The following is a 138,467-nucleotide window of genomic DNA, read 5'->3' on the forward strand; positions in this document are numbered from 1 at the left end:
AGTGACGGAGGTTAGTCTAAAGTTTTATGATTGTGAACATTGGACAACAGAGATCCGCTAGTGACGGAGTTTAGTCTAAAGTTTTATGATTGTGAACATTGGACAACAGAGATCCGCTAGTGACGAAGGTTAGTCTAAAGTTTTATGATTGTGGACATTGGACGACAGAGATTCGCTAGTGACGGAGGTTAGTCTAAAGTTTTATGATTGTGGACATTGGACGACAGAGATCCGCTAGTGACGGAGGTTAGTCTAAAGTTTTATGATTGTGAACATTGGACAACAGAGATCCGCTAGTGATGGAGGTTAGTAAAGTTTTATGATTTGTGCAGGTAAAGACTAAAGTAAAGTAGCTTTTTGATGCACATGTGTGCTAGTTTCAGGGCCACCTCACCTCCGTGCACAAAGTATGCATCCTAGCAACTTCATTTATGTGATCTCTACTGACCACCGATCTCCAGAAATATGTAAACAAATGAAATCTTATGTCTTCATTGCAGGTGTCTGGGATCATTCAAATTTCGGAAGGCATGGAGTGAGAATAGCGTTAATACTCCACCTCCAAACAACTTACCTGAAGTCAACCAAGAAACTGCTTATGCGATGGTAGGGGATGAAGCCTTTCCTCTCCAAGCAAACCTGATGAGACCATTCTCAAGTAATCCATATAAACAGTGGGTGTAAATAAGTTGGATTATGTGCACCTCTTTTTCCATGTATAATAAAGAGGGGGGTAGAACCTACTACCCATAAACTGAAAATCTGCCATATATGCGACCAAAGGCAATAACTGGTGTTTGCAAAATCATTGCGCATTAATTAGTAATGCTGATTAAACATCATTATATGTTTTACTGCGCAGGTAGAGAGGTGAAGAATGACATGCCCAAAAGAAGGTACAACCATCGACTATCCCTGCATGACGGGTCATTGAAAATGCATTCAGAATACTATCCACCAGGTGGAGATTTCTCTACGTTCTAATTGATGCACCCCCAGAGAAGGTTAGATTCATGGTGCATGCTATATGTATTCTTCACAACTACTTACTGGCTTTAAAAGACGATGAGTATGTACCAGCTCGTTATGGGGATGCCAGGCTACAGAATGGTGAGATAGTTCAGGGATTGTGGCGAGATGACAATCAGCCTGCCGGTGTAGACCCTCTTGCTGGTCATAACTGGGCAGTAGCTGGTACTAACACCAGACAGAAATATGTTGAATGGTTTTTTAATCAAGGTGTTCGGGAGTGGCAGGATCGACTCCTTTTGAGAATAAAACTATATGGTTGATGTTACTAGACAGTTGACAGGCACTTTGGACATTATCTACCAAAAGCCTAGCAACTTCGGTTTTTTCTTGAATTGAAAATAAAACAAGGCAGATTGTCAAACTAAAATTTGAGCATAACCGACTGCTTAACTTACCTACTTACTACTTAACTTACCTATGGAAAGTATAACTTTTTCACCAAAACATGGCGGAGTACTGATTAAATGGTGTACAAAAGACGACCATATATAACTTAATGAACTAATGAACTTAGTAAAGCTCCACTGGCCGGGAACTCGGTGTGCAGTCTACCAGTATGGACAAAATAAAACTTTAACAAAAACAACAAACCTAACTAAATATGGCGAGTATATCCAATGCACCAAAACTTAATAATACGTGAGCTACAGACGATGAAATGTGCTGCCATCCGAGTCTTGGTCCACACTTTCATTAGATGAAATAATCTGGGGTAGGAAGGAAGCTGGCTCCATTACTTCAAGGTAAGCTTTTTGGACTTTCATTTGGAAAAGCCGACGATTACGAGCATCTAGTAGTCTGTACTTCACCATGGTGCCGAATCTTTCGACGCCATCATCAATAGTTTGACAAGTTTTCTAAAAGGAGGTGGAGATGACAGACTTAATGAAACAGGTAACAACAACACAAACTCAAACATTGGAATGCTAGTATCAAAAGTCTATGTGAACCATTGACAGTAAAACTTAAATTAATATTGGGATTGTACTAGTTAATGTCCAAGTGTAATTGTGGTAACCCCCTGGCGTAACCATCTGGGTCGACAGATACCCTTTGGCTCGGTTGATTTCTTGGAACTACTCTTCTGTTTGGCCCGCTGCCTTTTCTTTACTTCCTGATATTTATCTCGCAGGCCGCCCAATGCTTAGCAGCATAGTCTGCATCTAAAATATAGAAATATAACTGATTGATGAGAGATGGATGGATGGAGGCAGGACACTGTTTCATTGGTGGTTTTTTATGTATTTGAGCCAAAGATTTCTATTATCGGCAAAAAAAACTTTGAAGAATAGCTATTAATTATAATTACGAAGTAGATTTATCAGAAGATGGTTCACCTGCTCAAAATAAATCACTCAGTATAAAGATTTTGCCAGCCCTTCCCAATAACAAAATGAAATTTTTTGTTAACATATGAATGTTTTTCTATGCTGAGTACATAACAAACAAAAACAGTCTTTATCATAGTACTGTGGCTTTACATAAATAAATCGGTCAATGCTTCTTCATCAGGATGAGTATGACACATTACTTCTATATATCTACTTCTATGCTGTTTCTATCTACCATGCAAATGGTCTATCGCAGTAAGTCAGTTAACACACTACTGTTTTGTTTCTTTAACACTACCGAGTAATTAGTGAACGATATTGAATTATAGGTCAGTCGGTTACTTAACTATTTGATAAAATTAAAAATAAACCATGTTACATAATGGTTAATACCCATTTTTTCTCTGGAAATATACCTGCCCGCGATTTTTGGCCAAGAACAACCAGGGTTCATCATACACCAAAATGTCACTCACGGGTTCCAGAGGTAGTCCGTTATTTAGCGTTATCGAGTGGGTCCATTGCTCCTGTACCGAAACTTAAACTATTTTTAAGCCAATCAAATTCATGTGTTGAATAAATCATGATCACACAAATGAGCTACTACCCACTACTACTACTACAACTAGCACGTGGGTATTGCATGCACTGAATTATACTACCCCTGGAATGGCATTGGCCTATCTAAACCAATGAACTTCCGTGCAACGATTTGAGCGCCATCTTGATTACTGCCACATGGGCTTCCGGCTCTAATTAGTGAAATGGCGGATCATAGTTATCCCAAGAAAAAAACTCATTTATCTGCTAGAAATCAGTGTTTTGCCATTGATTGCTATCACTACGACTACCCTGAAACAAGGAGGGTTTATGATATATCATTTCACAGGTGAGTTTAGCGTTTTATTCCTGCATTAGTAGCGCTAGTACAGCAGTAGCTGTTTAGAAGAAGCTTGCTAGTAGCTGGTTAGAAGTTTGCTAGTAGCTGGTTAGAAGTTTGCTAGTAGCTGGTTAGAAGCTTGCTCGTAGCTGGTTAGTAGTAGCTTGATAGTAGCTGGTTAGTAGTAGCTTGATAGTAGCTGGTTAGAAGCTTGATAGCAGCTGGTTAGTAGCTTGCTAGCAGATGGTTAGAAGCTTGCTAGTAGCTGGTTAGAAGTTTGCTAGTAGCTGGTTAGAAGTTTGCTAGTAGCTGGTTAGAAGTTTGCTAGTAGCTGGTTAGAAGCTTGCTAGTAGCTGGTTAGAAGCTTGCTAGTAGCTGGTTAGTAGCTTGCTAGCAGATGGTTAGAAGCTTGCTAGTAGCTGGTTAGAAGTTTGCTAGTAGCTGGCTAGAAGTTTGCTAGTAGCTGGTTAGAAGCTTGCTCGTAGCTGGTTAGTAGTAGCTTGATAGTAGCTGGTTAGAAGCTTGATAGCAGCTGGTTACTAGCTTTTAGTAGTAGCGGGTTGTAAGCTTGCTAATAGCTGGTTAGTAGCTTGCTTCTGTTACTAGAGTGTCTAACTCCGTTTTTGCTAGACACAAAGACATATCTTATGAGTTTGAGAACAATTGATGATACACCTTTATACAACATTAGGTGGTACTACATTTTTTGTTGAAATTGTTGCTTGTTTTACTGTTCACTTCCTATCTCTTAGCTATGGCCGAAATAGACAGAAATACTAATTCAAATTTTGGATTGAATCAGAATTGCACATGTAATATTCTGGTAATGATTTATTGTTTGGTGACCTGATATAATCTATTATTTTTCCACAATATTTCAGTTTGTTTCTATGGTTAAATATTCTTCGTTTATTTTTCCCTTTTCTAGTTTATGATATTTGTGTGTGTATTGTTCTGCTTTTTATTTTTCTAGACTAGCAGCTGCATCATGTAGTGTGGTACGATATTAGTGCATAACTGTTATAAGCCTGCATTAACTTATATTGATGTACAGCAGAGGTGCCCAAATGTCTTTAATTGAGGGACAATATTTGATATTTTAGAGTTTTGGTAGGTCACAAGATGTATGATGATATGAACTGAAGTTGTATATGAGTTTAAGAACATTATTGTATTTCTGTAACTATATATATTATACTACAAATTCCCTGTCATACAGCCCACGACCAAAGTGATACTGGAAAAAAAGGGTACTGATGGTTGAGAAATGCAATATTAGCAGTCAAATGGCACTGCAGTGCAGTAGGATAACTGCAATGGTAGCTGTAATGTACTGGGTGTGGATGTTATTATATACAACAATCAGCAATAATGAAAGGAAAAGATTATATGTTTATATCTTTCCCTGCAATAGGAGAAATGCAATATTGGCCAATATTAGAAGTAAAATGCACTGACATTATTAAAATAAACCAATATTATTAATATAGTAATAATAGAAAACCAATGCACAATTTTGTTTACATTTCAAAACGTCATAGCTAACAGTATCAAGAAGTTGTGATATTTATATAGATTTTTAGAAAATCTATTTAACAAAACTATTTAGAAAAAATAATAACAGTAACATATTGCCCATCATCGATGTTGTTAGTGTGACTATAACACTTCAATAGTCATCCAAACTTATAATTAAATATTGTAATAATCTCATAAGAATCACTTGAAAAAAATATCATCGTCATTTCCTTTACTTACACTGCTTTGGACATCAGTTAGAATACCAAAGTACTCAAAAGTTTCCAAAATGTCAGTTACTTTGAAATCAGCAAAAAAGAAACAACTATCTTTCAGTACTTCTACATTAATTACAGAAACCTTCGGCAATTCGCTAATGCTATAGACTGGTAAAATGTGCACGTTATTTTTTCGTGAAATGCGCATGACTTAATGGTTCTATTCTCTGTTGCTCGGCGGTTCGTTTGCCGGTCTTAATTCTGATAAAAGCAAGGCTTGTCAAGTTTTAGTAACGATTTTCAGCCAAATTAATCTGTCTATTTGTGTATAATCCGATCAGATGGGTAAGGTTTAGGAATATGTCGACAATTTTCAGAGTTGGTAACATATTTAAATATGTTTTATGTGTTTTGTATCGTTATTATACTTAAACGACTCTACACAAAAATGGTTAAATTTGTTGATGAGATTTCGGTACAAGGGTTTGCGACGTCGTTGATGAATAATTTTCGTTAGTTGTGTGCACATGCAGTTATCATAAAGTTCTCAAACATTCGCTCTGCTCGTTTGGTCGTGGGATTACTTTACAATTACACCAACGTGTCAATAACAAATTATGTTTAATTGCCTTTAATGAATCTGGAATACAGATTATGTGCGCTAATACTCTACATAAAGCGAATACTCTACACAAAGCTTTACAAACCAGCCTAAAATGGGTCGCATTCCAAATATGTGCAAAAAGTAACTTTTTGGAGACCTGTAAGGTGGGCCACATTAAATTTGATAGTGAGCGACCACAGGCCGCTATTTGAGCATCCCTCATGTACAGTAAAAAAAAGAACAATGTTTATGTATTGACACATTTTGGTGGTTTCTTTGTAGGCATGTTTGCATTTCTGGATTGGTGTGTGCTGTTGATGTAGTGATCGGTTTAGTTGAGAAGTTACTGAAGGTAATTTAGATTACCTGCTGATGTACAAGTTCTCACAAGACCATCTAGAATTGTTCTTTAATGCTGTGCGAAGGTGTGGTATGTAGTACAGCGCTTGTTAACTCATCTCATCCAAGTATAGCTGAAAACGCACATACAGATCAAGTGGGCCAAATCAAGGATGATACAAAAAATGATATCACCAAGCTTCAAGATAATGGGCGCCAAAATCTAAATATAATCAATTCATATATTGCTGGACACCATGATTTTGCTCGACTATGAATCTATTTTCTTGGTATGTTTGATTGTAATGGGGACATTTTGGCTTATACCTTAACTGCATAATAATTTTTTTTTAAATCATTATTATTTAGTCCATATTTTAGCACCATTCCCATTTTATTTCCAAAGGATAACAGTTATTATTTTAGGAGGCTGGAACAACAACCCATCAGTAGAGGAGTTCCAGCATATCTTTAGGCGCTTGGTTACAAGATGTGGTATTACGCCAGGAGCTACTGGTAATGTCAGATCTATGGATGACACTGCATTGTTACAAGCTTCTACTACCTATGTGCCACCAACTGTTGGTAGTGAAGATTATGTTGAAGATGTTATTGACAGACAAACTATGCTTCCCAAAGGAATGCTAAACATTACATCACATCCTGTTCTTGGTAACATTGCTGTATATTTATCTGGTTGGCTTGTCAGAAAACTGCTTAAAAAGTTGCGTTGTGGGCCATGTAGACTCACCCTAATTCAGTCTAAGGAAGTTAGCAATAATGATGATATTCATGTTCTGTTAAAAGTTAAGAACAACAGTGGCTTGATTTCTCCTTCTGATGGTGTTGTAATAACTGTTCTTTGCACCGAAAAGTACCTGAAGGCGGCTACATCAGCAAATCAATGTTTGAAATATCCCAAGATTCTGAAGTGTGTAAAAGAAGAGATTGCACGCTATGATATATTTGAATTAAAGCAACACTGTACTGACACTTCTGTAGGAACTGATAATCATCACTTCTCACTACTAGCTTTAGTGGTTGAAACATACTTTGATTTAAGACAGCACCACTTTGCCAACTTAAGAAACCTAGATTTACATAAAGGGAACATCATACATAATGCTACAAAAAACATATTATATAGAGGACGGTGAACTGTTATGTCGCTGTGACATAAATTGTCTATAGCCGGTTTAAGTTAGTATTTATTTTTAAGACTTCTCTATATATACACGCATACAAATCGTACAGTTTGCAGGCATGTAGTAGTTCAATTTATTATATAATTTATATATACTATAATGCTATTAGATGTTATATTAGGATCATCAGAGCATCAAGTATAATGTAATTAAGATTGATAGTTGTCTTTATATATGCATACATTTTTTACAGTTCGAAGGCATTTAGTTGTTTAATTTATTATATTTTATAGCATTATATACTTTTTATATATAATGCTATTAGACATTGTGTTAGCATCCGAGCATCTGGCTCATTTTCTATGCATAGATCATTTATTTTCTAAATCACAAATAAATTTTGTGGTCAAGCATACTGTAGTTAAGATTTATAGTTTGCTTTTGGTCTATTTCAACGAATAACACATATAAATATAACACAAATCACGATATATTGAGTGTTGGGACCTACCGGTGCAATAGCTAAAACTAATCTAGGCTCAAGGCCAATCCAACTACTTTTCGAACAAAGCAATGTAGGTTGCAAGATTTTAATCAAATGTATACAACAGTTTTGGCCAGTTTTCTGCTCTTGGTTATGTAAACGACTATTGTGATCTCTTACTAGATAGTCAATACGTTTTAAAGCTAAAGTTCACTGGGCTGATAACGCAAGCGATGCCAATGATACCCCTAAATTCAGTAGAAACATGTGTTGATAAGAAATGCAAATTATATAGAGCCCATATAGAGTTGTCTGCCTATTGTTGAAACCATGCCAATAGCCATCTACAACAAAAAATTATAGCCTAGAATCTGTAGATCTTTAGCTAGCTTGACTTTGATACACAGGTTGAATGAATATGTAGATCTTTATCTTGACTCTGATATATAGGTTGATTAAGATTAGGGATGGATAAAAGCACCCACAAGCTCATTGAGATTAAATGTTGTACAATGTTGCTAAGTTACTATAAAGGGGAGCATGACCCTGTAGCATGGTACAATATGGCACTCAAATTGTTACGCTGATAAATGACTTCGGCTATTGCAGGGGTAGTATAATTCAGTGTTGTGGACGCCTAAACTCGATCTACAGTACGGGCTACCTCCGGTACCCGGGAGAGCCATTTTGGTGTATGATGAACTCTGGTTATTCTTGGCCAAATATCGTGGGCAGGTATAATTCCAGAGAAAAAATGGGTATTAATCATTATGTAACTTGGTTGGCCTAATTTATATGAGGTATTCGGATACATTAATAGGTTGCTCATCTATTAGTAGGTTGTGTTTGGCCGATAGAATTGACATATGTTGGTATTTTTTTAATATTCGTGCGGAAGACCGCGATTAGTGAGTCTACTCTGTTGTTTGTGTTGTGGGTTTTGTGTGTGCGGGGTGTGGTGGTTAGTGGGTGTGGCGGAAATCCCTGAGTGTGGGACTAGGCTAGCCCATGGTGATTGCATTGAACTTAAAACCCCTGGAATGGCAATCACGTGATTTGTACGTTGATAATGATACGTAACGTATGCGCCATGTTGGAGAGCTAATCGAATGCTAGTTCCGTTTGTAAACAAATGGTGAAAAATGACAGAAATTTACATGTTGAATAGTTATTTTCCAGCTGGGTGTTAATGAAAACTTCTCCTACACAACGTTTAGAGCGCCCTGATAGAAGAAAACCTATTTATAACATATGGAGTGGGATATATCAAATGATAAGTATATGTAAAATAGATTTTCGTGGACCATGTTATTCATACAAACTGTTGTATTACAGATGCATAAACCCAGCAAATGATATACTCAGGCAAATAACAACTGTTCCATTTTATTAAAATTTATATTACATATGCATAAATGCATATGGAAAAACTTAGCACATGAAGTATTTCGATAAAAACAACACATATAGGTATGCTGCCATAACAGAAACTGTTTTCAATAATAATAGCTTATGAATGTATGATATGTATAATACAGTATCTGTAAAAGATGGAATGAACTACTGCAACAACTAAACGGAAATTAAAAACAGTTGTAATAGAGGATAATCAAAATAATGCAAACAAGGAAATGCAGGAATTAGTGGAATCAGATGATTAAACTTATACATACACGTTACAGAAACTGTGTAAAAGGAGATTTGTATAGCACTGGATATTGAGCCAAGGTGCATCAGAGTTTCTTAGAACTAAATCAGATTAGGAATAACAGCACAACAACAGCTGCAGATGAATATTACAGTGATTACGTTGTTACTGGCCTTTAAAAAGTACTACTTTAGTATTGTATGCCACAAAAATGCACCTTGCAGTTTGAGTGTAGGATTTTAGCCTAATGATGCTGTCGGAGATCATAAAACGACTGAATAAGGTTTTTTATCAATGACGCAGTGGTTGGATATGCCATCTGCCCTATCCGTAAGGTGTTTCCCAAAGCAAAACACATCACTAGATCTTACACTACTGATAAAATACACCACACAATGGAGTGGATCTGGCTTTGTATTAATACAAAAGTATTGATTTGCAACTAGCAGGATCCTGATGACATCATCTGATGGACGCACCAATCTTCCATTGTTTTGTAGCTTGAGTAGAGTATAGAGATGTCGGTACTGGATACTTGACTTAGTGGTAACCAGCAACTGACGGCCAATGTCACGACAGCACTTTAGTTAGCTTTTGCACAATGTAGCCAGCTATATAGACTATACTGTTACCTATAACAGAAATTGACATCTGAAATCATTGAGTTCTACAAACTGATCAACCTCTGGAGTAGCCTGTATGATGAGAATCTCGTTTTGAGCAGTAACATTACCTGTCTTACTAGCATCTGATTTTGCACCATATTTGCTGATAAGTTTGCGAAAGGTCGCCTTAAACTGAGTAACAGTAGGATTATTATTCCAACCACCTAAACAAAAGCATCAATTATAACAATTACATAAAATCAACAAAAATGAATGTCTTATTCACATAAACATAGTACCCTTAATATTGTTATATTGACATTTCACTAAAACTCGATACGGACACGGAATGGAACAGATTACTAGATTTACATACATTATGCTGTTGCTTGGAAATACAAAGACACCGCTAAAGAATGGATTAAGCCCAGAAGTTGTACACACAATACACACAACGGGATGTACGGATAGCAAGCCACACCAGCAACAAGACCTCTGAAGGCATCCAAAGTCCAATAATTCAAATGCAGCAACAAGCTAATTAAGAACTCTAAACTTGGAAGAATCAACCACCAAGAGAAGTTGAAATCCAATCTTCTGCCAGCTGACACAAGACACTGACAAAATAACTGAATATATCATCACATTAATCTGGTAAGTTTCCCTGATGTACACAACAGAAGCAACATTGTGCAACTACAACACTCGCCCCACCAGGACAGCGCTCTTCCGTTGATGTACTCGAAGTCAGTGCTCCCTCAATGACCAACCACAGTAATATAGAGACACAATCCCTAACAGTTATACGTCTACCCTCAGGCTAATCATATGCCTATAAAAGAGAACATTTATAGTAGTTCATCCTCTTTTGACTGTGACCTCTTGTAGACGTACAAGACAGAGCTTAAGGGCAGACACAGCTAGCTGTTGGCGTCAGATACTTTATTACTTAGCTTTTATTACTTATTGTTGCTTTGCTTTATTTTAGAATTTTGCTATTGTGTATTAAGGTTTTGGTTTATGAGAATAAAGAGTATTTCTATTGCTACTCTGACATCTAAATAGCATAGTAGACTTGCACTAAAAATCTGGGTCAAGTCCTATAAATTGAACTCTTGGCAACAATTCTTGGCAACCATAATAAGGCGGCTTGCCTTCTGAGAAATTAATCATAAAAGCATAGTCTGGATAAAGTGAGACAAGGTAATCACTAATCACTGATGTTAGTATGGTGTTCGAGTGAGTAAATTGCTTAAATACCACACTTAACAATATGCAACAATACAACTAATAAAATAAGCGAAAATAAAACAGCTCAAAATGCTACCATATCGCTATGTAAAATGAAAATGTGGCAATTTTCGCTGGAAGTCATTCACACCCATCTTAGGCATAAAGCTTAAAGATTGACTTGCAACAAAAATCACATTACAGTTATTTGGTATCAAAAGATTCCCCATGTCTTACTCTGTTGTATTAGAGGCAGGGTTGTTAAAAATCGATGATTTTTTTTAAATCAAAAAAATCGATTTCTATTGCTTTATTCGATTTTTTTTATTTAAATTGATTTTTTTTGTTTCAAAAAGATGTTTTGTGTTCTAAATCGCAAATTATTGCTATCAAGTTGGAATTTATTATGTGCAGGGTTATTATGTAGTTTTATTACAACAATTAGGAAATGAAAAAAATATTTACACAATTAACACATGACAAAAAGGACAGCATAATTTATGCGTTGGACATTAAATCCCAGAAACGAAGATGAAGAATCACAGAAAACAGATCACACAACTGCTAAGCTGCAGACATATTCATAAGCACTTGCTGTGGCAGCTGTCACTGTTTTGCGTGCTGTTTGAGGTTTTTAAATGTTTTTGTATATATCTACTTTAAGTTGAGCAGCCTTGCAGCACTGTGCTTGACAATATGGTTTTAAATTCAATCATTGAAAAGCATCATTCAACATTGAAAAATATTACCTTTAAATGACTTCAGTCGAACGTTTTAACCTGTTGTCAAAACATGGATCATTGAAATGTTCGTTGCAGATAAGTGCTCAAGGATCAGGCGTATTCACTCTTCTGCAGTTGCGATACCATTGTAAATAACGAGAGTTCTCGGTCGCTTTGCTTGGAAATCTAAAAATTAAAATGAAACTGTAGTAGTTAGTTAGCAACAGTAGTAATAACAATAGTATTATTACTCTTATCTCCTTACTGCTAGCTATATCCAGGTACAACAATAAATAATATTATAGGCACGACAAACATTTCTTTCAAATATAAATATTTAGAAATAACCTAATGGTTTGTAGTTCCAAAATATCAATATAAATAAAATTCCAAATTTAAATAATAAAAAACCTTTGTTCTGAAGGAAGAACATTTCACTCACTAGCTTATAAATTTATCTAATCACCGACAAAATACAGTCAAACTCGTACACTCAGTAGTGACACTGATCAACTCTCACTCACCCAGTGACTAGTGTAGTAGAACTAAATAGTGGCAGTACTAACTAGTAGTAGCACAACTAGTAGTAGTCGTAGACTTTAGCAATAGTAATAGAACTAGTAGTAGAAGTGACTCACTTGTGAAATGTCATGCCCTTTCATGTCCTTTCCATGTCCATTCTTGCGGTTTTTGCAGTTCATGGAATAGCAATAGCACTGTGCACCTGCACCCTTCTCCCTCTTACATAAATTATTAGTAGTAATCTCAGTAGTCTGTTCCTTTGATTTAGCGGTGTATTCGTGATCTTCCATAGCTGTTAAATCTGAAATTACATTTCTTTCTCACATTGAACACAATGAAATTAACTCAAACGCTACCTGAAAATGGCGTCGGCCGGATTTCCGTACTCGCGAATGACCTTTGCCTTTCCAGGGGTTTTGAGTTCGATGGTGTATTGGTATGGTATGGTTTGGCCTATGGTATGGCTATACTGTGCAAGATTAGGGTCATATCTGGTACCTGGACAAACCTCTAGTCTAATCCTTGCCTATGATATGGCTATACTGTGCAAGAATAGGGTCATATTTAGTACCTGTAGAAACTTCTAATTCTTGCATATAGTATGGCTATACTGTGCAGGGTTAGGCTCATATCTGGTACCTGTGCAAATCTCTCATCCTTGCCTATGGTATGGCTATCCTGTGCAGGATTAGGGTCATATGCGTTACCTGGACAAACCTATAATCCTTGCCTATGGTATGGCTATACTGTGCAGTAATAGGGTCATATCTGGTATGTGTAAAAACCTTTAATCCTTGCCTATGGTATGGCTATACTGTGTAGAATTAGGGTCATATCTGGTACCTATACAGACCTCTAATCCTTGCATATGGTATGGCTATACTGGGCAGGATTAGGGTCATATCTGGTACCTGGACAAACCTCTAGTTTAATCCTTGCTTATGGTATGGCTATACCATGTAGGATTAGGCTCATATCTAGTGCCTGTAGAAACCTCTCATCCTTGCTTATGGTATGGCTATACTGTGTAGGATTAGCGTCATATCTGGTACCTATACAGACCTCTAATCCTTGCATATGGTATGGCTATACTGGGCAGGATTAGGGTTATATCTGGTACCGGTACTGAGCAGGATTAGGGTACTAGTACAGGCTTCAAAACCTAATAATACGATATCTGTATGTTTTAGTTGAAACATTCAATATGAAGAGCGCTTCATGAAATGTCTATGTAATACGGGTCACTACTTCATTTACGTTAGGTAACAGCGCGAATGAACACATATAATTTTCCTTTACTTGTTTTGGTTAACAGTGTGATCTTCATGTACCTGTACATAATTCCATGAGTTGATCGCATTATTTTTATATACACGTATTTGTGTTTATTGCACAAAAACATAGCTCATATACATGTGTACTTCATATTTGTTACAGAAACAATCCCAACAAAAGGCTAAAGCAGTCACAAGGTCCCATAAAAGAAGTTTGAACAGTCTTTTGAAGCAGGTATGTATGGTGGTTTTTAACTATTTAATTTAATATTTGCCATTGTTTGGTTTTCTAGTTAATTGTATATGATTTGCTGCTGTCATTCTTAACTGGTGACTGGTCTCACCAACATAGCATGCAGCAAATTCTTAGCTGGGTAATTTGCCGTATAAGTGACATTGTTTAGGTACAGGGTCTTACTCAATGCACAATATGCCACTAAGATTATGTTAACAAATATTCTAAAAAAGAGAACAGAAGAGTTTGTATGCATGATTTTATAAAAATAATAGGTTGCATATAAATAACAAGATAAGATAAATAATTTAATAGCGTGTTCTACCTTCAATTGATTACGTGATTTCCTCTTATATAGGGTGAGAAGTTGGCAAAAAAAGGACTAGAGTGTCTTGTGGTGGTCCATCTCGGAAACAAGTTGGTGAAAGTCGGTATGTTTATTTTTAAATATTTAGCATGTCCTTATTTCTAGAAAATAAAACAACAAAGTAGTCAAACTCTACACTGTTTGATATACTTGATAAGATGGCACATATTAGTTAACACCTTTTGGGCATGCATTCTCCGGTGAACTCAAAAAAAAACAATTTTGTCGGTCGCCCTATAATCAATAACAAAAGATAAACTAGATGTCATGTCCTTCATTCACCTTTATTAGTTTGGCAGAGTCCCAAACTAGTGGCAGCGACCAGCTGAGCAGCATTTAGTCTGAAAATATTGAGAAGTTGAGCACCTGTGACATTGATGTCATGACACTAGACGATAAACGAGCTTTCACGAGCTCGTTTGTGAATAAAAATAGTAAATCATGGAGTTATGTCTGTCTCCTAGAATACTGCTAGGTTTTTTAATGAACAAATTTCAAGAATTATATAATACTCATTTTGAAAATTGCCAGATGGAAAGCATTTTATAAGGGGTGAAATTTTATTGGATATTATTGAGCTCTCCTATTATATAGAGTTTTCCCATTTATTATATGTTGTCTTCCTATTTTTCTGTGTAAAGGTCATAACCTTAGGAGGCGAAGCATTAGAGTCTGCATATAAGGCAGCACACAAAACATTTTGATTCATTCTTATACCCAGCTAGGTTATATTTTCAACAATAAATAATATAAAGGACATAAACTTTGAAGCGTTTTATTTTTTATTGAGATTACTAATCATTTTTGTATATCATGGAATAACGATTCAAGGATTTTGTAATATTGTCTGAAGCTTGGTTCCTGAGTCTTGGTTGAGCTACAGGCTTTCTGCAGGTCCAGTGTGAGAACTGGTACCATGGTTATGGCGATTATGCACTTTCAGAGACAACTCAAGGCTGTCTATATCTTGAACAAATTTCACCTCATTGCTTTCTGGTCAGGGCAGAAGTCCTGTGTAATCTATACGCCAAAATTAACATTTGTTTTTGAGCTCGCATATTACTGCCACTTACCTTTGTTCGTAGGATCTACAGGCTCAAGAAGCACATGGGGCTTTTTAGACAGTCGGCCACCGTGGTGGCTTAAAGAAGTACCTTTTGTTGCACCCAACAAGAGGTACGGTAAGTACAAATTTGTGGATGTTAGGTTTATAAATTGATTTGTTGGTGTTAAGTTTATAAATTGCGTGTAAAAACAAAGAGCTATGTCGTAGTGTACACCAAAATTTGATCATATACATTTTCCTTTGCATACAGAATTGTTTTTGCTGGTCTCTATTATTTACTTACCTTACCTATAATTGTGAGATCTTTATTCATTTCAGTTGTAAATGGGAAGACTGTGGCTGTCCACAACAGTGGGACTCTGGCAAGAGTGATAAAAGCCTATTACAGACATATAGTAAGTTTACGTACTATACTATCACAAACATTGCACCAAACTGTTGGATTTTGAACATTGTTTATGCACATGTTTAATCAACTACATGCATATAAGTATGATTTGGTATTAGGTTAACAAAGGAATACTGTAAGTATTATCATAATATATAGTTTCTACGTCTCTAACCTATTTCTTCTGCTTGCTAACTGAAACAAGCACTTACAATAAAAAAAAACTCTGCCATGGTGTTGTTTTGCTTTTCTATTTTACTGTAACTATGGTAATTAGACATACATAGCCTTTATTTCTCCTCTGGTGTGTGTGATGCTAACACATATTCCTTCCCTTCTCTATATTTTTACATTGTAAATGAATCAACTTCTAAAATATTTGCTTTGGTTAGATTCAGTGCAGATATTATGACAAAATTATGTTATTTTAAAAACAATTTGCATTGTAGGACTGTTTAGAGGAAGAGGAGATAGTGATACAGCAGAACCTTCCAATGACGGACCACTTTTCTGAACTATAACTTGTTTTAGTTCTTGCAAATGAGTTATTCGGCAAGGCCTTTGATAATTTTATCCAAAACTCATATCAATAAAGGAATAATTGAATTTTATATATGCTATAAAATCTGTACGAAATCCAAAATTTTTAAAGGGAGGAAAAGGTGTGCTCTCGACCAACTAATTTTGCCTGACCACTTTAAAACCAGTAATCTCTGATTATATATAACTATTATATGGACTGTTGCAAATAATTTAAGAGCTAGAGTCCTGGAATAGTATTCAGAACACTTAGCACTAAACAAATAGCAGCAAAGCAGGGGATATTTGTATTGGTCAGGCTTCCTGCACATCTTATTGGTCAGGCTTATTGATATTGGTATTAGTACTGACCGAATTGTATTAAGATAAAGTTCTCTGTAAAAACAAAACCAAGATAAACAAGGCATACATATTAACAATAAAGCATTAGAAAGCATACAATAAAATTAACATTAAGCATTCACAATGGTATACATAATAGTAAACATATTGCGGAGTTTAAAACTACATATACATTTATAACGGTTAATAAAAACTTCCAATTATTCCCATAATAGGCTTGTTGACCAACCAAATAAGTTGATAATAAGAGTAAATTATAACATCTAAAATAAACAATGGTTATTGAACACAATCATACAATTATAGCAAACAACAAATAATATCAATCAGGTACTGTATGTGCAATTATACAATAGACAAGAATACATTACATTCAATAAATTTAATAAACAATTGTATACTTACATATAAACAGAAAAGTCATAGGAGTTATTAAATATGTGTTAAAAAGTTACACTGGAACCTTGTCTCTTGCTTTCTTGCTTCTCTTCAAAGCTAATGAGGAATGGCAGCTATTTTGCAGAAAAGCTAATTTAATTGCAGATAAAGTGTTAATTACTTGTGTTGTATTACGCTGAAAGAAAAGTTTTATTTCTACCATATTTATTAAATATTTTGTGCTCACTAAATAGATGTTTTTTATTCTGCTGCAATTTTGCCTGGGTTTATCTGCTTATGTGTTTGTCTTTTGAAGCGTGAGCACTAACTAAACATCTTTTTAAATGCTACTATATGGACTTGTGCCAAGAGTTTTTGTGCTGGAGTCCCTAGAGATCATTTAAAACATCTACCACTAAAACATGTTATGAATTATAGTTGATATACATAATTTTTACTACTATATTTATAGTACATATCCCCATCTTTCCCAAATTTCCTTAGCACTCAAAGTGACATAATTATACTTTTGTGACATTTTCTTTAACAACTGTTGGACTCACGCTATAAAAGCAGGAGTCCACAGGCCAGAAATAATTCTCGTCTTCACACTCCTAGAGTGATGAGCTAGCTGAATAAATTACACAGACCACCCAAGGAGTTGTACCACCACCTTACAAGAGTCTTTGTTCATTGTAGCAGTAGATTATTTGCAGCACTATATCTATATATGTAATACTCTGAGAGAATTTAATAAATAAACATAACAAGTTGAGGTAAATGTATGCTTGTATTTTTATACATTATTGGCCATTATTGTATAAAGATTACTTAACAACTAGATGCACTTTGCAGAAAATCAAAGAATTTAATTATTATGTACATTAATATTTGTTATACTCACTGTACAATTTTTGTCTGGTGATATCCTCAACACATTATTTAATTCAACTCTTGAGAGAACACAGAGCTTGTTATAGCTGTAAATGTTCTATATTTTTATAGATTTTAATCCTGCATTTTAATTAACCGCTAATTAACCAATATCATTTCACTGCTATAATAATTACATAACTAGAACAATTTTAACTTCCGAACATACATGTATATGCATTATACATACATTTTGCTACTTTTACACTATTTTATCACAAATTCAATGTTTTAAAAAATATATTATAATAATCTATCACGCAAAGGATATTATTTATTAACAAGCAGTATTGCTATTGTCAGACAAAAAAATTGATGACAAACTTTGCAATTGGGCTGTCTCAGCAATTGGATAGTTTCTTTTCAGAAGTTGTCCTCCCTTTATTTTAATCAACAACCTATACATACAATTTTTTGCTTTAACCTAATAAAAATATTTTGATATTGTAATCTTATTAATAATCTGGCTGAGTTTTGTAATGGTTAGTTTAGCATATATCTATGCAATATTAGAAATTACAATTTTATTGAAAAGACAACTCCAAATACAAACATGCAGTCAGACATATTTGTATGTCATCATTCACTGCCTTGTCACAGGCATCTAATCTACAACTTGTTCCATATGTGCAAATATATCATCAATTGATAGGTCAGAAGACTGTATTTCCGCACTAGAAAATTACTGCATGGATGTCTAACATTAGTTCAAATCATTCTTGTTGTTGAAGTTGCTTGCCTGCGGACAAGCAACTCCAACAATAAGGTTCACATGATTTCTTGCATGATTTGAACTATGTAGTCTAACATGTATTATACCTTCGGTTGCCAATCGGTTTTATGGAGTTGTCCTACATTGGTATGTGGACAGCTCCATTAACAAATGGATTTTAAGCAAGGAATGAAATGCCAAGCGGGTACTGGCTTTCACAGATGGGCGCATGAACTCATGAAAACCAGTACCCTAGCTATTTCCAAAACAATTGTTTCCTCTATACATATATACTTCTTAGACATATAATTCATACGCTTCACACATGCTGATATCATGAACTATTATTTATTTACAAATTACAACAATATTATACTTACTCATTAGTAGAATTGGTTAATCATATATGTACACACTGGTTCATGTATATAACTGAAAATCGATATAAAAAATCTAAGGAGAAACAGAAAAATGAATTTTTCAACTGAAAATTCTGATATAAAGTAATTAAGCTTTGTAGTTCTAGCGAAATGAAGAAATATAAATAAAAACATTAACTAATGGTTTAAGTAAAATTGTTCATACAGTTGGTTAACACCATGCCCCGGGATAAAGTGCAAAATGAAACATAAAATCTAGTAGAATAATAGCTTTTTAGATTGCCATTTAAAATACTAATAAATTCTAATTGCAAATCACCTTATTCAAAGTTTATTTTAGGAAAGATACCAGCTGCTTAATAATAAGCTCAGAGTTAGGAAGTGCCTCTCGTAGTTGAAGTGAATGGATTATGTTGCGGAAGGATAAGAATGTTTGTAAGCTAAGAAAGAAATTGTCTTGATGCTGATAGCTTATAGAAGATTTTAGCTTCACAAGTGTTGCGTTCCATTGCTCTGCAACTTGAGTGTCGATAGTTTTTAGATGTTCGTATGCATTTATATTATATCCACCGCAACATCTGAATATATTTCTCCATTCCAATCATCTACAAGTACATTGCATACAAATATCATAGAATACAGAATGAAGTGTGAATGTGAATTCTACCTCAATAGCCTCAAATAAATAAGCACAAGTGAATGCAAATGGTAAAAAATGTGAAAGAAGATTTTCGCAAATTTCATAATAGCAAATGCTCTCTAGTCATTATAGTTTCTGCTAAATTAATTCTCTACGAACATGGCATTTATAAAAAGGAGTTCTAATACTTTTTGAAAACCTCATTTAGCATAATTATTGTATCTCATTTATATTAATGCCAACATCACAGTTCCCATAAAGCGATCCAAATTAGTCGAATATGTTAGTTGAGTACATGTTATGTTAAATAACAAAGATACTTACCTAATCCTTCTAATAAGTTAGTATTGAGCACATCTATATGTTTGCACTCAAGAACAATGCTCCATGTGCTGACAACATCTCTGGACAACATCACCTGCTGCACTTGTTCATTGTAAGAGGAATAGTATGAACCACGGATATTTATGATGACTCTGAACTCATGTTCCTAAACACATTACACCTTCCATTCATACAGAATAAAGGAAAGACATGCATTTCTACAGGGTTGAATGCTCTTATTACAACTTAATACAGGTTGTTTTACGGGTAGTAGTGTTGGAAAAGTACACCAACATTTAGTATTTACACCCTCTTATGAACTGAAAATGACCTAATCCCTGTAAACATACAGGTAAAAGCTCTAATCCAACAAAAGAGTTAAATGCGTTTACATGCAAACATACCTTTAATTTGTAATTGTCACCATCAAATTCAGGTAAGACTAACATCCTCTCAAAAACTGTGATGCAGTCATGCACAGATAAGGCTGATCTATATGATATAGTCTCATCAGCCATCTCACTAGTCTCCCTATATTATCAAATAAAACAACAAAAAATGCTTTTACTTGTCTTCACAATGTTAGGCCAAAGGGACGGAAGAAAATAACTATTTTGCAAACAAACGTTTTACAAGGACATTTTATTATTTCTCCGTAGATGGTGCACGACCTATTCCATATGCATACCTTGCAATCCCACTTTAATAAAAAGCTTCAAAAATGAAAGATAATGAAACAAATATTTCCCTACTATTATATATATCGCATACCAATACATAAATATAATTTGTGTGTTTTGTCTTGATAAGTTGCAAGGAGGGTACCATTTTGGTAATAGCAAATGCAAACAATACTATTAAAGAGAAAGATGTAATACAACTTTTGGGTACTCTAACAGTTTTACACTAAAATGCAGGCTAACTTTGGGTGAATCCGAAACACACTTTTGTGCAGTTAATTTTTCTCGAGTATTAATTTTTAAAAAATCATAGAAAGAACATTTTATACATGCCACACAAATTGTAATTTGAATGGAGAAGTATTAAACTATATACACCTTTTTGTCATATGCAGGTAACCCGGTTTCCTACTGTAAACTAAAAGTATGTAAAATAGGTTTATAGGTAGGACAATTCTGAAAACAGTTATCAACTGCCATAATACCTACCATACACGGGTTTCAATAAAATCCTTAGCTGCAATACATCTTGTTTGTTCCACATAATCACCATTTTTCAGCAATTCACTATTACCTGCAACCTCATTTCTCACAACTTAACTACTAAAACCAAAAAGTGATTTATATATTACTGGTCATTTCACCAACCCTTTACAGCACATTGCGTAAGTAATAGCAACTAGGTTAGAGGAAAAAAGATGGGGCACTCCTCGTAGAAAATATTACTAAAACTATATAATGATCCCAATCACTCAATTAGTGGGCAGTAAATTTTTCAGAGTTTGACTCCTCATCAGCGCAGCTCAGGGACTTCATCCCAGAGTGCTCAAACAGCAAATATGGTATATACCTTAGCATAGTACACCACCACATGGGACAGTGCTCAACCAACACAATCAAAGGGAGTGCAATACTTAATCTGCGGACAGCACTGTTTCGGAGTTTGACTTCTCATCAGCGCAGCTCAGAGACCATGGGAACAACGACAAACTAGTGATGCGCTGAGCAAGAATCTGACTACCCAACTTACTCGGGTATAGTAACTTTCACTACCGTACCCGGAGAACCCAAAACACGAGCTTGAAAAGACAAACCGTTATCCTTGTGATCATGAAAATCTTGCCCCGCACTAGGACAAACCCTATCCATGAGTGTCAAATAAATTTGCTCCACAGTATTATCCGTGGACTCTGTCAAGAGTGTTCAAACAGCAAACTGTGTGCTTAGTATATGCTACAGGATGGTACAACACTACATGGAGAGTACTCAGCCAAAACAAGCTAAAGGTTACTCAAACTATGGATAATCGGAGTCATCTATGCAGCTCTGAGGCCAGAGAAAATTGACAATTAGCTAGGCACAAACATTCACGATGAAAATAGTAACTTACACATTGAGTTCCTGACTACCGACTGCTTGTGATGTAGGGCTACCAAGATTTCGTTTCTCATTGTCTAAAATCATAAAAATTCAAGTTTAAGGCCTTTAGTTTACATTCTTAGTTTTATTACATAAAGGTTTCCTTTGACTAGGCATCATAAATACTTAAATATTAATCAAACACAAACAGCAGTTACTTTCCGTGTCATACACCTCTGTTTACAAAGCAGGTAATGCACATTGCAGCTAAAATAAATACTAGCGCATGAGAATTCATAAGGGGAATGTCTCTTCTCAATATGGAATATTTTTTCTCCATCTGCACTAGTTGATGTTAACACATTACTTCTAGCTGTCCTGCACAGCCTTCTTATCTACAAATAGATAAAGATATAAAACATTAATTACAGCTTCTCGACTAAACAGTAGAGACGTTCTAACCTAAACCAAGAAAGTATTTGTTCACACTCAATGAGCAGTGTACCTGTAGACATACTCACCTTTTTGATATAGTCACGATTATCTTCCATTTCTTTTCCGTCAACTTTCACAAATCTAAAAATATACATATTACGGGCAAGTTTCACATATTAATAAGACTGACTATGCTGTTTGATATTTTTTGCGCCATCTTATATTGAAGGAGATTTGTGACAGACAAGCCAAAATCAAGATTGTGTACCATAAACATTGTATGGCCAAAGTATATAAGGAATACTTAAATTGACTTCACAAGCCTGAAAGATAAATTCTAACATAACAAAATATAATAAACAAAATCCACATGCCTCCATTACCTAAGTAATGGCGAAATAAACAAACATATTAGCCTCCCTTACTCAAAGATTTTCAATGCCGAAACTATATATAAAATCCCACACTCACCTCAAGCGTAAATTGTTACGGCCTTAGTTTAGACATTTTAGTACGATTATTTCCATATACTTTGGAGATCTTCAAACCATGGATATATCTAATCTAGCCTCGGTCTATTCTAATCTAGCCATAGGTCTATTTTTCAGGGTCGACTTTTCTTGTCTGTAACCAACTGAATTTAAAAAGCAATTGTTGGCTAGACCAATTATGGTGAAGAGCCAATGACAAAAGGACAAGCCCACAGCCATGGGTGAGCCATCATTTTGCAATGGCAAGGCATTAATAAATCCTGCACAATATAGTCATACCATATGCAAATATTAGAGACTTGTACAGGTACCATTATATAAGACCCAAATCCTGCACAGTACAAAGTATAACCTATGCAAGTATTAGTGGATTGTACAGGTACCATATATGACCCTAATCCTGCACAATATAGCCATATAATATGCAAGGCTTAGAGGTTTGTACAGGTACCAGATATGACCCAATCCTGCACAGTATAGCATAGCCATCCCCTATGCAAGGATTAAAAGCTTGTACAGGTAAGATATATGATCCTAATCCTGCACAGTATAGCTATACCGTATGCAAGAAGTAGAGGTTTTTTACAGGTACCATATATAACCCTAATACTGCACAGTATAGCCATACCGTATGCAAGGATTAGAGGTTAGTACTGCTATCATATATGACCCTAATTCTGCAAAATATAGCCATACCCAGGAGTTTCAGGAAGGAAGGACTAGGGTCTCCTTGGGCCCCATATCACATGAGCTAGATTAGATCATAGAGTTATCTCCCCCTAGAGTGATAACTGTGCATTCAACAACACGAGCGTTTCCGGTGCCAACAAGGAGCGTTTAGGCCACGCCCCTTTTTTGTGCTAGTCACTCGTAGTGATTGACAGAACAATAACATCAGCCATGAGAATGATCATGAATTTGCACAGTTAAGATAGTAATTATTGCTCATACTAAAGAGATGATGATTATAGTTTATTACTCTAATATGTGCTTATTATTTAAAGCAATTCAATACTTACATGACTTGCAAAGACACTGAATAGACAGTGTTAAGTAAGTGAGTTAATGCAATCAGTAGCTAGATACTCAGATACTGCATCCCAATACATATATATATATATATTTATATATATTACTGGTGTTTATAAATTATCAGTCGTGAGAGAACTGATCTTTCCTTCCCCTTCCCTCCCTCTACAATCAGCCTGTTGTGCTTTGTGATGTAGTGCTTTATCCTGATGTCAAGATATTTGCTGGCTACCATTCTCACAAGCTGGAGCCTATGTTCCAACTCCATCTCAACCAGCTCACATTGGAGTGTAAAAAGCCTGGCTGGTTGATACTCCATCAGGCTTTTGAACACCAATGCTTCTAGCTTAGCGACTACACACTTTTGAGTCAAAAACATAGGGTCCAGGAATGTGAGAATGACCTGCTCACACCACTGCAGAATGGTTGTTACTGGCTGTGAAGGAAATTCCAAGTTGGAAATTCCAAGACCGGTTGGAAATTCCAATAACTAATCTATTAGCTACTAGCATTCTACTACTAATGTCTCTGTGGTGATTTCGCCAAATGAGTGATCTTGTAAGACTTTGTTAAGACTTATAAACTGAACTTTATTGCTTTTAATTGGGGAGAAGGGGTGTGAAGACCCCAAACTTGCATTTTCACTAATTTCCAGGCTCACTAATCTAGTATTGGTTTTGACTGCCAGTAATGTAGTGAGTGAGAGATCCTTTTCTGCATTGAAGCGAATCAAAACATCGACGAGGAGCACCATGGAGCAGGCTCGAGGAGCACCATGGAGCAGGCTCGGCTAAATAATCTTCTAATATTTCACATATATAAAGATGTTGAAAGAGATACAGAATCACTTATGAAATATTTGTGTCATCGACACATTGACAGAACTAGAGCTATTGCAATAAATAAGTAATAGCTCTTGTTCTGTCAATGTCCCTTACAGAAATCTGTAGTGTCATGAGTTTTATATTGGTCGTTGAATAAAGAAAACGTTTTGCCTACTATGAACCATAAACAATATATTTATATAGATTTTGATGCTTGCAATTGATTGCCTTTATGCATACTTTGAGGGTTGTTGATGCTTAAAAGGTCTAGAGCTTCGGGGTGCTGCCCCGAACTCCGTTGGGGCTGCCACCCCCCAGGTGTTCATAACGAGTTGCCTAACATTTACAGTTCCACTTTGCATCCAGGGAATACAGTTTAATAGTTAGAATGGTAAATGTTGTATACAGTATGTTATAATATGTAAAAATAAATTTTCTGTCCAAAGACTTCTTTATTACTCAGGCAACGCCGGGTAGTACAGCCCATGGTTGATAGCAGTCAATTAGCTTTCCATCAGGCTAATGTAATACAACGCCAGTATGACCATCTATCTTATCTATGAGTAACTGATTGCATTAACTCACTTACTTAACACTGTCTATTCAGTGTCTTTGCAAGTCATGTAAGTATTGAATTGCTTTAAATAAGCACATATTAGAGTAATAAGCTATAATCATCATCTCTTTAATATGAGCAATAATTACTATCTTAACTGTGCAAATTAATGATCATTCTCATGGCTGATGTTATTGTTCTGTCAATCACTACGAGTGACTAGCACAAAAAAATGGGCGTGGCCTAAACGCTCCTTGATGGCACCGGAAACGCTAGGGTAGTTATCACTCTAGGAGGAGATAACTCTATGGATCAGATATACAATCCAAAATGGACCTGGTTTCCAGACATTCTGGAGGGTTAAAACATAACACGCAGCTCCAAGTAAACTCTATTAGTATACTGTTACTACAGTGGCGCATGTGATATGGGGCCCAAGAAGACCCTAGTCCTTCCTTGCACAAGGTTAGGGTTTTATAGTTACATGGTACAAGCCTCTAAAACTTGCTGCATATGGTTATACTGTTCAGGATAGGGTCATATAGTACACACGGCCTTGAATACTTGCATATGGCTATGCGGCTATACTCTGTACTCTACACTATAGCAGAACAGGGTTGATTGTAAACTTCAAGTTTAGGCCTAATCCTCTATAATGTGCCCGCGTACTCCACTACATACCGTTCACTTTAGATTACATATAATCAGTTGAAATGTTCCACTATCCACTATGTACACTGTGTATTAATAGTATTTATCGAGCAACATCACAACAACAGCATACCCGCATAAACAAAAACCATTACATGACTTTGGATTGGAATGGATTGTCGCTTAGGTTGGACCAATTTACTATATTAGGCCCTATATGAATGATAATAAAGGCATCGACAAACTAAAGCCACAAACCAGTCTAACCAAGGATGACTGTGTCTACTACTACTGCTACTTACTACAACTCCTGACCCAACACCGCAGTAACAAGTAGGCCTACTTCAACAAGTACAACAATTCCCAACATATGTAACATGCCGTCCGTGGCGGTGGAGTAAGACTATAAAGATTGTTTTAGTGTTGGTGGTTCCCACTGGAAGCCAGGTCTAGGGACCATTTTAAAACTTATCACAGCAGACCTGCCAACCAAGCATGGGAGAAATGTGTGAGATGAGACAAAATTTTATTTTTTGTATAAGATTTTGGGGCAATGTGTGGATTAAAAAAAACTAAGTAACTATTTCTCAATAAAAAAACCATTGCTAATAGGTGGATTCTGTATATAATAACTTCAAAATTGGGCACTTTTTTAAATGTTTGCTAGTAGTAGTAGTACGTAGTAAATGAGGGCAAATGAGAGAAACCCGAGTGAGAGCTTGATATGTGTGAGAGAAATGAGTGAGAATGAGTGAGAGTTGGCAGGTCGGGACAAAAAATGATACTGGTTGGAGCGGCATTATAATAAACAAATAATAAATCTGTTTGCTTTGACCGATGATTTAGCTTTGAAAAAAATGAAAATGAGAACACATAAATCATTAAAATGTAGCCGTGATTGGTACACAATAAATACTGGGCCGTCCTCCACTACATCGGAAAATATTTGTAGAACCAAGGTTTCGTACTTACGCTTATTTCTACAAAAAGTCCTACCTTTATACGCATTTTTCAATAATAAATATTTTTCTTATACTTAAATGATAAAATACATTAAATAGTTCACCATGTCAAATACTATAAATGCTGAAAACCTTTTGTTTTGAAGATTTTATTAAGGGTAAATAACTAAAAGTACCTTAGCAAGGATTAGGGTCTGTTTTTGTGTAATCTGATAACTGCTACTATCAAATAGATGCCGTTTCTAAGCTTATTTTGTAATTGCATTTCATATTTGATTGTAGTGCAATACTAGAAACTGGATTTGCGTTGAGAAATACGCCTTACGATGGTTTGAGAGGTTTTTCAGTTTTTTCGCAAAAAGTGCGTCCTTTCATAATTTGATAAAAACTCAAACAACAAACATTTTTAGTTAGAAAACTTGGTACTGGTAGATACGTTTTTATGTGTGTGTGTGTCTGTGTGTTAAAAAATAATTTGTTTTACATAACTTGCCCTATTCCACACATACATCAGTGTTGAATATGCTTTGTCATCTTATTCTATTTTGAGTATGTTTAGTTTGTGCACTTCTGCTTAAATTTTGTGAATTAATTCGATTGTTACTGGTTCAGGCGCTAGTGAGGTGTTAAGCTATTATAAACAATACTGATATTTATCAGTAAAAATACTTTATTCTATAAATCCAACAATTGAAATACACAGCTTATATAAATACAATTTTAAAACAATAATATTAATGAACAAAGAATAAAATTTATATCCAATAAAAGGTTACACCCTTATTCGAATGGTTGTATGTGTTCTTTGCTTAGTCCCATACGGCTATGAGTCTTGACAGTCAAATGAGAGTCATGGCAGTCCATCGATACAGAGGCTCTGCAGTTGAGATAGTGAAGGAGAAGAGGCTCAGTAGATAATCTTAAATGTGGCTTCACAGGCATGGATAGAGCCTCAGCCGGCGGTGGAGAAAGAGAACCTCCCCAAGCAAGGGAAAGAGAGATTCAGTGGGCAGAGGGGAAAGAGGCCGAGTCATTGGAGCTGTTCTCTTTATGGATGTTTTAGATGTTTTTGTTAGCCTGTGAGAAGGTGTTCCAGCACTCAGGTTCTGTTCTATATGTTGCAGAGGGATAGTATATGAGTGAATTGTCATGAGCACGGCATGGGTGTTTACTGATTAGAAAATGATGACGAACCGCAATTGTTTTGGTCATGTCTGATAGATGTCAAATTTCTTTTAGTGGTTTTCTGGCAGGCCAACAATTAATCTCTTGTTTCATGGGTTACCTCCACTGAGAGTTGTTAATCCACTTGTGGATGGGTATATGGTGACTGTTTTTCCTGATGGTTATCTGATGTAGGCCTACCAAGTGTTTTTGTTCGTTGTAATATTGCGGATATATCTCCTGTGGTTTGGGCATTTCTCCATTATGCTATCTGCTTTTGCTAATACTTCCATACAACAACATCAATATCTTGAACAATTATAGTATGGCAAAACAGAGCTTGATTGTGCCATCTTAGGTTGTTGCTGTTGGAGCCATGCGAACCATTTCCTTTGTCGAGAGGCTGGAGCTCGAATTTCATGGTCCATGGAATCTTTGCCAACAAGCGATAGCGTTGGGAGATGTCGATAATGATGGCGTGAGTAACCACAGGTCATTAATAAAGCTGTAATATTGTGACCTGTAGCAGGAACCTGTAAGGCCTGTTTTGCCATAATGCCTACATGAATATCTTTTGAGGTATAGCGCCATATCTTATGCCAACTAGACCCAGACCGACAGCCAAGTTCAGCTATGTCACTGAGATTACAATTTCTCTTCTCATTATAGTATTACTTTAGTTTTGCTGCTAAATACATATACTGTATTTATTTTGTGTTTGTGCATTGCATTTTGTGTCCTGGTCCACATGGACTCGACAACAAAAAAACAAGTTTGCGTGTGTCTTTTCATTAGAACTCAAAAGTTGTTTGCTCAGCTGTCTATGCTACTCTGGCATTTCATTTATATACATTATACAAGATTCATGGCACACAATTATGAACATGCATGCATTATTACTTCCAGTCTTATATTGGTAACATCTGTATATACCGTAAAACCTGTAATTGAGCGGCACCTCTATTTGAATGCCTCTAATTGACCGCCACTCTGGGAAAAGGGTTGAAAAATATAATGCCACCTCCATTTGACCGCCACTTTGACAATCCTTAATCTTTATAAACCCATAATATCAAGTGGTCAGTAGAAAGATATCCCCAAAATCGTATTAATAATGAATCGTTTACATCAATTCATCAATTAATTCTTTCGTTTTCCAACTCCAAAGCTTTTCGTTTTTTAAAACTTTGAAGCGACGCCATAGAAATAATTAATAACTGTTTAAGGTTAATAGTAGTTCCTTGTTTAACGCAATCCTGATACTTCGAGGTATATATATAAAAAGGGTTTACATTTACGATGGTAGATTGAAGTTCAGAAGGCATTGTGAAAGGTATTGGACAACCGCAAGATGTTCGTTCCATCAAAAGCAACGATCAGAACTCAGCTGGCAGAGCAAACGTTGCAAATATTTTTGTTTTAAAAACGTTAGTATTATGTACGTATTATAAGTATGGTTTGTTTATGCCACTTGCTATGAATATAAATTTGTAGCATTCAATCATTTATCATTTAATCATTATATAACTTATAAATTTGCAGATTTATAGTATATTATTTAATAGCATCATTGCGGTAATAAAATCTTACCATCGATCGACACTTGTAACTCTTCTATTGCACATAAAAAAGTTAGTTTTGGCTGCAAACTGTAGCAAACATATCAGTGAGTGCTATGAGCTTTTATGCAACATTATTAAATATAGAAATTGGTAAAAGTAAAAGTATGTTTTCAATATTAGAATGAAATAAAAATTGAGAGCTCCAACACATTGCAAAGCAGGATACAGGCAATAATATGTTTGCGGGTTAATTGCGAGCAATAGATATAAACTGGTAGAGATATTTCTCGGTTTCTCAATGTACATTTATTAAGAGATCTTTGGCAAGTTGGAGTTAAATTAGCAGATTTATTTCATCCAAAAGGTTTAATATTGCTCCACCTGAAAAAAAGGGCAAATTATCATAGGCAACATTCGCTTCGCCCGTAAAATGGCGAAATTTATTTTCCCAAAATTCTGACGAGTCATTTAAAAAATACAATGCCAACCCCTATTTAACATGACCTCTATTTCACCACCACTATAGAGAAAAGGTTGAAAAGTAGAGCGCCATGGCATTTATGGCATTCAATTAGAGGTTTTACCGTAAGTCTTTTAATATCTAACATTACCACTTTCATTCTGTGAAATCATGACACATGTTAGACACTCAGTTATATTCATTAGAGCAATGAATTAGCTGTTGGAACTGTCTCTGGTCATCTGCTAGTTTACAAAGGCTCTGAACCAAAAGCCTGGAAGTCTTGCAGAGATCTTGGAACGGTAAATTATAATTTAGTTGCATTTATTTTACCTTTGGTTATTAAATGAATAAAAGTTTACACCACAGTAGACTCCTATAACGTATACTTTCTATTACGTAAATTTCAAATAACATGAAAAATTTATTTAAAGTTTTTGCTTCGTACTGCTCAAAAGTTCCATATAACGTAAAGTGCCAAAATAGTGCAAGTTTTCAATTCGATTTGAATAACCACAATCTTGTAGTTATTTCACCGCACTTTTGATACAAAACGACATAGTATAGCGTTATCTTTATTGCATATACAAGTTCATGACATTCTAGTTTGCCATGATAGATTGCCAGGCGTGTGGAAAAAACAGAGAGAATAAGTAGCAGCGCAATCGTTCAAAAATACTTTAAGCAATCGATTGGTGCAGGTCATCCCTCTACCAGGTCATCTGCACATCGTCGGTCTACGAATGTGAGTGTCACGAGTTGAAGTATTATCGGAATATATCTTTAATCCTAATCTTGAACCCCTAGATACAGATAGACGATAGATACAGATAGACGACAGACGATAGATACAGATAGACGACAGACGATAGATACAGATAGATGACAGACAATAGATACAGATAGACGACAGACGATAGATACAGACAGACGATAGATACAGTTAGATGACAGACGATAGATACAGATAGACGACAGACGATAGATACAGACAGACGATAGATACAGATAGACGACAGATGATAGATACAGATAGACGACGAACATGTACACACCGCTTTTATTTTAGTGAAAATATATTTTTGTTTTAGTTTATTGTAAACGTATAAAATATTTGTTATTAGTTTTCGTTTGCAGAATAAACCTTGCTGTCAAAACGAAACAAACAAATGATGGTAAATGACGTTAAAAATGTGCTTATTTTAAAATTCTCGCAATATATGAACCATAAAACAAGTGAACATGATGAAAAAAAGTAAAAAAAGTTGTCGATGCAAACCAATGATACTGCAGTTACGGTGCAGCCAACAAATTAAAAAGTTGAGACTGGTTTTGATTTTTTGTATGGCCAAAAAGGTGTGTTTGGAAATATCTGGAAACGGATTAGGCAATTAACTTGTATTTAACTGTTCGTATAACGAAATTCTCTATAGCATAAATATTCCTGGAACAGACTATTTACGTTGTAGGCGCGCTTACTGTAGTTGGTTTTTACACTGTATTGTTTATAAAAATATAACTTTAGCACCGTTAGCAAAGTGTTATCATGTTATTCGTCCATGTCTTGTAGTGCTGTTTAGAGCAAAGAAAATGATAGTCTTTTGAAACAGTAGAAGCGAAGATTTTTGTTAAATGTGTGGGTAACCGCAAAATGTTGAAGAGGCTGAGCAGTTTTCATATTTTAAGTGTCAGTTTATTAAATATTTTAAGTTATAACTCTTGTAGCTTTTATTATTACTATGTATCTTGTAATTATTTCATTAGAATTGTCTTTTTGACCAACTATATACTGTACAAGTATCTCCATGTATTTATCTCAGTCGGTATTTTAATCTTGAATCTAAGAGCTGATCTGACCTTCACTTTTAAAGATTACATGTGTCGCTGTCGGAGATATCTGCAATAGCAACACCAACACTATTCTGGTACTAAGTGCTGATGGCTGGTGCAATGTGTTCCACGTGTCCCCTCAGGTGAGTACTGACAGTTGCCTCGGACATTAAAGGTTTTTTAAGTCTATTACTGGGTGCTTGATTTCTGATGACAAAAGTTCTTACTCTTCCGATTAGTTAATTTTCTGATTACTTGTCATTAATAGTTTTATTGTATTTTTATTCAGGGTGAAGAAGCATTCATAGATGAGGAACTTCGACCAATTCATCGGCAGCATTTGTCAGCTAATAGTAAAGTGTTGCTTATGGGAGACATTGGTAGGCTAGTCAGTTGCTGCATTATAAAAATACCAGATTTATAATCTTTATAATTATAATTACACCTGCTGCTCTATATTAATAATACTATGTACCTATTGCACCTGCTGCTCTATATTAATAATACTATGTACCTATTGCACCTGCTGCTCTATATTAATAATACTATGTGCCTATTACACCTGCTGCTCTATATTAATAATACTATGTACTTATTACACCTGCTGCTCTATATTAATAATACTATGTGCCTATTACACCTGCTGCTCTATATTAATAATACTATGTGCCTATTACACCTGCTGCTCTATATTAATAATACTATGCACCTATTACACCTGCTGCTCTATATTAATAATACTATGTACCTATTACACCTGCTGCTCTATATTAATAATACTATGCACCTATTACACCTGCTTCTCTATATTAATAATACTATGTACCTATTACACCTGCTGCTCTATATTAATAATACTATGTACCTATTACACCTGCTGCTCTATATTAATAATACTATGTACCTATTACACCTGCTGCTCTATATTAATAATACTATGTACCTATTGCACCTGCTGCTCTATATTAATAATACTATGTACCTATTGCACCTGCTGCTCTATATTAATAATACTATGTGCCTATTACACCTGCTGCTCTATATTAATAATACTATGTGCCTATTACACCTGCTGCTCTATATTAATAATACTATGTACCTATTACACCTGCTGCTCTATATTAATAATACTATGTACCTATTGCACCTGCTGCTCTATATTAATAATACTATGTACCTATTACACCTGCTGCTCTATATTAATAATACTATGTGCCTATTACACCTGCTGCTCTATATTAATAATACTATGTACCTATTACACCTGCTGCTCTATATTAATAATACTATGTACCTATTGCACCTGCTGCTCTATATTAATAATACTATGTGCCTATTACACCTGCTGCTCTATATTAATAATACTATGTACCTATTGCACCTGCTGCTCTATATTAATAATACTATGTACCTATTACACCTGCTGCTCTATGCTAATAATACTATGTACCTATTGCACCTGCTGCTCTATATTAATAATACTATGTGCCTATTACACCTGCTGCTCTATATTAATAATACTATGTGCCTATTACACCTGCTGCTCTATATTAATAATACTATGTGTCTATTACACCTGCTGCTCTATATTAATAATGCTATGTACCTATTGCACCTGCTGCTCTATATTAATAATACTATGTACCTATTACACCTGCTGCTCTATGCTAATAATACTATGTACCTATTACACCTGCTGCTCTATACTAATAATACTATGTACCTATTGCACCTGCTGCTCTATACTAATAATACTATGCACCTATTACACCTGCTGCTCTATATTAATAATACTATGTACCTATTACACCTGCTGCTCTATATTAATAATACTATGTGCCTATTACACCTGCTGCTCTATATTAATAATACTATGTACCTATTACACCTGCTGCTCTATATTAATAATACTATGCACCTATTACACCTGCTGCTCTATATTAATAATACTATGTACCTATTGCACCTGCTGCTCTATATTAATAATACTATGTACCTATTGCACCTGCTGCTCTATATTAATAATACTATGTGCCTATTACACCTGCTGCTCTATATTAATAATACTATGTACTTATTACACCTGCTGCTCTATATTAATAATACTATGTGCCTATTACACCTGCTGCTCTATATTAATAATACTATGTGCCTATTACACCTGCTGCTCTATATTAATAATACTATGTACCTATTACACCTGCTGCTCTATATTAATAATACTATGTACCTATTACACCTGCTGCTCTATATTAATAATACTATGTACCTATTACACCTGCTGCTCTATATTAATAATACTATGCACCTATTACACCTGCTGCTCTATATTAATAATACTATGTACCTATTGCACCTGCTGCTCTATATTAATAATACTATGTGCCTATTACACCTGCTGCTCTATATTAATAATACTATGTACCTATTACACCTGCTGCTCTATACTAATAATACTATGCACCTATTACACCTGCTGCTCTATATTAATAATACTATGTACCTATTACACCTGCTGCTCTATATTAATAATACTATGTACCTATTGCACCTGCTGCTCTATATTAATAATACTATGTGCCTATTACACCTGCTGCTCTATATTAATAATACTATGTACTTATTACACCTGCTGCTCTATATTAATAATACTATGTACCTATTACACCTGCTGCTCTATATTAATAATACTATGTACCTATTACACCTGCTGCTCTATATTAATAATACTATGTGCCTATTACACCTGCTGCTCTATATTAATAATACTATGTACCTATTACACCTGCTGCTCTATATTAATAATACTATGTGCCTATTACACCTGCTGCTCTATATTAATAATACTATGTACCTATTACACCTGCTGCTCTATATTAATAATACTATGTGCCTATTACACCTGCTGCTCTATATTAATAATACTATGTACCTATTACACCTGCTGCTCTATACTAATAATACTATGTACCTATTGCACCTGCTTCTCTATATTAATAATACTATGTACCTATTACACCTGCTGCTCTATATTAATAATACTATGTACCTATTACACCTGCTGCTCTATATTAATAATACTATGTACCTATTACACCTGCTGCTCTATACTAATAATACTATGTACCTATTGCACCTGCTGCTCTATATTAATAATACTATGTACCTATTGCACCTGCTGCTCTATATTAATAATACTATGTGCCTATTACACCTGCTGCTCTATATTAATAATACTATGTGCCTATTACACCTGCTGCTCTATATTAATAATACTATGTACCTATTACACCTGCTGCTCTATATTAATAATACTATGTAACTATTACACCTGCTGCTCTATATTAATAATACTATGTACCTATTACACCTGCTGCTCTATATTAATAATACTATGTAACTATTACACCTGCTGCTCTATATTAATAATACTATGTAACTATTACACCTGCTGCTCTATATTAATAATACTATGTGCCTATTACACCTGCTGCTCTATATTAATAATACTATGTACCTATTGCACCTGCTGCTCTATATTAATAATACTATGTACCTATTGCACCTGCTGCTCTATATTAATAATACTATGTACCTATTACACCTGCTGCTCTATATTAATAATACTATGTACCTATTACACCTGCAGCTCTATATTAATAATACTATGCACCTATTACACCTGCTGCTCTATACTAATAATACTATGTGCCTATTACACCTGCTGCTCTATATTAATAATACTATGTACCTATTACACCTGCTGCTCTATATTAATAATACTATGTACCTATTACACCTGCTGCTCTATATTAATAATACTATGTGTCTATTGCACCTGCTGCTCTATATTAATAATACTATGTGTCTATTGCACCTGCTGCTCTATACTAATAATACTATGTACCTATTACACCTGCTGCTCTATATTAATAATACTATGTACCTATTACACCTGCAGCTCTATATTAATAATACTATGTGCCTATTACACCTGCTGCTCTATATTAATAATACTATGTGCCTATTACACCCGCTGCTCTATATTAATAATACTATGTGCCTATTACACCTGCTGCTCTATATTAATAATACTATGTACCTATTACACCTGCTGCTTTATATTAATAATACTATGTACCTATTGCACCTGCTGCTCTATATTAATAATACTATGTGCCTATTACACCCGCTGCTCTATATTAATAATACTATGTACCTATTACACCTGCTGCTCTATATTAATAATACTATGTACCTATTACACCTGCTGCTCTATATTAATAATACTATGTACCTATTACACCTGCTGCTCTATATTAATAATACTATGTACCTATTACACCTGCAGCTCTATATTAATAATACTATGTGTCTATTACACCTGCTGCTCTATATTAATAATACTATGTACCTATTGCACCTGCTGCTCTATACTAATATTACTATGCACCTATTACACCTGCTGCTCTATATTAATAATACTATGTACCTATTGCACCTGCTGCTCTATATTAATAATACTATGTACCTATTACACCTGCAGCTCTATACTAATAATACTATGTGTCTATTACACCTGCTGCTCTATATTAATAATACTATGTACCTATTACACCTGCTGCTCTATATTAATAATACTATGTGTCTATTGCACCTACTGCTCTATATTAATAATACTATGTACCTATTACACCTGCTGCTCTATATTAATAATACTATGTGTCTATTGCACCTGCTGCTCTATATTAATAATACTATGTACCTATTGCACCTGCTGCTCTATATTAATAATACTATGTGTCTATTACACCTGCTGCTCTATATTAATAATACTATGTACCTATTACACCTGCTGCTCTATATTAATAATACTATGTACCTATTACACCTGCTGCTCTATATTAATAATACTATGTACCTATTACACCTGCTGCTCTATATTAATAATACTATGTACCTATTGCACCTGCTGCTCTATATTAATAATACTATGTGCCTATTACACCTGCTGCTCTATATTAATAATACTATGTACCTATTGCACCTGCTGCTCTATATTAATAATACTATGTACCTATTACACCTACTGCTCTATATTAATAATACTATGTACCTATTACACCTGCTGCTCTATATTAATAATACTATGTACCTATTACACCTGCTGCTCTATATTAATAATACTATGTGTCTATTACACCTGCTGCTCTATATTAATAATACTATGTGCCTATTACACCTGCTGCTCTATATTAATAATACTATGTACCTATTACACCTGCTGCTCTATATTAATAATACTATGTGCCTATTACACCTGCTGCTCTATATTAATAATACTATGTACCTATTACACCTGCTGCTCTATATTAATAATACTATGTGTCTATTGCACCTGCTGCTCTATATTAATAATACTATGTACCTATTACACCTGCTGCTCTATATTAATAATACTATGTGCCTATTACACCTGCTGCTCTATATTAATAATACTATGCACCTATTGCACCTGCTGCTCTATATTAATAATACTATGTACCTATTACACCTGCTGCTCTATACTAATAATACTATGCACCTATTGCACCTGCTGCTCTATATTAATAATACTATGTGCCTATTACGCCTGCTGCTCTATATTAATAATACTATGTGCTATCTATTATAGCAGACTTTTTGATTTTCACATTTTCAGTTTTTGGTTTTCATCGGTTTTTCATCGGTTTTTCATTCATCGGTTTTCATTGGTTTTCGGTGGTTATCTTGGTCATTTTGTTATCTTGTAGACGGTGATGGCAAAATAGAGATAGCTGTTGGTTTTTCTGACAGGATTGTGAGAACCTACCGCTGGTATCCATACACAAACACCAAGGGTGGTGAGATAGCTTTCTTCAACAAGTGGTCTTTAGATGCTCAGGTTAGACTAGCTTAAGCTTCAGCCCAGCCTAAGCAGAAATGTATGTACAGTTCTTATGTATACACAAGAACTTGTATATAACGCAACATAATGTTTGTACAGTTCTTATGTATACACAAGAACTTGTATATAACGCAACATAATGTATGTACAGTTCTTATGTATACACAAGAACTTGTATATAACGCAACATAATGTTTGTACAGTTCTTATGTATACACAAGAACTTGTATATAACGCAACATAATGTTTGCAACTAGTGCAAGCTCTTAACTTCGATTTGAATAATGAGCAACTCATAATTAGCCTTAAATGCATACCCCTCGTTTCGCACTCGTAGAGATAAATATACATAAGGATGAAATATAAATATTTTATCCTTATCTCTAACCCTCTCTTTGGACATACAGTTGAACAGATATCATACAGTTGAACAGGCTTATTATAGTAAAGACATAATTTCAGATATTATACAGTAACACTCTTATTATAGTAAAGATATAATTTCAGATATTATACAGTGACACTCTTATTATAGTAAAGATATAATTTTTGTTACTTTAGTTTAGACATATATTTTTTTTGCTGTTGAGATAAATAGTGAAAAAACCGACTTAAGTACATATTGAAGGTGTGCACTTCCCTTTACGTGCACTAAACTTAATGTAAATTCACAATCAACGACTCTAAACCAAGTGTAAACGATAAGAATAAAGAGAAAGGTTGTCGATACAAACCAATAATACCACAGTTCCTGTACAGTCATTGAATTACGAAGTTAAGTTTAGTTTTTTGCCTTTCGAAGGGGTGTGTTTAGGAAGATCTTGAAACAGATTAGACTACTGGCATGCAATTTACGCTTTATATAACATAAAGTCGCTATAACATAAACTTTCTGAGAACAAATTATTCACATTGTAAAAGAGTTTACTGTATGTTCTTGACGTGTTTCTTTTTGTTAATATTCATATAAAATCGTTATACCCTATTTCAGTAGTTGGTGTTAGCTTAGAGCAAATATTTTGATTAAAGCATTCTCTTCGTTCTCGAAAGTATAACAAAGACAGTCTGGAACGATGTCCTTCTGCAGCAATTTTTACTCTTATCTGGAATGAGTTTTTATGGAAGTGTATTACTACTCAACTTTTATTGAAACTTCAAATAAATTTATTAAAAGTTAAAAATTGTTCTTTGAAAATAATTTTTTAAAAGTTTCAAAATTAATAACATGGAATTTCATATTTTTTGGCTGTAGTAAAAATATAGACAGTCCTAATCTTGTAGTTTTTATTCGGTTTTATTTCAACTATTGCCTGGATACAAACAGAAGCGCTCAGTGAGCCATATTTGAACATAATAGTGCATAAATCAGACCAAAAATGAACACTTCTCTTCTTCTCAGTTTCTAAAGATCTCAGTTAGAATTAGGATGCACTACCAAATGATACAGCTGTATCTCACCTTGATATTTTTGCTATAAATAGTCACAAACTATATATATATATATATATATATCTAGTTCCATATATATATGGAACTAGAGGCTAATGGCAAAAAGCTGGCGAGTGTAAAAATTAAGTGACGCATCTATCAAGGTGACTCCTTATCACCGCTGCTCTTCTGCATATGCCTAAACCCTTTAAGCAATATGCTGGAGAAGACTCAATATGGGTACCAGTTTAAGAGTGGCACCAAGATAAGCCACCTCTTCTACATGGATGACATCAAGCTGTACGCTAACAAAGAAAGGGACATTGATTCGCTAATACACCTCACTCAGGTATACAGCAAGGACATCGGAATGACCTTCGGTATTGAGAAATGTTGAAGGCTAATTCTTAAGAAAGACCATTCTATGCTCACAGACGGCCTAAGAATGCCAAATGGTACCATCAAAGATATAGAAGAAGGGTACAAGTACTTGGGGATTATGCAAAGCAACATCAACCACGAAGCCGAAGTACGTCACAAAGCCATTACTGAATACAAGAAAGGCCTTCGGCAGGTCCTACGGAGCCAGTTCAATGCCAAGAACCAAGTCATGGCAATAAATACCTACGCACTGCCAGTAATAAGATATCCAGCAGGCATAATAAAGTGGACTGAGGAAGCCATCAAGGAAACAGATATAGCAACTCGTTAACTGCTGACCATGCATGGAGCACTCCACCCAAAATCTGATACTACTAGATTGTATCTTGATAGGAAAGATGGCGGTAGGGGACTCAAAAGTGTACAGCAGACAGTGAAAGCGGAAGAGCAAAGCATCAAAGCCTATGCAGCCTCCATGGCCACTTCAGATAAGTTGCTAGCTGAATTTCAATCGGCTGCTCTTACAATGGACCTTCGCCCTGATGATGAGGAAATTGACTAGCACACGAAACCTCTTCATGGTGCTTACCACCGACAAATATCTAAGGTTGGCGATCTCCACCAGACATATATGTGGCTGAACAAAGGAAACCTAACGGCCAATACAGAGTCGCTAATCATGGCAGCCCAGGAGCAAGTGCTCGCAACAAGGCAACTCCAAACAAAAATCTATCACACTAGAGACGATCCTAGATGCAGCTTGTGCAAAGATGTACCTGAGACCATCCAACACATCATCAGTGGATGCAAGCAGCTAGCAGGAAACGCATACACTGAGCGGCATAATCATGTCGAAGGTGTTGTGTATAGAAGTCTATGTGACGAGTATGGCCTTAATAAACCACAACACTGGTGGGAAGCTCCTGGTAAGGTGAATGAAAATGACCGCGCTAAGATCCTCTGGGACTTCTACATCCGGACTGACAAGTATGTCCTGGCAAACCAACCAGATATAGTAGTGGTAGACAAGGAGAACAAGAGAGCTACTATAATAGATATAGCAGTACCCAATGACTACAATATAGCCAGCAAAGAAAAAGAAAAGGTAGAGAAATATCTCCCTCTTGGAGAAGAGATTGAAAAATGCTGGGATGTAAGAACAACTGTAATCCCAGTAGTCATTGGGGCACTGGGTGCAATAACACCGGCACATAAAATGTGGCTTGCCCAGATACCAACAGCAATCAACTCAGGTGAGTTGCAGAAAAATGTGCTATTGGGAACAGCTAAGATCTTGAGGCGAGTGCTCAAACTCCCAGGTCTCTGGTAGGAGACCCGAGTTAGAGCAGAAACTACCACACATACGGGTTAACCGGGGTGAGGAAACAATTTATATATATATATATATATATATATATATATATATATATATATATATATATATATATATATATATATATATATATATATATATATATATATATATATATATATATATATATATATATATATATAACACTACTAAGTTGCCTCACAGACTGTCATGAAACAACTACGTTGCCTCACAGACTTTAAGAAAGTCAATGTGCTGACACCAGAGTGCTCACATCACAAATTGGATGAACTTTGCAAATGTGATCTTAATGGATATATATGAATATATGTCTATGCAAGCAAGCCAATTGTATACTAAGCAACATTCACCCAAGGATAGTTTACCAGATGAACATTATGATTGACAGATACCACCTCTTTCAACATCATAATTAACATTACCAAGTCACACACAGCTGTTCTGTCTTAGATTGGTTCGATATCGCTCAAGCCAGGAGAGGATAACTTATGTGATCTTGTTGCAAGTCAACCAGGAGGAACTTTTGCAATACTGAAGTCGAACGGAGAGTAAGTAGTCCCAACACGTGATTGAGATAATTTCAAATTGGAATTGCCATGAAGTTATGATTTGTCTATTGTAAATTTGTTTTACAAGAAAACTGCTTGCCTGTTTGAGGAGCTATGCAGGTTCCGTAGACAGCTTTTCATCGCTTATATTGCTGTTCTAAAGGAGACTACAGCTCAGTAGATGCGGTCATAGTTAGTGATTTTATTTAAATGCTTCATCAAAACTCATACATTTATTTGTTGCTCAATTGTCACATCAGGATTATAAGTTGTCACACGCAAGATATTATGGTGAGTTTTGCATCTAATAGTTAGTAACTATCAGTCTGTTTACTAGTGAAGTGTATTGAGATAGGTTGTTTTGAGCTTTTTTCTGACTTAGACGGATAGTTGCTTTGATATCAAGCGTCTTATTAGTCAGCTTGTACTGTCAGTTTGTGCTTAGCATAGTGAGTTGATTGTTCATGAGGTCAGGAGATATACTCGCATAGACATAGTGATCAATTATTTTATTGGCTTTACATCATTTGCCTGTCACTTGTAAATGTACTTGCTCTGTTGTTTTTAGCCTTAATTTTGCAGATTTTTCACAGGTCTTTACAGAATTACAGGATTATTTAATTAAACTACATGTATAACCAAAATCAGGATATGAAGTAATGTTAGAACAAACACTAACCAAACTATTTCTATGTTGGACATACCAGGTTTTCTTGCAACGTAACTTTTGATACGATTACACATCGATGCGCCATACAGCTTGATTACCCAGGAAATGAGGGTTTTTGGCTTCAGCCTTCTTGGCTTGTACAATCAATGACTTATCCAAATGTTTGTTGTATAGCACTGCATGTTGGATTAACACTGCTGTAAGAGATCTGTCTTCATTGTATTATAGCACTGCATGTTGGATTAATACTGTTGTAACAGAGCTGTCTTCATTGTATTATAGCACTGCATGTTGGATTAATACTGTTGTAAGAGATCTGTCTTCATTGTAGAGCACTGCATGTTGGGTTAATACTGTTGTAACAGAGCTGTCTTCATTGTAGAGCACTGCATGTTGGATTAACACTGTTGTAAGAGATCTGTCTTCATTGTAGAGCACTGCATGTTGGATTAATACTGTTGTAACAGAGCTGTCTTCATTGTAGAGCACTGCATGTTGGATTAACATTGCTGTAAGAGATCTGTCTTCATTGTATTATAGCACTGCATGTTGGATTAATACTGTTGTAACAGAGCTGTCTTCATTGTAGAGCATTTCATGTTGGATTAATACTGTTGTAAGAGATCTGTCTTCATTGTAGAGCACTGCATGTTGGGTTAATACTGTTGTAACAGAGCTGTCTTCATTGTAGAGCACTGCATGTTGGATTAACACTGTTGTAAGAGATCTGTCTTCATTGTAGAGCACTGCATGTTGGATTAATACTGTTGTAACAGAGCTGTCTTCATTGTAGAGCACTGCATGTTGGATTAACATTGCTGTAAGAGATCTGTCTTCATTGTATTATAGCACTGCATGTTGGATTAATACTGTTGTAACAGAGCTGTCTTCATTGTAGAGCATTTCATGTTGGATTAATACTGTTGTAAGAGATTTGTCTTCATTGTAGAGCACTGCATGTTGGATTAATACTGTTGTAACAGAGCTGTCTTCATTGTAGAGCACTGCATGTTGGATTAATACTGTTGTAAGAGATTTGTCTTCATTGTAGAGCACTGCATGTTGGATTAATACTGTTGTAACAGAGCTATTTTCATTGTAGAGCATTTCATGTTGGATTAATACTGCTGTAACAGAGCTGTCTTCATTGTATAGCACTGCATGTTGGATTAATACTGCTGTAACAGAGCTGTCTTCATTGCTCTAGGGTGATATATGACAAGCAGCCATCCAAGTCAAGTCAGGCAAGAAATGACTGTGTGTACACTGAGATGGTGGGCAATGTGAGGACAGAAGACAACAGGAACTACTATGCGCTGACAACACTAGATGGTATGTTTTCCCATGCAAAAAATAAGTCAGGCTATACACTTTTGTGTGTCATACCATGTAATTTGTGTGTTACGCCATGCCCTAGACATATCATGCCATGCCCTAGGCGAGTCATGCCATGCTGTAAGCGAGTCATTCCTTGCTCTACATGAGCCATGCATTTGGTGAATCATAGCAGTCTGCAGTATCTTTATGCGTTTGATAGATTTTCAACTTAATAAAGTTGGCCTAGGTGACATTTATCCCAGTCTCTGATAATACAATTGCTATATGTGTTAACTGTTGTGCCATTAATACAACTGCTACATGTGTCAACTGTTGTGCCATTAATACAACTGCTACATATGTCAACTGTTTTGCCATTTTAGGGACAATTATGCTCATGGATTATGAGGGACATAAAATCTATGAGATTCATGTTGACCACCAGCTGTTTGGCCTGACCAAACTAGACATAACTGTAAGAGACATTTGATTGTTTAAATTGTTTAAGCTGTTTTAATGGGTCAGAGACAAACTAGTGACCTGTTTTACGAACTAGTATATTCAACGTTCATTTTAAGTAACGATTATAGTGTTTGTTGAATCGGAAGACTCGAGGCTTTAGATAAAACCGCAATGGTACATCTGTAACAAATATTTGTCAGGGAGATGGCGTAGAGGAAGTGATTGTCTGCTCCTGGGATGGTCAGACCTACATAGTCAATAGTAAACAACAGATTGCCAAGTTTCAGTTTGATGAGCCAACTGCAGCTTTTATAGCTGGTAGGTCTGTGCAGCCCATCCTAGAAGATGGCTGAGTAGTGGTGGTACCCCTATTCTGGTAGACAGTGAGTAGTTAGGCATCACAGTCTGAGGTCTCATCATGAAAGATACCTAACTGTCACATAGTTTCATGTATTATCTTTTGCCTGCTCTCAATAGCTTTAAATATGATGGCTACAAGTAATCAGTAGAAAAGTGTCTACAAAATGGTACTAATTACATCATTAACAATTCTTTTGTTGTTGCTGTAATCATTGCCATGGTTTTAGTGATAGTGTACCTGAGAAGATCAATCGTCCCAATCATAAAAACTACACTCGGATTCGAAGTCACTAAAGCCTAAATCCGACCCATCGTCTTCAGATTCGTCCATAATGTGGTTTACAGTCTGACCTGAAAGCTTTAAAGCATTTTGATGAACGACGAAAATATTTTTCAGGAACACGTAAATAGCAGCCTTTGTTATGGCGTATCGAAGTCTGTATTCTACCTCCAAAGCTTTATGGTTTTTCTTTAAAACTTTGAAAGCGACAGCATCGAAATAATTAATAACTGTATCCGGCTAATTGTAGTTCCTTGTTTAACTCAGTCTGATGCTCCGGCGTATATGAACAATGGTTTAGACAAATTGCTTAGGCTGGCGGCGTTAATCTTCCTCCAGCCAAAGAAGAGTGCAAAATATAGGCGACATTCGCCTCGCCCATAAGGCATTAAATTGTCTCCCCATAATTCTAATGAGCTAGTTGGAAAACACAGTGCCACCCTCTAGTTAAACGTTAGCTCTAATAAAACTATAGGGGGATGTGTTAAAAATACAGCGGCATGGCGTTCAAATGGAGGTTTTACAGTAGTCGTGAGCTCTCATTTCTCCCATAGAGCCACTTTTTAAAATATTTTAGCCAATCACTTGCCATTGTCAGTTCAAACATTGCTGAATGGAAGCAAAGCTTCATCTTGTTGCCATTAACACTACACTGCAATCGGTGTATGAGAAGCAGGAATGCAGTCTTTTCCCACTTTTTGTGAAGTGACTTATTCAATTCCATTTGAATGGGTGAGGCTAGTGAAGTTATTTAAAAAAATTATTGCAACACATGACATAGTTGAACAGTGTTTTCTTTTTAATACTAGTACGCTAGCAGCCCCGTGTGTCATCATGTGATCATCATGTGTAAATCAGTATATGCATAATTACTTGGTGGAGTGGCGAGGTAATTAGCAAGGTATTACGGTAGTGGTAGTGTGCTTGCCTTTGGATCTGAAGCCCCAGGCTCAATTCCAGTGCAAGAAAATCTTTTTTCATTACACTCTTAGCGTGACATTAGACTGGCGGACACGGGCTCTTATTATAGTAAGGATTGTGACATCTCATAAAAATGATTTTACGTTGTGTTCCTAGCTAGTAATTTTTTCCTTCTGTACAGGACACTATTCTGTGGAATCAAAGAATGAAGCATGCTTGATTTATGTGACATCAAGCGGCAGGATATACATATACCACAATATCAAACTGGCTCATGTACAGACAGTTAGTCTTATCGAAGCCCTTGAAGGCAATGAGAAAGTGAAACAGTTCATGGATAACATGGCTAGACTTGGTAAGTTGTTTCCAGTTGAGAGGTGATATGCGCATTGCTCTTGTCAATTTTTACATGTCGAGATGTTCTCAAGCTCTACGTTACCAACCAGAAGCCTTGATTTGTGAACTTCACTATTTCAAAAATACTTAAATCCTTGTTTTTGTGTATAAACTGTAACTTGTACCTTATCACGCTTGGTATTGTACAAGATGGTATAGTACAAGATGGTATAGTACAAGATGGTATTGTACAAGATGGTATTGTACAAGATGGTATAGTACAATATGGTATCGTACAAGATGGTATCGTACAAGATGGTATCGTACAAGATGGTATCGTACAAGATGGTATCGTACAAGATGGTATCGTACAAGATGGTATCGTACAAGATGGTATCGTACAAGATGGTATCGTACAAGATGGTATCGTACAAGATGGTATCGTACAAGATGGTATCGTACAAGATGGTATCGTACAAGATGGTATCGTACAAGATGGTATCGTACAAGATGGTATCGTACAAGATGGTATCGTACAAGATGGTATCGTACAAGATGGTATCGTACAAGATGGTATCGTACAAGATGGTATCGTACAAGATGGTATCGTACAAGATGGTTCATAACCAGCTGCTGATGACAGTCTGTCATTTATTCAGTTCACATCGTGCAATTCTTGTAGTACATCCGACTTGAAAGGAAATTATAGGCCAACTTAGAAGGCCAACTTCTACTTATTCAGTCAATTCATCCCCAGATTTGCTTGTGTCAAAACTGTTTTATGTTGCCAATATTGCCATAAGACACTATTTTGTTTATCACTATTCACAAACAAAAAATCCTAACGATAAATACTTCAGTTAGCATTAAAACAAATGTTTTATGTATTATGTAAAAACTCAATTATATGCAAGAAACTAAATAAATAATAATTAATAAAAAGGTTTCTTATTGTTCGTTTTACGTCAGAGACGAGCCTTGATGATATGGGAATTCGACAGTGCTTGCGTAGAGATACTGAGCTAGCCTATAAATTAAAGAAACGTCAAATTAAGATAAATATAAAAACAAATAGGTTGATGTTTTACATTTTATGTATAATTTTTACAACTTTTACTTCTTTTCCCGATAACTACTACAAGGCTTCGCAGATTTTTAAAATACTGATAAGATGTTAGCTCATGTCTTTTCCACTACGACCACTAGCGTAGACCACTTGCAAAAGTCTTCTTACGACCCATAATTTTAAAACTAGGTGTGAAGCAGTTTAATATTAATCTAACAACACAAAAACAAACAGTGTAAAGAACTGTGTTTATATCTACTGATTTATAAAAATTACATGTTTCAATAAATTTCAAACTTACACATTGAAAATTAGTTTGCGCAAAGCATCGTATATCGCCTAAATTTCACACCATATGTTGGAAAATCTTGCGTCAAAGTTGAGGGATTTGTGGGTAGACATTTGGCTCTAATATTACTTGTGGTTACTCCTCAACCAATTTGAGTGTGTAACAGCCGCAAAGAATTAATGGAAACTATTCACCTGATAAACAACTTCGTTTTCATTCTGATTATGTACTATGTATGTATTATGTACTCATGGATTGAGTTAATGTACTTATATGCTGAATATTCTTACTAGTTATGTGAGAGCGATAACGGTTTTTATACACCGGCGAAGAAAATTCACATACCGTAAAACTTTTATTTGAACGCCATGGCGCTCTATTCTTCAACCCTTCTTTTAGAGTGGCGATTTATTAGAGGTGACATTCAAATTAAGGGTGACATTCAAATAAAGGGTGGCATTGTATTTTTCAAACACCTCGTCAGGATGTTGAGAAGATAAATTTAACCCTTTCACGGGCGAATCGAATTATTATATATATTATTATAAATTATATTATTATTATATTTTGCACTCTGCTTCGGGTGATGCGACATAAACCCTTTTAGAGGCAAGAAATTTGCTAACCTACCTTTAACCTGTGGCAGATCTTTAAATAATGTAAATATGCACGGAGAAGCTGATACATGTTTCTAAGAGCTGATAAATATTGCTTGCAATTAACCTACAATGATCTTAATACCCGTGTTGCATTTGTTGGAGCTTTCAAGTTTTTTATTCCATTCTAAATTTGAAGGCATATTTTCATTTTATACCTATATTTAACTATATGTTGCATATAAGCTTGCACTCATCGGTATGTTTGTTAGTTTGCAGCCGATAGAAAAAAAGCGCTATTTTATCACAAACTAGTGTTGTTATCGCGCTTTTTTGAGCTAATTTTTCACGGTGTTCAGCCTATTAAACATCCTGTAACAAGCTACAAGCAACGTTAAATAGCTTATCTACCTTTTAGAAAAGATTGAGATTTTTTTTAAGGCTGAATTTAGAGAATAACGGGTTTTTAAGACACCTATCTCTATAATTCTAGATCGGACCAAACATGCCCAACTTACGTCCCTAAAAAGCTTGGCGTCATCATATATTTATGGGCGGGGCTTGTTGTGCTGTTTGCGATACTGATATTGAATCGCTGTAAAAAAGCCTTCAAAAACTAAAATAACTTTGAAAGTTAGTGGACCGATCTTTATTTTGAGTACAAAATAGGAATCAGCGTGTCTGATTTACCTATGACAAAACGATGAAAGCTGTTAATGGCAGTTAGTCTTTAAAGCTAAGTTTTAGTATGTATTTTTAACTATTTCACTGAATTTCAACCTTTTATCACTAAAATTTTATTACCTATTAATTTCTGGTTTTCAATAGAATTTTAGTCAATATTAAAACCTTTTTTAACCTAATTCAGCAAGAAAGCCCAAACCATGCTGTTTTGTAACTAAGGGATTTTTGTTAGCAGGTTAAGATAATTTGTCTGGTCGCTGACCTATTCGAAGGGATCGCAACTCCAACTTTGCTACTGGTTTTAAAGGAAAAGTATTATCGTCTTACCCACAGAAATTGCTGAACTGAGAGAAATCGGTCATTGTGAATGTTGTCAAGTGAATGTTTTCACGAACAGCATTTCGGCGTCTTCATTATTTTGGCATACGTAATAAGCACACTGACTGCAAAAATTTGAGCTCAGATGAATTTTTTTTAAATTTATATGGTGAAATAAGATTTGCATGCTGAGGTGAAAAAAATAATGTTCCACTTCGTAAAGTGAAAAACAGTGTGTATCAGGGTTATTGTATCCTGAGTGTGCACTGTACATGTTTTACGGTAGGTTGTGGACATGAGCATAATCACAATGCAACTCATCATGTGATAAGCTTGATGCATTTAATTTTGGTTTGAGTTTTATGCCTAATGTGACCAAATGGGATTCATGATGCTCCGTTTACCTCCCTCAATAGTTACAGGTTAGATGGTGTTTTTCACTTGTTGTACAAGTAAACTGCATTATTCAAGGTCTGGATTCCACAAGAGAAGGAAAGAAAAAACTTTACCAATGGTGCCTATATGGACGCAAGCCACGACTTTGTCAAGAATGAGGGAATTATCACTTTTGTGAAATTTTATGTATATATTTTGCAAGTAAATTTATTTTCAAAGTTTTGCTATTTGTACAGATACTTTTTTTACCCTAAAATAGAATTAATAACGCTACTGTGATGTCACCGCAAGAAGCCCATGTACCTTCTATCCTCTATGTTACCCTCCTTGTTCAGCTGATGGAGCAGTGCTCTGTTCAGTGCCATTCCTACATCTTTTGCTGTCTGAAATACAAGTACATGATTGTAATAGCTGAGAAGATAAACAGCAATGTACCCGAGGTTGGCAGAATGCTTTCTTGTCCAGACATATATGAGGTAATTAAGTTTTGTGATGACTGCATATGGCAGCTATAAGCATACTTGCATCTGCTGCGCACATGTACAAACTTGAAAAATATAAGAACCATTTACATTTGTATTATGCAAGTTGTCCATGTTTGTTACTAAAATACCCAATCACATGAGGCTGGTAATCTGAGTAATCTCAAAATGAAATAAGCTTGAATGCTATTTGAGATCCATGGGTTTCATGGATCTAACATTTGCCGACAACCCTCTACATGAACGCCATGGCGCTCTATTGTTCAACCCTTGTATAATGGTGGTCAAATACAGGTGGCATTTGTTAGTTTACAGTCAAAACTGGCTTTTTATATGCGTTAGAAGAGTTCTGAGCGTCAATCCATTGTAAGCCATAGTAAGATAACTGCTTGGATGCTATCAAATAATATGCTACAAATCTGCGAATTTATAAGTAATAATAATAAAATAATCTATAAAAATAATAATCTATCAAATGCTACAAATATATATATATTGAAGAACAAGTGACATAAACAAACCATATTAATAATACATGCAAAAACAAAAATCATCATTTGTTTGTGAAACTAAAATATTTGCATGATTTGCACGGCCAGAGGGGTGCTGATTTTCGTTTTTGATAGAACAAACATCTTCCGGCTGTTCAATGCCTTACACAATGTTTTCTGACCTCAACTTTTCTTCTACACTGCTGAACTAGACGATAGTCGCGTCCAAAAAATTTTTGAGCAGAGCAAAACTTATGCGTCGCATAACACAAATGATAAACTTTTAGTGGCATCGCTTAAGCACGACTGTTAGCCTAAAACTAGTTATTCATATACCATCGTAAATGTAAATAGTTTTTCACATATGTCGAAGTATCAAGACTGCGTTAAGCAAGCACTTACTATTTGCCTGATACAGTTATTATTTCTATGGTGTTGCATTCCGAACAGAAACAATGAAAGAAATAATTGTTATTTATGTAACCGAGTCATTATTAGTACGATTTTGTGGACACTGCTGATCACTTGCTATTATGGGTTTGTAAAGATCAAAGAATGTTAAAGTAGCAGTCAAATGCAGGTGGCGTTCGATTAAAGGGTGGAGCTCCGTTTTTCAACCCTTCTCCTATAGCGACAGTCAAATGGAGGTGTCATTGAATTAGAGGTTTTACGATGCATACATGTATTATGAATGACCCAAAGGGCAAGAGGTAAAACTAAACAACTAAACAGTCTCATTCATTTAGGAATGTATTCTGAAAGGTCCTGGAACAACATTTGCTAGACTCTCAACCAAACCACAATGTAAATGTAGCGTCAACATGCAGTCGCCATCTGCTGGAGAAAAGTGGGGAACCCTATAACTATATTCCAAGTTTTAACCGAGAAATTCAATGCACATTCATTGCAACCAGCTAAGAGTTCAGCTACCTGTGTTACAGCTATGGGTGCATCAACCTGAGTTACAGTTATGAGTTCATCTACCTGAGTTACAGCTATGAGTTCATCTACCTGAGTTACAGCTATGAGTTCATCTACCTGAGTTACAGCTATGAGTTCATCTACCTGAGTTACAGCTATGAGTTCATCTACCTGAGTTACAGCTATGAGTTCATCTACCCGAGTTACAGCTATGAGTTCATCTCCCCGAGTTACAGCTATGAGTTCATCTACCCGAGTTACAGCTATGAGTTCATTTACCCGAGTTACAGCTGTGAGTTCATCTACCTGAGTTACAGCTATGAGTTCATCTACCCGAGTTACAGCTATGAGTTCATCTACCTGAGTTACAGCTATGAGTTCATTTACCCGAGTTACAGCTATGAGTTCAACTACCTGAGTTACAGCTATGAGTTCATCTACCTGAGTTACAGCTATGAGTTCATCTACCTGAGTTACAGCTATGAGTTCATCTACCCGAGTTACAGCTATGAGTTCATCTACCCGAGTTACAGCTATGAGTTCATTTACCCGAGTTACAGCTGTGAGTTCATCTCCCCGAGTTACAGCTATGAGTTCATCTCCCCGAGTTACAGCTATGAGTTCATCTACCTGAGTTACAGCTATGAGTTCATTTACCCGAGTTACAGCTATGAGTTCATCTACCTGAGTTACAGCTATGAGTTCAACTACCCGAGTTACTTGAAGCTATGAGTGTTTATAAGAAACTTCTTCAATATATGTTAAAGATTGCTCAGTTGAAAAACTTCAATTTCATTTAAATTTATGCACATGAAATTTGAAAATGAAATGGTGAGTGGTCAAGCCGGGCTGATTAAAAAATGTTAAGCGAGCCGTATAACTGAGAATACACAACTGCCAGTCGTTGATTTGTCAACAGTACTTGATGTATGTAGGTAATGCGTAATACAGTAGATAGCATACACCCCCCATATCCAATCCCTCATATTCTGCATTGACAAGGAACTTACATTTATCATGTCAATGAGACTCTCTGGAAGGAGACTACCTGAGCCAATCTTTTTCATGCAAGTGATACTGCCTGCCTGCGTAACAGATATGACCAGCCTGCATAGAGAGCATGTTTCCTCATCCATTGTTGCATCTATGATGTGAGTTTTTCCGATCTGAAACATATTTTACATAGCGTGCTACATGATGGCTAACAATTCTCAGACGAAATTAATACCAATGTGTGAGGCTACTGCTCCCTTGGTAAGTATTTATACAGACCTTATTAGATGTACCCAGTATATATATATACCTTATTAACAAGAGTACACATGTGTGAGTCCACTGCTCCCTTAGTAAGTATATATACAGACCTTATTAGATGTACCTTATATATACCTTATTAACACGAGTACACATGTGTGAGTCAACTGCTCCCTTAGCAAATATATATACAGACCTTATTATATGTACCTCATATATACCTTACTAGCTGCATTACCCGCCTAGAGGAACAGATTCACCTGCAGCATAAGGTTTATTGAGAGTTGTCTTTCATACTGTATAACAACGCCAAATATGCAGTGTACTGAAATTGTTGCCCTGATGTATTATTATGTAAATTGTCTACTGAAATTGTTGCCCTGAATATGCATACACATATACATGTCAATAATGTTGGGGAGAACAATGGAAATCTGCAATGCTTTTTACAGCTAAATGCGTGTAAAATCTAGTAAATATTCTAGATTCATGTGTCTAGATTCATGCATCCTTTCATACCCGTCTATATTTGCAGTTGACGATCGCGCACTTCTGCCGCCAAGCCCCCGCCTTGACTGACCAGTCTTTACCTGCCTCGCAGTTAACCATCACGCTCTTGCACTCGCCTCGCAATCAATCGCTTCGCACTCACAATCAATCGGCCCACCTCGCAATCAATCGCCTTGCACTCGCCTCTCAATCAACCGCCGCGCAATCAATTGCCTCGCACTCGCCTCGCAATCAATTGCCTCGCACTCGCCAACTCATTTATCCGGAAAGCCGCTCCTGGATACTCTCGCTGCACTCAGGGCGAAAAAGGTCTCCCGCGCATCCTCGAGTGACGCCACGGCCCCAAACTGCTAGTTGCATGACCCGTCCATGGTAACAGATTCATGTGCAGCAAGAGGTTTATCAAGAGTTGTCTTTCATACTGTAAAACAACTCCAAATATGCAGTTTACTGAGATTTTTTGCCCTGATCACACTATGCATACACATATACAGTCATATATGTCAATAATGTTGGGGAGAACAACTGGAAATCTGCAATACGTTTTACAGCTAGTCTACAATACAGCAGTCTCAAACCACTCAAATCGGAGTTGCCCTATTTGTGTGCAGAGAACTAATAATGAAATTGACATTGCTAGGCAAACTGAAGTTCTTTAAACTGGCAGTATTGAAAAGTTTGCATCTTTTAAAAAATTAAACAAAATATTTTGCTATCGCCAGCATTTATTGAATGGAGACTTCTACATGCTCATAGCTCACCAGTTTTTCGTCTATAGCCTGTGTTTGACACGGTATATACGAACAGTAATGAGGTTGTGTCGATAAAATTTATATGTATAACAGCACAGACAGTATGATGTCAAGGCAGATACAGCATTAGCACCTTACTATAATAAAACATAGCGCCAACATGATAGCCTTTGTATGAAATACAATAAGAAAAACAAATGCATGAAAATATATATATACTGGAAAATATGTTAAAAAATGCTGCATGTGGTATAGCAGAACATGAAGAACATATCATGACATAACAATAGCACAATGTTAGTTCAACGCAACACTTGCGAATAGACAACATTTTTTGTTTTTCTGTCGGGTGTATGAACAAAGTTTTCGGCTTGTGTCTACTTTTGAGCAGGCAACGTACAGTTGGTCATGGCTAAAGCAGGGTGACAGTAAGTCGATACCAGCTGGTTTCTTTCTTTTCACCATCGCCTTTCGCAACCCTCGGAGTACTCGTGCAAGTTCTGTAGTAGAAAGTTACAGTAGGCCTACTCGTAGCTGGGAAAGAAGTTAGTAACTCAGCTGCTGAAGGAAATGAACTTGTTCCACTATCACGAAAGGTGGCAAATCCAACATTATTAAGTAGTTGAGGTGTGGCAATTCATAGACAATACACTACAACATTGAATGAGAAGTACTTACCTTTTTGAAGTAGAAATTTAGTAAGTAAAATGCAGTAGCAGTACCCGTGCAAGTTCTGTAGTAGCTGTAGTTCTGTGTACTCGTAGCTGGAAAAAAAGTAAAAATAACTCGGCTGCGGAAGGAAATGAACATGTTTACTATCACAAACAGTCATATGACAATCAATTTACAAAAATCACACTTTCTTCTTTATAATACTGATGAAAACCTTCGAAACAGCTTTACTCTTAAAGGTTGACTTGCAGCAAAATTCACATTACAGTTATTTGGTATCAAAAGATTCACCATGTCTTACTCTGTTGTGTTGTAGGTGCCAAATATGTGGAAAGGTGATTACAAGCTCTTAAAAGTTCAAAAACGAAAAGCCGCCATAGATTGGAATCTCTTTATTTCTCTGATGTAGCCACGAAATTTAGTTATTGTCTTGTCACGTGATGTTTTCACGTGAATTGAAAGGCCTAAAAGCTCAATAAAAAACTTATCGTAGCACTAGTTTATGACAAACACTTCGGGTTTTACCGAAGACCCCGTATCAAATATAGATGCTCGCTACTTTACAGTTTTGTTTCGATTTGGTCTAATTGGCAAGTCGTAATCTAATCATGTGACCCAGTACTTCGCAAATAATTTCTGCAGCACTTTTCAATTATCACAAGTGACCAACAGGCTCGTCATGATTATCAGACAATGATATGTACTCTTTCAAGCTAAGGCTAAAAAATTAAACAAATTTTTATGGTAAGTTATAAGATATCACTGCTAAAAGTGACAGCATTACAATGACGATAAAACAGACTCGTAAAAACAATAGACATAGTTTTATTGAATGCGTGAAGTATATTTGTGAAAATATTTCGACAAATAAGGTTGCATGAAAGTGTAAACAAAAACCATCTCTCACAACCACATCACATTTGAGCCGTTTTGGAAAGGGAATCCAAACTACGGCGGTCTCGTGTGACTGCGATTTTCTGTTCGTTTTTTAGCCTTAAAGAGTTTGTAATCACCTTTCCACATATTTTGCACCTACAACACAACAGAGTAAGACATGTTGAATCTTTTCATATCAAATAACTGTAATGTAAATTTTGTTGCAAGTCAACCTTTAAGTTTAACAGTCAATCCATAACTTGTAGACATGAGACAAAATTGTTAGGATTTGTTTTGACAGATCGACTCTCTTGGAATAATCATGTCGACACTATTTGTAGTAAGGTCACGATGTCATTGACTCTGCTCCAGTTTTGCAGGCCATACATGAACTCAAAATCCGCTATTGCATTTTATTTTCAGTTTATATTTTGCCACATTATTTATGGTATCCAAATTTATTATAATCTAGCTCCAAGATATATCACTAAGGATTTATTTTTGTTGCAAACAAGAGAATTTCGACTCATTGCAAATTTACATCATATTCTTGCATATATTATTCCAACGAATGATCTTTCCAAATCTCTGCGTCTTCTTACTCTGCCTATGCTAAATATTTATTTTACTTCAATTCAATGTTTCAAGATTTTTCATGGTTTGTGTCCTTGTTTTTTACATGACAATTACAGGTTCTCAACTCATTTCAACTTACGTGATATGAACAAATTGCATACAATCACTAACAATCATTTTGAAAATGTCATTGCCGGCTGCTTCAACAATCTTCCACCAAATATCCGTTCTCTTAACAGAGAAAGGCATTTTAAACACTATTTGTCAGACTATTTATTCAATTTTAATGGCTTACTGTTGCTTTTTTTCCCTTTTTTTTGTTTTACTATTGTTGTATGGCCTAATTTGGAAAACATTTCTACTTGAAAATGAAATTATTGCCAATAAAGTAATATATATATAAACAGTGGCAAATCCAACGTTTTTAGCCCTTTACTGAAATAGACTCATTTATGCGTTTTCTATGGTTGACCGCGTAGACATATTTTGGCGATTTTACCAGCAATTGATAGTAACTGAATTTTATTATTCGTTGACAACATAACCAACAGTCTTTAGGACTTATGGTAGTGACAGTGTTGCCCTAAGATTTCTCTATAATATTAGCCTAAAGTTTAATTTTAAACCTTTGTTTGAGAATTTCCAACTTAAAAACCAAGAATTTTTGTGCAAGTTCATTAAATGCGCCCGAGTTAGAAAACAAATAACTACTTATGCTGATGACATTATAGCCGATTCAGATTTTTGTGATTACACAGATAATTAAAATAGCAATAGCAGCACCGACTCTGATGGTGGTGAAAGTAATGGTTTTGTAAGAATAAGGAACATTGTAGAGGATCGTTTTAGCTTTGTAGCTTCACATCGCTTTATCAATGCACAAGGTATAGATACAATGAATTTTTTTGCATAGCAGTGCTTGTTAACATGTTGGCAAAAGGAAATATATAACCAAAACAAACGTTCTAGATGGAGTTCGAAATTGGAAAAATATTGTATACATATGAAGCAATAGCGGCAAAATGGCTGGCAGTAGGCCGGATAGCTAAATTTGTACATGGACGCAAGTGAAAGGGTTATGTATTGAAAGTGTGGCAAATCAAAGACAATACAACATTGAATAAGAAACACTTACCTTTTTGATGTGGAAATTTAGTAGGTGAGAACTGCATTTTTTTCCCAGTATCCGCAAGAAACAAACGTTTACGTGACCTTTTCGGTACACGTTGACAGTAAATATTAATTGCATGTAAATAACTACTCATTAATTTATTTTATTTACTGAGTAGTACATTTGTATAGCTGTATAGGCACCTTTGTATAGGGCGCAGAACTCAGGATGGTGCTTTGTAACACGGCAGCAACTTTGCTGTTCAAAACAGAGCACTGCCGTTGGGCACCGTAAAGAGGTGTGCTAGCCGGAGATTTCGGTTAATGCGCCCTAGTGATGAAAGAAAAACAGCAGAATCGCCGCACCTTTATATAAGCCGCTTGGCTCAAATCGTCAGACAAATGTAGCGGCTAATAGTTCGAAATTACGATATTTACTACTCATATTAATTCAGCTGGCTTCGTACGATCAAATGGAAAAAGAAAGACCGCTCTATAATTTATTTACTGTTACTACTAGTGCTGGGCACGAGTACGTTTTGGCCAACGGGTTTAGACTGCCTCCTTCTGGTCGGGTTTTTCGAGTATCGGGTAGCTAGTAGTGCTAGGCTTGGGTATTTCTTTGTCTATGGGTTTTTCGGGTATCGGGTTTGTTGATATGGATTTTATGTTTAAATTTTCTAAACAGACATATCTTCAAATTCACAAAGCAATTATATTTCTTTTCAATTTATTTATCATTTTTCAGTTTTTATCGACTGACATTCGTACTCGCAGCGTTAACAGGCGGATTATTAAACAGTCAAGATCATAGAGTTATCTCCCCCTAGAGTGATAACTACACGAGCGTTTCCGGTGCCAACAAGGAGCGTTTAGGCCACGCCTCTTTTTTGTGCTAGTCAGTCGTAGTGATTGACTAGATCAATAACATCAGTCATGAGAAGGGTTAAACAAGGATCATGAATTTCCAGTTGAGATAGTAATTAATGCTCATATTAAAGAAATGATGATTATAGTTTATTACTCTAATATGTGCTTATTATTTAAAGCAATTCAATACCTACCAGGGATTGCTAAACATATTATGGAAATGTTTACTTTTTCATTTCCATAAACATAAATATTTCCATAATTTTAGGGGAAATAGATATGGAAATTTTATTTTACAAGTATGGAAATGGTATGAAAATGGAAATAATATGGAAATGAATTATGGAAATGCTATGGAAATGGAAATAATATAGAAATGAAGGAGGGTAATGTTATGGAAATAATATGGAAATAAATTATGGAAATGGAATTAATATGGAAATGAATTATGGAAATGGAAATAATATGGAAATGGAAATAGTATGGAAATGAATTACGGAACTTTTATGGAAATGGAAATAATATGGAAATGAATTATGGAAATGGAAATAATATGGAAATGGAAATACTATGGAAATGAAGTAGGGAAATGGAATTAATATGGAAATGAATTATGAAAATGGAAATTGCGACATACACGTAATCCCTGATACCTACATGACTTGCCAAGGCACTGAATAGATAGTGAGTGAAAGTGAAGGTAATGCAAGCAGTTACTCATAGATAAGATAGATAGTCATACTGGGGTTGTATTACATTAGTGTGATGGGAAGCTAATCAACTGCCATCAACTATGAGCTGTACTACCCAGTGTTGCCCGAGTAATAAAAAAGTATTTGGACAGAAAATTTATTTTTATATAACATTTACTATTCTAACTTTTAAACTTCATATCATGAGAAAATATTTTTAAGCAGTTTAAATGAATTAAGAGGAAAAAGAAAACAACTCTAAAGGTTTGCAAGCTTTTTCAAACAACTACAACTTTTAAATTTCAGATCATGAAAGAAGTGTTTTGTTGAAATAAATTAGGAAAAAAAATAAAACTGTAAATGTGTTTAAATGTAAAATAATTAGCAAGTAATGGCTAAATATAATCTGTTTAGCTATGATTACAATGAAAAATTATTTAATAAATTAGGGAATAAAAAAGTCAATTTTATTTTTATAAAATTATAATTAGTAGAATTAAGCATAATTTATTTTTATTTAACATATAACAAAATTTACCACTTTAACTTTCAAACTACATATTATGAAAAGTGTTTTGTGTAATTGAAATAAATGAAGAGAAGAGAGAAAATAAAAACAACTGTAAATGTTTTCAAGCTTTTTCAAACAACTACAACTTTTAAACTTCATATCATGAAAGAAGTTTTTTGTTAAAATGAAATAAGAAGAAAAATGAAACTGCAAATGTGTTTAAATGTAAAATAATTAGCAAGTAGTGCTAAATATAATCTGTTTAGCTATGATTACAATAAAAAATTATTGTAATCATAGCTAATTTTTATTACTTTATTTAATAAATAAAGTAATTCACAACTACTTTTTTCTTGCTTTATTTAATAAATAAAGTAATAAAAAGTCTATTTTATTTTTAAATAATTATAATTTAGTATAATTAAGTATAATTTATTTTTATCTAACATATAACAACATTTGCCACTCTAACTTTCAAACTTTTTGCTTGCTTACATTAAGCAAAGATGTCCACTAACTAGTGGACATCTTTGCTTCAAGCTATTCTATGTATTTGATTGATATGTATTGAAATCTAATATTACATGCAAGGGCTGTTTGTGAACTGAGGTGTCAATGAATCACTCTATCACCATACAATGTCAATACTTTCAGTTGATGGCAGTCGATTAGCTTCCCATCACACCAATGTAATACAACCCCAGTATGACTATCTATCTTATCTATGAATAACCAATGATATACAGCCCCTCATGTGTGGGGGCTGTATATCATTGGAATAACTGATTGCATTAACTCACTTACTTAACACCATCTATTCAGTGCCTTTGCAATGCATGTAGGTATTGAATTGCTTTAAATAATAAGCATATATTAGAGCAATAAACTATAATCATCATTTCTTTAATATGAGCAATAATTACTGTCTTAATTGGAAATTCATGATCATTCTCATGGCTAACGCTATTGTTCTGTCGATCACTACGATTGACTAGCACAAAAAAGGGGCGTGGCCTAAACGCTCCTTGTTGGCACCGGAAACGCTCGTGTTGTTGAATGCACAGTTATCACTCTAGGGGGAGATAACTCTATGGTCAAGATAGTCTGGGGCCACAGGATATTTTCATGTCAACAGGTGGCAGGAGATAGGGTCTATGGTAGCTTAATACTTAAGCATGTTCTATGTACCTCTCTGAATTTTTGTAGATGGTGCTCCAAATCTCATAAAAAACTTTACATTATCGGCTTTTTTCCGTTAGTAAGGCTTGTTGGCTTAGTAAAACTTGGTTATAATGAATTATGTAATCCATAATAGCTAGCTGTAGTAATCAATTTAAACAAAGTTATTAAATTTTCACTGCTACTACCAAAGCTGATGGCAGTTTCTAACAAGACGATAGCGGAAACGGACTAAGGACCTATGTGTTATCGGTGAAAGCGAACACGCGCCGTATTGGAAAAGGCATAGATTTGTTTACGAAGCCGATTTGGCTAATTGCGCAAATAAAGGTTGATTGATGTATTTCTACTCACGTTTTAATAACAAGTAATCACTGCTTGACTACAAGATCTCTGGTAGGTATGGTAAATAAGTTATGAGATGCTTCATTCTATCTATTAAATTAAAGACTTGTTATGACCCATTGTCGTGCCTCCTTAGCAAAAATGCCCTGTGGCCCCCAGACTAAGAGCGCAGGGCGCAATAGACCAAGTTTTTGTTCACAGTACCCGACGGATCTGTGTAATAAAACCCGAACTCGAAAGCCAAAACCCGAACCCGAAAGACCGGAATACCCGAAATCTCTATTACCCGATACTCAAGAGAAGATAAACCCGCGAGTTCAACGAGTGTTACTACCCATGCCCAGCACTAGTTACTACTCATATTAATTCAGTTCGCTTCGTACGACCGAAATTCATACCACGATAAAAGGAAAGACTGCTCTATAAGGTGGATACACAGACAGACAACGATTGCCGTTTATATAGTACATTAACATGAGTACACATGTGTGAGTCTACTGCTCCCTTAGCAAGTATTTATACAGACCTTATTATATGTACCCTTATATATACCTTATTAACATGAGTACACATGTGTGAGTCCACTGCTCCCTTAGCAAGTATTTATACAGACCTTATTATATGTACCTTATTAACATGAGTACACATGTGTGAGTCCACAGCTCCCTTAGCAAGTATTTATACAGACCTTCTTATATGTACCTTATATATACCTTATTAAAATGAGTACAAATGTGTCAGTCCACTGCTCCCTTAGTAAGTATATATACATACATTATATGTACCCTTATATATACCTTATTAACAAGAGTACACTGTGTGAGGCTACTGCTCCCTTAGTAAGTATTTATACAGACCTTATTGCAAGTGACCAGCACGGGACATTTCTCAACATTAATCTGTATGTAGTCAAATGGGTCCTCAGAGAGGTCAATTTCAACTTCTCCTTCCTCATTGGTTGTAAGTGTAAGGTTGGGAATCCTGTTCACAAATATACAAACACTCTTAAACATAATTATTAGCACTCCCACATGTATAGAATTCGGCAATATTTTCGCAAAATAATGCTTGGTGCAGCAAAAAATGAACTAAAATTTTACCCTTCAAGCTGCTATGCATATTAGTAGACCAGGAGGGCACCAAAAAGCTGTCCAAAAAGTGATTTATTCCTTTTGAAGGTGGGCTATTTGATAAGAGTAGCATCTAGGTCAGAATTTCGAGCTGATTTCAAATATCTGGTTTCCACACCTCTCAGATTGTTCATTTTGGAGCAATATAATTAATATATTATTTTAATTAAATAAATGTCTGTAATGTTTTATGTGCTTCTACCAAAAATGTGATAATGAAAATGGCATATAAATATTAAATAATTAGCAATAATTTAAGTTGGAATCAATTCTGATAACACTTAAATATTTATTGTTCAAATGTTAGAATTGTATTATATAATATTATGTATTCCCAGTTTGGTTGATATTGTGGCAGCTTTACAGTTTGTCCTTGTTATTCCGCAACTCCTATATCGTTACAGATCTGCAAAACAAAATGAAAAGTATTTTTAAAGACTCAGACCATGTATATATAATAGTTTAGTATACATATATTCATCATTAAAGCTTATTATGTTGAACCGTGTGCTTAATTATGCAAGTGAAATCACAATTAGTCAGTATTTTATACGGTATGACACATATGTATTCTAATCAAACATGAAGCACACTATTGTTTACAATACCACTCAAATACTAACCTTCTAATTCACAGTCATCTGAGTCTTCTGCGTCACTACTTTCATTTCCATCCTCTTTATTTCTATTGCTACAGCAGCTGCATCTGCACATGTCCGTACACTTGAGATCTGTATTGTTGCACTGACGGCGATGAGACTGGCACCCAGTTTTGCATCGACAAAACATGTCCAAGAGCACATCAGGAGGTGCTGGTTGTTGTGTCATCCATCTAGCTTTAAACTCTCCACCTTCCATAAACCATCCATGTTACTGGGGGGATGGGGCATTGATGATGATTTGCTTGGCTCTTATCCACATCGCGGTCTGATACGCAGCCTAGATATTTGGAGATTTAACTCATCTAGTGTGGGTGGTAGATTTTATTGTGATGTGCGAGACGGTAAGCGGAAGGTCTTATACTGTGCTTCATTGATGAAATTTGTCTCTTCACCACATGGAACCCGAGCAGTGCTTTGCATCGTTCACGTGTGAGGATGGAAGACAGACAGCCTATGTTTCCATATCTCAACTGCTCCTCACCACAGCAGTAAATGAGTTTCTGTGATGGCAGCTCATCCACTAGAGATAGACAGCTTAAGAAAATATCTGTGTCAAGGCACTTGGCTAGAACTTTTGAGCTGGGTTTGTCTACCACTATCTTTGCGATATGTGATAACATGCATGCGCCTATCTGCCTCCTCGTGGTCTGATGTCAAACTATCTAGTTGGCTTACAGCGATTGATCTATCAAGGTCATAGCTGATCATGTGGCATTCTTGAGAAAAAGCTATTACAAGATATAGTTTCTGCTTCATAGTTGACTTGCTCCAAGTATCCTTCAAAAATTTCACTTGGGCAGTCTTGTTTGAGCCATCTGCTAAAAATGCAGACTATTTTGGCACTGATTGGTTCGCAGTAAACACGGCAACCTCCTGCCTTCCTTTCACACTTCTACAACTTCTCTCACCTCCTTTAATGCTGATATCAGGGTATGTTTCACAAACAAAACCCACATGACATGTGTGATACACTCTTGCAATACTAACTATCCATTGCAAAAGCTGACTTGCAACCATGCCAAAAGTTGGAGGAGCTTTCAGGGTCTGAATTTTGGCCATAGCATCAACCACAACAGCATCACAGACTGGTTGCTGATCCTGGATAACATAGGTTGATTTTTGATCATCAACATCTTTATCAACAGCAGCCATCAGAGCCGACTTAGCAGTCTTCAATATAAAGCCATCAGAGTTAGCCAGGGACCAGCTGATGTTGCCAAGAGAGAATAATAACACTTTTCTCAAATCCGAGTTACGCTGTAGGCTGACCACTAACAAATTCTCAAACAGTGTGTGCGCACATTTTAGGACTTCTTTTGATTTATTTTTAGCTGATGGTAATGTGGTGAAGGTTTTGAGCTTGTTTGACTTGATGGATGCATTGAAATCAATCTCTTGGGTGCTTAACCTCTTCTAGACAAATTCTGAAAGCTGTTTCTCTCCTATCACATTTGCCATTTCAAGATCCTGCTTCACTTTAATGGAGGCTTTTGCACCACTGGTAATATGTACTAGCTTGGTGCTTTGAAACGCAAACAGATTTATTCTTGCTGTTATGAGTCTTTCATGACTTCCCTCATTTCCTCATCAGCCTTCCATGCCTTTTCACGCATCTCATAACTTGCTGCATCCGAATCACCAAGCACTAGCATCTTCTTCATGTCTGTATGTACAGCTGTTTGTTCCGGGTGAGATAGAGTCCAGCGTGGAGAGGCCGATTACTTCTTGGTAAACCCTATGATTCCACCTGGAGACTTTGAGTCTTTTTCAACTGTTTGCTCAATAGATTGATCACAAGCGATAGAGCTGAATAGACAGTGCTGTCATGATTGATAAGTGAAATACCCCTTCTTCGTAAGAACCTCATACACCTTGCTATGCGCTACTTTCAGATTAGGCATCCCTGCATAGTACAGCGTGCCATATCTAGCGTAGTTTGTGTGGTCATATGCAAAAACCAAGGAAGGATCATACGTGTAATTTATCTATACAATCATGTATAAATTGTAGGCTATAACACGTCATGTAAACTACAAAGAGTTAGTTTTGCTGCTCACAAAATGTGCAGACAAAGATGAAAATGTTTTCTTTTTCTACCACCAAAGTACCATCATCATGGAGTAATCATTATGAATTTGTAAAGTAATAAATATCTAGTCTCACCTTTTCTGCTGTATCACATTCTTTCTGCCTCTTCTCATGTTTTTCCATAACGAATTTGTTACAATACTTTTTTATAACAGGCATAATGACATAACAAGTCTGAACTCTCATCAAAGTTCCCAATGCTTAGCACTTTTTGAGCAATTTTACATGGAATGCTCTCTTCTTCCAATATCAACCATCTGTTTGAATACTGTTTGGCTGTCTCATATTGAAGTTTAGTTACTCTGACTAGAGTTTCATTCACAGACTAACCAAGACAGTGAAACAAGCAGTCTTGCTGCATCCTTGGCATGGGTTAATAAATGCTGAGAGTTGACTTACCTAATCTCAAATAAATGCATTTATTAATTTTCGAGATTATATAATAGTTTTCTTTGTCTGATATGTAAGGTTTTCCAAGCAAACTTGGAGTTGCCCCTCCCATTTCAAAATTGCTCTCTAGCTCAGAAATGTGCGAACACATAGGTGTAGAAACATTGTAATTGAATTCAGCATAATTTTCTGACTATGAAACATCTTCGTTTGAGTAGCCCACCCTCTGAAGGAAAAAGCTGAAAAAGAAGTTTATGTTCCTGCTCCACTATATCACAGCTGTACACGCTAACTAGATATTGAACTACCGACAATTCCCTCATTGCGGTACACAATGTCTAGCATGACGACTTGAAGGATATTTCTTATCAGTATTGTTGCTTACTGTATAATCTGGTTACACATTGATGGCTGCGCTGCTATCAAATGTTTAGTGGATTACTGGCTTGGATAAAAAAATACTACTGTCAAACCTCTAATTGAACATAGCCTTTATTTGAACGCCACCTCTATTTCACCACCACTAATAGGAGAAGGGTTGAAAAATAGGCCGCCACCATTTAATTGAATGCCACCTTCATTTGACTCTGCCACTTTAACATCTTTTGATCTTCACAAACTCATAATAAAAGGTAATCAGTAGGAGTGTCCACAAAATTGTACTAAAAATGACTTGTTTACATCAACAACAATTTTTTCTTTGTTTCTGCTCGTATCGAAGTCAGTGTTCCAACTCACGAGCTTATCGGTTTTTTTCATTAAAACTTGGAAAGCAACACAATAAAAAAAATTAGTCACTGTGTCTAATAGTAGTTCATTGTTTCATTAACGCAAACTTGATACTTTGACGTATGTGAAAAACGGTTCACATTTACGATGGTATGGGAACGACTATTTTTAGGTTGAAAGTTGTGCTTAACGAGCTAAACTTGTATGCATTGCATTTGTGCAAAATGATAGTCGTAAAAGTTTGGCTCTGCTAAAAAAATTGTTTGGACGCTAATATCAATTAGTACAGCAGTTCAGAAGAAGAGCTGAGGTCAGAAGACATAGTGGAAGATACTATGCAGCAAGAAGAAAATGTTCATTTCATCAAAAACATCAATCACAACGCAACTGACTAAGCTAACGATTCACATATTTTGGTTGCAAAAATGCTAACTTTTGTTTCTGCGTGTATTATAAGTATGCTTCATTTATGTCATTTGTTCTTAAATATATATTTGTAGCATTTGATAGATTATTAATATTATTGTATAATTTATAAATTTGCAGATTTAGCATAGCATATCATTTGATAGCATCATTATGGTTATCTCAACTCGGCTTACAATAGAGCAACGTTCATAACCCCTGTTCCATTGCACATAAAACCCCAGTTTTTGCTGCAAACTGTAGCAAACAGGTTAATGAATGCAATGAACTTTTACACAACATTGGGGAATATAGTTATCAAATAAAAATATGCCTTCAAAGTTAGAATATTATAAAAATTGAAAGCTCTAACAGATTCCACAGAAGGGAACAGGCTATAATATCATCGCAGGTTAATTGCAAGCAATAGATATCAACTGGTAGAGATATGTCTCGGATTCCCAATGCATATTTACTTAGAGATATACGTAAAGTTACAGGTAAGTTAGCAAATTTATTGCATCTACAAAGGTTAATGTCGCTCCGCCCGAAGGAGTGCAAAATATAGGGGACATTCGCTTCGCATGTAAAAGGTTTACCTAAATTGACCTTCCCAAAATTCTGACAAGCCATTTGAAAAATATAACGCCACCCTTTATTTGAACGCCACCCTTTATTTGAACGTCACCTCTATTTGACCGCTACCATAGAAAGGTTGGAAAATAGAGGTATATGGCGCTCAAATAGAGACTTTATGGTATTCTCGTCGTTTCTACTTGGTAAAAAAGGGTATAACTTTGGCTTTTCAAAAATAATGTAAAAAGATAAAATTTGTTGAAATATACGTGTAATAGAAACTATTTTCCATGTAAGGTTGCTCGGTCGGAACTTTTAAACAGGAACAATTAACAAAGTCTTAGCGGTATGACTGTTTGTGGAGAATACGTCAGCAACTGGTAGTTTAGATATTTACAGGGAGTGTCTGCGAACTACTGTACTTTCCCAACAGGATGCTAGACAAAGAGCGCCGAGTTGAACTATGAAAACCCTGAATATAAAAAATGAATTATAGTCATGGACTTACATAAAAATTACGATTCTATGACAGCTATTATATTGCTATGAACTCACTTTGTGTCATATAGAGCAGACTTTACAGCAATGGAGACGGCATCATACAAATTTCCTCCAACTTCAAGTAGCTACAATAAACAGGCAAAAGCAGTAGAACCATAGGACAATAGAGTGTCTGACAGACTGAACTTAACTAAATGACAAGTAGAAACCCACTAAAACATCTATGTAGAGAAGCCAACAGTGCTGGCCTTGGGCAACGCACAGCCCCTCTAAGTTTAGAGTGTTCCTGTCCTCATAGGCGCGTGACAATGTACTGGAGATATCATTGGCCAGCTCCTCACCACCTCTACCCTCAAATTCTGGGGCTGCATTAGCTGAACTACAATACGATCTTCCATTTGTATACACTGGCAAATCAAAGACTTGGCAAAGCTTCGTATTGATACTAGCGGAGATGATATTGTCCCAATTGCAATGAAAATGGAGATAACTCCTTGTCATCATTTATCATCTGACAATCTCATGACCGATATAACACATATAGGTGTAAAACTACTAAAAAAACAATATAGAGCTGATAACTACAACTTGATAAGCTCACCAAAAATACAGCCAAGTGTAAAAACAAACCAGTGCACAAAGAACTCTAGATTGCCTTCTTTTGGTCTGTGCAGTGCAGGCACACCAAGTTCTGCCTTCACTCCAACCAAGACATCAGTGTTTGCCTGGAAATAATATTGTGTATGCATAACATTTTGAGTCACATGTTTACCGCTTGTTTCTATTAATTTATTGCTAAATGGCTGAACTATTAAAATGGTGACAAAAAGACAGTTGCTTTAAGTTTATGCTTTATCCTTCATACTAATGCATAAGATAGTTGATATCATTCAGATTAATCTTATCATGCATCAATCCATACAATGGAAGCAAGATACAATAGTTGTTGATTCATGCTCTTCTTTACCAAACTTCAAAAGTTTAATTCATCTCTGGAAGGTTGAAATAAAAAATGTACCTTTTGCTCCAATCAGTGTTACTCTATGGAACTAGCTAACCCCGCGGAACAAATAGTAAAAACATTCCACAACATGATTACATATAAAACAGGAATCATGACACAAACTTCAGAAACTGACTTTTATGACCGCATATGTCAAACCTTATTGTACGTATTCTTAATGTTGTTAACTTACCACCGTGCATAAGATTGCAAAGTATGATGACTCACCAGTCTGAGTCTCGCAGAGCCCGAGGCAGTGCTCACTGTGCCAGTTTCTATCTCAAATGATCTGTAATCTAATCGGGAGCGACCATCATTGCGCAGATTATCCTGCAATAAAAAAGCATCTATATATGATCTATATATATCAAACGTGACCAGTTTAGATGTTTGAACATGTTTATAATCATTAATTGTTACATTTAAACGTGGAATAAGAATGAATCATATTCAACTATGAGTTTGCTCATGCCAAAATTACATGCCTCTATCCCATGTATGATGAAAATCTTCTCAGCATGACTCAGGGGCAAAGCCGCCATAGAAAGATTCTTCTGTAGCTGTTTGTATTACCCTACAAATGGTCACAACAGCCTTCATATGACTATAGCAAGAACGAGGTAACAGAGAAATGAGACAACTTCCAGCTGTAATATTTCGATGATTAACATGTCAGGTAGCACTAAAAATTTAATGCAGAAGGCTGTTGAAAACTGAATAAGGTTAGTCATATTATATTCCCATAACATAAATAATTTATTTAAATTCTTTGCTTCATCTTACAAAAGAAATTTCATATAACTCAAAGCAGGGGTGCACAAAGCAGGGGTGCACAAAGCAGGGGTGCACCAAGCAGGGGTGCACAAAGCAGGGGTGCACACACTCTTTCAGGCTGAAAGCTACTCATGACTTGACTGAGTCAAAATGATCTACCACCTACCAAAAATTCAAAACGCATTATTTATAAATATATTGAAAACTATTTTATATGTACAGTATTTCTTGGCATATTTTGCATTACTGCATCAGCATATATTGCGCAATACAACTCTGTAAATTTTATTGTCATCACTTTACGCTGATTATTTTCACTGAATGAAATGAGTCAGTGATACGTAGTCGAGACAGTAACTGCCGATAGCCAGCCTCAAGCAGATCTCTAAATGCTCATCAGTCATGGTGGAACAGTACTTGCGCTTAATCATCTTCATGTGGGAAAAGGTTGACTGATGTAAACAAGTGGAACCAAAAAATGGAGTCAAGAAGGTAGCATGTTTCCTGATGTCGGAGCACTTGTCCTCTGTGAGTAAGTGCCAGAATTGTCCATGAGCTCTGACCTTCAGCCGAATGCTGGCTTGAAGTGTCGGAAGCTCATCTTCCACTCCAGAAAAATTCAGATGAAACAGTCCTGCAGCCTTCGATGCCAGTGAAACTACCTCAGCTTCTTCCTGAAAAGGGTAACACATGAATGTAACAACTAGCTTGAGTAAAGCAGTCTTGAAAGAGTGTGTCGATCTCTGACAGAAAATTGTCAATTTGCTTTATGTAGCATGCGCTGTCAAGCGGTGCACACAGATGCTGCTGTGTAACCAGCTCTGCTGCGTGGTTCTGGAAGTTTGCCAAACATGGCAGTGAAACGTTGAAGAGATGTTGCATTTTTCGTTTCAAAGCATTAACTGATCATATTGATCACAATTTTGTCCTTTCCTTACAGCTCTAGATGATTCAACATGTCGGTCAGATCGGTTAAAAATTCCAAATCCAGCTGCCACTGATGATTATTTAGTTGGCTATAATCTGCATGTTTACCTTCACGAAAAACCCCTCAATCTTGGGCAACAGCTCTCAAAATCTTCGCAAGAATTTCCTCCAACTGCGCCATCTCACGTCCGTATGCAACAACAACTCACGAGTGATTGCACTCAGCCTTCTCCAGATGTGCACGGAATAGCCATATTTGAAGAGATCTGAGATTCTGAGAGATTGAAGAGAACAGGCGATCTCTGTTGCCACATCCATTATCTGTTTCATGTTAAGCATTTGGCTCATAATGCTTGTTGGTGGATTATACAGAGGTAATTGAGGAAGTCTGAAAAATCTTCGTCCTCTTCGCAGTTGGGGATAAATCTATTTGAGTGGCCAACCATGGTAGGTGCACCATCCGTGGTGATGGACACCAACTTATAGACCAGGAGCTGGGTTTTCTCGATAGTCTTTAAAACATTGAAATGTCTTTTTTGGCGTGTGTTCTGTCATGGGAAGTACCGCTAACAGCTCTTTTGTAATCATGTCAGTAAACACTACTTGAATAAAAGTGCACAGTTGTGCTGAGTCACTCACATATGTAGACTTATCCAACTGCGGCGAAAAACACTCACAACCTGTGATGTATTTCCAAAGTTGTTTGGTCAAATTCTCAGCCATGGCTTCACTGCGCCGCGTGACTTGGCTTTTTGATAACTGGAGAGTTGTTATCGAAGCTAGCATTTCCGGTTTGTTTGTAAAGTCTTTGAACAATGAGTTGGCTGCTTCAACCAATGCTTCTTGTACCATCTTCCTATCTATATATAGAAAAAAAATATGAAAAGAGATCACTTGGGTCAAGATTATCTAGTGTTGTTTGGTGTTCGATAAGAAAAATAGTTCTTTTTACCATCCGTTGCTTTATGTCCCTTTGTGGCACCAAATCCTGCATTGTGTATTGGGTTATTTGTACTACTAGTTGACCAATATATCCATTTTAGTTTATCATTTGTTATTATTTATATTGTTTTATTTTATTGTTTATTACAAGCAGCAATGCACAAGTTAAATTGAACTGGTCAGACAATAAGGAAAACTTCAAGTCAAACACAATAGTAAAACTAGCCATAACCAATACATTAAAAGAGATACATGTAAATGTATCAATGTAATGTTTTTAGTTTTGTAGTTAATAATCCCCCGTTTTTCACAATTTTGTCAAGTATGTTATATAAAAACTTGATATCAGCAGTCCTAAGATGATCTTGTAAGAAAGGCCAACATCGCTGGAACATGATATCACTAATCTCCTAGAATTTTGAGAGATTGTACATTCAGCAAAAATTCTTTATATTGATACCTTTTAGTTTTTTTAAATTTTTAATGAGGTAAGCGGATCAAACAGTGGAGTATTCCAAAATGGGGCTATAAATGGTAAAAAAAGGATTCTTTTATGTCAAAGGTTTAGATTTTCTCAATGATCTATCTCATCATATGCAAAATTTCATTAGCATTTTTGCTATATTATCTATATGTTCATCAAATGACAGTATATTATCAATTGTAATACCCAGGTATTTGAAGAAGAGGACCGTTAATAAGTGGGTGCTCTGCATATAGTAACTATAATGTAGTTTCATGCAGTTTGATCTAACAACTGACATAGTTTCACATATTCTTGATGATTGGCAAATTCCATTTGCCAATTATAAGCCCATTTTACTAGCTTGTTCAGGTCTTGCTGTATACAATAGCAACACTGTCCTCAGGGCCCTCAACAGAATGAAACAATGAGTCATCCGCAAAAAGCTTCAGCCTTGAGTTTTCTACCACATCTGGCATGTGATTGATGTAAAAAAGGAACAAAAATGGGCCCAGCACTGACACCTGGGCACTCCTGATATTACCCTATGGAGGAGAGGTAAAGTGGCACCATTAACACTTACAAAATGCGATCATCCCGTGAGCTAATTGGAAATCCATTCTACTAGATGTGGACAGACCCCACTCTTAGATAATTTATAAACCAGTTTTTTTATGGGAGGCTACATAAAAGGCTTTGACAAAGTCTAATACAACCATATCAGTTTGAATCCTATCATCAAAATTGTTAATATACTCCAAAACCGTAAACGACAGCTGCGGCTCACACCCACATTGAGCCCTAAATCCTTACGGACAGTCATTGAGCCATTGTTCTCGTCAAGGTGCTCGTAAATATCATGCGCAAGAATGTGCTCAGTGACCTTTGAAAGAACAGCTATCGAAGATAAAGGTCAGCAATTTATTGCAAAAATCCATCTCTCACCTTTCTAAATCGGTACAACACCAGCCAATTTCCAATCATCAGGTACTTCACACGTTGTTATGGAATAGTTAATAATATTGGCTATAACCACACAAATGTAGGAGGCAAATCGCAACAAAGCTGGTGAGATACCATCAGGCTCAGTGCTCTTCATGGTATCAAGTGCCTGCAAGCGTTTCTTGACTATCTGTCGGATATTACAAGCAATCCAGTTTGAGTTGTTATCTGGCACATATTATTGTGGGGCATTATGTTGTCATCAGTCAACACTGATGTAAAGGCTTTTGCGAAACACTAGGACACGTCATTTGGTGTATCTCCAGGACTACTTGTCAATGTTTTTACGACACCATTGTGACCAGTTTTCCTGGATATGAATGCAAATAAAGACTTAAGGGCTACCAATGGTGAGCCGTTCACAAACATGACAGTTGATGAAATGATTGTAGTCATTGTCAACTTGTGTCTGGCACAATTTAGTCTGTGCTTTGAGAAGATTTCGGTTTGCATCAGTTGAATACGCACAGTATACTCAATAGTCAGTTTTACTTTTGTAGGACCCTTATGGTGTTTGCGATTGAAATAAAATGTGTGTGATCTACTTTAGTGCATCGATGAAATTCTCCCCCGACAAGCACACAAATATCGGGTTTAGCAAAACGTGTGATGCATGAATCAGCATGATGATTAAAACCACTTCTAAACAACATAAAATCATACAGGAACACTCATAGATGAGTTTTGGAGGATTTCCAGTTAGGTAAAAAAGATTGTGAGACACTGCCTGAAGGCTAAAATCATGTCAGATGATCATAAAATTGCTCCCAATGGTTTACCAGATGCCCTTTATAGGTTGAATTGCAACAAAATTTACATTACAGATATTTGGTATCAAAAGGTTCACCATGTCTTGCTTTGCTATGTTGTAGGCTCAAAATATGTAGAAATGTGATCACAAGCTCTTAAAAGCACAGTTAAAAAAAATGGCCATAGGTTGGAATCCCTTTATTTCGATGACGTACTCAACTTGACATGGTTATTGTTTTGACACATGATATTATCAGGTGAAATGAAAGGCCAATAAAAGGCTCAATATAACACCTCATATTACTAGCTTATGACAAACACTTCGGATTCTACTGGAAAGCTCTTATCAATTATAGATGCTCACTACTTTACAGTTTCGTTTCAGCATGGTCTAATCAATTAGTCATAATCTGATCATGTGACCCATATTTGCCGCCAAATTATGCGAACAAACTTTGCAGCATTTTTCAACCTTCACAGGTGACCAACAGGCTCCTCATGCTTATCAGAAGATAATATGCACTCCTTCGAGCTAAGGTTAAAAAATTAGGCTAATTTTTGAGGCCAGGTTTTGAGATATCAGTGCTCAAAGTGACAGCATTACAATAATAATGAAATAGACGCGTAAGGACAATAGACATGGTTTTATTCAATGTGTGAAGTTTATTTGTGATAATATTTCGATGAACGAGGTTGCATGAAAGTGTAAACAGAAGCACATCATGTTCAACTATGCCACATTTGAGCCGTTTTGACAGGGATTTCAACCTACAGCCGCTTTGGTGATGGCTGCGACTAACTGTTCGTTTTTTAGCTTTTAATAGCTTGTAATCACATTTCTACATATTGTGTACTTACAACACAGCATAGTAAGACATGGTGAACCTTTTGATATCAAATCACGGTGATGTGAATTTTGTTGCAAGTCAACTTTTAAGTAATATCCAAAAATATAATAAAACTATTTATGCTTATGGTTTATTTATATAGGTTTATTATATCTATGGTAATATCTCAACAAACCAGAAAAATGTGCGAAGGTCAAAATGTGTTAAAACTAGTTGAAAACACTGCTAATTGCTATTGCCAACTGCTAACAAGTTAATTGTTATTGTAGTGTTACACAACTTAGCCCTAAAACCCGAGAACTACTTTGCCAGATTGTTATTTCAAAAAGTGCCCAAATGATATAATTGTAGATCTAGGATAACAGAATAAGATGGACAAACTGCATCGGATTTCTTTACATATGTGTAAAAGTTTCCAGTGATTTTATTTCCAAGTTTAAATTATTTTCAAGCTAATACAGGTCGAAGTTTTATGCGAGCATGTGTGAATATGACTCTTGACAATTTTTAATAGATTTTACCAGGTGCATTTTTACGCAAAATGCATCTGGTAAGCCACTGGGAGCAATTTTATGACGATCTGGCAGGATTTTAGCCTTCACACAGTGTCACACTTTTTACTTTACTGACAAACTTCTAAAACTCATCTATGAGTGTTTTAGAATGATTTTATGTCATTTAGAAGTATTTTCAATCATCACGCTGATTCACGCATCACGCGTTTTACTAAACCTGCACAAATACCAAATTTGAGCATCCGTACTACACTAAATTTCTGTATAACATTAGTTGGTATTAATCACCAAGTTTAAAAAATTTTGACACACATAGTAGCAATCAAAATCTTTATTTAAAAGAGCCGCTTGTTAATAAATAACATATGTAACTTATAATCGGTAGCTTCGCCATAAACTAAGCAATTTGCTCTATTACAAAGAGCTGACAGAACACGCCTAGATTCCGCCTAAAATCTGTATAACTCAAAGGTGACTACAATACGAGGGCAAGAATAGGCGCCTCTGCTGATGACGGTAGAAGCGCAACTAATATTAGTGATCCCGTTTATCTGCTTAGCTGAATATTATTTTTCAAAAGTAAAACCTATGGCAAGTATTGTTTTTGTTAAAAATTATTATTTTAACTAAAATAAATAATTGTATGTACATAAGTTTACTAGCAAAATAATTTGTTTTGGGCAAATGAATCAATGAATTTACTTTGAGATTAAAAATAAAAACTGCCTGTAACTTAGCAACTTCACTCAATCAAGATGGCGAAATTCGTGATCGCGGGTAAGACACCTACCGTATTTTATTTTTGCTACTAGTAGTATTTTTTGACGATTATAAATCAAAAAATTATAAACATTATGTTTTTAAGCGTTGTTTGCTTAATTTAATTATAATAAAGATTACGTATATGGTAATAAAATTAATGTGCCCAAAAATGATGCGCAATCTAGTAGTGACTCTCAAATGAATCTGGCAGGGAGTAGTAGGCTAACATAGCTTTAAATGGCTACGGAACACTTTGTTTGTTTTATATATAGTCTAATTTAAAGTTTGCTTCAAGTGTATCATTTTTATATTATTCAACAACTCCACGTAATTACATGCTTTCGAAAAACCCTCGGACATCTCTTTTTCCAAATATTGTCAACATTTAGCACAATGTAAATAAGCAAGAAAACATATAATTTATTGCATAAAAATTTAATTTGCTATATCTGCAAAAATAAAAATGACAGTACTGCTTGGCTAGAAGCAATGATATACAGCCCCTGATATACAGGGCTGTATATCATTGCTAGAAGGAAGTCGTGTGTCCTGGCAGCTTAATTTATCTGAGGAATATTAAAGGCTAACAATTTTCCTGACACCATTTGACAGATTCTGTTTTAATTGTCGTTTGGTCGTTTGGCATTTCCAGTGTACCATAATTTTTTTCATGAGCCATGACTAAGCTACTCTGCAACATTGACCATGTTATTTGCCATATGGATGATACCTTATTTCATGGGAAGGACAGAGAGAGCCACAAGAAAACTTTTCAGCTGGTTCTGAGCAGACTAGAGCAGGTGTTCTCACTCTGAATAAGTCTAAATGTCAGACTGGGAAGGCTACAGCTAAGTGTTTAGGATGCATAGTTGATGAGAATGGTGTAAAGCCAAACCCTACTAAGATGAAGGCCATTCAGAATTTCTCAGCACCTACCAACAGGACTGAGCTCAAACGCATCAGTGGTATGCTTAACCAGTTAGCTAGGTTTGTGCTCAACTTAGCAACACAGTACACACACATGAGGGAGTTGCTAATGGAAACTGAAGAGTGGCATTGGAAACCAAATCGAGATCAAGTTTTAATTTAATTCAAGAAAATGCTTGTTTCTATCACTGGTATGGGTCTCTATGACAGCCGTCATGAGACTATAGTTATGGCAGATGCTAGTCAAAGTGGTCTAGAGGCTACCATGTTCCAAACACAGTCTGATAGCACAAGGAGGCCTGTCTATTATGTATCAAAGTCTATGATTGATCCAGTACAAAACTACGCTGTTATTGAGAAGGAGGCACTTTCCATGGCTTGAACATGTGACAAGCTGAACCAATATCTTAGAGGTATCCAGTGCACAATCGAAACAGATCACAAGTCACTTGTCAGACTGATAAACGTCAAGCAGCTAGATCAAGTTTCTGCTAGAATCCTTAGATTGAGGCTTAGACTAATGAGGTATGCTCCCAGCACTACATTATGTCAAAGATAGCAAGAATCATCTAGCCGACACCTTGTCTAGGGCATCAATTGACAGTTCTTCTAAAATTGACACTATTAGCACAAAAGATTGAAAGCAACGCTGCAACTATTTTCATTACAGAAGACCCTAATATAGCAGAGTATGAAGCAGCTCAACTTCAGATCCTATATGCGTAGAAGTGCTAGGTTATTAGAAGAAAGATTGACTTGCTTATAAGAATGATGCCTACACAGCCATTCATTCTTACTGGGACCAAAAAGATTACTTCACAGAAATAGGAGGGCTTCTACTTTTTAACCAGAAGATTGTAGTACCAGGGAGCTTACGAATTGCCACATTACAATGGATTCATGAAGCCCACCAAAGTGCCTTGCTTGTGCCAGGAGATCTGTTTGGTGGCCATTTATGAGCACCAATATTGAGGAATTGATCAGGAGCTGTAGAGCATGCAAGATCCATTCTCCAGCACCAGTGGAACCCTTGAACCTATCTAGACTTTTCAGTAAAGCTTGGTCTAGGGTAAGAGTAGGCATCTGCAAGTTCCAATAACTAGATTACCTGCTAGTCGTAGACTACTACAACAGATATATTGAGGTTAGGAGGTTAGAATTTATAGAATCTAAAACCACAATTGATAAGCTGAAATCCATCTTCTCAACTTATAAAATACCAGAACTGGTCATATCAGACAATGGCCCACAGTTTGGCTTCGAGGAGTTTGATGGGTTCACTAGAGATTACGCATTTCAACATGTAATGAGCTTGCCCAAATATCCCAAATCAAATGGAGTGACAGAGAGAGCTGATGGAACAGTTAAACGTCTGTAGCAGAAGTCCTTAAACACATACCTAAATTTAATGATTTATAGGACCACTCTTTTTGACAATGAACTCTCACCTTCAGAATGGTTAATGGGCAGACTAATAAGGATGATGACATTGCTTACTGTTCCAGACCAATTATCTCTTCAGAAGATTCTAGATACTCTACCAACTAAAGAAAAAGACAGTAACCAGAAATCTGAGGAGTACTACAATCAAGGTCATAAAGCGCACCAGTTGCCTGAACTAGTACCACGTGACCCAGTTTACGTACGAGACATGAAAAAGGAGGGTATAGTAATCCAGAAAACTTCTACCCAATCATACCATGTCCAGACAGACACCAGGCCCATAAGACGTGATAGAAGGGCTCTCATCAACAAGCCGGAGGAGGACCCCGTGGCCTCCATGGCAAAGGTTTCTTCGCCAGTTGCTTAGGATAGAGAGAGAGTATGAGTTTGCCTCTAACTCTTCTAGTCAGTCCAAGAGTAATGCAGGCACCCAGAGGGAAGACCACAGAGGGCACGAGTTTGCCTTAAACTCATCCAGCCAGCTCCTCTACTCTGAGTAGGTTGGTTGCTCCAACTAGGGAGTGAAAGGTACTCAAAAAGTTTGAAGATTATGAGATGAACCAAAAAGAATTACTGCACACCCTACGCCTACGTTAGCTGATGTAATCGGACAACCCATTTTGAGCATTAACTTGTATTTTTCATTTGCTACGAACTCTAACAATACTTTTCGCCACCAGATTTGAATGTCTACAGTTTAGAAAGGGGAGTGTGATATGATCGACCTTGAACTTAGTTCATCCTTTGTCAGCCAATATTGTATCTACCAAAATCCATGTCTCTTTAATATATTATAGTCTACACTTATGCTTTCATGAGACATCAATATGTCTGCGATTATGTGGAAATCTTGGCGCTAAATAAAAAATATGTTTTTCCTACACAGGATAAGTTAATATAAAACTTCTAGTAACGTCACATGGTGGCAGCAATACTGAGTACTTAATTATTAATATTAACTTGGAGTTCTTTTGTTCATGAATGAGTTTTGAAAATTTTGGTGTTGACCAGTAAACTTTTCATGTCACAGGGTTGTCTGAAAAAGTCATTAGACTCAAATCGTCGTTATTATTATCGTGCTAGTACTCAGCACCTTTTTGGGAAAGTACAGTATTAAATTTGCAATCCTAGATGCCAAGTTTTATTCTAATTTAAGTCATAGCAGGTTGTCATGTAATTTTATGTAATATCCGTGCAGGACATTACTCCCATGAACGCGAAAATATTTAGTTGTTACAGACTTGATAAAATGTTCCTGGTTATGTTAATAAAAATCTTTTGTACCTGCAAACTAAATTTTCAGCCTATCTATTGACTGGGTAATTCTAAAAATTGCTTTCAGCCCCTCATCAATTAGCCACACTAACTAAAGAATGACAAAGTTGGACAGTCTGTCGTGTGCATAGTATAACAATGTTCAACCTATCAATGCTTCCATATTGTAGACCAATAGTTGAATGTTGCACCTCGTAACTCCATATGACTAAACATTTTGTATTATTTTAATACACAAATAAGAAGCGAGTTCACCAAAACAGCAGTAAAGGTTTTCTCATGTCCTCCAACTTATGCTTATAAAGTAATTTTCACTTTTGTCAGAGACTGTCTGACAATTCAACTCAGCAGTTCCAAGGAAGACTGAGTTTTTAGCTATAGTCTATTTTGAAACTAGAAAATGATAATCTCATTGGTTTTTGCCTAAAGCGCTAAAAATATTTCTGCTAATCAAGTTTATGCACACCTTATCTCTACCATTGTTTTCCTTTCTGTTTTCATTTAGAACAATGTAATGCATTATTTAGGAAAAGCTGACTGTCCATATTATGCCAAAGTGGAGCTTCTAGCAGACCAATTGGTAAACTCTGTAGGCTCCTTCAGAGTTCACAAAATAGTGAAGACACCCAAAGAATGGGAGGTAAGACGAGTCAGTTAGTTATTGTTTCAACACTTTCTTTAGTGCCAACAAGCAAATATAGTTCGATACAACAAAAAAACGATCACTAAACAAAATTACAGTTTGTGAGGGAAGCAAAGATAGCAACTTAATAGTAAATAATAACTAGGTTATCGATAAGATTCGTGTATTATTCAAGCTCTACACGATTATGTAGTTGTTTGGCAAAAAGGTGAAAGCTGTTCATAAACTGAATATTTTGGTACATTCTATATAAAAGCTACCACTGTCATACCCCTACCAACATATTCTGATGGTTTCCACAAACATTTGGGTCGGAAATTGATGGTATTTCCACAGTGGAAGCTGCATGCCCTGCTTGAGTCAGATCAATAGTCTTCAGTTGCTGATGAAACTGGACTCGTTGGCCTTGAACTTAACCAGAATTTTTATTCAGTAGTTTTGTTGGTTTGTCTCCAAAAAATAACTATTTACTAAACCTGATGTTCAGTTGATTTTTGCATCAATCTGCAAGGTCTACCCAAAAGTAGTTGTCTCTGTGTGGCCATAAATATAAAATACAAATGCTATGGCAATGTTATGGCAATGTGTAATTTAGGGTTTTCTCAGATCGTTTTGCTAGCAAACACTTCGTAAACAATCAAAAACAAATGGACTTAAACTAGACGTAGTTTGTAGATGACTAAAAACTAAAAGTGACCTTGAACTGTAGCAAAAAATCGAAAGTCAGACCTACAAAAGATACCCATAATCTTGAAATATCACTATTGTCTAGCGGCTAGCCTAAGAACCGAACTCACGAGAACCTGCTAGAGGAGGTTAGCGAACAAAGCGCAGATTATAATTGTGGACCTGTTCAATCATGGGATAAGATAACTACTGTGCCGTCTCGGTCTATTCTTTATACCAGATCTCGGCAAGATGAGATCGTGTCTCGACTAAAGCATTCTCAAAAATGCGAGACAAGAGCTCCTCTCAGACATCACTAGCATGTATAACCTTAAATGCAGTCTGAATATTTAGCAACAATGTATTAGATCTATTGTTTCATTGTTGGATCTATTGTTTCATTGTTGGATCTATTGTTTCATTGTTGGACTTGAAGTCATTGTTAATGGTCAGCCATTTCTAATGCATCTTTCAAAACTTGCAGAGTTGGCTACAAGAAGAGTGTGAGAAGCGAAAATTTTTATACCAAAAATCTCCAATAGTATGGAGAGAGCTGGTAGACAGAGGAGGAAAAGGGATTCTTGTGGGCGGAGTCAATGAGTTTCAAGAATATGCATTAGAATACTATGGGGTCAAATCTTCCTTGCTGACCTCAGATGTTACCAAGGTACAAATACTCTGTAATTACCAGCACGTTGCATCTCTGGGGTTAAAGGAAGTGTGAGATGAAGATTTTAATAACTTTATATAATAATAACTTCTTCATGCTCGGATTTACGCTAGAACTAAACATCGATTTACCTCTCGTGGTCTGCTCAACAGATGATTGGCTGTTGATTTACCTCTCGTGGTCTGCCCAACAGATGATTGGCTGTTGATTTACCTCTCCTGGTCTGCCCAACAGATGATTGGCTGTTAAATTGCTCATTACTTCACATAGACTCTTTTCATATTTTTACTGCAGCTGAAAATTGAGGATTTGTCTTGATTTTATAATAGCTTTAGAAGAGATATTTATTCAGGTTGCATTTGAGAAGGTTTGGGTATTGTGTACAAGTTCAATGTCTGTAGATTGCAGTGGAGAACATGGCTACAAAGATAGAAATTAACAAGGAACTTCAACAGTATGACAGCCTAAGCAAACCGATGAACATTTGTATCACAAATGCAGGCTCACCTATCTCCTATCATATGCTCAATGCCATCGCGTCCGGAGAGGTCTTTGGCAGTGACACTGAACTCACTGTCAACCTTTTGGGTTCAGAGGAAGACATTGACTCATTAAAAGGTGTGTCTATGGAAGCCATGGATTTAGCAAGAAATCTACTTCGGCGATTTAACGTCTTCTCAAATCCCGAAGAAGCGTTAAGAGACTGTGAGGCAGTGATTGTGCTTGACCAGTTAATTCGACAGGAAGAGGAAGCAGAGGATTCATGGCTAAAGCGTAATGCTGAAATGTTTGTTCAGCGTATCAAAGATATCGATCGAGTATGCAAGCCAACGGCAAAGGTTCTTCTGGCTGGAGGAGGTCCAACTAACACATCTCTTTACCTAATGCTTGAGTGCGTGAAAAATATCGACAAACGAAACATAGTCATTATGCCGAGTTTGATAGAAAATCAGGCTAAAGCCATTCTCGCTCGCAAGCTAAAAGTAAAAACAAGCGATGTGGTTGATGTCATAATTTGGGGCGACAATGAAAAGTACTTTTGTGACACGACACAAGCCCGAGTTCACAACCATGATGGACCTATCTGGGGCCCTCCTAGCTACTCTCGGCTTGCCAACATTTTGGTAAGTTGCCAAAAGGTTATATTCATTATGAGCGCAGCAGAAAGAGTGTGCCTTCAAGCAAATAATTCACATCGGACTAAAATTAAACTACTACTATCTAAATTCCCGCTTCAACCATCCTAACAGCTAAATATAAAAGGTCTGCTCAACATGATAAACTTATAGATAGATTTGTATTTTAAGCATAGTGTGCATGAAGGGGGCCCTCCTCGGCCTACCCGCTGCATCAAATTCTTTTTCTACGCTTTTTTATGAAGTGGGTTTGTCGTCTAATCCATGCCTGATAGACTGCCAATATAGCCCAAGTTCCTACAATTTTCACAGTTGCACACACAATGTGACCTTCTGCAAGAAGTTATATACAATGTAACTTCATGCAGAAGGTTAACCTTCTGCATAGCTGGTTAATAGTATATACTAGGTAATAACCAGCTTCTAGTAGGGAAAACCATGAGCAATAGTTTTAGTTAGTATATACAGTGTAAACTGTTATATACTCACTTACGGTTATTTAATAGTAATTGGACCCCATTTTATATGTTCGTTGTCTGTTAATCTAGCCAGTGCAGCCAAGAAACTTGAACAAATGTAGTTGTGAACTTTGTTCTTCATTTAGATACATGAGGAGCAATGGCTAACCAAGGATTTCCCAGAATCCTTGCTCACCAGATATGAAGAACAGAAAGTGAAAATGGGACACATCCCAGCCTTTGCCCACGCTGCCGCTGTGAACACTCTTATTAAGCATTGGTGGTTTGGCTCTCCTTCTGACCAGATTATCAGTCTCGGAGTTGTCTCGGAAGGTAGCCAGCATCTTCTCTTTTTCTTTCACTCCTGCTGATGAAACTTGCGAAAGTATTTACATTTATTAGTTTTTATTTTACCAATTTAATTTCTCGTCATTCAGCGTTTGCCCTTGACACTGTATAATGAAGGCCCCATTCAGCGTTTGCCCTTGACACTGTATAATGAAGGCCCCATTCAGCGTTTGCCCTTGACACTGTATAATGAAGGCCCCATTCAGCGTTTGCCCTTGACACTGTATAATGAAGGCCCCATTCAGCGTTTGCCCTTGACACTGTATAATGAAGGCCCCATTCAGCGTTTGCCCTTGACACGGTATAATGAAGGCCCCATTTCGAACCAACAAGAAAAACTTGGTGTCGTCTGTTTGTTATGTAAAATATATTTTAGACAAACTCTTTTTGTAACTACAGCGATGAAAACTGAAGCTATCGCTGAGTTTGAGTTACTATCTATTGAGTTTAGCTACCAAACAATAAATTCGTAATGTTTGATTCTTTGATTTCCAGAGAGAGCAAAAAGCAAAAATCAATTTTTTTTAGGATGGTATGATGTTCCTGAAGGACTGGTGTTCAGCTTTCCTGTCAGAATTGGACCGGAAGGGCAGTACGCGATAGTTCACGATTTAAATATTCCTGAGACTTCAAAACAAGGCATCAAGCAATGCGTTGATGTAAGGAGATGGCTATAATATAACAGTTCAGTTTCTCCTAGACTCTCAATATTGTTGTCTGTATTATGGGGCATATTTGCAAGTGTGCATATGCAATGTTACACTGACCAATATATCGGTTGAGCTGTAGCTGTATGGCACCACATGAAAGATAGCTGACCAATAAGAACAAAATTATAAAATTATTTATTGGAAATGATGGCATACTCTGGAATCTAATCTAAGATACATGTCATATTTTTTTTGATTAATATGTCAAGATCATCATGCATTCCAATGAATTTGAACAGTAAAAACAAAGCCAAAACCCTTATTTTAAAGTTACTAGACTTAAAACAAAAACATTTTTTACGTAGCGTAATGTTATATAGCGCACCTAAAATTGACAGGCAAAAAAATTTAGTTTCATCTTACATATGTGATGCTTCAGCTATGACCACAACTACAAGTTCTATTAGATTTCAATACTGACCTCTGTGTTAATGTTATTCATCACTAGTGAAAAGGAGTAAGTGAACTTTTGCTGGTATTTACGTATATCCATCTGCATAGTACTTGATGGAGCAACGATACCAACTGTTTCCTGATCAGAGACCTCCACCACCACCAGAGCCTGTCAAGCCAGAAGAGGTTACTGATTCTCCACATCCCCCCACTATGACTCCCATACGAGAGGAAACCGACATTGAACTGAGACCCTCTGGAGGTAACCTTGGATACATTTGTGTTACTACATTTGTCCACGACAATCCTTGCAGCAAATGTTTACTGCAATATAGCGATAACATGTATGTCTATTAATTTATGTATTTATGTTTGCAGTGAAAAAACCTAACTAAGGTAGGCTCATCCCACGCCTTCCCTTCCCAATATAGTTTTAATCTATTATATACCACCTTCTCCGCTTTACTTGCAATAATTTCCTGTCGATACCATCACCATTTCTACCCAAATCTGTTGATGTAATTGCTTCATAGTCAAAAACAAAACATTATAATTAGGCCTATGGTTTATGAACGTGTTACAAATGTGCTTCACCCCATTGATTTCACTCTTTACTCAATCTGTTGTTTATGCTTTGCCTCAGCGATTGTACTTAGCGTCTCGCGTTTTTCCATTATTTTATCTCTATATTTATATAGATATATCTATATCACAAGAGCACACAAAATTTAGGTCATGGTGATGTTTTAAATTGCTTAGTCATCAGAGCATCCATCAATAGTAGTCTGTCAGCATGACAACTGACTAATCAAGCGTCAGTTCTGAATACTGTGACTGTTGCCAGGTTACCATGGTGATTTTGTAAAGGTAGAGTTTGAAAGGTTAAATTTGTGTGCTAACAATAACTAGTAAACTTTCAAACTGGGTAAACATAATAATTTGGGACTGACATGGGTTAAGCATTATTTGCTTCTTCTACTAAAATGTGTCCTAACACTTCTTATAATTGAATTATCAAAAACAGTCTTTGTTAACACAAAAAAAAACAATTTTCATATTTCAAAATGTAAAATATAAATAACTACACCACTCCTTCAATATTCTGCAACTCATTGAGAAATGGGTTAGACGCCTTGATGTTAGTTCTGGAAACTGCGGTACCTCATGCAATCTCACACGGGTAAATGGCAAAGACTGCCCTAAAATATCTAACATTCTATCAACTTGTATGGCGATGATATCATCAAACTCGGTAGCGACAGAGTTTGTCAATGGTCTGACCTTTCATGAATATAAATTGAATTAGCAGATAAAAACTGTCAGAAGCAAAATTGAAGTATTTTTTTCATGTTAAGGTGAGTGAAGCTTTAAATGAATGTAAAAATGATGATTTTCAGAAGAAATTGAGACAGAGACAACTCCTACACACACTGACACTGATGCACTTCGTACAACATCAGCAGAAGCAGGTTTAGCCAAAATACAAGAAGATACAGAGCCACCCGAAGATACTACAGTTGTAGTGGATAACGAAGGAGAACAGGCTACAGAGGAAGCAACAGAGCGAGCTGCTGATGCAGGTGTAGCAGCAGATCAATAAGTCAATAATATTTTGGGTCGGAAATGACATTTCTTTCTTTATATTTTTTTGCAGATAGCTGAACAACATTATAAAATATAATAATTTAACAAAATATATTGTTTTCCTAAACAATCATTTTTATATTATTGATGTCATTGTTTTGGCCGAGTTCCTTACAGCCAAAGTAAAACTCAACATTTTAATTTGACGTCCATAATCTTGAGAAGGCAACTCTTAATCAGACATCCATTTATCAGATTTTATATTGATGTTTCATGTTGTTACCATGACAACTTATTTGCTGATAACATCACTGGTATACCCCTTTTCTTCCTCAGCATCACCGAGTCGAGAAATCTCTTTTAACAGGAAGTCAACATCAGCTCGAGTAGCAGCAGGGTTAGCGCAAACATAGCGAAAGAAATTTGGCTTGTCAGCCAATGGCTGGTATCCAATCATCACTGTGCCTGTTAAAATTTCAATACTTTTCAGCGTGATTTAAAAACAAGTATTAGCGGCCTTTCAATTTACAACTAATTTCATTTTATGTGGTGGTACTTTCAAATTGCTTATATCCAATACAATATTTGATAACTATCATATATCTATAATATAAATCCATCTATACAAGCATTTTTGACAGTCTAAGTTTTGCTACAAAAAACTTTGTGATGAAATATTCATTCGACGTATTAATAAATTTTACCCAATTCAATATGAAATAATTTCAAAAAAGCTTATTTGAATTCAAAAAATGAACTTGGAAAATGTGTCCATCTAGTTTTTATGTAGCAGTTCTCACCCGCTTGCATCATGGCTGCCTTGATCTTAGGGGCCACTTTATGTAAGATTCTGTCCCACTCAGCACCGCGGTTCCGATTCCTTAGACTTGGAGGAATGTACCAGAAGCAGACATTGGTAGACTCGGGCTGCAAGCACTGACTATTTTTACATGTGTATAAATGCTAGTGACTTACATTCTCTTTAAATAACTTTCTTTTATATGCAAATTAACATTTCGGATGTTTTAATTAATTACATTTCAAAAATGCGAATTAAAAATGTGCAATAAATAAAATTTGAAGAGGAACTACTGCGACTAGCTGATTTTTTTAAGTAGAAAATAATGATGCAAAAGAGAACACATTTTTAAATTCGTTTGTTGGACAGGATGGATTTGGAAATTAAAACAGCGCAAAGAGCAAGCTCAGGAGAGAATAAATATCATGAATGTCAAAGGAAATGAAACCACCATCCAAATATCATGTTTATTTACATATCTTCCGAGTCAAACATCTATGTTATGTTCTAGAAAAGACTTCAATATCTTTCTCACCATAGCAGGTGATAATCAAGGTTTTTTAGTTGTTGATGTTCACATATCTGTAGAAGAACTTGGTTGCTCCTGACTACCATAGCACACCAAGCCATCCAAAAAACCAATCTAAATATAAATTATATTGATCTAAAAAGCATTGCATATGCTCATACTTTTGGCCTCGCTGGATATCTTTACAAAGCAGGTGAGCAGGGAATTGTCTACCCTATAGCTAGAAACAATACTGTTGGTGCAGGAAATGTCAGTAGCATCTTATTGCCTTTTTACGGAATTTTAATTCCTAGAACAGTCATCGCTCTAACTATGATAGAAAATGGACTGATTTCTACTTGTTGGAAAAAGCTTAAACTGTATTAGAATAGAACATGGTGCTATTGTAATACATTAGCCTGGGCTCTATGAATTGATTATTCAATGCAGTAGATTTTGTTAGCTATTTATCCTCAATTACATAATTTGTAAAATCTGAGATTTTAGCAACTAATAAAAATGGTAAAATATCCTCTGTTACAATAGTGGTATGGATATTATTACTACTATATTATAATTATTGTTACCTCATCAATAACTAGCTCAAATTCTTCCAATTTTCTCAGTCTCTCCAGCAGATAGCGAGATAGACTGTGAACTTGGTTTATTTGTTCCTCATAGCCCACATCTCCCTGAAAGTTCAAACCTATTCATGCATTTATGTGAGTGAGAAGCGGACAAAAAAGATAGTGTTAAATATAGTATATAAAATACTTGCATGTAGCAACGACTCCAATTTTCTGCTGAGTGGTCAATGCTAGCCAAGTGTTCTTTGTATCTGGTACTGATTTAACCTAGCAAGGTCTTCAATTGAAATTCAAGGTTTCTCATTGAATACGTACATGTATATCTTTATATTTTAAAAAGAAAGTCGTCTGTCTCCCTATAGAAGCCTATAATCTTTTTTGAACCTCTTAGCTAACAGCAAAACCTAATGTTAGAACTATATACAGACTAGCTGTGCTACCCCGCATTGCCCGAGTAATAAAAAAGTCTTCGGACAGAAAATTGATTTGTATTTAACATATAACAACATTTGCCATGTTAACTTTCAAACTGCATATCATGAGAGAAATGTTTGGTGTAGTTGAAATAAATTAGGAGAGAAAATAAAAACAACTGTAAAGGTTTTCAAATTTTGTCAAACAACTGTAACTTTCAAACTTCATACCATGAGGAAAAGGTTTTGTGCAGGACAACTAAATTAAAAATACATAAAACAACTGTAAAGGCTTTCGAACGACAGTAAATTTAAAATTTCCTAACTTGAAAGAAGTGTTTCGTTAAAATAAATTAGAAAGAAAACTAACAATGTAAAAGCGTTTAAATGTAAATGTGAAATCATCAGCAAGTAATGGCTAAATATAGTCTATTTTCCTACGATTACAGTCAAAAATTATTTGGTATACAATTACATAATTTCAGTTTGTGTCAGTGTTGGCATGCAAAATTAGTATGTAGGCTAATATCATAGACTATAGGTACTAATCATCATCGTTAAAAATAGTGCCAGCATATTATCTTAACCTTAGTAACTATAGGTACCTACAATGACTTTGTTAATCTTAGTAACTATAGGTACCTACAATGACTTTAGTGAATTTTATGGTTATGATCTGAGTGCCGAAGATAATTATATAACACTACAATGTACTACGCGGAGAGTTTTTACTTTCGAGACAAACGTATAACATAAACACTGAATCTAACTTAAATGAATTTAGTTTACTAAACACATATTTGAAAGAAGTTTTAGTACGTATTTTAGTAACATTAGTTTTACTCGCTGTGGTACCTTGTGGAAAACATATTATAAAATATGACTATTGATTACCACAATAAAGATTGCTCATTTATATAAATATATATATTGCGAAACGTTTATATTTTAACGGATACCGGATATACCGTATAACGGATACAGATAACTCGTCATGGAAAGTTCAGTGACGTCTATCTTCAGTACATACTGTATATCTGACGTATATACCTGTAATTAGTACACAATTCGCCAAATTTTAAGTTTGAGATAAATTATTGTCGATATCGTGGGGCCGAATAAATTAGCCCTAACAAAGAAAGACAAATAAGCATCGCGTTGCATATACTTAGGTACCAAAATATTTCTGAACAGAAGCATCTCGTCGATGCTAAAGGCTAAAATAATTAGCACAGGCATTGCGCATTAGCCTACTTATATTAAAACGTCTCCGATCACTATGGCATTCTAGCTCAGTGGTAAAGCGTCCAGATCACTATGGCATTCTAGCTCAGTGGTAAAGCGTCCAGATCACTATGGCATTCTAGCTCAGTGGTAAAGCGTCCAGATTACAACTTGTCTCACAAAATAAATGAAGTAAACAGAAAAGGAAATGGCTAATAAGTGGATATACAAAATGAATACTTAATGCTCCAACGATGACTACCATAAAATTATTAAAGAGAAAACGAATGCTAAAGTGATGAATATCATAAAGAGGAGACAACCTCTCAAGCGATGGACGTTTTATAAGTCTTAAGGGTAATATAACTGCTCAAGTTGATGCAGAGTATGTGCAATGAAGATACAATTACCAGAAACGGTGTAGGTTATACGCATAAGGTAAGGCTTAGCGATGAATATAGATCATGAGTGATAAAAGGAATTGCTAAAGAGTTAGATATGCAGCATGAGTGCATATAGAGTCAGCATGAGTGCATATAGAGTCAGCATGAGTGCATATAGAGTCAGCATGAGTGCATATAGAGTCAGCATGAGTGCATATAGAGTCAGCATGAGTGCATATAGAGTCAGCATGAGTGCATATAGAGTCAGCATGAGTGCATATAGAGTCAGCATGAGTGCATATAGAGTCAGCATGAGTGCATATAGAGTCAGCATGAGTGCATATAGAGTCAGCATGAGTGCATATAGAGTCGGCATGAGTGCATATACAATCAGCATGTGTGCATACTCACCTTGGCACGCCACGACAGCCAAAGCTTGAAAATGTCATTTCTTCTGCCACACTGCATGGTTTTGTCACCAGTGTCATAGCTCATGTCATACTGTTTGTCTGTTTGAAAGAGGTAGTTGGCGCACATAGAGTTGCACTCTTTTAGCAGACCCTGTAACAAAATTAATATGAGGTTGGCAGGATAAAATTAAAAACAACATCAACAACACCTATCTTTGTCTGTTTCTGCAACTTTAGTGCAAAGGCACAAATTTGCAAAAGATTCAAAGAAGGGTCAGTTGTTCATATTGCTACGACAAAAGATTCAAAGAAGGGTCAGTTGTTCATATTGCTAAGAAAAGTCATGCGCTTCACACAACAAATGTCCTAAAACGTAACGAACATCCTGCTAATGAAGCAAGCTTTGATGAACGGTGATTTGTGACCGTGAATTCTGAGTAGTGACAGAAAGCAACTAAAGAAGTAAGCGAAAGCAATGGAAAACAAAAACAGAGAAGGATAACGGTGGTTAATAAACAACTGAAATTGGACTATCGTATTATGCGCAGTGCAAGCAGAAAAAATATGTATCGAAAGGTAGATAGATCGAGAAAATACCATTTTTGTCTTGTTCTGTCATCATCAATTGCACGCTATTCAACTTGGCCACCGATTGGCTATTTATAACAAAGTATATGAAAGTGAAAAAGCGCAAGAGAATACATAAAACTCTTGTTATAAAGAATCAGAAAAGTGCTGAAGGAGGAATTGATTATCTGTGGCACATACTCTGAATAAAACTGTTGCTGTTAGCGGGCTAGTAGCCATAGACATGGTTGTTTATATAACATGACCGAGCTGAGCAGCATCGATGTCAAAACCGTTCTACTGCATATGATGATTTAGGTTACCTGGTGTTTGGTGAGAAGTGCAGAGCATTGCAAAGTCTGCCCCATAAGTTTGTGAGGATTCCATGTAACGGAGTCAGCTCTCTGAATTCCAGCCAGTTTATACTTATATTTGTGCGAGAGCAAATAGCCTCCACCCCAAGCACCCTGTGTTTGTGTAAACTTGTATATAACTAATGCGAGTTAGAAAACAACATAACAAAGTGTTTACAAAACCTTTTGTGAATGCTTTCAATTAAAATGTAACATTTTACATCAAACTAATTTGTGAACTTTGAAAAATTATCATGTGATATCCACAGAGATATTTAACATCAGTGAGTCAGTTTAACATCGGAGAGTTTTTACCTTCGAGACAAACGTATAACATAAACACTGAACACTCACTGTCTTTCTCGAAACATTGCATCAGCGTTCTGAGTGACTCACTTGAAAGATGAAGTTGATCTGAACTCTAGGTATTCAAAATTTTAGTAGCTTTGAGACCGACTAGAGAAGACTGTGACTCTCTGTGACTCTAAGATTATGACTCTCTGTGACTCTAAGATTATGACTCTCTGTGACTCTAAGATTATGACTCTCTGCGACTCTAAGATTATGATTATGACTCAAAATTAAGCATTTTCACTCTTTCACTTGTCCACATGCGAGTGACCAGCCATCTAATATGTATAATTTTGTAGTCACATGCAATTGGATTGCTACAATTTTGGGATTGTTCTTAATTATAAAAGCATTTCATTTGAGTAAAGCATAATCTATAAATAGAATTGACACTGTAATTCTATGAGAATCAGCAATCACAATGAGCGAGTAACTCTATGCTAATTCCGATATTAAAGTGCGAGTAACTCTATTGCACTTCAATATCAGAATAACAAATCCTTAATCATACTACACCCATTTTATTATTGAGAAAACAACCTGCCTTCTACATTTACACACCAAATATAAATAAGGACATTATATTCATGCTATATATAGACACTCAAAGGTGTGCTATATATAGACACTCAAAGGTGTGCTGTATTTAGACTTACATCCACATGAAACCAAATTTTGTACTTCTCACAGATGTCAGCGATATCATTGATTGGGTCAAAGGCTCCATAGACAGTAGTTGACGCTGTTGCATTGACCATAATTGGCACTTTTCCCTCTGCCAGGGTCTGTGTGATATGTTTTTCCAAACAATCCACGTTCATCTTACCAGTTCTATGTAATAAGACAGCAAACTGGAACAATACAGCTCGAGAACTTGTAAAAAATTACGGAGATTCTTTATTGTTGATGTTTTCTGTGGATTGGAAGGACTAACATTCACTGACACCCAAATAATATTTGTATCTTGAAATGACTAAATAATAAATACACTTGTTAATTAAACAACTTAATTACTGGCTCAACAAACGAAACCGAACATGCTAGGAAAATGAGTGTTAAATTTAGATTATATTATATTAGCTGTACTACCCGGCGTTGCCCAGGTAATAAAAAGTCTTTGGACAGAAAATTGATTTGCATCTAATATATAACAACATTCGCCATTCTAACTTTCAAACCACATATCATGAGATAAGTGTTTTGTGTAGTTGAAATAAATTAAAAGAGAAAATAAAAACAACTGTAAAGGCTTTCAAACTTTGTCAAACAACTGTAACTTTCAAGCTTCATATTATGAAGAAAAGGTTTTGTGCAAAACGACTAAATTAAAAATAAATAAAACAACTGTAAAGGTTTTCAAACAACTGAAAATTTAAGATTTCATAACTTGAAAGAAGCGTTAAGTTGAAATAAATTATAAGGAAAACAAAAATGTAAAGGTGTTTACATGTAAATGTGAAATCATTAGCGGGTAATGGCTAAATATAGTATATTTCGCTACGAAAACAATAAAAAATTATTTGGCACACACTTATATGATTTCAGTTCGTTTCGGCGTTGGCATGCAAAAAATGGCAAGTAGGGTGATATCGTTGGCTATAGAGGTACATAGAGAGGTATAGAAACCCATAGTCATTATCATATGCAATCACCTCCTGGTAAAAATGATCAAGATTAAAAATAGTCCAAAAATACTTTGTTAATCTTAGTAACTTTAGGTACCTAGAATGACTTTAGTGCAATTTGTGGTTATAAACTGCGGGCTCAAGGTAATATAACAATACAATGTACTATTTGGAGAGTTTTTACCTTCGAAACAGACATGTAACATAAACGCTGAATCTAACTTACATGAATTTAGTTTACTAAACACATGCTTGAAAGAAATTTTAGTATGTATTTTAGTAAACCTTAAACCTTTTGCATTGATTTTATCAATGCGAAACGTTTTTATTTTAACGGATACCGGATATACCGTACAACAGATATAGATAACTTGCCAGGGCAAATTCAGCGACATATGTCTTTCAATAACATATATAATCAGTACACATATCGCCAAATTTTAAGTTGGAGATAAATTACTGTCGATATTGTGAGGAGGAATACATTAGCCCTAACGAAAAAAAAATGAAGAAGCATTGTGTCGCATAAACTTGGGTCCAAAAATATTTCTTATCGGGGGCTTCGTAACGTGTGGGCACTATGCTAAAATAATAGCTATAGCTGAATAATCAAAACAACGAATACATGAACACACATACGGAAAACTTTGAAAAATATATATAAATACATATATAGATGAAGATTACCGTATATTATATGTAGATTTGACAAAAAAGAAATGTTTTACTAACACTTGAAACCTAACTTTGCTACGCAACCAGTTTTGTGATGTTATTCTAAGATTAACAATTCAATTGGTAGAATTGGTAAAATTTAATATAAGAGATTTAGTCATATTAATATTATAATTGATATTAGAAGATATTAAGTGTTAAGTGTTAATATATATACATATTCAACAATTAAGTGTTATTAATAAATATTAGCGCAACATATTAACTGTTTATCAATATTTAATATAAAAGGAACCTTGCGTCCACTTCCACGCTCTTAACGTTCTTTGTGCCTAGTCCACAGACAGAGCCGGCTTGTTCTATAGAGTAGTGTGACTAAAAGGAATAAAGTATATAGAGTAGTGTGACTAAAAGGAATAAAGTATATAGAGTAGTGTGACTAAAAGGAATAAAGTATATAGAGTAGTGTGACTAAAAGGAATACAGTATATAGAGTAGTGTGACTAAAAGGATTACAGTATATAGAGTAGTGTGACTAAAAGGAATACAGTATATAGAGTAGTGTGACTAAAAGGAATACAGTATATAGAGTAGTGTGACTAAAAGGAATAAAGTATATAGAGTAGTGTGACTAAAAGGAATACAGTATATAGAGTAGTGTGACTAAAAGGAATAAAGTATATAGAGTAGTGTGACTAAAAGGAATAAAGTATATAGAGTAGTGAGACTAAAAGGAATAACAAACGATAACAAAACTCATACTATGTTCTGAGGTTAACAGTTACCGTAATACACACATATAATACTCTACATTGTCTGATGTGAAGCCATTTAGAAAGGTATTCAAGTAAATTATGCAGGAGTCACAATCTGTAGCGAACTCTGTGTCTAGGTTCTGGTATTAAATCAAGTACTTACATGTTCTGAGGTGAAGACCACAAATTTATATTGGTGAATGCCATCAGTTTTAACAGCAGGATCGAACTTGTATCGGGCAAGCAAAAGGGCATACAGGTTGGATATAGTGCCACCAGGAGCAAATATTCCATCTCCATTATTCCATCCAATCTTGTTTACCATGTGCTCCATCACCAAGCTCTCCATGAGTGTAAAGGTAGGCGCTATCTCATATGTGAACCTGCGGAGCAAATGTTGGAAGGTTGTACTATCACGGCTACCTTTCGTATGCCAACAGATCTCAAGACCACAGGCTATAGGTGACCCCCATCAGAGAGTTGAACATGCTGAACTGCTATAGTTAAACGTACTTACATGTTAGTGTTGACGGTGGCGGTCAGCCATTCCCCAGCAACGCTGATCAGATCAAGGCCACTCGAGAGTTGATTGAAGAATCTAGGGTGACCTATATTACAAAAGATAACATTGCCTTCCGCCATGCCCTTGATACTGCCAATTTTAAATTGTCTTCTATCGCTTGTTTCAATATTTTGGAGTGACCCAATCAGTCAACGGAGTACTTGTGAGTATTTGCCATCTCTGCATTCACTCACCTGTTCTCACTCCGTATTTCATAGTTTCTTTGCAGTCACTCAAAACTTGCTCCAACGTTACCCCTTCATTGGGAATCTCGAGACAGTGTGACATCATTTCATTTAGGTGATGAGGATGATGAAAATCCAATACCTGAGATATTTGATCAATTAAATGTCATATCATATATTATAACAATTAAATGTCATATCATATATTATAGCAATTAAATGTCATATCATATATTATAGCAATTAAATGTCATATCATATATTATAACAATTAAATGTCATATCATATATTATAACTAGAAATTCCACTGTCATACAGCCCACGACCAAAATGATATTGGAAAAAAGAAAGGGTACTGATGGTTGAGAAATGCAATATTAGCAGTCAAATGGCACTGCAATGCAATAGGATAAATGCAATGGTAGCTGTAATGTACTTGGTGTGGGTGTTATTATATACAACAAACAGCAATAATAAAAGGAAAATATTAAATGTTTATATCTCTCCCCCTGCAATAGGAGAAATGCAATATTGACCAATATTAGAAGCAAAATGCACTGATATTATTAGAATAACCAATTTTATTAATATAGTAATAATAGAAAACCAATGCACAATTTTGTTTACATTTCAAATCATCATAGCTAACAATATCAAGAAGTTGTGATATTTATATAGATTTTTAGAAAATCTATTTAAAAAAGTGTTTGGTCATGACAAACAGCAATAATGAAAGGAAAATATTATATGTATATATCTCTCCCCCTGCAATAGGAGAAATGCAATATTAGAAGTAAAATGCACTGATATTATTAGAATAACCAATATTATTAATATAGTAATACAGTAATAATAGAAAACCAATGCACAATTTTGTTTACATTTCAAAACGTCATAGCTAACAATATCAAAAAGTTGTGATATTTAGATAGATTTTTTAGAAAATCTATTTAACAAAACTATTTAGAAAAAATAATAACAGTAACATATTGCCCATCACCGATGTTGTTAGTGTGACTATAACACTTCAATAGTCATCCAAACTTATAATTAAATATTGTAATAATCTCATAAGAATCACTTGAAAAAAATATCATCGTCATTTCCTTTACTTACACTGCTTTGGACATCAGTTAGAATACCAAAGTACTCAAAAGTTTCCAAAATGTCAGTTACTTTGAAATCGGCAAAAATGAAACAATTATCTTTCAGTACTTCTACGTTAATTACAGAAACCTTCGGCAATTCGCCAATGCTATAGACTGGTGAAATGTGCACGTTATTTTTTCGTGAAATGCGCACGACTTAATGGTTCTATTCTCTGTCGCTTGGCGGTTTGTTTGCCGGTCTTAATTTTGACAAAAGCAGGGCTTGGCAAGTTTTAATAACGATTTTCGGCCATATTAATCTGTCTATTTGTGTATAATCCGATCAGATGGGTAAGGTTTAGGAATATGTCGACAATTTTCAAAGACTTGGTAATATATTAAAATATGTTTTTATGTGTTTTGTATCGTTATTATACTTAAACGATTCTATACAAAAATGGTTAAATTTGTTGATGAGATTTCGGTACAAGGGTTTGCAACGTTGCTGATGAACAATTTTTGTGAGTTGTGTGCACATGCATTTATCATAAAACTCTCAAACATTCGCTCCGCTCGCTCGTAGGACAATGTTTCACATGTTTTCACTTATAAATATAAGTAAACTAGCCAAATGGCCGGCATTGCACGGGTGTTAAAAATAAGCTTATGAGCAGTGACAGGTATTGTAGTTGCCTGCTACATGCCATTAGTCTCGCACATTGCCAATGGTTAATTTGAGCAAGCTAGTAAACTTACTAATAAGAGCCATGAAAGCAAGCAGAAAATGATGTTGCGCTATAACAGATAGCTGTATGCGCATTTTCATCCACATAGCGACATATATCGGCCAATGAATCCATCAAACCCTTGTAGCTCAATTGGTAAGATATTTGCCTGGCTAATGGGAGATTTCGAAATCGAATCTAGCGAGATGCGAGCTTTTAATTCCAAGATTTTAAAAGCTCCAGCTGAACAAATCAAAGTACACACAAACTTTGAGATTTATATATATATATATATATATATATATATATATATATATATATATATATATATATATATAGATGTACACAAGTTTCAACCAAACGCAGTGTTTACCCACATTACAATTTGTTTTGTGCCTTTTTTCCTCATTAGGCGCTAGTGGTTTAACAAAGAAGCCAAAGTTGAAGCCAAAGTTGATTCTACTATCTTTTATTGTCCTAAGTTGTTTTTTCTGTTTACATATGACATCACTAAAATGCTCTACAATTTTCAAACTGTAACAAACAAGACGGCGACAAGTAGGCCTAATATGTTTCTAATAAAATGAAGCATTTTAACAGTACTACCATCCCCTAAGACTTTATTGCCTATACTAGTAGCATGCAAGTGTTCTAAGCATTTAAGCAGTAGTTCTATAGATTGGTATTCTCTAAAAGTAACAAGCATGAAAAACCTCTATTCATAGCATGGGTCAATGAAGAGAACACTGGTTACTAAAATATTAAATAGTTGTGGGAGTATAAAGGCAAGAAAAAGGGGTTGAATTGCGTTTAATAGAATGAGTTGTGTTTTGTTTTTTAAGCACCAAGAGCAGACAATAACCAAAGTAGAGAATAAATGAAATGAAAAAAGGAAATGGCTAATAGTTGGATATATAAAATGAATGGTCGCCAATGATGACTATCATATGATTATTAAGGAGAAGATAAATGCTAAAGTGATGAATAACCATTTTACACAAGCCTATGCACAGTTATGTGCTAATCTAATACGTAAAAATTAGTTCAATCTTTTTTGCTATTTAACGCTTTCATCAAGGTTTGGCATTTCAAGTATTTGAACGATTGCTGTAAGACTGCAATAATGCCTTAAAAGCATAAAGTAGAGACTTCCAGAATGTGATGTACCCCCACACTGAGTGTAAGTGTACTTTACATACATGATCTCTCTTAGATTCCTCTCCCACCCCACAACATTCATGTACTATTTCGCTTTAGCCTGACAATCCGTTTCAAACACAAGCCTTCCCTTACCTTGGTGCTCCTGTCCTGTTGCTTGTGCATATAATCGACAAGGAGGTGAGAGAGTTTTAAGAAAAACTCCTCGGTTTTCTGTTTACCCCCGAGCGCTGGGAGCAAATCTGAAATCAACAGGGTATGAAGACAGATATAGAATAAATCTGTTCAATATTTGTACAAGCAAAACATTGTTAATATTCTAGTAGGTACGAGCTTCGTATAATCAAACATTACATTCAGAAATATAGACCGAAATTAGAGAGAGCAGCAGGAACAGGCAATTTTTAGGGATATATTCTAATAGATCTCTAAAAATCTTGTTTGTGTCAATGAGCATATAGGGCAACATTAGACATAGATGAATAAAATGTCTTTAAAACTCTGAAAATCTTAAAATTATCATAAAACGCGATTCAGCTACTAAAAATGTCATAGCCTCAAAGCTTGAAGGTGCATGATTTGAGCGCACATTTTTTAAAGTTGTAAACTCAATTGTCAAAGTTTAAATTTTAAACATTTGGTAAAGAAGTATATGTATTTTCTATGCTATAAATCTATAGCATAGGATATGATTGTTTGCTAAATATGTATATATGTATATATATAAATATACATATATTTATATATATATATATAAAAATTGTTTTTTCCACTTAATTCAAGCGGTTGGTCTACTCAAGTTCAGGTCTCCTACCAGAGACCAGAGAGTTGGATTACTCGCCTCAAGATCTGAGCGATTCCCATTTGCGCATTTTTCTGCACCACACTTGTGGTGATTGTTGCCAATATTTGGGCACGCCACATTTGATGTGCAGGCGTTATTGCACCCAATTTTCCGCTGCGACCGATTATCCAAAATTACAGTTGTTCTTACATGCACTTTTCAATTAATATGTATAATTTTCAAGACAACCTAGAAAAATTAATTTTTTTTCTTTCTACTTTTTAAATTTTTATTGGCTCGCCCACACAACCACTCTATTCCATAAACATATTGGCAAGGAAGCATAATTGAACACAACCAAGTGATGTAATCGACAATTTAATTTCTCATAAAATTGACATTAAAATGATATTTTTAGGCAACAGATAGAAGCGTTTTAGCATGGAAGAAACAGTTTTAGTAGCTTGTGTGCTTTGCAAGCACCAAAAGGCTAAAAAACACATTTCATCTTGGACCTTTATGAATGTTATAAAATTTAACGATTTGAAAAAGGAAATAAGCCATAGTTACATATAATATATAAGTTGTTAAATTATCCAACAAAACACTTCACCAACAATTTATGCATAAAGACAACACAAATTTAAATTATTAAGCTACAACATTAAGCTATAATTCAAACTGGCAGCAACCTCCCACAAGAGGCAGCGACCTCCCACAAGCTTTGGCAATAAAATCAAAGCAGAAAACCAAGTGTGCTAACCTCCGCTAAAAACATCTTCAAAGGACTCCCAGCTATCTAGCCTAGCCAGCTGTACCCTACTAGCGGCAGCAAGCAAGCGATCGCTACCCTTTATTGTGCAGCTATCATGCAGATATTGGCCTTCGCTGACTCCCCTCCTTAACTGCCTCTCAGGTTGGCGTCTTTTGCGCTCTCCTACATCTATCATAGTTTTGCTCTCCAACACCAAAGAGTTGACATCTGACAGCAAATAATGCTGATACATTATACAGGTTAGATGACAAAACAACTGACAAAGACAACAATTCTAGATAATAATGCAAGCGGGCTTAAGAAAAGTTATCTTTAAGGAGTTGCAGCGCGTTTTTGAGGTATGATTATATTAAATAAATAATTATCATTCACTATAACATGTGTTGAGGCAAACTAAAAGTATTTCATTTTAATTAAATAATAATTATACAAACAGCACCCTGGAAGGGTTTATTAATTTCCACGTACTTGTTTATAATTTCTCACTTCAACAGAGAGCGAGAGCAAACGAGAGCACAGTAGAGATATTGTGAAAACATAATAATAATGTTTAATAAATATCCAACATTTTAAATTTGTGAAGCTGTATTTTTAGATTGTAAACAATTTTTAGCTTTTTGGATAACCTTTCTTCTCGATTAAATTTGTGCAATTTCTATGATTCTTTTCTAAAATAGACTGGAACTTTAACGTTAGCCAATAGTCTCGAATCCAATCAAAAACAAAAGCTATAAGGCTTTGTTTTGATTGCTATAGAGCTATAGCAATCAAGTATTAAGTAATAACTGCTATAGCTAAATAATAGCTCAATAGCCATAGAACTACAAAAGCTATAGCAAAAGTATAAACAGAAAGACCCAACTTATAGTATAGTTTAGTCTTGCTGCTTTTCATCTCTGAGCAACCTAAAATTCTGTTAGATAAGACTGACCAATAGGACTTCATGCACTATTTAAACTAATGACTCAATCATAAAAAATGCTGTTAATGGGCTAGCAAGCAACAATGTTAAGTTTAAATTGGAACCGAAAAATATTCCTATAAAATTTTAAACCGCTGTGAATCATTACACAATAATATTATTACACATTACACCAGAATCATTACACAATATTGCCAATTAAATTTTGCCAATAATACCAATTTTTAGTAACAATTTTGCATAAATCTTTATGAAGAAGACCCGAGCCCAGAAATGATGAAGCCTCTATTCGTACCTCTATTGTCCATTCTTGATGATTCGCTACCGACAGGTTTGGTTTTTAAGATTGCCTTGCATGTGACAGACTAACTGCCGCAAGTTACAAAGAGCTTCCAAGTTATATACGCAAATATGTCTATTTACCAACCGCTGTCAAGTATTGACCCTGCGAACTAGCCAATCAATGCATGAGAAGCTGCCATATCTCACAAGTCGTCTCAACTAATAAACTGCCACTAATAGTCTTGTGCAAATATATTATCAGGCATTGATAAGCAATAACCTATTAGGGAAATGAGAAGGAAGCTGTCATTTCCCTAATAGAGTTCTGTTGACACACTTGAAATAAAATTGTGATTATTATAATACTCTTCCAAACGGAGGTAACGATTTTCTGCTGATGCCTTAGTATTATAGAGCATTAAAAAAGTGTCGTTCACCAACAAATAAAGTGAATGAACTTGGCAAATGGACCTCTTCATTAAAGCTTGGAATTAACTAAAATCAAATAAAATTATGAAACTTTAAACATAACCAGAGGCGATGAAATCAATTATTTTGATAGGAATAACAGTGTTGTGTTGTACAGATCTAAGTGTTGATACTTAATACTAGGATTATAAAACGCAATGCAGAGGCTCAATTAGACTGATATGATTTCTACTGAATAATCATCATTGCTGTTTTTATTATGTTATTACTGTTTTATAAACGCCCACTCGATCAGGTGTCTGTATTCGATATTAGAATCCATAACTCAGTATCAGATTAATAGTTTACCTGAGTGTTCATGAAGCTAACCAGAGACACTTGCTGGATGTTGCCAATTCAGTTGTCCTGTAGCATTGGCAATATAGGGCCGCGCAAAAAACCTGTGCTCAAAATAAGGAGGCTATATCATTATACACTACCCATGCTACCTACAGGCAACTATTATAATGCATACATTCAAATAGTAGATGGTTTCACCAGTTTATCGCTTTCAACTCAGAGAGACTTAGAAAGGAAATGACGCCTTGGCATTTGTACATCGACTTAGCCTCATTCCATGCCAAATCTGTCTTACACGCAATAGAATACTGTTGAAGAGAATTTGAGGTTTCCGGCTTTCTACCATACTATTGTTTACCTTAGCTCAACAACTCAACTCTAAGAAACTATATCATTCTAGTGATCTTAAAAGGGAATAGATGGGAATCATTTGCCTAATTGCAAATTATCTTCAGTTCAATGTTGAGCGTGTATACTACAATACCAGCGTGTGAAAATGTATTTGTGATGGTTAGATTAATAATAGCCAAAGGCCTTTGCGGACATAGCTTACAAAAAGATGGGTTGTGCAGACTTCATGACCGAACGCTAATAAAAAAATAAATAGTCTTGCGTGATGCAGTGTTGCAATTGTGTTAGTTAGATACATCTGTAGAGATTGTTGGTTCTAACATAGTTCTACCAAGTATTGAGAGTAGTAAACCTACATACAGCTAGACCATGTATTGAGAGTAGTAAACCTACATACAACTAAACCATGTATTGAGAATAGTAAACCTACATACAACTAAACCATATATTGAGAGTAGTAAACCTACATACAGCTAAACCATGTATTGAGAATAGTAAACCTACATACAGCTAAACCATGTATTGAGAGTAGTGAACCTACATACAGCTAAACCATGAATTGAGAGTAGTGAACCTACATACAACTAAACCATGTATTGAGAGTAGTCAAACCTACATACAGCTAAACCATGTATTGAGAGTAGTAAACCTACATACAACTAAACCATTTATTGAGAGTAGTAAACCTACATACAGCTAAACCATGTATTGAGAATAGTAAACCTACATACAACTAAACCATGTATTGAGAGTAGTCAAACCTACATACAGCTAAACCATGTATTGACAGTAGTAAACCTACATACAACTAAACCATGTATTGAGAGTAGTAAACCTATATACAACTAAACCATGTATTGAGAGTAGTAAACCTACATACAACTAAACCATGTATTGAGAGTAGTAAATCTACAGTACATACAGCTAAACCATGTATTGACAGTAGTAAACCTACATACAACTAAACCATGTATTGAGAGTAGTAAACCTACATACAGCTAAACCATGTATTGAGAGTAGTAAACCTACATACAGCTAAACCATGTATTGAGAGTAGTAAACCTACATACAACTAAACCATTTATTGAGAGTAGTAAACCTACATACAACTAAACCATTTATTGAGAGTAGTAAACCTACATACAGCTAAACCATGTATTGAGAGTAGTAAACCTATATAGATCTAAACCGTGTATTGAGAGTAGTATACCTACATACAGCTAAACCATGTATTGAGAGTAGTAAACCTACGTACAACTAAACCATGTATTGAGAGTGGTAAACCTACATACAGCTAAACCATGTATTGACAGTAGTAAACCTACATACAACTAAACCATGTATTGAGAGTAGTAAACCTACATACAACTAAACCATGTATTGAGAGTAGTAAACCTACATACAACTAAACCATGTATTGAGAGTAGTAAATCTACAGTACATACAGCTAAACCATGTATTGACAGTAGTAAACCTACATACAACTAAACCATGTATTGAGAGTAGTAAACCTACATACAGCTAAACCATGTATTGAGAGTAGTAAACCTACATACAGCTAAACCATGTATTGAGAGTAGTAAACCTACATACAGCTAAACTATGTATTGAGAGTAGTAAACCTACATACAGCTAAACCATGTATTGGGAGTAGTAAACCTACATACAGCTAAAACATGCAACGAGAGTGGTGAAGCTATATACATATATATCTAAACCAAGATTCGACAACAAGCATATAGGCCCAGCTAGCATTACCCTGTAGTGATAAAACAGAGAGGAAATGCTTATTTGACCTTCATCTGCTTTGAGATTTCCCAAAGGATCAACAAATGATTACAAACACAAAGGAGTAGCAACAATAACAACTATCGGATCAGCAAAAGACAACATATCAGTCACTCACCGTGTAGTTTCTATCAGTGCATAGATAACAAATTATGATATACTTGGCTATTCTTGAATAGAAAATACCCCCAGCGTAATGTATTTTTAGTACAAAGTTGAATTGTGTACGATAGACAAGTGATATGAAAGTTGCTAGAAGTAATGATACGGGCGCTGATAACAGCACAAGTTTTCAAGGTTGAATAAATTATAACCAACCAGTATGGTATGAGTTACCTAAGCAAATATCAAGTATACTTAACCAACAAACAACAGGGATACTTTAAATGGCCATTGGGAAGCAAGCAAGGCCCCCCCCATACAATTTGTTTGCTATTTTATCTGATTTCCTATCTGATAGCTTAGAGATTAAATCTGCAAACTGATAGGTTCAAGATAGTAGACGCAGAACATCTTTCAAAAAATCTCTAATTTGCGGACTTGTGAATGTTGAATTTTAAATGGTTTTTGACCTTAGATGTATGTGTAGATATTGCTTCTACTTTGCTAATCTGAACAAAGATGTATACCATGGTAAACAAAACAGCCTTTGCCAACTGTCACTGTATCAACTGCCACTGTATCAACTGTCATTGTATCAACTGTCACTGTGTCAACTGTCACTGTATTAACTGTCGCTGTGTCAACTGTCGCTGTGTCAACTGTCGCTGTGTCAACTGTCGCTGTGTCAACTGTCGCTGTGTCAGCTGTCGCTGTATCAACTGTCGCTGTATCAACTGTCGCTGTATCAACTGTCGCTGTATCAACTGTCGCTGTGTCAACTGTCGCTGTATCAACTGTCGCTGTATCAACTGTCGCTGTATCAACTGTCGCTGTATCAACTGTCGCTGTATCAACTGTCGCTGTATCAACTGTCGCTGTATCAACTGTCGCTGTATCAACTGTCGCTGTATCAACTGTCGCTGTATCAACTGTCGCTGTGTCAACTGTCGCTGTGTCAACTGTCGCTGTGTCAACTGTCGCTGTGTCAACTGTCACTGTATCAACTGTCACTGTATCAACTGTCACTGTATCAACTGTCACTGTATCAACTGTCACTGTATCAACTGTCACTGTGTCAACTGGATATTACCGTGACCATTCAGTGCGTACAACCGCAAGTCACTATGCAAGTCACTGAAAAGCTGAACCATAGCATACAAAACAACAAACAGTACAGGAGAACAGCTATTTCAAAAACCAAAAACCAGGAAATCTTCAATGCTTCGTTATATGAAAATTTTCAAATAGGCAATGTCAACTTATAATTACCATGTATTACTAAAAAGCGCCAAAAGACCAAATCAAAACTCGTATCAAAAATCCTGTAGCAATTAAAGTACTATTGAATAGAAATTTTAGTAAATTTACAGGAAAATCAAAAGAAATCTGTCAATCATGTGAAGTTGGAGACAGTGTAAAATGCAGATACAGTTGACTTGTTGACAGAACTAAAACAATACAGATTCCAGATTCTGCTGATGGATGATTATATCTCTTATAAACACCAAGTTGATGGAAAGAAAATGTAGTCATGAATTGATTGGACTAGGTCTGATGCATTATGGAAAGGATGCTGATGTGAAAGCCATTGATCGCTAAGACATCTAGCATGAGAAAACTGTGCCTAAGGCAGGGATCTCTCTAATGCCATAATTATATATCTTAGATAAACCTTGCCTTTCCCAAACCAGATAATGCTAAAAAATTGCATTAACCTTTGCGTAGGGGTTGCAGGCTGACTGCATACAAAAATGTCAAAGAAGATATGCATTGTTTTGGAAAATTGCCTAATAGCACCCTTACTCTTGCTGATGACTTCAGTTAGCTCGTTAGTGAAACGGTTAACATGACCGCTTCCTAATGTGAATATGTTTGCAATGTTTCAGTGCGGTTTGGAAGCGAAACACTCAGATTTTACAATAGCTTCGGAATGCATCAAAGTGGCTGCTAAATAAGATCAATGTCTGACAAGGAATTAAGGCTGCAAACATTTTTTATGAAGGCAAATAGTAATGAATGAAGTGTTTCGATATAGCGTACTGGCGGTTCAAGGTTCATTAGCTTATATGAAACTCCCTCATTTTATTTCTCAAAGAACTTTTTATTAAAATCCTCTCATCTAGTTGTAGAACAGGCATGCATGTATATATATTCTTGTTATACAACTGGACTATATATATCTGGACTACAACTGGATTATACATGTATACCATAAAACCTCTAATTGAACGCCGCCTCTATTTGACCGCCACTACGAGAGAAGGGTAGAAAAATAGAGCGCCACCCTCTATTTGAATGACAAACACCTCCATTTGACGATCTTTGATCTTTATGAACCCATAATATCAAGGAATCAGTAAAAAAGTGTCCACAAAATCGTATTAATAATTAATTGTCTACACCAATAACAATCGATTCTCTCATTGTCTAATTCAAAAGCTTTACGCTTTTTTCGTCAAAACTTTGAAAACAACACCATAGAAATAATTAATAAGTCTCAGGCTGATGGTATTTCCTTGTTTAACGCGGTCTTGATACTTCCAAGTACAGGTATATAAAAACAACGGTTTACATTTACGATGGTAGATGAACGACTAGTTTTAGGCCAAAGGTTACATTTACGATGGTAGATGAACGACTAGTTTTAGGCGAAAGGTTACATTTACGATGGTAGATGAACGACTAGTTTTAGGCCAAAGGTTACATTTACGATGGTAGATGAGCGACTAGTTTTAGGCCAAAGCTTACATTTACGATGGTAGATGAACGACTAGTTTTAGGCCAAAGCTTACGTTTTGCGAGCAAAACTTTTATGCGTTGCATTTGTGCTAAATGCAATATGTAAAAGTATTGCTCTGCAAAACCTTTATGTTCAACAAATTGTTTGGACGCTAATATCGACTAGTTTAGCAGCGCAGAAAAGGGTTGAAGTCCGGAGACATTATGGAAGGTATTGGGCAAACCGAAAATGCTTTCCATCGAAAGCAACAATCAGAACGCAGTTATTCGAGCAAACGGTGCAAATATTTTTGTTTTAAAAATGATAATTTTTATTTCTGCATGTAATTTATGTATGGTTTGTTTATGTCGTTTGTGTACGAATATTTTGTACCGTTCCATATAGTTCTACTGTATACACTGTAGATGGTCTAACAAACTAACTAGAACGTTTCAAAGACATTTATGCTATAGGCATTTTGCATTATACAAACAGTAAAAAACATATAGTACATATAGGAAAAAACTAAATAGCCCCTTTTAATTTAATGAATCTACAGTAAATGAACATATAACGTTCATATTCATATATGAAAGATTTTTCTTGTCACTTTCACCCGGTTTAGGGTTCCTGATTACGGTAAGTTGAGGGGAGTACACACATTCACTGCCAACTTAAATTGATTTTTTCACTTTATTCTATACAGCAAGATCTATTTTATGCTGCAAAAATTGTATACAGTATGTCTCAAACAAAATATATCTGTACTATAATAGGAGCCGTAGCTATCTGTTCATTCACCTGTCCAAAGCCAGGGTTATATATTAGGATCATACATCGCTTTTAACGGGACTCCAACTTGTGACACTTGACAGACCGACACTCTAACACCGACATTCTATCTGACCGTTGTTTCATCACCAGGGTTAGAGGTTTGGATAGAAGATGGCTTTCAACGAGACTTTAAACCGGGACATTCAGCTTGATATACCGATACTCTAACACTTGCACCAATTGATTGTCTTTAGGAATTTCTGAATAATTACATCCCTACTTATTCTCTGCGCTTTATTGACACACCTGATGATCTCCAACAAACTAGACTACCATGGTACTAGTATATATAATAGAGACACACTAGACTACCAGGGTACTAGTATATATAATAGAGCCACACTAGACTACCATGGTACTAGTATATAGGTATAATAGAGCCACACTAGACTACCATGGTACTAGTATATATAATAGAGACACACTAGACTACCATGGTACTAGTATATATAATAGAGACACACTAGACTATCATGGTACTAGTATACATAATACAGATATTCAATCCTATATGTCTTTTTCTTTTCTAAGTGAGGCGAGAAAATGATATTTTTAGGATGAACTATGAGATTCCCGTCATTCAAATCAAATTTGAAAACTTGCACTGACCAGACACTATACACTGTATGGAATTTTTTACCTGATACGAAGCAAAAATTTTACATAAACTAACTGTGTTAACTAAAATTTACATAATAGTTTTCCATTATAGGAGCATCTACTGTTTCTCTATTGATAGCTCTTGGGCGCCGCAGAGAATTTGAATGTACCCTTCGAATAGTATCAACATTGCAGGTGTCAAAATGCCAGTTATAACATGCTAGATGTCAGTGTCTTGGGTATCAACATGCCAAATGCCATGTGTCAACAAGCCAATTGCCAGCATACGAGGTATCACTTTGCTGGGCAGTATAACAGATGAGTTGCTGGCACACTTGCAAGAATTGCATTTCATGCTAGCTTATCAACATACTGTATATTTTACTATTGTACATAAATGCGCATAAACTTGTAATTTTTTTGTATTATAAGGAAGTTTATTTTATAACAGCAGAAATTTTACCTGATGCAACATGAATCTTCGGAGAGCAACTAAAGCGTGGGAGTTATCCACTCAGTATCTATAGAAGGCAAGTCTTACAGAGCGAGTAAATATGGCTTTCAGTGGCACAGATACATCTAATCAATATCATTGCTACATTATAGGTTTTTGGTCGCCTTGCAGTTACTTCACCTAAACCAACTTAAAATTTTTTAATAGATAATTTAAAAATTCTGAACTTTATAAATATCAAAATTATTGAGTTGTTATTTCCATTTAAAAAGAAAACTAGATATGCAATTTTAATCAAATTATCAATAATCATGCTACAGTAAATGTTTCCAACAGATTTACAAAGTCTGCAAAACCCTATCTAAACTAACACAGATAGTCTGATAAACAAAATGTATACATACTCTCATTTGTAAGTAACCCTTTCATGAGCAACATAGAGAGTGTCCCTATCCGAGTCAAGACACCACCCAATTGGCCCTTGTTCACAGTCCGCACATATCAAATACTTAATGCTGTCCACGGCATTGGAAAATCCTACATTCTCAAAAGTGAACATTCCAGATACTAGCCAAAAGTCTGTAAGAGCATCAGACTGCTTCTCATCCGTGCCAGAATCCTTTGCTTTAAAACTAACATGAGGCATATTTGTCTGAAAAATAAAATAAATTCAAGTCACAGGGTTTGCAAAAAGCACCAGAGTTCAAGCGAAAATAATGAGTGTGATCTAAAAGCAACAACTTTCGCTGCTGCAATCAAACGAGAAGCAGGCACTTTCGCTGCTGCAATCAAACGAGAAGCAGGCAAGAATGAAAAGAATGAGAAGTGATCAAGGTGAAGAATCTTAAGGAAATACTGTATGTTGGAGTTGTTGAGGACAAGCAGAAGCTTTTAAGGTGTAAATTTGGTTCTAATTTCAAAAATATATATGACTGATTGAATAACTTTCTATTGAGCTATAAACAGGTATTGATTATCTTCAAACTCAACTGAAGTCAAATGATCACCCACGTATCATGAATATACAAGAAAAATAAACCTGCAAAAATTTTAAAAAAACCTTTGTTTTGTATTTTATAGGAATCAGTGACATAGGACCTTTCATACCTAGATAAGATACCGTAGCTGTAAATGGCATAACATCAAAGAAGTACTCTCTATATATTTCATTCAAACTAAATCCCAAATAAATTCACCAAGGTCTCTACTCTAAATAGACTAACAGAGCTCTAGTTTAAAACCAAGTATAAGCTAATGAAATCACTTTGAAGTCAAAATCGATTACCTCAAAGCCCAACAAAATCACTAAATTTACTTAGCGCAAAGTTTATTCTAACATCTAGGCTACCACTATTATCAATGATATAAGCATAAGATTTATTTGTTTCGCGCCACCCACCAGCTTGTTGATAAGTGAGCCTTTACCAGGAAGCAAAATAGTACTTGGGCAGAGCTTGCAGCAAATACTTTTAGCATTAACAATCTTTGAGCTCTCATCTTTAGTTATAAGGTCATCAGGAAGATCACTACTTGAAGCCATTTTGTTTCAAACAGTTTTTCTACAAGTAAAAAAAAACTATGTAGATATTAGAGCCACAAGTTAAAGAACTATGTAGATGTTAGAGCCACAAGTAAGAGAACTATGTCGATGTTAGAGCCACAAATTGAAGAACTATGTAGAAGTCAGAGCCACAAGTTAAAGAACTATGTAAATATTAGAGCCACAAGTTAAAGAACTATGTAGATATTAGAGTCACAAGTAAGAGAACTATGTAGATGTCAGAGCCACAAGTTAAAGAACTATGTAGATGTTAGAGCCACAAATTGAAGAACTATGTAGATGTCAGAGCCACAAGTTAAAGAACTATGTAGATATTTTAACTAATCAACTGTATTTTATCTCATACATTTGTATACACATACTATTCTTACATGACGTTTTACTTGCTAATAGCTTCAGTCATGGGCAATCATATTAATTGTTACAATCATCATCGTTACAATCGATTTCCTGTTTTGCTAAACTCATTATACAGCTAAATACATGTGAAATTAAACCTTGAATATTATCTTACAAAAACTGCATATTTTATTGACATTTAACCGTAAAAATTACAGATAGTAATGCCAAATATATAACTTAATAGGTTATGGGACCGAAAACTGCCTATATTTCGATGGAGTGAATCAATGATACAATATATGGGAGACAAGATTTTTAAACTACCTCTACTGTTGTAACACTGACATGCATGAAGCAATTCTTCCACTGGGTGTAGATAAGACAGATTCAGAACCCTGCTAACAAAAACAGAAGGGCACATGCAAAGCTAGTGCAGGTGCTAGATGACACGGCTCCGAAACTCATCATGAATGCCGCTCGTGATGATGGCCATAAAGCTCTTGAAATCTCATGACAACGTTACACTAGCACTGAAAAACTGAGTATTATGACATTATACGAAGAACTTGCGACAATAGTTAAGCGAAAAACTCAAGATGTGACAAACTATTTAGTACAAACTAAAAAAGCTGCCACTGGATTGTGATCAGCAGGTGAGACTATATCACACAATCTCATTATCGGTGTTATTAAAAGGGCTACCCGACATATATATATATATATATTATATATATATGAGCTATAGAAAAATGGCAAAAACTCTAGGCTATATGAACTATGATGATATCATTCAGCTACAATATGTGACTCGTGGAATGAGTTAGTAACAGCAAGCCAAGACGCACTTGCACGACCTGCAAAAATGCAAAATATTTTGTCATATTCACTGAATTACTAAGTCGTTTTGGTCATAAGCTGTATGATATTCGCAATACCTTCGAAATCAATCATACAAACGCCAAACTATCAACGGCCTACAAATTATTCAACAACATAAAACCAAACATGAAGAACATTGACAAATTCGGTTCACGTTGCAGTCTACGCCAAAACTTGATCAACGAGGACAACCACATAAATTAAGGCTACGCCATTCTCAGTAGTAAGAATAACAATATTTTCACATCACGCAATGTACACATTCACAACGAGCCGCCGCAAGCTGGATAACCAAACAACTGGACTGATAATATTGAGAACACAATTCCTATCCTATCACTTGATAGTCAAAACGCAAATCCTGTACAATCAGCAAATCAGAAACAAACAGTTTCTATAGAAAATACTGACACAAAACAATCACAAAAACGCCAGATGGATACCAGACGACCTAAATACCTGAGTGATTGGCAGCTACTTACGTCAATTACGCCTACGCTGTTTTACCATTTCTACCCACTTCCTATAAAGGAGCAACCAGTTCAGAAGATGCAGATAAATAGCAAGCAGCCATGGACATTGAAATGAAAGCGCTCTCTGACAACAACACCTGGCAAGTCACGACACTACCCGATAAAACGAGTGAAATCAAAGGTTGTTGGGTTACACGATCAAACAGGACAAACATGCTGGCGAAGTACAGTGAAAATCATGGTACAGAATGGAAGGCTATTCTCATATACAGGACATAGACTACGACGACACATATTCATCTACAACACTTACGTCAATACGCATAACTTTTGCACATCGCCGCGAACGAGGAACTCCATCTTCATCAGCTAGACGTCAAGGAGGTGTACCTCTCTGCTCTGATCGACAAATAAATCTATGTTGAGCAACCTCCAAGTCACAAACAAGCATCACCTGACGGAATCTACCAAACCTGCCTATTCCAAAAATCACTCTATCGGCTAAAGCAGAGCAGTAAGAAATAGCACACATCCATGACAGACTTTCTTACGTTGGAAGAATTTACATCAAACCGCAACGACGCCTGCGTCTACTCAAAAGATCCTTAACAACACTAAAGTAACGATACTCTTCTGGATAGATGACATAATTGTTGCCAGGAGTGATTTGCAACAGATCACCAAAGCAAAAAAACTCTATGCAATCAATTTCGCATGGATGATCACGGGGAACTGAAATAGTTCCTGGATATAGACTTCAAACACGCTCCGGATGAATACCAAATGAGTCAAGAACGCTACATCAAATCTACACTCACTCGCTTTAACATGACCAAATGCAGTCTGGTAAGCACACTAGCTGACAAGGGCACACAACTCCACGAAACAATTGACGAGGAATACTAACCATTTTTAGTTTTAAAGTTTTCATGCAGACAAGCTATCAGCAGTCTCATCCATTTTATGACAGCAACTATCCTGTACATCATCAGGGCAACAGCTAAACTATTTCAGTACCTCAACAAGCCTAGTCTGTCACACATTGCTGCCACAAAACTTCTGCCACAAAACTGCCACTATTTCGTCGCTATCTAAAATTTACAAAATCCAACTGCATCACGTTTACTCGTTCGAATTGAACTCTCACGTTATCCACTGACTCTGACTGGGCAGGAGACACAACTGATCATTGATCAACTAGCAGTTTTATTGATACATTATTAATGGGGCGCCAATCAGTTGGAAGACATGCAAACAACCTACAGTAGCTCTATCATCTTGCGAGGCGGAATACATGTCTTTTGCAGAGGGCACGAATGAAACATTGCATCTGAGAAGCTTCTCTATATCACTAGGTATTCATACTTCAAGAGCTACACCGCTACACTGCGTAAATCAATGTGCTCTGGCTCTCGTAAGCAACACTTGCAGTCAGCACATCCGTACAAAACATATTGATGTTCGCTATCACTTTGTGAAAGAACAAGTCAATATTGATTATCGTCATGTACAATCCCGACAATAGCGCCCATATACTCAAACCATTCAGTGCTGCATCACATCGCGAAGCGATATGCATACTCCAGATTGGGAGGCGTGGTAGGTATCAAACAGGACCGATGTCACTCAACTAATAAACTGTATTTCATCTTGTACATTTATATATACATATACTATTCTTACATTGTGTTACTTGCTAATAGTATCACTCATGGCCAATCATATTAATTAATACAATCATCAATGTTATAATTGATTTCCTGTTCTGTTCAACTCGTTATACAGCTAAATAAATGTACATGTGAAATAATTAAAAAAAATTACAGAACCAGTAGTGAGTTGACATGTAGCCATAAGAAATTGCAGGTATAACTCAACACATGTGCATGCACACACATAAGTACACATATACATGTGTACATATATATATATACACACGCTTACACATTATGTGTAACCTATTTGTGTACTCAACCTATATGTATATAGCGTAAAACCTCTAATTGAACGACACCTTCATTTGAACACCCCCTCTATTTGACTGCCACTATAGTAAAAAGGTTAAAAAACAGTGTGCCACCCTTTAGTTGAACGCCACCTCCATTTGACCACCACTTTGACATCCTTTGATCTTTATGAACCCATCATAGCAAGTGATCAGTAGAAGTATCCACAAAATCGTATTAATAATGACTTGGGTACATCAATAACAATTAATTCCTTTGTTGTTTCTGTTTGCATCGAAGTCTGCTTTTCAACTCCATAGCTTTTCGGTTTTTCCGTTAAAACTTGGAAAGCAACATCATTGAAATAATTAGTCACTGTATCAAGCTAATAGTAGTTCCTTGTTTAACTAATGCGGTCTTGATACTTCAACATATGTGAAAAACGGTTTACATTTACAATGGTATATGAACAACTAGTTTTAGACTAAGTTGTGCACATCGCTCAAAGGCTAAAATTTTATCATTGTTTGAGTGCGAAATGCAGTGCATAAAAACTCAGACTAGTTCAGCAGTGCAGAAAGAGTTAAGGTCATAAGACATTGTGGAAGGTATTAGGCAGCCAGAAGATGAAGTTGTTACAAACGAAGGCAACAACCAGAACGGTGATCCCCATTACCATTCATCATCCTTCACCATCCCAAGATGGTGAAGCAGACTACATTGGCTTTGCAGAAACTGCATTTAAAAGACGCTATAGCAAACCTTAACGTCGCGTTATGTAATGTCCGGTTTTGCATGCACACCACGTACATCTGCAAAGTGTATTCTGCTAGAAATTAATAAACAACGAGGCTTGGGACTTGTTACCTCTATCATCATCAAACATCCAGCTTTATTTATTACAAAGTACGACACAGCGGTTTAAACAGGATTATGGGTATGTTGTAAACTAAATATCACCAGTTAAGAAGAGAAAAATCGCACTGATTGCCTATAAGGTAAATTGAAGTACTAAGAAAAAATGACAATGGTGGGAATACCTCCTCCCAAAGAAATGGACTGCTAATGCTAGAAGCACATGGAGAGCTTGGAAACAACGCTTGGAGAGGTATAGAACAGCTAGTGGATTGGCTGAAAAGAGTGCAGATCAGCAAGTCAATATTCTGGTATATGTTATGGGAGAAGAGGATGAGTCAATACATAATCAGTTAACCTTAAGATCACAAGGGGTGGTATCAGGCACAGCAGATGCTGCAGATACAATTTTTGTTAAAACAAATGAGGCCTTTGATAATTATTTCAATCCTCAAGAAAATACGTTACACTACAAAATTTTGTTTAGTTCGCGGGTGTAGTCTAATGAGACAAATGAACAGTTTATTCAAGAGATATGACTTCGCAGCTAAATGTAGCTGGACTGAAGATGCTATTAAACAAGACATGATAAAAACACGATTATTGGGTGAAATGTGTGACAAAAGGAACTGCAGTTAAAACCTGATGTCACATTAGAGGACATTAAATCAGCCATGAGATTGAAAGAGGTTATTGTGCAAAATCATAAGTGCGAGATTGATGGAGATGCTATGGCAGTAGCAGAGCTCCCAACTCATTAGCTGTCAAAGGGAGACAATCACTACTCTAAGAACCAGTTGTCCCAAAAGTCCCTAGGGCATGGTAGTCAATGGACAAAAGCAGAAGGCAAAGGCGGGAATACGGTATCTAGAAACTACAAAGGGCAGTCTCAAAGCAGTGCAGCAAAGTCAAACTACGTAACAGACTGTAATTTTTGTGAGTTAGACCGTAACAGAGGACAATGCCATGCTTATAACAAGCGCTGTAAAATCTGTAACAAGTTCAACACTTTTCTAGGGTGTGTAAAGCTAGAACTCACATTAGCAATCAAGCACTTGCTATTACTGTACATGACAGTAGAAAAAGTTTTGATGATAGCCAAGACTGTTTTAGCATAAATTGTATTTCTCCTGCCAAGTTTTAGTAAGGTAGATTGTGAATGGCTAGTAGATCTAGTTGCTAAGGGTTTACCTCACAAAGCGAAAGTAGACACTGGAGCAGAAGTGAATGTAATATCCATCGAGAATCTGAAATAACTTAAGGTTAACACTGTAGTTCGCTCTGGAGCTACTCTGTCTGGGTATTCGGGTTACAAAATACCAATCATTGGTAAAGTAGAAATGCCAATCTCGTTAGCAATGGAGGGTGAGCACGAATCAAATGACACAGTAGCCCAGTTCTATGTTTTGATCAGTCAGCTGTTACTCTATTGAGTCTATCCACTAGCAAGGATTTGGGTTTATTACCTGGCATTGTATCTGAGGTAACACAGGACCCTAGCATAACAAGTATACTTGGTAAATATGAAGAGGTTTTTCAGGAATATGGCAAATACAAATAAACAGTATCTCCCCAACTGAAACCAGATGCTTTCCTAAAGCATTGCCTACTAAACACATTCCTTATAGTGTTAGAAGAAAACTTGAGCAAAAGATAGACAGCCAGAGCAAAGAGGCATTATTTGTAAGTATGGAGAGCCTACAGAATGGTTGCATATAACCTATAGTTATTGTGAACAAGCCTATTAAAGCAATTAGGATTTGCCTCAAACTTTAACATCTCAATTCACAACTAATCAGGACTCAGTGCATGCTACCAACTAATGGGGAAATATTTTCTTGAATATCGGGGTCACGTCTCTTTAATACTTAGGATGCCAAGCGAGGGTGTCATCAGGTGCCATTGGATGTTAAATCATCGAAGCTGTTGGGCTTCCTCACTCCATATGAAAAGTATAGGTACTTTAGACTGAGAGCAGGTGTTGGCCAAATTGAAAAGCACAGACATAACCCTCAACAGAGATAAATGTGTGGTAGGTAAAGAGCAGGTAGGATTTTTGGGTCACTTATTGACAGCCCCAGGTATTAAGCCACAGCAGAGTAAGCTGAAAGCTATTAAGGATATGATGGTTCCTTAGAACAAAAAGGAACTAGAGAGCTACTTAGGTTTTGTCGCTTATTTGTCCAAGTTTATTGAAAATCTCTGTGAGCTAACTCTACCACTTCAACAAGTGTGTAGAAAGGATGTTCGGTTTCAGTGGGAAAAGCCGCAGATTGATGCTTTTGAGTATCAAGAAGACTATTCTGCAATCACCCGTTTTGGCATACTTTGACCATGACTAACCGGTCACTCTTTCATCTGATGCCAGTGCTCACAGTCTAAGGGCAGTTACTTCAAGAGGGCAGACCCATAAAATTTGCTGCCAAGTCTTTGACGGCATCACAGCAAAACCTTTCTCAAACTGAGAAAGAGCTTATGGCCATTGTATTTGCCGTCAGAGGTTTAAATACTACATATGGGAAAGGGTCCGATCAAGATTGAGACAGATCATAGAAGCCTCTTGGGTTTGTTTCAAAAAGATGTGGGAGATCTGACTCCCAGGCTAGCAAAGATGAGGTATGAACTTTTGGCTTACCCTATTGACATGCGGGTAACCTTCAAGCCTAGTAAAGAAATGATTTTCGCCGACATTTTATTAATGAGTTGTCCTCCAGATGTAAAAAATCATACTAAGCTAGATATTGACCCAATGGTACAGACATGTTTTGTGGTGATAGTATATAGTGATAGTTTTTGGGAAGTTCTGGCTAAATATCAAAGAACCACTGCTCAGAATGAAGAGTTGGCGATGGTTATGAGCTATGTTAAAAAAGGATTGCATACAGAGCGAAAAAGTTGTGTTGGTAGAGCACTGGCCTATTAGAACCTTGAAAACTTGCTCACTGTAGTTGATGGATAAGTTTTTATGGGTCTCGATTGGTGATACCGAACATGCTGCGACATGAGGTTCTTAGAGATCTACATCTGGCTCACCAAGGAATAAGCAAAACATTGCAAAGAGCTCAGGCTTCAGTGTTTTGGCCAGGGATCAGACGAAGAATAGAAAAAAGTGTCTGTCTTGTGAACAATGCAGGGAGATTGATAGAGCAGAGGCTAAGGAACCACTGATATCCACTGTGGTGCCTCAATATCCTTTCCAAGTAGTAGGTGCTGATTTGTTTACTGTTGGTGGCGATGATTACCTTTTAGTGGTAGACTACCTGAGTAAATTTCCAGTGGTTTAATGCCTCCAGCATTCTACTGCTGCTTCTCAGTTGATCAGTAGTCTAAGGGAAGTCTTTTTAGACTTTGTATGTCCTGAGGTAGAAATCTCAGATAATGGACCCCAGTTTCGGTGTAATGAGTTTGCTGCGTTCTGTAAATACTGGACAATAAAGCACCACACTAGCTCCTCTTTGCACTCTGCCGGAAATGGTCAGGTTAAGCGTTGGGTAGGGACAGTTAGAGCCATGATTCAAAAGTGTGGTGTGGAAGGCAAGGTCTGGCGGAAGGCTCTGCTGTCATTGAGAAACACTCCTGCGGATCAAAACTTGACTTGTCTATCTCAACTTCTTTATGGTAGAGTGCTATGGGACAATATCCCTGTTGCATATACTCAGTACCTGGTCAGTGGCTATGACATCGAGGGCATAAGGGTCCAATTAGGAGAGTGGCAATCTAAGCATAAATATTATTTTGATCGGAAATGTGGTGCTGAAAATTTACCTTTGGAGGTTGGTCAAACTTGTCATTTTAAGCCAGTAAGAGAGAGATGGCTACCAGGTACAGTTCAAGGTGTAGACAGTGCTAGGTCATATATAATCAGTACATCTAGTGGTAATACTTTTAGGCGAAATAGACTGCATGTCCGGTCTAATCAGGTAGTTAATCCACGGGGAAGAATTCAGGTACCTCGGGTTCCATTGAGACTGCCTACAGTTGAATGCACTGATTCAGTACCCTCCGGAAATGTAACACCACGGGAGGACCATGTTGTTAGTAGGGCCTCACCGAGCAGAGTAGGTTTGGAGCAAACTACTAGCAGTGACAGAAGAGTTAGGCTGCTAATAAAGTTTGCAGACAATGAAATGTGAAGCTCTGTGTCTACTAGCCCTTGCAAGGTTACTCAGCTATAGGTATTTCTTTTAAAACTTCACTTTTGTTTTGAAGCGCATAGTTCATTTTCAGTGTTTGGTTAATAGGCCAATTGTTCCATCAACTGGATAATACTAGAGTAGTCCAGTCCGCTAACTAATGCTTTAAAAACTGTACCTTGCGTCTGAAAGAAAAGTTCTATATCATATACAAGCCATACCAAGCATAATTGAACAAACGTAATGAACTCATCAGCGCCGGTAGACACTAGCAAAATCTTACTGCCGAATTCTCAAGACAGCCCACAAAATTTGTGAAGCTTTAACATCTTCTAGCGAACCCAACAATGGGTTTCATCATAAACTTAGTTATAGTCTATGGAAGAGTATAGTTTCACGAAAGTATAGTCAGATCAGATAAAGATTTTTCGCAAAAGACCCTCCAGGGGAGGTAAAAAATAGCGAAACTCTACTTGTTACATTCGTTATATTTCACAACCTTTGTTCTATATTACTACATCACAGCTTTATTATTATTTATTAGCGCTTCACGGATCGCATTCTACAACAGCCTCACTTTGAGATCAGATGAGAAAGGACTGCCATTGCTTCAGGCTGCCGTTCGTGACTGAATATAAAATATGATAGACATTTATTACGAATAGGCTATAATAGTTGTCCCATAGGCTGGCTAGCCCTTTTTCACCAAGCAGAGCACAAGTAAAATCTAAGAAAGCTTCTAAAAAGAGCCTTACAAGCGAATTTGAAGTTTAAAAAGGAAAAAATACAGATAAAGAAATCAGAAGTAATCTATCTTAGATATATTGTCTCTAGCACAGGCCTGAAACTTGACCCTGCAAAGATTGAAGCAATTAAAAACACGCCTAGGCCTACTGATAAAACTGGAGTACAATGGCTACTTGGAACTCTTACTCAGGCCCCTAAAGAACTGTTAAAGAATGATGCGCTGTGGTCTTGGGGTCCTGCGCAAAGCCAAGCTTTCACTGCCATCAAACAACTACTGACCCAGGCACCAGTGTTGAAGTACTTTGATACTAATGAAAGAGTTGAATTGCCTGTGGATGCCTTTCAGTGTGGACTTGGAGGGGTACTTTTTTAGGTTGGTCATCCGATATCCTATGTTTCTCGCTCTCTGACAGAAACTGAGCAAAACTATCCTCAAATTGACAAGAAAGTTTTGGCGATAATGTTTGGTTGTGAGTATTTTAATCACTACTTGTATGGTAGACCTATCAATGTGCAAACAGATCACAGCCCCTAGTATCTATTCTCAAGAAACCGCTACATAAAGCTTCTCCGAGGCTGCAGAGACTGATGATGAGACTAGAGCGGTATGACTTTGATGAAGTCAAGTATGTTCTTAGTAAGAACCTACACATTGCTTACACCCTTTCACGAGCCTTTTTAAGCTTCAAGGATCCTACCCCATCCCAGCTGGAGAGGAGCAGGTTGTCATGGTACACAGTCTAGAAGTATTCCAGGACTTGAATGCAAAGCTGAAGTATGTTTATTCTCAGGATGACAGCATGACAATGCTGAGAGATGCTTTGATAGAGGGCTGGAATTGGTGAAAGAAAAATCAAGCACCAGCTGAACTTCAGCCATTTTGTTATGGACGGGATGAGCCATATGAAAGTGATGGTTTTCTGTATGTTGGTGAAAAACTTGTAATACTTTCATCGGAGCGCAGAGCTACACTAGAATTGTTACATCGAGGTCATCTTGAAGTACAGAAATGCTGTGATCGAGCCAGGCGTTCTGTGTATTGGCCAGGGTTAAATCATGACATTAGGACACTTGTAACTGGCTGCTCCACATGTTTTAAGTTCGGCAACCGACAACAGAAAGAGCCTCTTCAGCCTCATGAGGTTCCCAAAGGACCATGGTATCGTGTAGCGATGCACACCATGGAGTTCAAGTCTTATAGCTACTTGATATTAATTGACTATTATTCCCATTTTCCTGAGTAGAGGTAAACCAGGAACAAAATTGCCAGTGATGTTCTTCAAGCCTTGAAATCCATATTCTCTGTTCATGGAGTTCCCTTGTCTATACTAATGGAAAATATATGTTTCAACAGTCAACATACGCCCTTGTTTGCCGAAGAGGGGGAGGGGGGTTTGAAATCATCACTTCCAGTGCGTATTACCCAAAATCAAATGGAATGGCTGAGCGTTATATTCAGACTATGAAGAACTTTCTGAGAAAGTGTGAATATACTGGAAATGATATTCACATGTCTCTGCTGGCTTACAGAAGAACTTCTTTCATTGATAGTGTATATAGTCTCTCGGAAATGTTATTCAACTGTTTTCTTAGGACTAAACTGCCAATAACAATCCAGTCCCTCAAGCCTCCTCTACCTAAGACTGATGCTGCTCTAGAAAGAGGCCGAGTAGAACAAAGGCAACACTATGACTCACATCCAAAGCTCTTCAACTATTCACTGAAGGAGACAAAGTGCATGTCTCATAGTGCATGTAGCTCGACATGAACAACCTCGTTCTTACCTTGTAGATAATGGCAGAGGAATAGCCTAATGAGGCGCAACTGAGTACATTTAAAAGCCAACAACACGTCAACAGATGTTTCTTCAAACCAGTATCATGACAATGATGGGGGTGACGACACAACTACCTGCTCAGAAGCTATCTGTCCTGAAACACCTGCACCTCGCCAAATGGCAAACACATTGTCGCAGTGCTCGTGTTACCAGAGGCTCTCTTCCAACCCAATATGTCGACTTCAACATGTCGTAATCTGGCATCAATGTCAGTTACTTTGTACATAGTTTAATACTTTCTACATTGCTTAGCTTGCTCGACTCCTGATGTTTTTAGTAAAGGGGGATGTTACATTCATTATATTTTATAATCTTAGTTCTATATTACTACATCAGTTTTATTATTATTAATTAGCGCTTCATGGATCGAACTCTACAACAGCCTCGTTTTGAGATCCGATAAGAAAAGACCGCCATTGCTTCAGGCTGCCGTTCGTGACTGAATATAAAATATGATAAGACATTGATTACAAATATACTATAATAGTTGTCCCATAAGCTGGCCAGTGCTTTTTCATGTTTTCTATTTCACGCTGATCTAACATGCGACATCTGATAGCTCTTAAAACGACCATCAATTGAAGGTACAACATACATCATAAGAACACCAAGCTACAGGCATACAAGCCTAGCGTTACATTAAATACCCTCCTTTAGCAGAATACAACACTACTTAAAAGAACAAGCTAGCTACTCAATCTCAGCACGGACTTCCCTCACCACCCTAGGTAGGGTTGTCAGAAATCCTCTATTGAACAAGATTGTCCTGATTTTTCCGTCTGTGTCCCGTATTTGACCCTAACTGTCCTGTATTTGAGTTTCAGGTGAGCATTATTTTTTATTTGTATTTATTTTCTATAAATATGTGTACAAGTAATACATATACAACAACCATTGCAGCTGTACTGGTTATTGAGCCAAATGGAATATCATATAATAATAACCATCAACGATTGATAGATATATAATATAAGTATCTATGCATATAACAATAATCAAACAAACAGCTGTAATTAGTGAGGAATTTTCCTATTATCTATTGTGGAGTTGGCAATGAATAAAGGGAAATGCCCCTTCCTAACCCACTGATTCAGGAAAGTCCCAGTGAATTATTTTGAAAATTTTCTGCCACAGCCTACAATAAATTTGGGAGTTCATCAGCCAACATGTCTGAGGCAAATTCTTCGACAGCTGAAGATCTTCACAATACTCCGCCAAAGAAATTCAAGCGCTTGACAGTACATAACAAAACATGAGAGAAATGTAGGTTGATAAAGCCTGTGAACAGAGATAAATACAAAGCGTGCAGCAGTCTTTGCAACAAAGACTTCTCCATGGCATCAGGAGAAGCAGCGGACATTAAACAGCATGAAGAAACTAAGTACCATAAGAGAAGTGTGAGCTCAACTAAAGATAATCAGCTGTTGGCTACGTTTTTTGCTTCTACAGAAAGCTCTCAACAAAGTCAAATAACTGCTGCTGAGCTTAACAAAATATTTCACACAGTGAAAGATAGCTTGAGTTATAATTCATTGGACTGTGATATGAAACTGGATAGAATTATATACTCTAGGAGTGTTGTTGCAAAGCAGATATCTTGTGGACGAACAAAAGCTGAGGCTATTATCAAGAATGTATTGGCACCATACAGTGTATGTGCAACTGTGCAATAACTACAAGATAGGTTGCTGCCATTTAGTATTGCAAGTGATGCTAGTAAGAAATAAAACCAAAAAATGTTTCCAGTGATGCTGAGATTTTCCACACCACGTGATGACATTCAATCCGTTTTATTGGATTTCTATGAAGACCTCAAAGAAGACTCTATAAGCATAGCTAAAGCTATTCAGAAATCGCTAACTAAATTCAACATTGATATGTCGAAGGCGACAGCGTATAGTGCTGACAATGCATCTGTGAACTATGGAGTGCACTATTCTGTTTACTAACATCTGAAGGTAGAACACCCAAACTTACTAAAGGCTATCTGTTTTGCTCATCTCATGCACAATTGCTTAAAGAATGCTGCTTCCCAATTAGATGTGGATGTGGAGTTAATAGTAATACGGATCTTCCATTATTTTTTTTCTTCAGCAGGCTGAAGACAGCAGCTTAAACTCTATGAATTTCTTGATATGAAAAGCTGTGAGCTACAGAGACATTTGCCCACAAGATGGCTGGCATTAAAACCTGCAGTTGAGAGATTACTGAAGGTTTACCAGCAGTGAAAAGTTATTTTATCTCACAGGAGATGATTGCCAAACTGCTGTTAAACAGTTACTGAAACTCAAAATGGATGGAACTGACAATCCTCAAGCAAAGGAATCCATTGAGGAACTCTATCTGAGCTTCGTATAAAATATTACCACTGTATTTGAGAAGGCTGTTCTGCAACTCGACAAGGACAATGGTACAATAATGGAGATTTATGGCATTATTAATGAACTGAGAGGGTCCTTGAAAGACAGAATGGAAGACAAATTTTTTAGAAGCACAGCGAGAACAATATTGAGTAAATTGAGCACCAATGAACACCTGATAATCACTACCGATCTTCTTGGCTTCCTAGGCAATGGTGTGTATGTATAATGCTGCATACTGTAAATAATCACTTCCAAAAATAATAGCCATTTTATGTGACACTTTTTGAATCGGTAGCAGTTGGAAAAAGCTTAATGTGTCACATACATGCATACAACATACAATACAAATTATGCAGATTACAAAATTGTTCATGTTTTTTCAGCTATTACTTACCTAGAGAAACCGTTTGACTTCGCCGATGACTCTTATTCGTACAAAGCAACTTATTTCACACTGATAGAAGGCATCCCTCGCTACCAACACATCCTTGACTTGAAGAATGATATCAATTTAAGCCATGAAGATGTATTGTTTGAAGAACATAAGGGTATCAGGAGAATTCCCTGAGATAATATAAAGTCCTTAAGCTCCCCAGCTGAGAAGGGGGTTACATATTGAATAGCAGACCACTATTTCCAGAAACAACTAAGCCAGTATTATATATACTATCCATACCAACCAGCAATGCGGGCCCTGAGTGTATATTTTCACGCATGATAGCCAAAAAAAAGAAACAGAGCATCAACTGTACTTATAAATTCAGAGCTGCAAGTGGCATGCAATATGAAAATAGACTGCAAAGAATTTTATGCTGCTGTATTGAAAAAAATGATGCTTTGTTAAAAGAGTGTAGACAATCAAAAATAAATTGTGAGCAAGATTGAAGAGAAGAAGAGACAATGCATACTAAGTACACTCTAATATACACGACCTTACAGCATAGTATGCATGTATATCATTATTATGTTAGTAGGATATATATTATGTCATCATATCATGCAATTACCATATAACAATATACAAAACACTATACGCTACAAACTTTCAAACATAGAACCCACTACCGTCTACCAGCCACAATATGTCCTGTATTTTTGTTCATCCATCTGCATACCTGCCAACTCTCACGCATTGGGCGTGAGACTATTATTTATTATTATTATTATATTTTCCCACTTAGACCGCACAGCAGGTGCGTAAGGGGCGTGAGAACACGGTGTGTTTACACTAATAAGTGGTTTCAAAATAAGATATTTTTTAAAAATCATATTGTGTTTTTCTATTTATTTATTTATATATACATATTTATTTTATTCTGTCCGAAGGATTCATCTTATCAGGATCTTAACTCTCTTAGTGTACGGGGCCAAAAGGACTGATAGAATACATTAGTTCTTATATATGGAGTATAGGTGTTTGATTTTTGGCGGGTATTGTATCCTATTGTTGTATTATACTCATGTTTGCGTGCTATTTTGTATTGCGCATGAATCTTGGTGTGTTCAATAAAGACAGTTCGGCGTCACACAACATGGTGGCCAGTACGAAATAATTGTGCTTGCGTTGTGAAAATTAATTTCGAGGGATGCCGAAATTTAACCCCCCTGATGGGTTCGACTTTTTCCCGGAAAAATGGGCAGAGTGGTCTAGAAGGTGGGGCAGATATCGTAATATCTCCAAACTAGACCAAGATGAACAAGAGGTCCAAGTTGACAGTTTGCTGTATTGTATGGGACCTTCTAGCGAAAGTATATTCAACAGCTTAGGCCTTTCAGATGACGATAAAAAGGACTATAAGAAAGTGCTAGAGGGATTCAACCAGTACTTCTCTCCTAAGAAGTACGTGATATTTGAAAGGGTGAAGTTTTTTAAGCGAGACCAAATGCCGGGTGAGTCAGTGGAACAGTATATACGTGCTCTTAATGAGCTCGCTGACAAGTGTGACTTTGGCGAAAAACGGTCAGAGCAGATACGAGACCGGCTGGTAGTCGGCATTACTGACACGGACTTGAGCAGAGAGATGCAGAAGATGGACATTGAGAAACTGACTGAAAGTACAGCTGTGGCAATGGCTAGACAGGCCGAGCAAGTCGATAGAAACGTACGTGAACTAAACGCAACTGCCGGTGACACCAAAGCAGTGGATGCAGTAAAGCGCGGTACCGATAATCGTGATACTCAGCAACGACCCAAACCTGATACTTATAGTGGTAGTAGCAAAACTCCAACGGGTCAAGCATCTGTGAGACAGTGTGGGCGATGTGGTCATAACTCCCACACATTCGGAAAATGTCCGGCCATGAATGCAACATGCCACAAATGCCACAAGCAGGGGCACTTTGCTCGTTTATGTAAATCCAAACCTAGTGCAGTACATGCCTTGGAGGAACAGGATCAGCAGCCGAGTAGTAGTAGAGGTTCCTCTGAGAATCCCGGACATTTTTTCCTCGGAGAAATCAACGACCGGACCGCTGATGTTGAATGGACTAAGACAGTGAAAGTAGACAAAATACCCATACCTGTACGCTTCAAACTGGACTCAGGTGCAGATGTCTCCATTATTCCCCGTAAATTGTGTGGATCAGTGCAATTGAACTTACCAGACAAATCCTTGTTTGGCCCTAGTAATGCTGAAATACCTGTGTTGGGATGGTTTGAAACCACTTTGTATGTAAACAATCGCAAGGTAGTAGAGAAACTCTATGTGGTAGCGCATAACAAAGCTTTGCTTAGTAGAAAAGCATGTGTTGATCTAGGCTTGATTGCATGTAATACTAGCATTGACTATGTATCAGAACCGTGTTCTTTTGACAGGTTTAAATCTGAGTTCCCTAGTCTGTTTTCAGGGCTGGGTAGAATGAGTCAAGAGGCTGAGGTCAGGTTGAAACCGGGTTCCACTCCTTTTGCAATAAATGTGCCGCGGTCTGTCCCTTACCCTTTGTTAGACAGAGTAGAGTATGAGTTAAAGCAGATGGTTGATTGTGGAGTTATATTTTCAGTAAGTGAGCCCACGGATTGATGCTCTCCGATGGTGGTAGTGCCCAAGCCCAACAATCGAGTTCGCATCTGTGTAGACTATACACGACTAAACCTGGTAGTAAAGAGGGAAGTGTATCCTATGGCACATGTTGATGCTAGTTTGGCAAAGCTAGGTCGTGGGAAGGTATTCAGTAAATTGGATGCTAACTCCGGGTTTTATCAAATTCCATTGTCTAAGGAAAGCAAGCTGCTTACTACATTCCTGACCCCCTTTGGTAGGTTTGCGTATCATAGACTTCCTTTTGGGTTGTCCTCTAGTCCCGAGATCTACGCCAAAGTTGTTTCCCAGGTTCTTTCAGGTCTTGAAGGAGTTATTGTCCACATGGACGACGTCTGCATCTGGGGTTCCACCAGTGATGAACATGATAAGCGAGTGAGGTTGGTTCTGAAGCGTATGGCGGAGGCAGGAATGACGTTAAACAGTTCCAAATGTGAGTTTTCTAAGAGCTCCATAAAGTTCTTAGGTCACGTGATATCGGAAGAGGGCATCAGAGCTAGTCCTGAGACAATGCAAGGTATTCAGGATTTCACTACACCGAAAAATGTCTCAGATGTGCGTAGTTTTCTGGGCATGGCTAACCAGTTTAGCAAATTTACCCCAAACTTGGCAGAAATGTCCAGGCCCTTGAGAGATCTGTTGTGTAAGGGCTCTCAGTGGTTTTGGGGTGATTCCCAAAGTAAAGCCTTTGCCCGGATCAAGGGTGAACTGTCTAGAGAATTTGTTCTTGCAGCGTATGACCCTAAAGCTGAAACAATAGTACAATCTGATGCTTGTCGAAATGGCATCGGGGCTGCATTGCTCCAGATTCAGCCTGATGGTACAAAACGAGTTGTAGCAACTGCCTCTCGTTCTTTATCCGATACTGAAAGACGATATGCCACAATAGAGCAGGAGGCACTTGGTGTAGTGTGGGCATGTACCAAGTTCAAGGATTACATCACGGGTATGACAGTGCGAATTCAAACCGATCATAAGCCCCTTATCCCACTCCTTAGCACCATCGAGTTGAACAAGTTGACAGCACGCATTCAAAGATTTCGAATGCGTCTGATGAGGTTTTCGTACGTGATCGAGTACTTGGCAGGGAAAGACAACACCTTGGCAGATGCATTATCCCGTTCTCAAGCGTTGCCCACAGTTGACGAGGTGTGTTTTGTTGAAGAGGTGGAACTTGTTGCTAAACAAGCCCACCAGATGTTCGCTTCTAGTGGAAAATTAGCTCAGTTGGCCAAGTTGCAAAAAGCAGATGAGGTTTTGTCCCAGGTCATACAGTTTGTTGAGACGTCATGGCCGGCTTACTTGACCAGCCAGGATGTCCTTCTCCGTCCCTACTTTGAGTCCAGAGCATGGTTGTCTATTCAAGATGGTTTGTTAGTCTTACGAGATCGCATTGTTATCCCGCAAGTTGAAAGAGTTGGCGTGTTAAGGACCCTCCACCAAGGTCATTTGGGAGTCTCCAAGTGCCGCGCTAGAGCAAAGCAGGCTGTTTGGTGGCCCGGAATATCCCAACAGATCGCTGAGATGGTGCGTCAATGTAACACCTGCAGATTACATGCCAACACAGTCCAGGAGCCTTTGATGGTAGCTGAACTTCCCCAAAGACCGTGGGAGAAGTTAGGCAGTGACTTGTTTTACCACCAGAGCCGATGGTATCTTGTGCTAGTAGACTACTATTCTAGGTTTGTAGAGGTTGCCCCCCTGTCCGAACTCAGTAGTAGAGAAGTTGTGGATCACTTGCGTAGTATTTTTGCCAGACATGGTATCCCAGAGCTGTTGGTTTCAGACAATGGCCCCCAATATTCTAGTTCAGAGTTCAAGCATTTTGTTTCGTCTTACGGGTTTGTGCATGTTACTAGCTCGCCAAAACATCCCCAGGCAAACGGTGCTGCGGAGAGAGCAGTTCAAACGGTTAAGGCGCTGCTCAAGAAGGAATCTGATCCGTATCTGGCCTTGCTGGCATACCGGTCTTCACCCTTGGAAAATGGGATGTCCCCATCAGAGCTGTTAATGGGTAGAAAACTCAGGACCACAGTTCCCATCTTGTCTAAGTTGCTGGACCCTCAGACACCGCAGAGGTCTGTAGTCAGGGAAAGAGAGGAGTACAGAAGAAGTCAGACAAAGATCAGTTTCGATCAGAGACATAAAGCAGTGCCGCTATCTCCCCTTAAGGTTGGAGACAGAGTGGTTATCAGAGACTTAAACAGAGAGGCCAAAGTATCTCAGGCGACTTCCCCTAGGTCCTATGTTCTCAGAGATGCTAACGGCATGGAGTTGAGGCGTAATCGTAAAAGTCTGGTGCAGGTAGTTCCGGATAGTGAGTTGAGTTCATCTAGTCAAGTAGTTGTTGAGCCTAGAGAGAGTCCCCAGGCAGGTTGTAATACACCCATCAAGTCAGATGTACCCCAGTACACGACACGTTCTGGCCGCGAAGTAAAACCTCCAGTAAAACTTGACCTGTAACCTCTTGACTCCTACCCACATGCCCCCCGATACTCATATACTCATTTGAGAATACTCCTTTATCATGCTTATGTCTTAAGCTGGCTCGTATGCTATTTTATCTCACTTATATTCCAAACCGAATTGGTATCTACATCGGTAGAGTCATGTTACTGGTTTTTCAGATAAAGGTATTAGATGTGTTATTTCTCAGTTCATAGCTTTCATACACGTTCCAGTATTATCCCCGTTGCACTTAAGTCACTGTTGGAAAGGAGAGATGTTGTATTATACTCATGTTTGCGTGCTATTTTGTATTGCGCATGAATCTTGGTGTGTTCAATAAAGACAGTTCGGCGTCACACAACACCTATGTTTTCGCATTTGAATGGTGGTTCTATGCCCTCGGCAGCACATCCTACAAACAGTTTATGCCTACCCTCTCTTCTTCTCTCCTGTAAGGACTCAACACTTGTATCTTCTCGTAATTTTGTAAAACTTATCTGGCCCTTAATGTTAAAAATAAATCGTAGTGCTGTATTTTGCGACTTTTCAAGCTGTTTGACATGTTTATTTTGATAGGGATCCCAGATTTGTGAGGCATATTCTAGTGTTGGCCTTACTAAAGAAAAATAGGCAATCTTTTTTGAGTGAGACTCACGCAATCACTCCAAAGAAAAAATGAAAACGTGTGAGAGATGCGTAAGATTTTTGCCCCAATTTCCATAATTTTATATATACTATCATTGATACATCAATTGCCCCAAACCCAAATCTCACGCATTACCCCACTCTTGGGTTGGCAGGCCTGTCCATCTGGCAACCCTAGTCCGAGGTCAAAAAGAATATTTTAGCGGGTCAGTAACAATGTGTGGCAGGCAATACTTTCCAAGTCGAGTAGAAATGCAGGAGGCCTGTCTTTTTCATCTAAGCCACTTTCCTTAACTTCCATTCCTACATTTATATTAATATCGCGTCAAACGATTTAACTAAAAATATTTTTACGCAATCCGGATCGGGAGCCAGAGATGACGCCTACAAGTGATTTTGCCTACAGTTGATTACGTCTACAAGTGATTTAGCTGATTATGTATAGTCTGAACCTCGACGGGTTTGAAGCTCGACGAGTTTGTATATGCTCGACAACGGTTGGTATAATCTCGACAGCGGTTGGTCCCAATATTATCCTAATACATGTAATAAGTAAATTCATTAATATTATCACAGGTGTCCTTTAGTGGAATATTGTCGAAGGCGAGACGAAGCCTAAGCCGTAGGCAAGACGAAGCCGAGCTGTAGGCTAGATACTAGCCTGTCTTGACAAACTGTTGTTTTTGCGGAGTTATTTCCCCGTCCGCGGGTGAGCAACACAACCCGTGTTGCTCACCCGTGTTCACAACACAACGTGTTGTGTCGCTCGCCCGCGGACGGGAGAACAACTCCGCAAAAACAACAGTTTGTCAAGGCAGGCTAGGTGCAGTACGTCTTGTGACAAGCTGTTGTGTTGCTCGCCCGCGGACGGGAGAACAACTCCGCAAAAACGACAGTTTGTCAAGACAGGCTAGCTAGATACACACACAAAAACAACAAAAGTCAACGTAGTTATGAGCAAAAATAAAATTTGCATCAAAATATCTCACCAATCCGATGAGTAGCACATACAAAAACTAAACCAATCGGCAAGATCACCGATCATGTCAAAATGTTCCAAGTCATGTCTTGTATAACTCACCTAATGGCTTCTCAAAACTAGTCCCCAAGTCCCTATTGATTTAAGACTGCCTGATTGCCGTTTTCAAAATGGTCGCTACTAAGCTAACCTAGCGTCCTGCTTTAACACCTCAGTAACTATCGGGGCCTCGCTGAGTGCTTTCGAACGTTTCAATTTCTTTTTAAACATGCAAGAACTAATCAAAATCGGGTTAACACTACATGTATTGTAAACAAAACCATGTGCTTTTCTAGTCACGCGCGCGGGAATTACTATGCACGCATGCACGCGTAGGGTTAACCTAGCCTGGGCATGGCTCTCGTGGGGGATTGGGAGAGAGATCTCTCTCCCAATCCCCCACGAGAGTCATGCCCAGGCTAGGGTTAATCCCACTGAATAATACTATCCCTGAAATGGCCAAGGTCATTTATCCACGTAACAATTTGAACGCCATCTTGGTTCATACTATATGGTCACGCTCCCTTTTATACTAACCTAGCAACATTGTATAACATTTAATCTCAATGAGCTTGTGGGTGCTTTTATCCATCCCCAATCTTAATCAACCTTTATATCAGAGTCAAGATAAACACATCAAAGACTAACATATTTTGACTGGAAAAGCTTCTCAATTCAAGCTTTTCAAAAAGAATTAAAAGGAGCTGACTGGCTAACTCTTTACCGATCACCTTCCGTTGAGACTATGCTCAACTCTCTTACTTCTAAACTAAACTCCATTATCGTGCATCACTTAAAAACCAAGACCAGATTTGTCAAGTCCTCAACTCTTCCTCCCTGGTTGGACAGTGAAATTCTGAAAAATATGGAAAAGAGAGATAAACTTAGAAGTCAGCAGTTATGGAACGAATATAAAACACAGAGAAATTACACAACAAATCTAATATGTAAAAAAAGAAACTTTATATTTCTAACTTATTTTCAGAGCCAAACGATAAGCAAACCAAAAAGCTGTGGCAAGTTATGCTCAACATAAACAAAAACAACACTAATCCGGATATGTCATCAGAAACTGATAGCCCTGAACGCTTGTTGGGTAATGCATTTAATAAACATTTTGTCAACATTTCTAGAAATTTAAATATCAAAAACGAATGCAGTTAGACATCCAACTCGCATAGCTATTCACATACTTCAGATATTATTTCACCTATACATACAACCAACGTAGTAAACATATTGCATCGCATTCGTTCAGACAAAGCTACAGGTATTGACAATATCTCAATTCGAATTCTTCGCATATCACTGCCATTCATAATCATCCCGCTCACAGATATCATTAATAGAGCTATTAAGGAAGCAACCTTCCTTGAACTATGGAAAACTGATATAGTTACCCCGCTACACAAGGGTGGTGATAAAAATAATTTATCTAATTATAGACCCATATCTGTACTTCCTATACTTTCTAAAATTTACGAAAGACATATACTTACAGCGCTTCAAATACACTTAGATAGCAACAAAACTATAAGCAACTTACAGTCAGGATTTAGAGAAAAACCACTCCTGTATCACTACCATTCATCATCTCTACTCCACTTGGTCAAAAACAAAAATACTTTAGTCATTATCTTTCTTGACTTTCAAAAAGCTTTTGACATGGTTAATCATAAGGTCCTTATGTCAAAACTTGCAAACACAGGAGTAACTGGTAAATTTCTTGATACCATCAGGTCATATCTGAATAGACGGCATTAATGCGTGAAAATAAAAAATATCTGCTAAATTGCTCTTCCTATAGCTACTGGGGGTTCCACAAGGTTCAATTCTTGCACCCACACCGCTTCAAATTTTGATAAATGATTTACTTAAATTACCACTACACAGCACACCTCATGCTTATGCTGACGATGCCTCATTCTCTATATCTGAAACTGACCCGTCATGCCTCCAATCTAAAATAAAATCAGACCTATGGTGTGTAACAAATCAGATGCCTCTTAACATTTCGAAATCTCACTATATCTTAGTAAATCCACCATTGAATTTCCCTCTGACAATTTCTATATTTGACAGTACCCTAACAAGACATTCTACTTCTAAACTACTTGGCTTTATCATCAACGACTCTTTATCATGGCTAGACCACATCTCATTCATTTCAAATAAAATATCATCTAACCTACGTTTATTTTATAACATTCATCATCTTATGAACTTTGATACTGCCAGATTATATTACTATAATTTTATCCATTCCTATCTTATATATGGCCTACATGTGTTCTACCCTACAACACCAGTAAAACATACCAACAAACTATTTATTTTACAAAAAAGCTTTACGACTTATATGCAAAATCCTAAACATACCCCATAAAAACCATCACTTACCACCTACCAACTTAATAACAAGCACTACTGGTGTTCTTTCCTTACCTAAGCTATCACAGTACCAAGTACCAGTACATAAGCTATCACAGTTTACCTACCTCACTGCTCATTCAGTACTCCACAATAACTGCCCTAAATATCTCAGCTATAGCTTTCAAACCGTAAACCATGGTCACAAAACCAAGACCAGGTTTAAATTACCTAGTGCCATAAACCACCACAAACTCAACAGTAACCTGCTAAATTCATTTAATAACCTCTACACTCATTTAAGAACTCTTCCTCTGCAATCTTTTAAAACAACACTCAAACTACACCTACTGTCCTCTGACCAATAATACCATTCACCATATAGCCTTACCTATTTTAACATTTTCATATTACACGTTGTTTGCAAAACTAAAAATTTGTTGTCATAGATATGCATACTATTTTTACTTGAGCTATTACTTGTTAAATTTTTGTTTAAACAATACTCATATCAATCCTCAAGCTTGCGTTTTACATATTTTATGCATTCAGTTCCAACATTATTATATTAGTTAAACTATTCACTAGTTTTTTAGTTAAATTATAGTTTCTTTGCGTTCTTTTTTAATTTTTTGTAGTACATTGCCTTCTAGTTACTTTACTTGCTGTGGTACCTTGTGGAAAACATATTGTAAAATATGACTATTGATTACCACAATAAAGATTGCTCATATATATATATATAAAGATCTATATATTTATTCAACCTATATATCAAAGTCAAGCTAGCTAAAGATCTACAAATTCATAGGCTATAAGTTTTTGTTGTAGATGGTTATTGGCATGGTCTCAACAATAGGCAGACAACTCTATATGGGCTCTATATAATTAGCATTTCTTATCAACAGATGTTTCTACTGGATTTAAGGGTATCATTGGCACTGCTCACTTTACCAGCCCAGTGAACTTTAGCTTTAAAACCTATTGACTATCTAGTAAGAGATCACAATAGTCGTTTACATCACCAAGAGCAGAAAACTGACCAAAACTGTTGTATACATTTGACTAAAATCTTGCAACCTACATTGCTTTGTTCGAAAAGTGGTTGGATTGGCCTTGAGCCTAGATTAGCTTTAGCTATTGCACCGGTAGGTCCCAACACTCAATATATCGTGATTTGTGTTATATTTACATGTTATTCATTCATATAGACCAAAAGCAAACTATAAATCTTAACTACAGTATGCTTGGCCACAAAATTTATAGAAAATAAATGATCTATGCATAGAAAAGGAGCCAAATGCTCGGATGCTAATACAATGTCTAATAGCATTATATATAAAAAGTATATAAAGCTATAAAAATATAATAAATTAAACAACTAAATGCCTTCGAACTGTACAAATGGTATGCATATATAAAGCAAACTATAAATCTTAATTACATTAAGCTTGACCATCAATTTTTTTGTGATTCAGAAAATAAATGATTTATGCATAAAAAATTAATGAGCCAGATGCTCTGATGATCCTAATATAACGTCTAATAGCATTATAGTATATATAAATTATATAAATTAAACTACAAATAAATTATACTACATGCCTGCAAACTGTGCAATTTGTATGCGTATATATAGAGAAGTCTTAAAAATAAATACTAACTTAAACCGACTATAAACAATTTATGTCACAGCGACATAACAGTTCACCGTCCTCTATATAATATGTTTTTTGTAGCATTATGTCTGATGTTCACTTTATGTAAATCTAGGTTTCGTAAGTTGACAAAGTGGTGCTGTCTTAAATCTAAGTATGTTTCAACCACTAAAGCTAGTAGTGAGAAGGGATGATTATCATTTCCTACAGAAGTGTCAGTACAATGTTGCTTTAATTCAAATATATCACAGCGTGCAATCTCTTCTTTTACACACTTCAGAATCTTGGGATATTTCAAACATTGATTTGCTGATGTAGCCGCTGTCAGATACTTTTCGGTGCATAGAACAGTTGTTACAACACCATCAGAAGGAGAAATCAAGCCACTGTTGTTCTTAACTCTTAACAGAACATGAATATCATCATATTTGCTAACTTCCTTAGACTGAATTAGGGAGAGTCTATGTGGCTCACAACGCAACTTTTTAAGCCGTCTTTTGACAAGCCAACCAGATAAATATACAGCAATGTTACCAAGAACAGGATGTGATGTAATGTTTAGCATTCCTTCGGGAAGCATAGTTTGTCTGTCAATAACATCTTCAACATAATCTTCACTACCAACAGTTGATGACACATAGGTAGTAGAAGCTTGTAACAATGCAGTGTCATCTATAGATCTGACATTAACAGTGGCTCTTGGTGTAACACCACATCTTGTAACCAAGCGCCTAAAGATATGCTGGAACTGCTGTACTGATGGTTAGTGGTTCCAGCCTCCTAAAATGATAACAGTTATCCTTTGATGCAATTAGGAATAAAATGGAAATGGTGCTAAAATATGGACTGAATAATAATGATTTATCAGTTTTATCGATTTTAGACTCATTGAAGTGGACACTGCATAAAAGTTCACTCTTGATGTGGATCTCTTACCGCCTAGAAACAGTCCACCAAGTATAAGTTCACCAAGGCTCTTTCTCTTTACTCGGAAACCTGATGATAAGAAAACTAGGTAATCATATTATTAAGAAAACATACAGATTAGGATTTGTGGTCTTATAGTCAGTTATAATTAGGGGAAACTTATTGACAAAGAAAAAACTGAAAGATTGACTTTCAACCTTTTAGAAATATGTACCTTTGATGCTCAGGATGTTTTTTGTGTTTTAAAACATTCATAGCAACTAACAGAAGTTTACTTTATTGAAAAAAACTTGCTCTAGTGATAATGATAAGGATTGCAGTTATTAAAAAAGTTGGTACCATGTAACTGGCACTCCTGATCTACAGTATGAGAACAGTGACTGTTGTTATTTGAATTTAGCAGCACCAATACTGACCTATTTTGTTTCCAACACCAGCCAAGATGCATCAACCAACAGTACAAATTAAATCTGGTAAAGACAGTCAACGATAGTGATGTGTAAAATAATAAAAATCAGGTAAAGGTTCACTAAAGGCTGGCTGTGAGTAGTAACAGAAGCAAGCTACTAACCAGCTATTAGCAAGCTACTACTAACCAGTTGCTAGCAAGCTGCTACTAACCAGCTACGAGCAAGCTTATAGCCAGCTACTACTAAAAGCTACTAACCATCTGCTAGCAAGCTACTAACCAGTTGCTAGCAAGCTACTACACAGCTACTACTAGCAAGCTACTACTAACCAGCTACTAGCAAGCTTCTTCTTAACAGCTACTGCTGTACTAGTGCTACTAATGCAGGAATAAAATGCTAAACTCACCTGTGAAATGATATATCATTCCCCCTCCATGTTTCAGGGTTGTCGTAGTGGTAGCAATTAATGACAAAAACACTGATTTCCAGCAGATAAATGAGTTTTTTTCTTGGGATAACTATGACCCGCCATTTCACTAATTACAGTCGGAAGCCCATGTAGCAGTAATCACGATGGCGCTCAAATCGTTGCACGGAAGTTCATTGGTTTAGACAGGCCAATGCCATTCCAGGGGTAGTATAATTCAGTAGTGATGTGCCAAGAGAAAACAACTTCAAGATGTGTTGCCGAGGTAAAATAGTCTAATAAAAATCGCCGATCGATGAGCAGTACGTAATTTACTGCTCGCTATTTGAATATCAAAGAGGCTCGTATCCATTTCATAAAAAGATTGCATTGTCGCGCCGGCACACGTCCGACATAATGGAAATACTTTTTGTGCAGATCGACCAAGACTGTTTAACGGTTTTCTTTTGGCTATCAGGCGTAGTATAAATATGTACACTTACATGTATTGATGTGAAGAAGCCGAAGAAACGAGTCCGCCTTTCCTACCCCTCCTTATATCCTCCCATACTGCCTTATACTACCTAATCTACTAGCTCTACCTATTAGCTTTATCCAGCTTTATTCACTCACCGTAATTACCAAGACCACCTGTACTGCCTTGAGCTCAGACACCAATATAGCCCGAGTCTAACAAATCCTATAATACAACATGCCCTTTCTTTTTTTGTTTTGGGCCACCCCATCACTACCAACAAGCAGACGTAGTAACTTCCCTTACTTGTGTTGCTTGTTACCTAACTCCGAGAGGGCAGTCTCCATAGGCTATGCCTCTGGCTTGTCTAACCCTGTGTTGCAGTCAAAAATACTTTCCTCGTTACTGCCTGCTCCATGGCCAGTCTGCACTTGCTTTTTCATCACCCTAACCTCCGCCGCTACCAATACTTTGACCGTGACTACTGTCACTACCAACACTACTTCCACCTACATCTTCAACACTACTTCCACCAACCCCGACTAGCCCGGAGTCTTTTGGTTGGGTGTCAGTAATGACTCCTCAACCTCATCCCCGTCTCTTCCGTCATTACCTCGCTCTTCCCAATAAGAGGCCAGCTCGACAAGCATCCTGTAAGAGGTCTCCACTTGGGCCGTAATTGGCTGCACAGGGGATGGCACCACTGAGCTGGAAGTTAACATAGGCCCAAACCTATCTAGCTCGACTTCACCTTCCACCAGTGCAGGTCTGCTACCAGCAATTTCTCTGAACCTCAGCTAACTCCTGCACAACTCCCTGAATGCCTTGACATTTTCCAAATCCATGACTGCTGCCTCACGTATGGCTTTTAGCTTAGCCAATTTTTCCTTTGACTTCCTCCGCACCACGTTTTCCTCTCTCTCAATCTCTGCTACCTTTCTCTCGTGACCATCTCTGTCTAATATTCCATTGTTGGATACCTCAGCTAAAGAGAGCAAACCTTTTCCATTACAGATACTGGTTCAGCGACTTTCTTAGCGCCTTCACTTACGTCAGCGTGACTGTGTTTCCTGTTATGTCCCATAAACAATTTCATCTCTCTGATGCCTTGGGCTGTTCCCCCTTGACTACCAATTTTTTCACCCCTATCTATGAACTGGTTTTCGGTAAACATTTCTATTACTGCACTTTCACTACTCGTCACTCCCTTGGTTTAACAAGTCCACAAATCTTGACCTGTGTGACCTTTCTTAAAGGTTGACTTGCAACAAAATTCACATTAGCGTTATTTGATATGAAAAGATTCACCATGTATTACTCTGTTGTTTTGTAGGTGCAAAATATGTGGAAAGGTGATTACAAGCTCTTAAAAGCTCAAAACGAATAGAAAATCGCAGCCACACGAGACCGCCGTAGTTTGGATTCCCTTTCCAAAACGGCTCAAATGTGATGTAGTTGTGAGAGATGGTTTCTGTTTACACTTTCATGCAACCTTATTCGTCGAAATATTTTCACAAATATACTTCACGTAATCAATAAAACTATGTCTATTGTTCTTATGTGTCTATTGTATCGTCATCGTAATGCTGTCACTTTTAGCGGTGCTATCTTATTACTTACCGTAAAAATTCGTTTAATTTTTTAGCCTTAGCTTGAAGGAGTACATATCATTGTCTGATAATCATGACGAGCCTGTTGGTCACTTGTGATAATCGAAAAGTGCTGCAGAAATTATTTGCGAATTATTGGGTCGCATGATCAGATTACGACTTGCCGATTAGACCAGGCCGAAACAAAACTGCAAAGTAACGAGCATCTATATTTGATACGGTGTCTTCGGTAAAACCCGAAGTGTTTGTCATAAACTAGTACTACAATAAATTTTATATTGAGCTTTTTATTGGCCTTTCAGTTCATGTGAGAACATACGTGACAAGATGATAACCAAATTTCGTGGCTACGTCATCGAAAAATAAAAAGAGATATCAATCTACAGAGGCTTTTCGTTTTTGAGCTTTCAAGAGCTTGTAATCAC

The 138,467-nt window shown here is 36.4% G+C and overlaps 6 protein-coding genes across 8 annotated transcripts; 3 read left to right on the forward strand and 3 right to left on the reverse strand.

Annotated features, from left to right (window-relative positions):
• Positions 1–18,839: 18,839 nt before the first annotated feature.
• LOC137391464 (uncharacterized) lies at positions 18,840–22,820 on the reverse strand. 3 transcript variants are annotated; one of them, XM_068077949.1, is made up of 6 exons: positions 22,803–22,820; positions 22,418–22,472; positions 21,928–22,291; positions 20,262–20,388; positions 19,858–20,023; positions 18,840–19,498 (listed from the first exon to the last, which is right to left on the reverse strand). In XM_068077949.1, exons 3-6 carry the CDS (start codon positions 21,999–22,001, stop codon positions 19,449–19,451), a joined length of 417 nt encoding a protein of 138 aa, XP_067934050.1. In that variant the 5' UTR covers positions 22,002–22,291; positions 22,418–22,472; positions 22,803–22,820; the 3' UTR covers positions 18,840–19,448. The 3 variants fall into 3 exon arrangements, with proteins under 3 accessions (XP_067934050.1, XP_067934049.1, XP_067934047.1); XM_068077948.1 differs by lacking the exon at positions 22,803–22,820 and having other exon boundaries at positions 22,418–22,488; XM_068077946.1 differs by lacking the exon at positions 22,803–22,820 and having other exon boundaries at positions 21,928–22,696.
• A 5,551-nt stretch (positions 22,821–28,371) lies between these two features.
• LOC137389795 (KICSTOR complex protein ITFG2-like) lies at positions 28,372–49,400 on the forward strand. Its single transcript, XM_068075894.1, has 11 exons — positions 28,372–28,486; positions 30,237–30,332; positions 31,902–32,003; positions 32,150–32,240; positions 37,653–37,783; positions 41,400–41,497; positions 43,375–43,499; positions 43,868–43,959; positions 44,147–44,264; positions 45,689–45,862; positions 49,268–49,400. Exons 1-11 carry the CDS (start codon positions 28,385–28,387, stop codon positions 49,348–49,350), a joined length of 1,212 nt encoding a protein of 403 aa, XP_067931995.1. The 5' UTR covers positions 28,372–28,384; the 3' UTR covers positions 49,351–49,400.
• Positions 49,401–49,437: 37 nt separating this feature from the next.
• LOC137389796 (exosome complex exonuclease RRP42-like) lies at positions 49,438–69,360 on the reverse strand. The gene is made up of 8 exons (XM_068075895.1): positions 68,403–69,360; positions 68,146–68,247; positions 67,545–67,639; positions 67,128–67,293; positions 66,969–67,039; positions 61,291–61,414; positions 52,097–52,252; positions 49,438–49,575 (listed from the first exon to the last, which is right to left on the reverse strand). Exons 1-8 carry the CDS (start codon positions 68,457–68,459, stop codon positions 49,474–49,476), a joined length of 873 nt encoding a protein of 290 aa, XP_067931996.1. The 5' UTR covers positions 68,460–69,360; the 3' UTR covers positions 49,438–49,473.
• Positions 69,361–74,887: 5,527 nt separating this feature from the next.
• LOC137391769 (putative malate dehydrogenase 1B) lies at positions 74,888–85,172 on the forward strand. The gene is made up of 8 exons (XM_068078301.1): positions 74,888–74,915; positions 79,073–79,185; positions 80,339–80,521; positions 80,926–81,648; positions 82,265–82,451; positions 82,995–83,125; positions 83,678–83,831; positions 84,967–85,172. Exons 1-8 carry the CDS (start codon positions 74,894–74,896, stop codon positions 85,167–85,169), a joined length of 1,716 nt encoding a protein of 571 aa, XP_067934402.1. The 5' UTR covers positions 74,888–74,893; the 3' UTR covers positions 85,170–85,172.
• A 257-nt stretch (positions 85,173–85,429) lies between these two features.
• Positions 85,430–99,093, reverse strand: LOC137391770 (glutamate decarboxylase 1-like). Its single transcript, XM_068078302.1, has 12 exons — positions 99,070–99,093; positions 97,658–97,764; positions 94,560–94,692; positions 94,321–94,411; positions 93,967–94,186; positions 93,344–93,423; positions 91,405–91,579; positions 90,368–90,511; positions 89,479–89,628; positions 87,060–87,152; positions 85,954–86,089; positions 85,430–85,618 (listed from the first exon to the last, which is right to left on the reverse strand). The coding sequence occupies exons 2-12, from the start codon at positions 97,685–97,687 to the stop codon at positions 85,446–85,448; spliced, it is 1,425 nt and encodes a 474-aa protein (XP_067934403.1). The 5' UTR covers positions 97,688–97,764; positions 99,070–99,093; the 3' UTR covers positions 85,430–85,445.
• A 25,530-nt stretch (positions 99,094–124,623) lies between these two features.
• Positions 124,624–126,057, forward strand: LOC137390586 (uncharacterized). The gene has a single exon (XM_068076915.1). The coding sequence runs from the start codon at positions 124,624–124,626 to the stop codon at positions 126,055–126,057; it is 1,434 nt and encodes a 477-aa protein (XP_067933016.1).
• The last annotated feature ends 12,410 nt before the right edge of the window (positions 126,058–138,467 follow it).

The sequence above is a fragment of the Watersipora subatra genome, chromosome 3, assembly GCF_963576615.1.
Source record: "Watersipora subatra chromosome 3, tzWatSuba1.1, whole genome shotgun sequence".
NCBI lineage: Eukaryota > Metazoa > Bryozoa > Gymnolaemata > Cheilostomatida > Watersiporidae > Watersipora > Watersipora subatra.

Coding starts and splice junctions, on each gene's coding strand:
- LOC137391464 (XM_068077949.1), bottom strand. CDS start 22,001: ATGATTTTAGACAATGAGAAACGAAATCTTGGTAGCCCTACATCACAA. Junction 20,389..21,927: donor GGTAGTCAGGAACTCAATGT/GTAAGTTACTAT, acceptor TTGATAATATAG/GGAGACTAGTGAGATGGCTG. Junction 19,499..19,857: donor TAACTTATTAGAAGGATTAG/GTAAGTATCTTT, acceptor ATGTACTTGTAG/ATGATTGGAATGGAGAAATA.
- LOC137389796 (XM_068075895.1), bottom strand. CDS start 68,459: ATGGCGGCTTTGCCCCTGAGTCATGCTGAGAAGATTTTCATCATACAT. Junction 61,415..66,968: donor TCTGCTCTATATGACACAAA/GTGAGTTCATAG, acceptor ATTTGTGAACAG/GATTCCCAACCTTACACTTA. Junction 52,253..61,290: donor TGCTGGTCACTTGCAATAAG/GTCTGTATAAAT, acceptor AATATGTTTCAG/ATCGGAAAAACTCACATCAT.
- LOC137390586 (XM_068076915.1), top strand. CDS start 124,624: ATGCCGAAATTTAACCCCCCTGATGGGTTCGACTTTTTCCCGGAAAAA.
- LOC137389795 (XM_068075894.1), top strand. CDS start 28,385: ATGCGAACCATTTCCTTTGTCGAGAGGCTGGAGCTCGAATTTCATGGT. Junction 32,241..37,652: donor GTTGCTTATGGGAGACATTG/GTAGGCTAGTCA, acceptor GTTATCTTGTAG/ACGGTGATGGCAAAATAGAG. Junction 43,500..43,867: donor TGCGCTGACAACACTAGATG/GTATGTTTTCCC, acceptor TTGCCATTTTAG/GGACAATTATGCTCATGGAT.
- LOC137391769 (XM_068078301.1), top strand. CDS start 74,894: ATGGCGAAATTCGTGATCGCGG. Junction 79,186..80,338: donor AGACACCCAAAGAATGGGAG/GTAAGACGAGTC, acceptor CAAAACTTGCAG/AGTTGGCTACAAGAAGAGTG. Junction 83,832..84,966: donor TGAACTGAGACCCTCTGGAG/GTAACCTTGGAT, acceptor GATGATTTTCAG/AAGAAATTGAGACAGAGACA.
- LOC137391770 (XM_068078302.1), bottom strand. CDS start 97,687: ATGCACAAGCAACAGGACAGGAGCACCAAG. Junction 94,187..94,320: donor GCCACCGTCAACACTAACAT/GTAAGTACGTTT, acceptor TTTGCTCCGCAG/GTTCACATATGAGATAGCGC. Junction 90,512..91,404: donor AAATTTGGTTTCATGTGGAT/GTAAGTCTAAAT, acceptor ACACAAACACAG/GGTGCTTGGGGTGGAGGCTA.